Source organism: Myotis myotis, unplaced genomic scaffold (genome assembly GCF_014108235.1).
Source record: "Myotis myotis isolate mMyoMyo1 unplaced genomic scaffold, mMyoMyo1.p scaffold_m19_p_42, whole genome shotgun sequence".
NCBI classification, from domain to species: Eukaryota; Metazoa; Chordata; class Mammalia; order Chiroptera; family Vespertilionidae; genus Myotis; species Myotis myotis.
Window position 1 is genome coordinate 1519682 of NW_023416349.1, and position 130793 is coordinate 1650474.

The window sequence follows — 130793 nt, forward strand, 5'->3', positions numbered from 1 at the left end:
TCCGGACTAGAACCTGACTCCAGCCTTCCCTTGGCTGCCCGAGCAAGTGCTTGTCTTCTCCAAGCCTCAGTTTACCCCCTGGGGATAAGCCGGGCAGATTCATTCAGTCCTAAGTAATCGGTGTTAGCTGAGCACCTACTATGGGCCGGCTCTGCATATATTTCGCGGCATGTATTCCCCTGACCGGAAGCCACCAGTATTTAGTGAGCACCTACTGTGGGCTGGATCTGTCCTTGGTGCTGGAGCCACAGAGGCCCTGGGGCCCTGCCTGCAGGGAGCTCACGGTCTGGCGGAGGAGGCAGACGCAGAGCCAGTCACCCTCCCGGAGAGTGATCCCCGAGGACTTCCTGGAGGCAGCCGCTTTTCAGCTGAAACCTGCAGGATAAACGCCGAGGGTTAGGGAAGAAGAAGGAGGAGCTGATGGAGACGCACCAACACGGCCACATCTCAGATACCTCAAGTGGAGCAGAAAAGGCTCCTTACACCCCCAGCTGGACGCCTGGATTACATGCTCAGCCTGATCGCTGGCGAGAGTGTGGGAAACGGCCCTAGCTGGTGTGGCTCAGTGGATAGAGCATCAGCCCGCGGACTGAAGGGTCCCGGGTTCGATTCCAACTGGGTTGTGGGCTTGATCCCCTGTAGGGGGTGTGCAGCAGGCAGCCAATTCTCATCATTGATCGTTTCTCACTCTCCCTCTCCCTTCCTCTCTGAAAGCAATTAGATATATAAATATGTGTGTGTGTGTATATGTGTGTGTGTGTATGTGTGTGTGTGTGTGTGTGTGTGTGTGTGTGTGTGTGTGTGTGTGTGAGAAACAGGACCTTTTCATACCCGGCTTGGGAGACTGTGATTTGGAACAGCCTTAACTAGGGAACGTATCCGTGGGATCATTGTACTCAGAAACTCAGAAACAAAAACCGCTCTCCACGCCAGCTTTTTTTAAAAAAATATATTTTATTGATTTTTTTACAGAGAGGAAGGAAGAGGGATAGAGAGTTAGAAACATCGATCAGTTGCCTCCTGCACACCCCCTCCTGGGGATGTGCCTGCAACCAAGGTACATGCCCTTGACCGGAATGGACCCGGGACCCTTCAGTCCGCAGGCTGACGCTCTATCCACTGAGCCAAACCAGTTATGGCTCCGCGCCAGCTTCTAATCCGTGCAGTTGTGTGCATCCCTGAAAAAGACCAGAAACAAGCTAGCCGCCCACACGTGGGGATTTGGGTAATCCATCATGATTGGTCCACCCGGTGGAATGCTATGCACCCATTAAGAAAGGATGAGGACGCCCTAGCCGGTTTGGCTCAGTGGATGGAGCGTCAGCCTGCGGACTGAAGGGTCCTGGGTTCGATTCCAGTCAAGGGCATGTACCTTGGTTGCGGGCACATCCCCAGTGGGGCGTGTGCAGGAGGCAGCTGATGGATGTTTCTCTCATTGATGTTTCTAACTCTCTATCCCTCTCCCTTCCTCTCTGTAAAAAATCAATAAAATATATTTAAAAAAGATGAAGACGCTTGCTGCGTAAAGTGAGGCTTGTGTGATCGTGTGAAGAGGGGAGGAGCAGGAGGGCCCCCCACAGCTGTTCTTTCCGCGCTGATCGCTGATCGCTGATCTCGGGGCTGTGTCTGGAGGACCCGGAGGAGGAGAGAGGGAACTAGCAACACTGTCTGACTCCCAGGACCGGAGCTCCCCGCGCTCCACCCTTCTGTACTGTCCGAGCTTGAAATGGTGTGGAATGGGTTCCTCTCCAAGTCAAGGGGAAGGCCGTGGAGGGTGATGGGAATAAGAGGAGAGTGGGGACCGCTGCGTGTGCCTCACCCATGCAAGCCCCCTTGTTCCCCTGGCCTTAGCAAGTGGGTAGCGCGACTCTCGCAGCTCAGAGAGCGGGAATGTGAGGGGAAGCGGGGTGATACAGGTTTCCCAGCCAGCCAGCCAGCCAGCCTCAGTAAATCTTTGCCTTTCCCAGGGACTGGAGAAAGGGTAGGGGCCAGGCACTGTGCCGGGCCAGCACAGCGAAGGGTTTGGTGGGCCTGAGGGGCGGCGGCGAAGGATGTAGAAAAGACAGACAGAGAGAATAAGCTGGGTCTAGTGGATCTCCTGTGCCTGGCTGAGGCCACAGAGAGGGACCCAGGCGGCAAGCTGAGCCTTTATTTTATAGCCAGAGGTAAACAAGGTGGTGGTCACCATAGTTACAGTGTTCTTGTGAGTTTCACTTGTTTTGGCAGCACTTGCTGCACCTCCCCCAGCCCATTAGCTACCCAGATAGGATCTAGGGAGCCTTATAGGGCCAAGCGTAATTATGCTAAGAGGCCTGTGCCCTCTAAGCTGGGACTTGATTGTGGCTTTGCCAACAGGTCAGTCCGATGCTTAACCCTATAGCCACTCCCTACATGGCACAGTTGGTTTGGCATCCTCTTGTGCACCGGAAGGTGGCTGGTTCGATACCAGGTCAGGGCACGTGTCCGGGTTGGGGGCTGGATCCCCAGTAGGGGGCGTGCAGGAGGCAGCCAATCGATGTTTTGCTCTCACATCAATGTTTCTTTTTTTAAAATATATTTTATTGCCCTAGTCCGTTTGGCTCAGTGGATAGAGCGTTGGCCTGCAGACTCAAGGGTCCCAGGTTCGATTCCGGTCAAGGGCATGTACCTTGGTTGCGGGCACATCCCCAGTGGGGAGTGTGCAGGAGGCAGCTGATGGATGTTTCTCTCTCATCCATGTTTCTAACTCTCTATCCCTCCCCCTTCCTCTCTGTAAAAAAATCAATAAAATATTTTGATATTTTAAATATTTTTTAAAAATATATTTTATTGATTTTTTACAGACAGGAAGGGGGAGGGATAGAGAGTTAGAAACATGGATGAGAGAGAAACATCCATGAGCTGCCACCTGCACACCCACTACGGAGGATGTGCCCGCAACCCAGGCACATGCCCTTGACCGGAATCAAACCTGGGGGCCTTCAGTCTGCAGGCTGGGGCTCTATCCACTGAGCCAAACCGGTTAGGGCTCAATGTTTCTTTTTTAAAAAATCAATTAAAAATATTTTTTAAAGGGGGTGTAGGGGCTAGGACAGTGATGGTGAACCTTTTGAGCTCGGCGTGTCAGCATTTTGAAAAACCCTAACTTAACTCTGGTGCTGTGTCACATATAGAAATTTTTTGATATTTGCAACCACAGTAAAACAAAGACTTGTATTTAAGATAGTTATTTTATATATTTAAATGCCATTGAACAAAGAAAAATCAACCAAAAAAAATGAGTTCGCGTGTCACCTCTGACACGCGTGTCATAGGTTCGCCATCACTGGGCTAGGAGCATATTTAAAAGCACTTGCTCAATAACACTATTTTAAAATTTTATATTTCCATTGATTTCAGAGAGGAAGGGAGAGAGAGAGGAGAGAGAGAGGCAAGGGAAGTTCGCCAAGGGGGAGGCGATGGGGAAAAGTATGGGCTTGCTTCCTAGAGAGAGCCTCGCTGGGTCCTGGTCTTGAGGGTGTTTTTCGGGAGGATCCCAGGGGAAGCCTCATCAGCTCCCAGCTGTGTCCTATCAGGGTCGGGTCTCTATTGATTAGGCACCAGGGCTGCGGGTCATTAGTCAAGGCAGCTGGTCCTGAGGCAGCCATGGCGTCGCTGGCTGGGTTGTGCTGTTTCTCTGGGCCCGGAGCTGAAACACAACGGAGGCCTTGTCGTATTGGATGCAGGTCAGAACGTCATGTTGCCTGGCTGTCCTGGCGCAGTGGTTGAGCTTCGACCTGTGAACCGGGAGGTCACGGTTTGATTCCGGGTCAAGGGCAAGTGCCCGGGTTGCGGGCTCGATCCCCCAGTGTGGGGCGTGTAGGAGGCAGCCGATCCATGATTCTTTCTCATCTTTGATGTTTCTATCTCTCTCTCCCTTCCTCTCTGAAATCAATAAAAATATATTAAAATATATTTTTATTGATTTCAGAGAGGAAGGAAGAGGGAGGGATAGAAACATCAATGATGAGAATCATGGATCGGCTGCCTCCTGCATGCCCCCCACTGGGGATCAAGCCCAAAACCTGGGCATGTGCCCCTGACCAGAATTGAACCTGGGACCCTTCAGTCCGCAGGCAGACGCTCTGTCCACCAAGCCAAACCGGCCAGGGCTAAAATATATATGTTTAAAAATGTTTGAAAGAAAGAACCTCATTGTTCTGGGGGCTGAATGCTTAAGGACTTTCAGTCTCCAGCCTCCCTCATTCATTCCCCATCTAAGGGGATCAAACCTATATAACTAGCAATATGCCCTAGGAGGGAAGGTCAGGGCAGGGTTTGAACTACATGGCCAGCGATATGCTGGGGCAGGGGAGGGGGTAGGGAGGTCACACTTGGGGCAAGGTTCTTGTTTTGCCCGTTGCTAGGTACCCAGGGCTTCCCGCCTTGGTGACCTTCAGTGCCTGGCCTATGGTCCTTGCTCTGCTCATGTCTGTCCAACTGCCTCCCACAGACCCACTATCTAGTTGCAAAATTCATCACCCCATGAGCAGTCACTCCCCATCTCCTCCCCCTCCCAGCCCCTGGGATCCAGTAACCAGCCACTGTCTCCGTGGGCTTGCCCACGGCGGGCATTTCACACCAGTGGGGGTGAACATACGGGGTCCTTTACGGCCAGCCTTTCACGTGGCACCACGTTGTCAAGATCCATCCACGTTGTCCCTCCACGCTGCGGCCTGTGTTAATAACTCCTCCCTCTTTTTTTGGCTGAAAACTATTCCAATACCATTCCATTCGGGCATGCTGCATGCTGTGTGTTCATTGGTTGGTGGACATGGGGGTGTTTCTACCTTTTGGCCATTGTGAATAGCGCTGTTGTGGTTTCCGTCCTTACATTTTTGTTTGAAGGGCAGTTTTATTTAAAAATATATGTATATTTTATTGATTTTTTTATAGAGAGGAAGGGAGAGGGATAGAGAGTTAGAAACATCAATGAGAGAGAAACATCAATCAGCTGCTTCCTGCACACTCGCTACTGGGGATGTGCCCGCAGCTAAGGTACTTGCCCTTGACCGGAATCAAACCTGGGACCTTTCAGTCTGCAGGCGGACGCTCTATCCACTGAGCCAAACCGGTCAGGGCAGGGACAGTTTTATATACCGAGGGTGCATGCTTGTTATTTTGTCATCCAATTTATTTTATTTTATTTTTTGTTCATCCTCACCTGAGGATATTTTTCCATTGATTTTTTTTTTTTTTTTTTTTTTTTTTTTTTTTTTTGGGAGAGAAGAATAGAGGGGAAAGACAGAGAGAAACACATCGATTAGTTGCCTCCTGCATGAGCTCTGATCAGGGCTGGAGCTGGGGAGGAGCCTGCAACCAAGATAAGTGCCCTTGACCGGAATCGAACCCGGTACCCTTTGGTCTGCAGACCCAGGCTCTATCCAGTGAGCAAACCGGCTAGGTCTGTTATCCAATTTTTAAAGGCTTATGTTGGGAAACGAATTCAGGACTGGAGGTGGCGGGGAAAGGAAATTTGAGGCAGAGAGAACAGCGTGGTGTGTGTGTGCTGGGGGGACCCGGGGGCCTTGGGTTGGGGCGGCACAGAGGCCAGAGCTGCGACTGTGCCCGGCCTCCTGGTCCAGGTCGAACGCTGGACGCATTCCTGGGGCACTGAGAAGCCATTGAAAAGGTTTCAAGCCGGAGAGTCACATGATCCGGCGAATGCTCTAGAGAAATTCCTGTGGGACCCACGAGGAGGCCCGGCCGGATGCCGGGGAGACCGAGGAGGGAGCAGGGAGGGGGCGGGGCGCGAGTCCAGGTGAGCCAGGGGCCTGGGCGGGGCTGGCCTGGCCTGGGAACCAGGCTCCCGGGCAGGGGGCGGGGTCTGGCGCTGATTGGCTCAGACGGATGCCAGTCCCACTGAAACTGCCTCCTCATTGGCTCTTTTGTTTCCCGTGCCTTCAGAGGCGCCCTTGGGTCACACCTTGTCACTCTTGCGTGGACACCCTCCGGGGAAGACGGGGGTGGGGGTGGGGGGCGCCCACTCGTCCTCCTCTCCTGTCCCCCGGCCTAAAAGGCTCTGCACCCCTGGCTCCTGGGGCCTCCCTCGCGGCTGCCTCTCTCCCTCTGCTTCATTCTGCTCCAGCCACACCGCCGTCTTTGTTCTTTCTGGACTCAGGGCCTTCGCAGGGGCCATTCCATCTGCCTGGAGTGCCCTTCCCTATTTTCCCCTTACTCCCTTGCCCGGCTGGTGTGGCTCAGTGGCTGAGCCTCGACCTATGAACCAGGAGGTCACGGTTCGATTCCTGGTCCGGCACATGCTTGTGTTGCAGCCTTGACCCCCAGTGTGGGGCGAGTGGGAGGCAGCGGATCAGTGATTCTCTCTCATCATTGATGTCTCTGTCTCTTTTCTTTCCTCTTTGAAATCAATCAACATATATTTTTTTAAAACTTTAAAAATAAATAAATAAAATAGCCTCTCTGTCACGTCACCCTCTCGTCCATACTCTGCCTTTATTTTCAATCTTGTATGTAGGGCCAACCCACTCATTGAGGACCTGGCCTCCCATTGGACTACAAACTCCTGGGGGCGGGGCTTGCTGTGCCGGCTGCCGAAGTGCCCCGCCCTCCGAGAAAGGAATCAGGTGGAGGTGTGGTGGGTGGCGGCCTCCGCCTCCTGAGGTCCCTGTTCTTGACTCCACATAGCCCGAGGCCGTCTCCATGACAACCCTGGCTCTTTTCCAGGCGCTCACTCTCCTGGCTGAGGGAGCCAGCCTCGAGTGGGCGGGTCATGTCCTTGGTGCCAACCCTGTATCTAAGGGGGCTGGTCTTTTCTCCATGGCAGGTGGGTGGTTTGTGGGTTTTTTTTGGTCTTTGTATTTTTAAAAATATATTGTTATTTATTCCAGAGAGGGAGAGGGAAAGAGAGACAGAAACATCAACGATGAGAGAAAAATCATTGCCCGGCTGCTGGCTGCCTCCTGCATGCCCCACACTGGGGATCCAGCCCGCAATCTGGGCATGTGCCCTGAGCGGGAATGGAACTGTGACCTCCTGGTTCATAGGTCAACCCTCAACCACTGAGCCAAGTCAGCCGGGCTATCCACAGTGTTGTTGATGGATGTCTGAGTCTGTGTGGGCAGCTGTAACAAAATACTACTGACCAGGTGGCTCGTAAACAACAGACATGTATGGCTCCCAGTTCTCCAGGCTGGAAGTCCAGGGCCAAGACTCCACCATGGGCCTGGCCAGTGTACTTCATTTGGTTGAGCACTGTCCCATACACTGCCAGGTCACTGGTTCGACTCCAGGTCAGGGCACATGCCCGGGTTGTGAGCTCAATCCCCAGTAGGGGGCGTGCAGGAGGCAGCCGATCCATGAATCTCTCATCATTGACTTTCCTCTCTCTCTCTCCCTTCCTCTGAAATAAATTATATATATATATATATATATTTTTTTTTTTTTTTAAGTGCAAGAGTGGTCACCTCCCTTCACACTTAGCCTCTTGCTCACCATTGTCCAGGAAGAACAATCATATGCCCACTAGCTTCTGAGTGACCGGACCCTGGCTGACCTCCTCACCTTGTCTCACCCTCCGTCCTCTGGACTCAGGCCCCTCCTGGTGGCTCCCTCCTCACCATGCGGCCTCAGCTCAAATGCCGCCTCTGCAGGAAGCCCGCCCAGGCCACTTACCGCATTTCCTTCAGAGCGCTCGCAGCCCTCTGGGCTTGCCTCCCTCATTACTTCTTTCCTACACCCCGCCTCGCACTACTAGACCGTCAACCCCACGGGTTGTTTAGTTCACTGTTGGGTCCCCAGAGGGGTTACAGTGCCTGGCACGCAATGGGCGCCCGAGACAGGAACGTACCACCCTCGCACCCAGGAGGCAGTCTGAAGGGCCGCCCGTCCTGAGTGGTGGATCCTAACCTGAGGTCTAGGTAGCCTCTAAGATGCTAATGGGGTGGCCCATAAGCAGAGGCTAAGGGGTGAGGGCCTCTCCCTCCTGGAAGGAATTTGTCCCTAAGATGAGTTTGGCTTTTAGAGTGTCAGCCTGAAGACTGAAAGGTCTCGGGTTCGATTCCGGTCAAGGGCACATGCCCGGGTTGCAGGCGTGACCCCTGATCGTGTGGGAGGTGGCCAATCAATGATTCTCTCTCATCATTGATGTTTCTGTCTCTCTCTCCCTCTCCCTTCCTCTCTGAAATCAATAAAAATATATTTAAAAAGTGGGGGGGGCTGTCTGGTTCTAGGGGGATGTCCATCTGTGGAGGCACAGCTTGTGTCTAAGGGGCAGGGTGCCATGTAGTTGATAGGGTCAAGCGCCATCTCAAGGACTCCAAATTCTTTCCTTCTGCAAGAGGCCTGGTCTATGTCAGGAGGGAGGAACCTCCATGCCCTGGGGCCAAGGTTCAGACAATGAGACGGCACTGACCGACAGGATGAGGTTTATTGGGGTCTTGGGAGACACGGGGGACTGGGATGAGGGGGTGAGGTCCAGGCTCATGGGGAGAACCCCCTAGCCAGCCCCCCCTTTCCCTTGGGGTTGGGAGGAACACAGAGACAGACAAACCGACAGAGAGGGGAAGACCAACAGGTGCTAGGACAGAGTGGGAGGAGACCCAGTGTCCGCCAGCTCCCGCTCAGGTGAGCTCGCAGGTCGGAATGACGCAGAAGAGGAGGGGCGTGTCTGCCGTGTCCGCTGTGAAGAGGGTGTGGTGCAGGCCACAGCAGGGCCAGCCCATTCCAGTGGACAGGAGGCTGCGCATCTGGACCAGTCCATCCTACTGGGCGGGGGGATGCCCAACCAGCCTAGTCTAGTGTTTGGGGGTGGGGAGATCACTAGGGTTGGCCCATTCCGCAGTAGGGGGGGGCGGCCTGACTGGGGAGTGGGCTGAGGGCAGGGGGATCTACCCTGGTCCTCCTTCCGCACAGGGAATGCAACGGGGGAAGGCAGATTCTGGCTCTATCCATCACCTAGGGGCACCAGTGATTGTGGGGGTGCATTTGGAGGGATCCAGGGAGATTCGGGGGCATGGTCCCCCTACACTCTCCAGACCAAGGTCGCTGGGAATGATGGCTCTCAGGGAGGGGGCAGGCTTCCCTTGGGGAGGGGTGCCCGTCTTTTATTAGGGCCCTCGAGTGACTAGACTTGTAGAGGCCCATTTCTTGGTCTCCCCAGCGTAGGGGCCCATTGATTTGGGGGTGCCCAGCTCAGGGCCTATATGGGTTTCTGGTGGCTCCATCTCTCCAGCCAGGGCCCCCTCATCTCAGGGCCCCTGTCTGGGTTTGGGCGGCCCCCTGTCTGGGTTTGGGCGGCCCCCTGGGGCCCCGAGTCCAGCCGCAGGCGGCGGGGCGTGGTCAGTCCATGCCGCGGTGCAGCTTCAGGTGCCGGGAGAGGTTGCTGAGCGTGATGAAGCCCTTGCCGCAGATGTGGCAGGGGAAGGGCCGCTCGGTGCCGTGCAGCAGCCGGTGGCGCTTGAGGTAGCACTCGTGGCGGAAGAACTTGCCGCACTCGAGGCACGGGAACGGCTTCTCGCCCGTGTGCACCAGCACGTGCCGCTCCAGGTCCCGCGGGGAGCGGAAGAGCTTCTCGCACTCGGAGCAGCCGAAGATCTTCTTGCTGCGGCCCGAGCTGGCCGCGGGCTCCCCGGCCGCGGGCTCCCCCTCGGAGGCCGCCGCGGCCGCCTCCGCCCCGCCGCCCTCGCCGTGGCTGACCCGTCGGTGCTCTTCCAGGGCCGCCAGGGCCGCGTACAGCGCCCCGCAGTGGCCGCAGCCGTAGGTGGCCGGCCCCGAGTGCGCCTCCAGGTGGCTGGCCAGCGCCGCGGCCGAGGCGAAGAAGGTCCCGCAGTCGCACTGGTACAGGGTGTCCTCCGAGGGCTCCGCCGCGGCCGCCGGTGGGGGCGCCTCCCCGCCGCCCCCGGGGAGCAGCCCCCCCAGCTCGGGCACACCGCCCCCCACGCGGCCCAGGAGCAGCCCGCCGTCCCAGGCCGGCCCGGCGTCCCCCGCCTCCTCGGCGCCGCCCTCGCCGGGGGTCTCGGGCCCCGAACCTGCCCCCGCGGCCCAGGCCTGCGCGGGGGGCGCGCCCGGGCCCTGCAGGTCGTGCGTCAGCTTGTGCCGCTCCAGCAGCGCCGGGGCGTTGAAGTCGCGCTCGCAGCGCGGGCACTTGAAGGGCTTCACGTCGGTGTGCGCGGCCCAATGGGCCGCCAGCTCCCGGCCGTGGTCGAAGCGCCTGGCGCAGGCGCCGCACGCGAACGGGGGCAGCGAGGCCGCCGCGGCCGCCGCCGCCTCCGCCAACCCCCAGCTGCCCGGGCCCACCCCCTCCGGGGCCTCGCCCCCGCCAGCCCCCGCACCTCCGCACACGGAGCAGGGCCCCACGTTGCAGCACACGGAGCAGGACGGGCTCAGGGCGGGCAGGCCCGGGCCGGGCTGCAGGGGCGACGGGAGCACCCCGCGGTGCTGGCGCTTGAGGTGGCGGCCCAGGCTGGAGCGCGAGGAGAAGCGCAGCTCGCAGACCAGGCAGCAGTAGGGCTTCTCTCCGGTGTGGACGACCTGCAGGGCGGAGGGAGGACAGCTCAGGGCTGAGGGTGCAGCCGGCAGGGCAGAGCCCGGACACGGAGGGAGGTGGCCCGTGCCTCCCACCAGTCCACAAGGCCGTGATCCGGCTTCCCTCGCCTGTGGGCCGCACTCCATGGCTTTAGGCCCTCCAGCCTGCGGGTGAAAAGGGGCCACATACTAAACCCCACAAGCCCAGGAAAGGCCTGCGCGGTGGCCTTACACACTCAGACCCTAAAGCAACCACAAAGGGCGGTCTGGGATGGAAAGCTCTTAATGAAAAGCCCTTTCCGGTGGGTAGTCATGCCCGAGGCTAGCCTTTTCCCTGACAAAAGCCAATCTTTACCCTAACTAAGCCTGTCTATGGTCCTTGGCATCTAGGATAACCCCACCTCTGGAATGTCAGGGTAACTCCCCCTTTTCCCGGACCCCTCAGGGTACAACCGTGAAGTATCCTGTACCCACCTATGTAAAAGAACCATATGTCTACCATTTAATTTTTAGCCAATCTCAGAGGTCCGCCCCCCCCCCCCCCCTTACCTATCACCAATGGATTTCAGGAAACCCACTACTGCCTTTTCTTTGATTGTAACAAATAAAACAAGATTTGAAACTGCCGCTCTCTGGAACATTTTCTCAACCTGTTGAGATTTTGCTTCCCGGTAATTGTGGACAGTTGGCTTACGCCAGTGGCCGGCAAACTGCGGCTCTCGAGCCACACGCGGCTCTTTGGCCCCTTGAGTGTGGCTCTTCCACAAAATACGGACTTCTGCGCATGGACCACCAAGTTTCAATCGCACTGTACATGCGCGCCCGCACGTGGTATTTTGTGGAAGAGCCGCATTCAAGGGGCCAAAGAGCCGCATGTGGCTCGCCAGCCGCAGTTTGCCAACCACTGCTCTAGGACAGGCATGTCAAACTCGCGGTCTTGTGGGCAGCCAAAAGCAATATTTTTGCGGCCCAGCCAATATAACGGCATGTAAGAAACATTTTAATAAAAATTTTGTAACTTAATTTTTACAATATCCTGTTATTAATAACGAACTACAATGTTCGCTAATGACGATGACTATCATCGCGTTGCATTCATTTCCCTTACGTGTCTTACACGCAGGCGCACCATGTCTCTCCACTAATACTAGCAGCGAAGATTCTAGCAGCCGATGGGCACGTCGTTAGACTTGGACTGACTTGTTTGGTGTGCGCAATGGGAAATATTTTGCTTTTGGAGAACAAGAAAAATAGATTTGTGTGATGCTTATGAAGTTGTGCGGTTATTCAGTGTCTGGTAAGTTCATGTTCAAGGAAAAATATTAATTTTTATTAAAATGTTCTATTATTTTGTTAACGATGACTCATTTATTTCAGCCCTTTGTATTCAGCATGTCTCTATTGACATAAACCTACGTTTCTATAAAAGTGGAAGCTTTTGTGTTTTTTGCAGCCACATCCACTTAAACCTTGTTTATTCAGCCTGTGTGAGCCTGTGAGTTTGACATGCTTGCTCTAGGGCTTTTTAGAGCAGAACCGTCCAGTAGGACTGGCTGCAGTGATGGAAATGCTCTAGATCTGTCCTGTCCAATGCGGTGGCCACTAGCCACGTGTGGCTGCTGAGCCCTGGGGATGTGGCTGGGCGGCCTTACACATGTCTCTGCTGATATGGCCCTTGAGGTTCTGTTGTTAATCCTCACCCGAGGATATTTTTCCATTGCTTTTTAGGGAGCATGGAAGAGAGAGGGAAAGACAGAGAGAAATATGGATGTGAGAGAAACACATCGATTGGTTGCCTCCTGCACAAGTTCCAACCAGGGCCCGGGCCTGGGAGAAGCCTGCAACCGAGGTACATGCCCTTGACCGGAATCGAACCCGGGATCCTTTGGTCTGCCGGCCGACGCTCTATCCACTGAGCCACACCGGCCAGGGCCCTTGTGGTTTATTTAAGAGTCCTGGAATAACAGACACAGGTTTCTAGTCTAGAGCCCTATTGATTGGTAGGGTCTGCCTGGAGGAGAGTTGTGGGGAGGACTCCAGTCTGGATAAGAGAGTACGGTGCTGGATTAATCATGTCTGCCAGGAGCATGGGGCCTAAAGAAGTGGGAGTGCTACCCCAGAAAAACCACCCCAGGCCCCATCCCTGACCCGGCCGGACCACTTCAGAGCCCCTGTATTAGCCTCAGAACACGGGAACCCTCTGTGCTCCTGTCTCGGCTGCGAGCTGACATTTATCAACCTGGTTGGTTAATGACTAGATTTTTGACTTGGGAGGCCACGAAAGGAGTGGGAAACGGGCTGTTTCTGTCCTGTCTCTCTCATTTCCCCCAAGGAGCCTGCATACCGTGGGTGCTCATTAAATGCTCAGTTGGATGATAACCTACTAGTGGGCAGGGGTGAGACCTCAGTCGCCTGTGAATGTCACATCGAGTTAAGGATCAGGGATTTTAATGGCGGAAGGATGTGGGGGTGGGGTGGGAGGAAGGTTCCAGGTCACAGGGGCTGGGCACAATGGGGAGAGACAGGAGGTAGTAAGGCCACTTAGAAAGTTGGGATCACAGCCAGAATGAAGTGTGAAACCAAGGCAGACAGCACGGGACAGAGGAGGGGACCAGTGACATGTCTGGTTTTACTTAACCTTGCAGTGTGAGTGTCTGGCCCATAGACTAAAACCCCGCTCCTCACAGCGGCCGAGGTGTACACGACTGCCTGCCCTCCCCCGCACCACCTTCTGCTCTGACCCCGGCTCGCTCTGCCCCAACCACAGGTCTCCCATCCCTTTCTTGCCCACACCAAGCTGTCCCCACCTGGACTTTCGCACTGGCTGTTCCCTCTGCCTGGAGTGCTGTTCCCTGCTCACACTTCAGGTCTCAGCTCAGATACCACCGTGCCCTGCCCGTCCCCACCTGGCCTGGCGGCCCACCGCTCTCCCCTCTTTACTCCTGCACATCAGCTTCCTGTTGTTTAATCTCCTTCCCCACTTCTCCCCTTTCAGGACATGCTTACCTGTGCATTTGCTTTCTTGTTGATCATCTACCTCCAGTGGGATATAAGTTCTCCAAACGCCCCGATTTTATTGATTTCCCTTTGGTGACCCCAGTGTTGAGAGCAGGGAGAGCTCTCAATAGATAATTGCCGAATGAAAGAGTTAAGTGCATACGTGGTAAATCTGTTTTTTTTAAAAACGGCAAGGGAGCCCCAGCTGGTGTGGCTCAGTGGATAGAGCGTCAGCCTGCGGACTGAAGGGTCCCGGGTTTGATTCCAGTCAAGGGCACATGCCCAGGTTGCAGGCTCCATCCCCAGGGGGGGCATGCAGGCGGCAGCCAATTGATGATTCTCTCTCATCATCAATGTTTCTATCTCTCTCTCCCTCTCCCTTCCTCTTTGAAATCAACAAAAACATATTTAAAAAACAATGGCGGACTTCAGTGCCGTCTTTCTGTCCACCCAGAAGCCCAGGCTCCTGTTGTTGCCCTTGGCCCTGATCTCTATCGGGATAATAGGTTTTTGTCTCCATTCTGTCTCCATTCTATTTGCACGCCGCCAGTAGCTGCCCTTCCCCCCCAGGGGGCTGATGGCAGAGCAGGAAGCATGCCAGCAGCCCGCAGTGCAGACCCCGGGGAGCCTGGCTGGCCCTGCGGGAGCGGGTGAGCCAAGCGGGGCTCTGAGGGCCCTTCCCCTTCCCCACAGGACCCCCTCCACACACAGTAAGGGAATCACCCCAACGCTGTGACCAGATCCTCAAAGCCTGAGGTGAGAGCCCCGTGGGGAACGCTGCACCCTACCCCCCAGCTCCCGGCTTCTCTGGCCTCAGGCCTCTGCCCATCCTGTGCCCAGGTCCCCAAGGTCATCCCAGCCCAAGCAGAGCCTTGAGGGCAGAGCCATGAATTGGAGCTGGGCACTCCCGCCTCCCAGCCTCCCAGCCTCCCAGCCTCCCAGCCTCCCAGTCTCCCAGCCTCCCAGCCTCCCAGCCTGCCAGCCTCCCAGTCTCCTAGCCTCTCAGCCTCTCAGCCTCCCAGCCTCCCAGCCTCCCAGCCTGCCAGCCTCCCAGTCTCCCAGCCTCCCAGCCTGCCAGCCTGCCAGTCTCCCAGCCTCCCAGCCTGCCAGCCTCCCAGTCTCCTAGCCTCTCAGCCTCCCAGCCTCCCAGCCTCTCAGCCTCCCAGCCTCCCAGCCTCTCAGCCTCCCAGCCTCCCAGCCTCCCAGCCTCCCAGCCTCTCAGCCTCCCAGCCTCCCAGCAGGGAAGGCAGCTGCTCAGGCCCCATGTAGCAGAGCAGCCTCAACTCCTGGCCCCCAGCCGCTCCTCCCACTCCCTAACCCTGCCCCCCCCCCCCCAAACAATGGCAAGGTAACCATAAAGACAAAACTGTAGAAGCTGGTGTGCCGGAGGGGGCCGGGGTGGGGGTGGGCAGTGTGGCCAGGGGGATGGATGAGAGGAGGAACCTATAGGTGGGGCAAATGTCGATGAATGTTTGCCTCCAATCCTTAAGTAGGTGGGGACTGACAGAGAAACCCCTAGAGATCTGGCTGGCCAGGGCGCTTTGACCAGGAGGGAGGGAGGAAGAGGAAAGTTTTCTCTGGTGCCCAGAGTGGGGCTGGGGCTCCAAGGCCATGTCCAGCCCCAGGAGGGAGGCGGCCTGGCCAGCCTGCAGGACTCACCTGGTGGTGCAACAGGCCGGTGGAGTCTCGGAAGCCCTTGGGGCAAGCGGAGCAGCGGTAGGGCCGCTCGCCCGTGTGCGAGCGCAGGTGATTGGCCAGGTTGAAGCTGTGCTTGAAGCCTTTGCCACAGCGCGGACACGCGTGGGGCTTGAGAGCAGTGTGACGCGCGAAGTGGCGCCGCAGGTCCGAGCGGTAGCGGAAGCTCTTGCCACACTCACTGCAGTGAAACGGCACGCGTGGGGCGGCGGCAGCCGTCGGTGCTGGGGCCGGGGCCGGCGCGGGGACAGGGGGCGCTGGCAGCGGGGCGTCATCCATGGTGGTGAGGCGTGAGGTCAGTGGCGGGCGGGGGCTCTCTGGAGCAGGGTAGACAAGGAGCGAAGGTGAGGGCGGCACCTCCCCATTAGTCCTCCCCCATTGGCTCTTGAGAATCACAGGCCAGTCACTATCCCCTGGAAGCCACGCCCACCTAGGCCACGCCCACTCTCTTTAAGCCCCACCCAGTTACCTACAAACCCTTCTCCCACTCATCTGCCAATCTTTCTAATCATTCCAAGTAGCCTCTATCCCACTGAGTGTTTTGAAGTCTCACCCCCTCTTTGCAGACTCCCATTCCTCTCTAAGCCCCGCCCACTCTTGCACAGGCACCGCCCACTCCTTCATAGTCCCTCCCACTGTTCCAGGATCCCCCTTCTATTCTTGGACAAGCCCCTCCCACTCCCTTGTGAGCTCCTCCCACTCTCCTTTGAAGAATAAAGTCCTGGAACCTTGGATAAAACCAACTGAAACTCTTTTCGCTTGCTATTTCCACTAAGGCTCCCCAGATTACACTCCTAAACCCCACTTCCTCTAAGAAACACCCCGGGGCACACTCCACGCCTTTTACCCTAAGCTCCTCCCACCTCCCCATGGAGCCTCATTTCCCACTCAGTCCCATGAGGACCCTCCAACCAGCCCCGCTAAACCACGCCCCTTTATTGAGCCCACCCATTTACCGGAGCCCCTCCCACCAACCACCCAGCTCCCTCTACCAAGCCCCGCCCAGTCGCGTTACAAGCTCCGCCCACCGGACATCTCCCTGTAGTGGCCCCGCCCCCGCCGCCATTAAGTCCCGCCCCTCCCCACCCAATCGCCTGCGGGGTCGGCCCCCCTCCCCAGTCCCCTCCAAGACCCGGGCCCAAAGAACTGGTCTTTGTGCCCCTCCCCCCGCCCCTAAAAGGTGTGGGCCCGGGGCACCCGGGGCGGGGGCCAGTCCGGCGGGACCCGCGGCCGGGTGAGTGCACCTCGGAGGTAGGGCGCGGGGGTTCGGGGGCGCTGGGGGGGCCCCGGGAGGCCAGGAAAGTCAGTCGGCTTTCCTCTTTAATTACTTACACCTCCCTCTGGGCGCCGACATTTTGGGCAGCGGGGGCAGCGTCACTTCCACCCGGGGGGCCCCTCGACTTCCGCCTCGGTTCCCTTCTCCCCCGCGCTCCCCCTCCCTCCCGCCTTCCTGGCCGCCCCCTCCCAGCCGCCCGCCCCTCTCCCTCGTTCCCATCCCTTTGCCGGCGCCAGCAGTTCGCGAAGCCAGGCAGGCGCCATCTTGGATGAGGGCAAGCGGAGGGGCGAGGTTCGGGGTGACCCAGCGCCATGCCGACTAAGGGCAGCGCGCCGGGTAACATCTTAGAGGTGCATCGGGAGGCACGAGACCTCCAAGGCCGCCGGCCGCGGTAGAGTTAGAGGAGGCCAGAGCGGGTTCCATCTTGCCCTCAGCCCTCCCGGAGGCTTTGAAGCTGGTCGGGCGCCATGTTAACTACGGGAAGGAGCAGCCATTTTCCCGCTCCTCATCCTCTCGGTACCTGGGTTTCACTGGGCCCCCGACTGGGCGCCGTGTGGGAGGGAAGCATTTCTACCTGGTTGTCATGTGTTGGCGGGTTACTTCCCGCTCGGGGCCAGCGAGGGCGCGGGGAGGGCGGGCGCGGGCGTGAGCGGCCCTGAGGCCCCAGCGCGACCCTTTGTTCCCCGCGGGCGCGGGTCCGACCGGGAGGGGGAGTGGGCGGGGCCTCCGGGACCGCTCCGTGGGGCGGGGCCGTCGCGCGCGTGCGCGCAGTCAGGGGACGGGCCCCCTCGCCCCCGCCCCTTCCCACGCGTCGGCCCGGTCGCCCCCCGCACGCGCACACTCGCGAGCCCCCGGCGGCATGCAAATGAGGTACCCGAGAGGAGGGGTCCGGGCGGGGGGCGGGAGCGGAGGGAGGGGAGGAGGGGGCCGCGCGCGCCGGGAGCGCGCCCCCCGCACCTGCTCCTGCTCCCGCGCCCGCGCTCTGGGCGCCGTGCGCTCGCCGACCTCGCGCGCCCGGTGGAGCCAGCCGGGCGCGCGCGCAGACCCCCTTTCCTGGCGGCCTCGCCGGCTGCGGCCCGGCGCTGCTCGTCGGACGCCCCTGAAAGGCTCGCCCGTCCCCCCCGCCCCCCGCACCCGTCCCCCTCACACTCCGGGCTGGCGGTGGGCGAGGGTGGGGACACCACCCCACCCCAAAGGCAGTGGTTGTCCTCCAGTCCAGTCCCCCTCCCCGGATCGCACCATGTGATTCTGGAGAAGCGGTTGCCCCGCCATCTGTGCGCCTGTTCCAAGGGCTCGCAGTGACATCTGCAGCCCCTGCTCCTAACTGCACCTGTGCTCCCCCTCCCTCCACTTGGGACACCCCAGCTCTGATGATGATGCTGGTGGTGGCGGTGGTTTATTGTGTCCTTACTATGTGTCAAAGGACAGCCCTGGTATATCCATTTCCCGGGACCAGCGGGACCCCAGGATGTCCCCTTGGCCCCTGAGTCCCTTTCTTCTCACTCCCTGCCTGGCCATTGTGTCCGAATCTTGGCCCGGCACTTCCTAGAGGAGGGAGCTTGGGCAGCTGGCACGGCTCCCCTGTGCCTGGGTTTCTCCATTTGCCAAGTGAGGGTGGTTGTGACCTTCTCAGAGGGCTGATGTCTCCTGATGCTCTGTGTCCTGAGCGGTTTGTGTGAATCATCCTCATGGCATGTCCCCGGGAGGCAGTGGAACTCCGTCCTATTGTGCAGAAGGCTTAACTGAGGCTCAGAAAAGTGTGCACCTGGCCCAGAGCCACACACAGAGCGACAGACTCAGGAATGAAACCCAGAACATCTGCCTCCGGAGACTAGACTCCAGTGTATTTCCTCACCAGCCGCTGGGGGTCAGACACCACCTGGGAGCACGGCCTTTCTTCCGGTCCTGCCCTGGCCCTCCCACTTCTGCGATCAAGAGCGCGGACAGAATCATTTCCAGGCCTCTGTAGCCCTGGAGTTTGCTGGGCGCTCTGCCTTGAGGATCACAGCACTGGCCTGTAGCCTCAGTTGGACTCTCTCCTCCCTTGAAGATTTTTCTTTATTTTGGCTCAAATTGACCTTGAACTTCATGATCCGTGGCAGGGGTGAGGGAAGCCTGGGGCACGTGTCTGGGGCTCAGGGCAGTGCCTGTTTACCAGCTGGCACAGAATTATCCTGTCCTTTTACTCCCCAGCATGGCTACCATTGTGCGTCCAGGTGAATGTCAGCCAAACCCAGGTTGCGAGACCCAGACAGAGGGATGGGCGAGGTCTCAGGGAACCAGGGCGCTCCAGACCTACCCTGCACTGACGGCTGCCCCCTTTCTCCTCGTAGCCCGGCTCCAGTACCCAGACCCAAGTCCTCCACTGCTCAATGGACACCCCCAGCCCAGACCCGTTGCCTTCGCCTTTGCCCGGGGAGGAAGAGAAACCTCTGGCCTTATCTTCTGCTGTCCCCCGGGGCCGCCCGGGTGAGCGTCCGGGAGGGGCCTCCTCCTCCAATCAGACGCTCAAGGCCTGCCCCCCTCGCAAACGAGGCCGCCCCCCCAAGTCAGGGCAGGAGCCCCCGCTGGCACAGGGGGTGACCGCCCCGGTGGGCAGCGGCCGGGATGGCAACGACCTCCTGCTGATCGATGATCAGGGTGTGCCCTATACCGTCTCAGAAGGGGCCTTGGCGGACGGGCCTGAGGGCTCGGGCCCCAAGAAGACCCCGCACTTCTGCCCAGTGTGCCTGCGGGCCTTCCCCTACCTCTCGGACCTGGAGCGCCATAGCATCTCGCACTCCGAGCTGAAACCACACGAGTGCAAGGATTGCGGCAAGACCTTCAAGCGGTCCAGCCACCTGCGGCGGCACTGCAACATCCACACTGGCCTGCGGCCCTTCCGCTGCCAGCTCTGCCCCCGCCGCTTCCGCGAGGCTGGGGAGCTGGCGCACCACCACCGTGTCCACTCCGGGGAGCGTCCCTACCAGTGCCCCATCTGCCGGATGCGCTTCACAGAGGCCAACTCGCTCAGGCGCCATGCCAAACGCAAGCACCCCGAGACGATGGGAGCCCCTGTGTGTCCCCCAGAACCAGGGCCTGAGCTACCGTGGGACCACGAGGGCATCCTGGCCACAGAGGGGGCCGAGGAAGAGGAGGAGGAGCCGGAGGGAAAAGAGCTGGCCTGACCCACACCCCCGGCCAGGTTTAGGGCTGGGGCTTCAGCTGGTGCTGCGCCTGGGTTGTGTAGCCCAGACACCCTCCTGTCTGGTGGGATTCTTGTGGGAGGGGATTCCAGGTGAGGACCGCAACTTCTGGTGGGCCCTGCTGCCTTCTGCCACCTTCTCCCGGACTTACAGGCCCTTGGACGCAGGGGCCACAGAAATAAATCCCTGCCGCCTGGCTCCCCCGTGTGTTCAGTGCTGGTGGGAGGCCTGGCCTTCCTCTGCTTCTCTTTTTCTTGTTAGAAGAGGAAGGGAGAGGGAGAGAAAAGGGATCGGCTGCCTCCTTCACGCCCCTACTGGGATCAAGCCCCAAACCCAGGCATGTGACCTGACCAGAAAGTGAACCAGCCACCTCCAGGTGCATGGAGCGACTCTCAGCCAACTGAGCCACACTGGCCAGGGCTACTCCTCCTTTTCAATTGCCCTCTGCCCCTACACCGCCCATGGGAGTGCTTGGGATTTGGGAGTCTCCATGTCACGTGCCTTTAACTTGGTGATAAAGAAGTGGCTTGGTGGCAGCCTCTGTCCCCTCTCCCAGCTCTAGCAGACCCGGAAGCACTCCCCTAAATATCCACTCTAAGGAAAACATTGCGCCTTCTGTACAGATGACACTCCAGGCCCACCCTCCCCCAGTCCAGCCAGATTCATGGAGAGTCTGCAGCCACCACTTTGCCCCATCTCCTTTTCCTGACCGCGTTTGGAAGAAAAACTGAGTTGATAGTAGTGGTTAGAACTGACAACTTTGCTGGGCTTAGGTAGGTAAAGGGTGTGGCCTGGAGGGGTGTGGACTGAGCAAGGAGGCTTACTGGGCAGGTAGGTGAGAACTGTGGGCGGGGCTTAGGAGAAGGCCTCTGTGAGCTGGAGTGGTGCTTACAGTGGCTCCGGGGCTGTGGGCAGTGAGTGATGGATCTAGGTATGGAGAGGGTTTAGCTGAGAGGAGGGGCTTCAAGGGGAAACTAGGAGAGCAAGGTGTCAGGAGGGGTGGGCATGGCTGCTGTTCAGGCCAAGGGAAGAGGGGGAACCTCAGAGGAGTAACTGAGGGAATCCCAGAGAGGGGGAGCTTAGCAGGATGGGCCCGATAGAACTGGGCGGAGCTGCGGGGGCAGAGCTGAGCCAGGGGCGAGGTTTGCAGGAATATATAAGGGGCAATGCAGGTGTGGATAAGCTGTGGTTCTGACTTCACCCTGCACCACAATTACCTGGAGGGTGTTTCATTTTAATTTTTAATAGAATTATAGCTGACATATACTCATTAGTGTCAGGTCTCTAGCAGTGGTGTGGTATTTCTGTACCTTATGAAATGATCACAATAAGTAGTTACCATCTGTCGCCATACAAAGCTATCACGGTATTACTGACTGTGTCCCCTATTCTGTACCTGACATCCTGTGACTTGCGTATCTATAACTGGAAGTTCCTACGCCCAGGGTTTCTGGTTCAGAATTTCTGTAGCGGGGCCCTGAGCATTCCCCTTTCTAACCCTTTCCCGGTGATGCCGCTGTTCGGTCGGAGGGAAGTCCAGGAGCCGGTGCATGCCATCGCAAGGCAGATGGTGATGCAGACACTGGTTCCTTCCTGGAACCCGTAACAGACCTGCCCGGGTGTTATGGGGTAACCTGTGAGAGACCGCCAGAGCCAAAGGGTAAAGTTTAGGAGCCTTTATTCAGCTGGCCAGCGCCTGCAGTGCCGGTAACCGAAGCCAGGATGGAAACTGCAGCCCCGACCAGACGTAGAAGTGAGCTTTTATTCACAAAAACCACAAAACGGCTGGCCAAACACACCAAGTTCGCTGCTCCATTTCTTATACCTTTGAAAGGTTAGGTTCCTGGAACGCGTCACCCCTGGCTAAACCGTGACCTGCTCTTTTTGGCTGCAAAAAATGTGAAAAGGAAGCTGCAGTCTTTGCAGCCGAGCCAGGGACGGCGGTGACCTAAGTTAACTGTGAGCTACGATTGTTCCTCCGCCCTGGGGCGTTCATTACCCTGGGACCGTGACAGACCTGCCCGCGGGGGAAACCCCACAGCTCCCGCTCCCGCCCCCATGAGCAGGTGCATAAAGAAGTGCCTCCACTCCTCTGTGGCGGGACTTCCCTGGCCCCGCGCAAATTAAAGCTCCTCTTTCTGACTGGCCTGGCTCTGACCTTGTCTCCTGTGCCGCGAACCTCACAGCAGGTAGGGCGCGGGGGCTCGGGGCCCCTGGGGCGGCCCCGGGAGGCCGGAAAGCCATCGGCTATCCCCTTTAATTACTTACACCTCCCTCTGGGCGCCGACATTTTGGGCAGCGGGGGCAGCGTCACTTCCACCCGGGGGGCCCCTCGACTTCCGCTTCGGCTCCCTTCTCCCCCGCGCGCCCCCTCCCAGCCGCCCGCCCCTCTCCCTCCTTCCCATCCCTTTCCCGGCGCCAGCAGTTCGCGAAGCCAGGCGGGCGCCATCTTGGATGAGGGCAAGCGGAGGGGCGGGGTTCGGGGTGACCCGGCGCCATGCCGACTAAGGGCAGCGCGCCGGGCGTGCGGCTCCTCGGCGCGGGGTCGCGCAGATGAGGGCAGCTCTGAGCCACGTCTGCCGTCTCAGGCCCCCCCACCTCCGGTGCATCGGGAGGTACGAGACCTCCAAGGCCGCCGGCCGCGGTAGAGTTAGAGGAGGCCAGAGCGGGTTCCATCTTGCCCTCAGCCCTCCCGGAGGCTTTGAAGCTGGTCGGGCGCCATGTTAACTACGGGAAGGAGCAGCCATTTTCCCGCTCCTCATCCTCTCGGTACCTGGGTTTCACTGGGCCCCCGACTGGGCGCCGTGTGGGAGGGAAGCATTTCTACCTGGTTGTCATGTGTTGGCGGGTTACTTCCCGCTCGGGGCCAGCGAGGGCGCGGGGAGGGCGGGCGCGGGCGTGAGCGGCCCTGAGGCCCCAGCGCGACCCTTTGTTCCCCGCGGGCGCGGGTCCGACCGGGAGGGGGAGTGGGCGGGGCCTCCGGGACCGCTCCGTGGGGCGGGGCCGTCGCGCGCGTGCGCGCAGTCAGGGGACGGGCCCCCTCGCCCCCGCCCCTTCCCACGCGTCGGCCCGGTCGCCCCCCGCACGCGCACACTCGCGAGCCCCCGGCGGCATGCAAATGAGGTACCCGAGAGGAGGGGTCCGGGCGGAGGGAGGGGAGGAGGGGGCCGCGCGCGCCGGGAGCGCGCCCCCCGCACCTGCTCCTGCTCCCGCGCCCGCGCTCTGGGCGCCGTGCGCTCGCCGACCTCGCGCGCCCGGTGGAGCCAGCCGGGCGCGCGCGCGGACCCCCTTTCCTGGCGGCCTCTCGGGCTTTGACCCGATGCTGCTCCATGAGCCTCCCCCGCAAGGCCCGCAGCACCGTCACCCCCCGCCCCCCCAACTCCCTTCCTTGGCGCGCTACGGGCTGGCGGTGGGCGAGGGTCGGGACACCACCCCATCCCAAGGCAGTGGTTGTCCCCCAGTCCAGTCCCCCTCCCGGAGCGCACCGTGTGATTCTGGAGAAGCAGGTGCCCCGCCATCTGTGCGCCTGTTCCATGGGGTCACAGTGACATCTGCAGCCCCTGCTCCTAACTGCACCTGTGCTCCCCCTCCCTCCACTTGGGACACCCCAGCACTGATGATGATGATGATGATGATCCTGATAATGATGATGATGATGATGATGATTATTGCTGTGGTTTATTGTGTCCTTACTGTGTCAACGGACAGCCCTGGTATATCCATTTCCCAGGACCAGCGGGACCCCATGATGTCCCCTTGGCACCTGAATCCCTTTCTTCTCATTCCCTGCCTGGCCATTGTGTCCGAATCTTGGCCCGGCCACTTCCTAGAGGTGGGAGCTTGGACAGCTGGCATGGCTCCCCTGCGCCTGGGTTTCTCCATTTGCCAAGTGAGGGTGGTTGTGACCTTCTCAGAGGGCTGATGTCTCCGGATGCTCTGTGTCCTGAGCGGTTTGTGTGAATCATTCTCATGGCATGTCCCCGGGAGGCGGTGGAACTCCGTCCTGTTGTGCAGAAGGCTTAACTGAGGCTGGGAAAAGTGTGCACCTGGCCCAGAGCCACACACAGAGCGACAGACTCGGGAATCTGTTAGGTCGGAGGGAAGTCCAGGCGCGGATACATGCAATCGCAAGGCAGATGGTGACTCAGATACTGGTTCCTTCCTGGAACCTGTAACAGACCTGCCCGAGGCGAAAACTCCCACAGCCCCGCACTTGGACCCGTCAACCTCGCCCGGGAGTGCAGATTAAAGTTACTCTTTTTAACTTGCCTGGCTGTCTGAACTTGTCTCCTCTGCCGCGAACCTTACATTTGGCGCCAAAACCCGGGAAGTGCAAGCACCCCATCCGACCATCCCCCTACGGTCTGGGTGCCCTCCTCTCCCTTCTCATGGCTCAGGATCCCCCGGCTTCTCCCGGTCAGCAGTAAGTCCCGCCCTGCCGATCCCTGGCGGTCAGCCGCCGGCATCTCTGTCCATAAAGGGCAGCTGTGTCAGAGATTGCCCCCTGTTCTCTGACCCTGGGAGGTAGTGGAGACATCCCTGCAGTCCCTCGGTCCCTCTGTCCGTATCTCGGCTAAACAATTGGGACGCTGGTCCTTTAGCCCCGGCTACTGACCTCAGGAATCGAGCATGGGTAATCAAAATTCTAAACCTGATCCGAGCTCACCTCTAGGGTGCCTGCTGGCCAACCTGGCTAAACTGGGCCTGTCCCAGGATCTGCATCCTAAACGCCTCATTCACTTCTGTAAGATGGCATGGCTCAGTACGAATTGGACAACGGGTCAAAATGGCCCGAAAACAGGACCTTTGATTTTAACATCCTTACTGACCTCAGTAATTTCTGCCGGCGAACCGGGAAGAGGCCCAGGTCCCCTATGTCCAGGCCTTTTTCTATCTGCACTCCTGCCCCTCCCTCTGTTCCTCCTGTTCCACGGCCCAGGTTCTCCTGGTTCGTGAGAAACCTACTCCGCCTACTGATACCGCTCCACTTTCTGCCTTATCTGAACCCCCGGAAAATCTTTCCTGCCCTCCAACTCCTCGGCCTCCCTACCCAGACCCTTTCCCCAAAGCTCCTTCGGCCTCATCGTCCTCACCCTCTCCTCCTCCCTCCCTACCGGACCTCCCTCCGCTACTCCTCCTGTAATGCCTCTCCCCTACCTGCTGACCAGGCCCCTCCTCCGCCCCACTCCTGGGACACTGCTGCGGTTGCGGCAGGAGCCGGAAGCTCAAGCTGCCTGGTGACTCCCCCTCCCCCACCCCCGCCTGCTTCCCCAGTCAACAAACACACATGTTCGCAGGCCCCTCCTCTCCTCTGTCCCCTCCGGGAGGTTGCAGCATCTGTGGGAGTTGTCCGGGTCCATGTTCCCTTCTCTCTGTCGTATCTCTCCCAGATTGAGAAGTGGCTGGGGTCCTCTTCTGCCAACCCCACTGCGTTCATCAAGGAATTCCGATTCCTCTCTCAGGCCTATGACCTCACCTGGCATGACATCCATGTCATTCTTTCTTCCACCCTAACATCAGATGAAAGGGAAAAAGGCTTGGGGGCAGAATGGACCACGCAGATCAGGTCCACCTTACAGATGTCAATATGCCGGTAGGGGCCCAGGCTGTCCCTTGCCAAGAGCCGGGATGGGAGTACCAACTAGATACCCCCGAGGCCAAAACGGGCGCCAACACCGAGACCAGATGCTCCAATGCCTGATGGCCGGTCTACAGGCCGTCTCCCACAACTAGTTAATTTTGACAAACTAAGAGAAATTACTCAGGGACCAGATGAGAACCCCGCGGTCTTCCTTAACAGGCTGACTGAGGCTCTGACCTTGTATGCTCGTCTGGACCCTGGGTCCCCAGCTGGAGCAACAGTTTTAGCCACCCACTTCATCTCGCAGTCAGCCCCAGATATTTGGAAAAAGTTAAAAAAGGCTGAGGATGACCCTCAGACCCAGTCCGAGATCTAGTGAACATGGCCTTTAAGGTTTTTAATGCCCGTGAGGAGCAGGCAGAGTCAGATCGGGAGGCCTGCCTTCGACAGAAGGTAGACCTGCAATCCCAAGCCCTGGTTGTGGCCCTGCAGCCAATGGCAGCTGCGCATGGTCCCAAGGGGGCCGTGTGCGGTGGGGGTGCAACGAGAGGATGAACACCGCCTGGAGAATGCTTCAAATGCAGAAATGAAGGCCACTGGGAAAAGCAGTGCCCTTGGCCCCGGGCTCCAACCAAGCCCTGCCCGGCGTGTGGTCATTGCGGTCACTGGAAAAGCGACTGCCCCTGGAAAAGTGACGGGCCCTCTGCGTCTCAGCGTGGAGGGCCACCCTTCCAGGTCATGACCCACTGCTGGCCATGCTGGGACTGGTCGAAGACTGAAAGGGCCCAGACTTGATGACCCCCATCACCCTCGCCGAGCCCAGAGTAACGCTCAAGGTAGCGGGTAAGCCAGTCTCCTTCCTGGTCGATACAGGGGCTACCTTCTCTGTCCTGCCCTCATTTTAGGGCCTCTTTTTCTTTCCACGATCTCAGTCATGGGTATTGACAGCAAATCCACCTGCCCACTGGCCACCAGACCCCTTCCCTATTTCCTCGATGATAGCCCTGTAACTCACTCATTCTTAGTCATGCCTTCGTGCCCCATGCCCCATTTAGGACGGGATATCCTCACCAAACTAGGGGCCACTCTGCAGCTCACTTGGAGCCCTTCAGCCTCCCTGCTTCTTCTGCTCCTTGCCCCCTCCCTTCACAGGGACGCCGGTCCCCCACTGTCTACAACCCTTGTTCACCCAAAAGTGTGGGATACCTCTACCCCGGTGGTTACTAGATACCATGTCCTGGTCAAGATTAGACTTAAGGACCCCACCTCATTTCTCTCCCATCCCCAGTTTTTTATCTCCCTCACTCATTGCTGAGGGCTCAAACCACTCATTACTCAGCTTCTGGGGCAGGATCTCCTCATACCTATCGACTCTCCCTGCAACACCCCCATCCTCCCAGTTAGGAAGGCAGATGGGACCTACCAGCTGGTTCAGGACCTCCGGCTGATCAGTGGATCGGTGGTCCTCATCCACCCGGTGGTCCCTAATCCTTACACTCTCCTTTCATGCATCCCATCCTGTACCACCCACTTTTCCATCCTTGACCTCAAGGATGCCTTCTTTACTATCCCTCTGGACCCAGACTCTTTTCATCTGTTTGCATTTACTTGGGAGGACCCAGACGAGCAGGTATCCCGCCACCTCATCTGGACAGTCCTGCCCCAGGGGTTCAGAGACAGTCCTCATCTGTTTGGCCAGGCCCTAGCCAGAGACCTCCAACAATGCTTGTTGGAACCCAGCACTCTTCTCCAGTATGTAGATGATCTCCTTCTCTGCAGCCTCTCCCTGGACATATCCCAGAGGCATACAGCTGGTCTCCTCAACTTTCTAGGGGACAAAGGATACCGTGTGTCCCCTGCCAAGGTGCAACTGTCAGCCCCCACCGTCACTTACTTGGCGATCTGTCTGACACCCAATTCCCGAGGACTGACAGTTGACCAAGCACAGGCAATGCGAGACCTACAGCCCCCAACTTCTGCAGACCAGATCTTGTCCTTTTGGGGACTGGTAGGATTCTTCCGCCATTGGTTCCCAAACTTTGCCCTCCTAGATAAGCCCCTATACCAGGCTGCTAAAGAAACACCAGCAGGCCCCCTCTCCTCACCCTCTCTCTTTGGCCAGGCTTTCTCTAAGCTCCAAGATACCCTCTGGCATCGCCCCCCCCCCCCCCCCGGACATCTCTAAGCCTTTCCAACTATTTACTGATGAAAGACAAGGAATGGCTATTGGGGTCCTCATCCAGCTCCTAGGGCCAGCCTTCACCCCCATAGACTACCTGTCTAGACAGCATGACCCCACAGTCTGGGGATGGCAGCCCTGCCTCCAGACTCTGGCTGCAGCTGCCGCTCTCACCAAGTAGGCCCAAAAGATCTGCCTCCAACAACCCCTACAGGTCTTCTACACCCATAGACTACAGGACCTCCTGTCCCACCGATCCTTATTTCTCCTTGCCCCCTCTCGCATGCAGGAACTCCATCTCCTGTTCCTCGAGAATCCTGACATCTCCCTGACCCACTCCCCAGCCCTGAACCGGGCCACTCTCCTTCCCGCTGCCTCCACCCTACCTGCGGCAACGCACTCCTGTCCCGAGGTCATCGAGGCCCTCACTCAGCCTCGGGTAGGACTCTCAGATTCTCTTCTCTCCAATCCTGACTTAACTCTGTTTGTGGATGGAAGCTCATGCCTAGACCCCCAGGGACGTTGGAAAGCCTCCTATGTGGTAGTAACACCCAAGCGGACCCTCAAGGTGGCCCGACTCCCTGTGGGTAGAAGTCCTATCTTCTTGGCTCCAACTTATTCAACACACTCAACCATTCCTCAACGAGACCCGCACCCTGCCCAATGTCTCGCACCGCTTTCTATGCGCCTCTCTCCAAAGACCTTTGCTGGCTGCCATCCCACTCATAACCCCTCCAGGAACCCAGGAGCAAGATGAATGTCAGCGTCCCTTGGCCGGCATTCCTTTTTGGGAATCTGAAACTCCAAAGCCACCCTGCCCCCATGGATATGCTACCAGACCAGTAATCCGGTAACTGGGGACAAGTCACTTGGAACTTTACCCAAAACCATACCGCAGCCAGTCCCACCGAGGCCAGCCTGGGTACCTTCTTTTGATGCAATGGCACCTCAAGCAACTGCATAAACTCCTCTGACCCAGGGCCTTGCTTTGTGGTCACAGTAGTTCCCCAACTAACCTTGTATGGAGAGTCAGAGCTCACCTGCCTGCTCCCTTCATCCCTCCCCCAGGTCCGCCGGGCTGCCTTCCTCCCTGTCATGTTAGGGGTGAGCGTCGCTGCCTCGGTAGGCCTTGCCAGTGGAAGGGGGGGCTCGGGAACAGCCTAGTCTCTGCTCAGGATTTCAATGACAAGCTTCAAATAGCCCTGGAGTCTATTGCTGCCTCCTTAGCCTCCCTACAGTGGCAAGTAACATCGGTAGCCCAAGTAACTCTGCAGAACCAATGGGCCCCAGACCTTCTTACTGCAGAAAAAGAAGAAACCTGCATATTCCTTCAGGAATAATGCTGCTACTACATCAATGAGTCCGGAGTAGTGGAGCAAAACGTGCAGACCCTGACTAAGCTGAGTGAAGAACTAAGTGCAAAACACTCCCGGGACAACTCTCTTTTCGGCTGGTTCAAAGCCCCTTAGCTACTTGGATCCTATCTATAATAGGGCCCCTAATTCTCATCTGTGTTTTTGTTTTTCCTAGCCCCCTGCCTCCTCAAGTTCATCTGCTCCTGGATCGCGGAGATGTCACGGGTGACTGTAAGTCAGCTCCTGCTCCACCCCTGCACTTGGCTGCCCTCAGACTTGCCTCTGCCTGACCCTGGCCTTAAAAACCCCCCTCCCTCTTCTCCCCTGGTCAGCAGGAAGTAGCTAAGACGATTTCGGCGCCCCCTATCACCAAAAGGCAGGGATGTTAGGTCGGAGGGAAGTCCAAGAGCCGATGCATGCAATCTCAAGGCAAATGGAGATACAGATACTGGTTCCTTCCTGGAACCTGTACCAGACCAGTGCACCAGGCAGATGGTGACGCAGATACTGGAACTTTCCCGAAAGCCGTAACAGACCTGCCCGAGGCGGAAACTCCCACAGATCATGCTTCCCTGCCCTCACTGAACAGCTGTATAAAAAAAGTGCCTCCACTCCCTTTTGGCGCTACTTCACTGGCCCTGCACTTGGACCCATGAACTTCGCCTGGGAGTGCAGATTAAAGTTCCTCTTTTTGACTTGCCTGGCTCTCTGACCTTGTCTCCTGCGCCGCGAACCTTACAGAATGAAACCCAGAATATCTGCCTCCAGAGACTAGACTCCAGTGTATTTCCTCACCAGCCGCTGGGGGTCAGACACCACCTGGGAGCACGGCCTTTCTTCCGGTCCTGCCCTGGCCCTCCCACTTCTGCGATCAAGAGCGCGGACAGAATCATTTCCCAGGCCTCTGTAGCCCTGGAGCTTGCTGGGCGCTCTGCCTTGAGGATCACAGCACTGGCCTGTACCTTCAGTTGGACTCTCTCCTCCCTTGAAGATTTTTCTTTATTTTGGCTCAAATTGACCTTGAACTTCGTGATCCATGGCAGGGGTGACGGAGGCCTGGGGCATGTGTCTGGGGCTCAGGGCAGTGCCTGTTTACCAGCTGGCACAGAATTATGCTGTCCTTTTACTCCCCAGCGTGGCTACCATTGTGCGTCCAGGTGAATGTCAGCCATGCCCAGGTCGAGAGACCCAGACAGAGGGATGGGCGAGGTCTCAGGGAACCAGGGGCACTCCAGACCTACCCTGCACTGACGGCTGCCCCCTTTCTCCTCGTAGCCCGGCTCCAGTACCCAGACCCAAGTCCTCCATTGCTCAATGGACACCCCCAGCCCAGACCCGTTGCCTTCGCCTTTGCCCGGGGAGGAAGAGAAACCTCTGGCCTTACTTTCTTCTATCACCCGGGACCGCCTGAGTGAGTGTCCCAGAGAGGCCTGCTCCTCCAATCAGACGCTCAAGGCCTGTCCCCCTCACAAGCGGGTACGCCCCCCCAAGTCAGGGCAGGAGCCCCCGCTGGCAAAGGTGGTAACAGCCTCGGTGGGCGGTGGCCGTGATCTCAGCGACCTCCTGCTGATCCTGATCAGGGTGTGACCTATACTGTCTCAGAAGGGGCCTTGGCCGACGGGCCTGAGGGCTCAGGCCCCAAGAAGACCCCGCACTTCTGCCCAGTGTGCCTGCGGGCCTTCCCCTACCTCTCGGACCTGGAGCGCCATAGCATCTCGCACTCCGAGCTGAAGCCACACGAGTGCAAGGATTGCGGCAACCTTCAAGCGGTCCAGCCACCTGCGGCGGCACTGCAACATCCACACTGGCCTGCGGCCCTTCCGCTGCCAGCTCTGCCCCCGCCGCTTCCGCGAGGCTGGGGAGCTGGCGCACCACCACCGTGTCCACTCCGGGGAGCGTCCCTACCAGTGCTTCATCTGCCGGATGCACTTCACAGAGGTCAGGTCGCTCAAGCACCATGCCAAGTGCAAGCACCCCGAGACCATGGGAGCCCCCGTATGTCCCCCAGAACCAGGGCCTTGAGCTACCGTGGGACCACGAGGGCATCCTGGCCACAGAGGGGGCCGAGGAAGAGGAGGAGGAGCCGGAGGGAAAAGAGCTGGCCTGACCCACACCCCCGGCCAGGTTTAGGGCTGGGGGTTCAGCTGGTGCTGCGCCTGGGTCTTGTAGCCCAGACACCCTCCTGTCTGGTGGGATTCTTGTGGGAGGGGATTTCAGGTGAGGACCGCAACTTCTGGTGGGCCCTGCTGCCTTCTGCCACCTTCTCCCGGACTTACAGGCCCTTGGACGCAGGGGCCACAGAAATAAATCACTGCCGCCTGGCTCCCCCTGTGTGTTCAGTGCTGGTGGGAGGCCTGGCCTTCCTCTGCTTCTCTTTTTCTTGTTAGAAGAGGAAGGGAGAGGGAGAGAAAAGGGATCGGCTGCCTCCTTCACGCCCCCTACTGGGATCAAGCCCCAAACCCAGGCATGTGACCTGACCAGAAAGTGAACCAGTGACCTCCGGTTGCATGGAGCGACTCTCAGCCACACTGGCCAGGGCTACTCCTCCTTTTCAATTGCCCTCTGCTCCTACACCACCCATGGGAGTGCTTGGGATTTGGGAGTCTCCATGTCACGTGCCTTTAACTTGGTGATAAAGAAGTGGCTTGGTGGCAGCCTCTGTCCCCTCTCCCAGCTCTAGCAGACCTGGAAGCACTCCCCTAAATATCCACTCTAAGGAAAACATTGCGCCTTCTGTACAGATGACACTCCAGGCCCACCCTCCCCCAGTCCAGCCAGATTCATGGAGAGTCTGCAGCCACCACTTTGCCCCATCTCCTTTTCCTGACCGCGTTTGGAAGAAAAACTGAGTTGATAGTAGTGGTTAGAACTGACAACTTTGCTGGGCTTAGGTAGGTAAAGGGTGTGGCCTGGAGGGGTGTGGACTGAGCAAGGAGGCTTACTGGGCAGGTAGGTGAGAACTGTGGGCGGGGCTTAGGAGAAGGCCTCTGTGAGCTGGAGTGGTGCTTACAGTGGCTCCGGGGCTGTGGGCAGTGAGTGATGGATCTAGGTATGGAGAGGGTTTAGCTGAGAGGAGGGGCTTCAAGGGGAAACTAGGAGAGCAAGGTGTCAGGAGGGGTGGGCATGGCTGCTGTTCAGGCCAAGGGAAGAGGGGGAACCTCAGAGGAGTAACTGAGGGAATCCCAGAGAGGGGGAGCTTAGCAGGATGGGCCCAATAGAACTGGGCGGAGCTGCGGGGGCAGAGCTGAGCCAGGGGCGAGGTTTGCAGGAATATATAAGGGGCAATGCAGGTGTGGATACGCTGTGGTTCTGACTTCAGCCTGCACCACAATTACCTGGAGGGTGTTTCATTGTAATTTTTAATAGAATTATAGCTGACATATACTCATTAGTGTCAGGTCTCTAGCAGTGGTGCGGTATTTCTGTACCTTATGAAATGATCACGATAAGTAGTTACCACCTGTCACCATACAAAGGTATTACAGTATTATTGACTGTATCCCCTATTCTGTACCTGACATGGCTGTGACTTGCGTATCTATAACTGGAAGTTCCTACGCCCGTGGTTTCTGGTTCAGAACTTCTGGAGCGGGGACCTGAGCATTTCCCTTTCTAACCCTTTCCCAGTGATGTCGCTGCTGCTCGTCTTTGGACCACAGCTTGAGAAGCACTGATTTAAGGGAATGCTTTAGGAAAGGCTGGAAGCACAGAGATCACATTGAAATTGTGAGAGAGGGAGTTTATATGCTAGTGGGTGGAGGGCGGGGCTTAAGTAAGGGCGTGATTTGGCCTAAGAAGCCGTGAGGGCGGAGCTTAAGAGGAAGAGGTGGACTTCTAGAGGGTCGGGTCTTGGAGGTGGGGATGAACTGGGGAAAATTAGCGAGACCAAGGCAAGGAGGACGCATTTGGCGACGTTGGGGGTTTATTATAATTAAGCTCTGAAAAAGTGCTTCAGATCAGGGGCGGGGCTTAAGCGTGAGATTTGCGCGGTGGGCGTGGTTTAACCCAATGACCGGAGATGTGGGCGGTGCCCTAAGTAGCGGGCCCTCACAGCGCAGACGCACTGGCTCAGGCCGCTCGCCGGAAGTGGGCTAGGCTTTCCCGGCCAGCGCGCCCCCCAGGCCAACGCGCAAGCGCACTTCCCTCTCCCTGCCGCCACCGCCGCCGCCGCCTCTTTTAGCTCCTCCGAGACGAACGCGACTTCCGTTTCCGGGCGGACGGGCAGGCGGGCGGCGCGGGGCTGCCGGGGAGGGGGAGGAGGCGGCACTTCCGGTCAGGCCCTCGGGTCTCCCCAGAGCAGCGGCGCCTCCTCCGCCTCCTCGGCCTCCTCCCGGCGGAGACCCCCGGCGCCGGTGAGTGACGGGGCGCGTGGCCTGGAGGCCCGGGGACCGCGGGGGCGGGGGGTCCCGCCCAGGCCCGTTCTGGTCCTCAGAACGTCCCCATCAGTGCTGCTCGCGCGGGGCCCTCGCCGGGGTCCCCCATGAGAGCACCCAGATATCTGCCTCATTGACGCTCCTACGTAGGACGGCGGCCAAAGCGCCCTCTTTCGTGTCGCTGCCCCGAGCTGCTTTCTCATAGGCTTCCTTCTGCGTAGCCCCCCGGCATTGCCTGCTCGAGGACAGCCCCCCAGATGCCACCAGTGCTGCCTTCCCCACGCAGACCAGCCGCCCCTGCACCCTCCGTTAGTAGACCCTATAGGTTGCCACCGAAGAGTGTTGCATTTGCGCTACATAACGGAATGTCCCCCTTTATCTCTGTCCCCACACACAGCTCCCAGAACTCCCAACCACCCCCTCAACGCCCCCTTCGCTGGGGTAAAAATACTTATTCTTCTGGTCAGTAGCCAAGAATGTTTTTTTTATCTTTTGCACCGCCCTCCTCCCAGTCATTTCCCGGGAAAATACCCCTTTCAACACCCCCAGACCCTCCCGGCATTGAGCAGCTCCCTCTAGAGGTGTGTGCTCACACCCACATCCTCTCCCCCTTCAGGTAGGAACAGCCCGGGCTCGCACCCCATCCTCCAGGTCAGGTCTTCCCACGGGGCAGCGCCCCACCGAGAGCCTCTGTCCCCTCTCAGCCAGCTCTTGCTCCGTCCTCCTGGTCCCCCTGGAGCAGGCCCCCCATTCTCCTTCTCCCCAGGCATCCATTCACTCCCTCCTCCTTGAGGGATGTGCTCCGTTCTGGGTCCCATGCAGCTGCGAAGGAGGGGGAGGCACGGTCTTCCTTTCTGTCGGTTTTACAGTCCAGTTGAGACAGATCAGAAACAAGTAGAGGGTCATGATCAGTGGTGCTTTCTGAGAGCCTGGTAGCTACTTCCGAGCTGCAACCTGACTGAGCAGAGCTCTCTTTGCCGCGCAGATTTGGGGGGTTGTTGCAGGGAGAGGGAAGAGCAGCGCAAAGGTCCTGAGCTGGGCGTGATGGTGGTGATGGGGGAGTGGCCCGAGGGGCCCCTGAGGTGGGAGCCAGGGGAGAGGACGTGTGATCTTAGAGGGCCATGGCGGTGAGGGCATTGCGATCCGTTACTTGGCCTTTGTCCGCGCTACCAAGCCCAGAATGCATTTCACTTGTCTGTTCAGCAGCTGTTTAATGAGCACCTACTGCACACTGGGTATGCGACAGAGAGCAAACTCCACAGGACCCCTTGTCCCCATGGGGTGCATGTGCTGGTTCATGGGGTAGACAGGTATAAAACACGTCTGTCTGTGGGAAGGAAATACAGCCGGATGAGGGCACAGTGTTACAGGGACTGTGGGCTTAGAGGATGGTAAGAAGGCCTCTTTCAAAAATTTCCCAGCCTCATCTTGTCCTTCACCAAAAAGGTACCCCTCCTCCAGGACCACTGTGGCCCACCCTGGGCATTGCTCTGAGCTCCTCCCCCCAAGAATGAGATGGTTAACAGGCTGAGCTCTGGGTGCCACTGGTGTTCCTGTGGCTGAGCAAACCGCTCCCTCTTCTTCCAGCCTCGTTCTCACTTAACAAGTATTTTTGGAGATAGGCACTGTGCTGGGTCCTGGGGGGTAGAGCAGTGATCAAAACACAGTAGAAATCCTGTGTGCACGGAGCCCCCCTTCTGGAGGGGAGGCCACCCCAAGACAGACCAGCAGAGTGCACGGTGATTAGTGTGTGGCGGGGAGAGAGGGGCAGCGGGAGAGCAGGGCTGCTGGCCGGGTGACAGGTTACAGGGGTCATGGAGAGCCTCACTGAGAAGGTGACATTTGAGCGAAGACATGCAGGTGGTCAGGGGGTGAGTCAGAGCATTCCGGGCAGGCGCCGCAGCCAGTGCAAAGGCCCGGCCGGGGATGCCGCTGGCGCACTGTGGGCAGCCGGAGGCTGCGGGCTGTGCAGGTCATCACAGGGCCCTTGCGTGACGGGGTCACTGCAGGGGTTCAGCAGAGGAGGGACGCGGTGTGGCCTTGGTCCTCCTGCCTACAAATGACCTTGTGAGTCTGTCATGAAGTTCAGTTGAGACAAGCCACACAAGACTCCCCCAGCGCTTGTTGGCCTTCGGTAACTGCCGGGGGCTGGTCTGGGACAGTGTCAGGGCGGTGGATGAGACTCAGTGTATTTGCAGTGTAAGGTGGAGTGGGACCTCATCTGGGAGGAATATTGAAAGGCAGCATGTCGTGGGTAAGAGCCCGCACTGGAGCCCCGCTGCCTACCTGTGACCCCTGGCCCTGCGACCTGTGAGTGGTGTGACTTCAGGAGATCCGCTGACCGCTCTAGCCCTCCGCCCCTCCCTCTGGGAAGAGTTCCTAGTTGTAACCATTGCTAGGATTACCAGGAAGACTCTCTGAGTGGATGCTCTAAAGGACTCAGGCGTGTACTTGGTGCGTAGAGAACACTCATTCAGTATAACATGCTACTCAGTGATGGCGAACCTATGACACGCGTGTCAGAGGTGACACGCGAACTCATTTTTTTGGTTGATTTTTCTTTGTTCAGTGGCATTTAAATATATAAAATAAATATCAAAAATATAAGTCTTTGTTTTGCTATGGTTGCGAATATCAAAAAATTTCTATAGGTGACACGGCACCAGAGTTAAGTTAGGGTTTTTCCAAATGCTGACTCGCCGAGCTCAGAAGGTTCGCCGTCCCTGTACTAGATGCTACCATTTCCATTACTGTATGAAACTAGTACGGTAGCATGAGGCAGCTTGTTGCAGGGGAGTGGCCCACACGTCTTGGCATCAAAGAGACTGGGAATCCCAACCTGCTTTCCCCTAGACTGGCTGTCCGACCATGGGAACCACTCCCCGTTCCTCAGTTTCCCCACTTATGAAGTGGGACCAGTAACGGCATGGGACTATTGTGATATATCCAGGTGATGGTTCCTATCAATCCGGTCAAACAATAAACATGAGCTGTGTGACTGACTGGTTGCCATGGAACTACTGCCTCTTGAGACCCTTCCCTCATCATCCCTCTGCAGGAAACCCTCCCCGGATACATCTCCCCTTAGAAAGTCACCAACGTGCCCGGGCTGGGTTGGCTCAGTGGATAGAGTGTCAGCCCGCAGACCCAAGGGTCCCGGTTCAGTTCTGGACAAGGGCATATACTTCAGTTGTAGGCTCGATTCTGGGCGCTGGTCGGGAGAGTGCAGGAGGCAGCCAATTGATGTGTCTCTCTCACATCGATGTTTCTCTCTGTGTGTCTCTCCCCCTGCCTTCCACTCTCTCTAAAAATTGATGGAAAAATATCCTTGGGTGAGGATTAACAAAATAAATAAGTCTCCATGGAAAAGAAGGAAGGAAGGAAGGAAACTCTTGGGTGCCCTGGAAGTGGAAATGTCTCTTATTTCCCAGTGGAATAATCATGAGCCTCATCAGTTCTGTCCCCCCAGGAACACCCCCTGCTCCTCTTTGACCTGAAGCCCTTCAACATCTGCCCACTTGCCCTCAGAACATCACCATCCCTTGATTCCTTCTCCTGGGGACCCACCTCAATGTCAGCTCAGATGCTGCTAAATGTTCCCCTCCCTTTATGAGGGAATTCTGGTCACCTTAGTCTCACCCTTTCACTCATTCAACAAATATTTATCAATAGAGGCATTTACAGCTATAAATTTACCTCTGAGCACTGCTTTAGCTGCATCCCCTAAGTATGTTGTGTTTCCATGCACCTAACTTCCTAGTGATTTCTTCATGGATCCACTGGTGACTTAGGAGGGTGCTGTTTCATTCCCACAAATCAGCAGATATTTATGGAGCACCCACACTGCCAGGCACTGTGCCAGGTGCCAGGGCACAGTGGCGAACAAGGCAGGCCAGTCCTTGCTGTTATGTGTGAAGGCCAGACAGGAAACACACGGCAAATGAAATAGACACAGTAAATCAGTGGCAATGACCATGATGATAAAATGCAGCGGGACAAGGGGCTAGAAAGCAAGTGCTGAGGTGGAGGTGACATCCGAGCAGAGACCTGACAGAGGCAGGAGAGAGCCCTGAGACATGGGGCAGAGGGCACAGGCTCACCACATCACTGTTCTGTCTGCTCAGGATGGCGACCACCTCCCTCTCCCAGGTAATCCAGAGAACACCCCCAAATAAGAGGGCCTCTACCCCCTCTCCCCTGTTCCACCCCTAACTTCCTCCACCTCAGGAACCAATCCTACTGGAGGAGGGAGTGGGTCGAGTCACAGACTCACTCTGTGACTTGGACAAGGCATTTGACCTCTCTCTGCCTTGTCTTCTCATTTGTCCGGTGGGGACAACGTGGTCCCCGTGCCATAGTCCTGCAGAGTGTGGGGGTTCAGTGAGTTCCCCTGCACCCTTGCTCAGTAGGGCGGGGCCTGCAGGAAGTGCCAGTCAGCGTAGCTGTTAGTAAGGCACTCCGATGGAGGTGAGCCCGGCAGGGCTTCTTCCCCAAGACCCCTCCCCTCCCCTTCTCTCTGCACCCCTCCACCCCCTGCTTCCTCTGCGCCCACCTGCCACTCCAGCCCTGTCTCCCCACTGAGGTTCCACCCCAGGCTGCTGCTTCCACACCAGCCACGCCTTTGCTCCTTCCGGAGATGAGGCGAACCAGAGGGTGTGAAGGACATGGGATGTTGGGTCTCCTCCAAGGACACCCAGAGCTGGTGGCTAAAAATACCACCTGGGGGGGGGGGGAGGTACTCACCTTTCACCTGAGGGGGGAGAGCCAGCGGATGGATGGTCAGGCCCTGCCCTTGGTGGGACCACTGACTCCTACCCCGGGCTAAGGCTCAGAGCCAGGCCCCAGCGCAGGTCGGTGGCCGAGAAGCTGGCCAGAGCCTGGGAGCTTTGTCCTGCTGGCTCGCCCTGACTTGGTGGAGGTGGGGTGGAGGCTCAGTGATCAATTGTAGGAGCTGAGTGGGGGGGAGGGGGGAAGGCAGACATGGACGGCCGCAGTCTGGCATGAAGTCATGTAAAGGAGGTGCCCAGAGAATGGCCTCCACCTGGAGGGGGCAGGAAGGGGCTCTCTGAGCCACTGCCGCAGGCTCTGCCCCAGTCAGTGACGTCACTGAAGGTACAAACAGCTCTGGGGAGCCAGTGCGCCCTGCCAGGCAGTGCTGTGTCAGCCCCCTAGTGCCCCCGCACTCTAGGGCCACCGTCCCTTCAGAAGTGGGGAGCATGTGGGGAGGAGATGGGACCCGAACCCCTCTTCTGCTGTGTTTCCCGCGGTGCCAGGCTGCCCTCCCTCTCTGCCAGCCCCCTGCTGTCTCCTGCTTGCCTGGCACTGTCTTCAACCCGGTTCTCTGGGTTTGTGCTGACTCTGTCCCACCAGTAGTGACAGCGATGACACTGTACTGCCTCCCAGTTGCCGGGACCAGCGCTGAGGGCTGTGGCTATGTTAGTTCTTGGGTCCTCCCAGCAGCCCCGGGAAGTGGGGCTGCGCTTTGTCACCTTCACCTGCGGATGAGGAAATCCAGGCACAGAGAGGTTCGGGAATTGCCCTGGTCACACAGCTTAGGTTCAAGTCTGGCTCCGGAGGCCACCCCTCAACCACTCTGATAGTAAGGATGGTTATGATTGGACAGAACCAGAGGGGACTGAGGACAGGGGACTGAGGACGGAGGACTGGCCAGGGGGGCGGGGCGGGCTGGGACAGAGCAGAGGCCTGAGTGTTTGCAAAGCGGATTGAGACCAGAGGTGCTGGGAGAATGCGGGTCTGGGCAGTACTGGGGATCAGGGTGAGGGGGGCAGAGGGAGGTGTGTGAGGCCGCGGAGAAGACGGGGTGGGTGTGAGCCTCAGGGTGGAGATGGCGCCCCTGCCTGCTTGCTCAGCTGCACCCTTTTCTCCGAAAGGTCTCGCATCCCCGACCCGGCTGAGATGGAGGCCAACGCGGCCGGCAGCGGCGCGGGGGGCGGAGGCATCGGGGGCGAGGACGGGGTGCACTTCCAGAGCTACCCCTTTGACTTCCTGGAGTTCCTCAACCACCAGCGCTTCGAGCCCATGGAGCTGTACGGGGAGCACGCCAAGGCGGTGGCCGCCCTGCCCTGCACCCCGGGGCCCCCGCCGCAGCCCCCGCCACAGCCCCCGCCGCCCCAGTACGACTACCCGCCCCAGGCTGCCTTCAAGCCCAAGGCCGAGACGCCTTCCTCCTCCTCCTCCTCGTCCTCCTCCTCCTCTTCCTCCTCCTCGACCTCCTCCCAAGCCAAGAAGCCTGACCCGCCCCTGCCGCCCGCCTTCGGGGCGCCCCCGCCCCCCCTCTTTGACGCTGCCTTCCCCGCCCCGCAGTGGGGCATCGTGGACCTCTCGGGACACCAGCACCTGTTTGGGAACCTGAAACGGGGAGGACCCGCCTCGGGGCCAGGGGTGACGCCTGGGCTGGCCACGGCCACCGGGACCCCCGGCCCGCTCCCCGCCCCGGCACAGACCCCGCCGGGACCCGTCGCGGGGGCGCCCTGCGACCCCACCAAGGACGACAAGGGCTACTTCCGGAGGCTGAAGTACCTGATGGAGCGGCGCTTCCCGTGCGGCGTGTGCCAGAAGTCCTTCAAGCAGTCCTCGCACCTGGTGCAGCACATGCTGGTCCACTCGGGCGAGCGGCCCTACGAGTGCGGCGTCTGCGGCCGCACCTACAACCACGTCTCCAGCCTCATCCGCCACCGCCGCTGCCACAAGGACGCCCCGCCCGCCACCGGGGTCCCACCGCAGCCAGGGGTGGCCCTTCCGCCCTTGGGTCTGCCGGCTCCCCCCGCCGCCGGCGTCCCCCCCTCGATCCCTGCTGGCCCTCCGCCTGCACCCGCCGCCCCCGCCGCCGCCGCCGCTGCCGCCGCCGCCTCCGTGGACGGAAACGCAGTCCCCGGCGCCCCGGCGAGCGTGGGGGCGCCCCCTCCCCCGCCGGCTGCGGGTGGCGGCGAGGGCCCCTTCGCCTGCCCGCTCTGCTGGAAAGTGTTCAAGAAGCCCAGCCACCTGCACCAGCACCAGATCATCCACACCGGGGAGAAGCCCTTCTCGTGCACCGTGTGCAACAAGAGCTTCAACCGCCGGGAGAGCCTCAAGCGCCACGTGAAGACGCACTCGGCCGACCTGCTGCGCCTGCCCTGCGGGGTGTGCGGCAAGGCCTTCCGCGACGCCGCCTACCTGCTCAAGCACCAGGCGGCGCACGCGGGCGCGGCGGGGCCCCGGCCCGTGTACCCCTGCGACCTGTGCGGCAAGTCCTACTCGGCGCCGCAGAGCCTGCTCCGCCACAAGGCCGCGCACGCGCCGCCCGTCGCCCCCGGCGGGGTGGCGGATGCGCCCAAGGACGCGGCGGCCGCCGTCTCGCAGCCCGCGCCCGCCTTCCCCCCGGGCCCCTACCTGCTGCCCCCCGACGCCCCCGCCACCGACACCGAGAAGGCGGCGGCGGCCGCGGCGGCCGTGGTGTACGGGGCCGTGCCCGTGCCGCTCCTGGGCGCGCACCCCCTGCTGCTGGGCGCGGGGACCAGTGGGGCGGGTGGCGCGGCCGCCGGCGGCCCCGGAAAGACCTTCTGCTGCGGCATCTGCGGGCGCGGCTTCGGGCGCCGCGAGACCCTGAAGCGCCACGAGCGCATCCACACGGGCGAGAAGCCGCACCAGTGCCCCGTGTGCGGGAAGCGCTTCCGCGAGTCCTTCCACCTGAGCAAGCACCACGTGGTGCACACCCGCGAGCGCCCCTACAAGTGCGAGCTCTGCGGCAAGGTGTTCGGCTACCCGCAGAGCCTGACGCGCCACCGCCAGGTGCACCGGCTGCAGCTGCCCTGCGCCCTGGCCGGGGCCGCCGGCCTCCCCACCACCCAGGGCGCGCCGGGGGCCTGCGGCCCGGGCTCTGGGGCCGCGGCCGCGGGGGCCGCCGAGGGCCTGAGCTACGCCTGCTCGGACTGCGGCGAGCACTTCCCCGATCTCTTCCACGTCATGAGCCACAAAGAAGCCCACATGACGGAGAAGCCCTACGGCTGCGACGCCTGCGGCAAGACCTTCGGCTTCATCGAGAACCTCATGTGGCACAAGCTGGTCCACCAGGCCGCCCCCGAGCGCCTGCTCCCGCCGGCGGCCAGCGGCCAGCAGCCCGCGGACGGCCCTGGCGGCGCCGTCGAGGCAGCCAGCATGCTGGACAACGGGCTGGCCGGGGAGGTGGGGGCGGCCGTGGCGGCGCTGGCAGGGGTGTCCGGGGGCGATGACGCTGGCAGCACGGCGGGGGCCGGGGGCGCGGGGGGCGCCAGCTCCGGCCCCGAGCGCTTCAGCTGTGCCACTTGCGGCCAGAGCTTCAAGCACTTCCTGGGGCTAGTCACTCACAAGTACGTGCACCTGGTGCGGCGGACCCTGGGCTGCGGGCTCTGCGGCCAGAGCTTCGCTGGCGCCTACGACCTGCTCCTGCACCGGCGCAGCCACCGGCAGAAGCGCGGCTTCCGCTGCCCGGTGTGCGGCAAGCGCTTCTGGGAGGCGGCCCTGCTGATGCGCCACCAGCGCTGCCACACGGAGCAGCGGCCCTACCGGTGTGGCGTGTGCGGCCGAGGCTTCCTGCGCTCCTGGTACCTGCGGCAGCACCGCGTGGTGCACACGGGCGAGCGGGCCTTCAAGTGCGGCGTGTGCGCCAAGCGCTTCGCGCAGTCGTCCAGCCTGGCGGAGCACCGGCGGCTGCACGCCGTGGCGCGCCCGCAGCGCTGCGGGGCCTGCGGCAAGACCTTCCGCTACCGCTCCAACCTGCTGGAGCACCAGCGGCTGCACCTGGGCGAGCGCGCCTACCGCTGCGAGCACTGCGGCAAGGGCTTCTTCTACCTGAGCTCGGTGCTGCGCCACCAGCGGGCGCACGAGCCCCCGCGGCCGGAGCTGCGCTGCCCCGCCTGCCTCAAGGCCTTCAAGGATCCCGGCTACTTCCGCAAGCACCTGGCGGCCCACCAGGGCGGCAGGCCCTTCCGCTGCTCCTCCTGCGGCGAGGGCTTCTCCAACACCTACGGCCTCAAAAAACACCGCCTGGCGCACAAGGCCGAGGGTCTGGCGGGGCCTGGAGCAGGGGCCGGCACCTTGGCGGGGAAGGAGGCCTGACCTGGGTGGCTTCCCAGGTGCCACTGCACTCAGATGTCCCCTTCCAGGCGCGCTCCTCCCCGGCCGCCGGTCAGACTGCCCCCTCCGCGCTGTTTCTCCCTCCATCCTTCAGAACTTAAGGCAGCCTGGCCTCCTTCCAGGCCGTGCTGTACAAACCCCAGGCTGAGTCACTCCCACCCTGGACCCCTCTGGCCCTCCTCCCATCCCATCTGACACTGAACTTGATCCTCTGTCTGACCCGTTTTGTAACCCCCATCAGCCCGCCCAGCAGCGCTCTGTCCCCCACACGCTCGGGGGGAGACGGGCAGGAGCTGCCCTTCCCCTTCCCTTGGTTTCCGGCTGGACAGTGGGATTTGAGCGGAGTGGGGAGGGCGCAGGGGGCCTGGGGGCCCTTTCGGATTGTGGGGTGGGGGGCGGGGTGGCAGACGCGGCTTGTACAGAGCAGAGATAATAAACGTATCACCAGGGCGGCGGTGGAGTCCTTCCTTGCCTCAGGGGCTGGGGCAAGTGCTGGCAAAGGGAAGGGTGAGGACACTCGCTTCCCCGGGATTTTGATTCTCCCACATCCTTCACCCCGCCCTGTGCCCTCTGCCTTTCCTCACCCCTTGGTATGGCTGAGTGATCACCACGTCCAGGACAGGTAAGTCTGCTGTCGGGAATGCCAGCGTGCCCAGACTCCTTCCCCTTCAAGGGGCCATCGCATCTGTTCACAGCCAGCAGTGCCCGAAGCCCCGCCCGCCGCGCTTCGCTGGGCACCGGGAAACACGCCCCTGGTCGGGGAGAGAGACGGAAGGAAAGTCCTGGCCGGCCAGTGTGTGTTCTGGCCTCATGTGGAGTCACAGGTTGCTCAGAGCGCCTGCCTCCGGGATAATTTGGGGGCGTTCCTAAAGCCCTTCAAGCCCTCCTGTGGGTTCTCAGAAGAGTGAGAGATGTGCAACGTTTGACCCTATTTGTCAGAAGAGGAGGCTGAGGTCCTGGAGAAGGAAGGCTCCAAGGGCACCTGGCGGGGTCGGGCCAGAGCCGGCCCTGCAGTCCCACATGCCTCGGTGTGGGACGAAGACACAGTCTAGCTTGTCACCGCCCCCCCGCCCCAACACACACACACCCCGGAAGGCGGCCACCCAGTGTGGCCACCACGCTGTAATGCTGAAGACCCAGTGTCCCAGGCTCAGAAGTCCCCGGATGTGGAGCAGCACCCTGAAACAGACACGGGCTGAGGGAGCACGGAGGAGTCACCTTACAGACTCAAGGGCCAAACCAGCTTCCCAGAGGAGAAAGTGACTCCTGAGCCATGACATAAAGCCAGGTCACGCGGGCCAAGGGTGCCTGGGGGAGGGCTTAGTGTGTCTGGCCAAACCTAGCTATTCTGGAGCGTTTCAAACAGATTAGAACAGATGGGAGGGTTGGGGTGCGGGAAGGTGATCCTGAAGGAGCTCGGGTGACCCCAGACTCTGGAAGCTGGCGGCTGCCAGGCTGATCCCAGCCCCTGACACAGTCCGATTAGCCTGTGCATACAAACAAGAAACGGCCCTACAGCGTGGCTCAGTGGCTGTGAATCAGGAGGTCATGGTTCGATTCCTGGTCAGGCACATGGGTTGTGGGCTCGGTCCAGGAGGCAGCCGATCAATGATTCTCATCATTGATGTTTCTATCTCTCCCTCTCCCTTCCTCTCTGAAATCAATAACAATAGATTGAAAACAAAGAAAAACACCCAAAATTGTGGACTTGGTTACCAACATTTGAAAATCAAAACATTTTACATAACATGAACTGCTGGAAAATGTAGACGCTTTTGGCCCAGCCAGCCTCCTTCAGCGCAGTAGCCATGCAGATGGGGCACCCATTCTCCAATCTGTCACCAGGCCCCACTCCCCCAACCCCAACTCTGAGCCCCAGTGCCAGTCTCCATATTTCCCCTGGAACCCGCCACCTTCATTTCCCTCGGCCCCAGCAGGCACCTAGGTTTACGACCCCTTCTCAAAGCCGCGAGGGTCTGTGGGCTGGAGACCAGGTGGGATCTGTGGTTCTGCAGGAGGCACGTGGCTGTGGGATGGAGAATGGAGGCGGGGCCCAGAGGCTGGGCAGCTGCACCATTATCCCTAGGTGAGGCCTCATTGGCTTGGTCTACGAGTAGTGATGGTGCAAAGGAGCATTCAGGTCCCAAAGAAATTTCACTGGCTCGGGAGCAGGACATTGAAAAGGGATTAGATAAGCGGGTGAGGGGCGAAGGCTCAAGCAACAGGCCCAGGTTTCTACCCTGGCGTCGGGAGATAGGAAATGCAGGCATTTCTTTGGGGGAAACAGAAAGTTGTGTTCACGTTATGACGGGGCACCTCCTCTCTCCTGGGGAGTGCTGGGGGAGCAGGAGTGTGAGCAAACCCGGGCTCTCCTTCCTTAATACTGATCAGAGGGGTCCCTTCATCTGCCAACCACCCCTGGCCCCGCTCCCATAGCTACACCACACACTGCCTCTACATAGCCAGACACTGTCCACCCCGTGCTAAGGTTTGGAGAAGGGTGTGCTGCAGTCCCCTGTTGGTGGCAATACCATAGTGTGGCCCCTTGACCCCCAGCCCCCCGCGCAGACAACCCAAACACAAGACTGACCTAGAGCAGTCCTTCCGAAAGCCCTTTAATAGGATTGGACTGGAGGCCACCCACCTCCAGCTCCCAAGTCCTTCCCTTGCCCCATTTCATTGCACAGCTGCCACGCACTGGCCATCCACTGACCTTGGGGTAGCTGGGCAGGCAGTAAGCTGTTTGCTTCAGATCGGGAGTGGAGATTAGGGAACCCTGAGGCTTTCCGTAGAGCTGGGTGGGGGTGGGCTGAGACTAACGCTCTGGGAGCTGGGGCGAGGTGTCGTTTGCTGCCTGGATTTCAGTTGCCTCAGAAGAGGAGTCTGGTGGGTTAAGGGGGGACCATGGGGACAGGGACAGCAGCTCTTGGAGTCGAGATCCTCACGGTCGGTCAGGCTGAATTCTGGAGGTTCAAGTGCTCTAGTCAATGACTTGGGGGCCCCTGGCTTGAGGTGATGGGATTCCAGTCTCAATGGAGAACCCGACAGGCATCTCCCATGTTCAGTGCAACCAGTGAGGTAGGCAAAGGATTCCATCCTGGTCCCCCCTCGGCCCCAAGACAGTTGAGGGTTCAGCGATGAAGGGCTGGCCAGGGACACTTGGATAGACCCCGGACCTGCCCATCCCCTCAGCCCTGGCTCCGCCTGCGTAGGATGCAGACTCTGTCTTGCACAACAAGCAGGCAGAAGGGACAGACGTTCAGCCCGTGTTCCTTGCATTTAGCTGGACAACCAATGGGCTGCGTTGGTGCCTTTCTCTGACTCTGAGCTGCCCCGTGGGCTTGTGGGAGCCCGGAACGTGGCTGTCCCTCTGCTCTGCCCCAACCTCCCCTCTTCTGTCAGCTGCCTCCTTGTCCCGCCCGACCCCTCCCCTGCAACCTGCCCCCTACCGCCCATGGTGACCAGCCTACTGGTCGACCTTCACCTTCATGGTCGCTGTCTCCCCACGCCCCTCTTCCCGAGCGTTTCCTGCCCCACACCCACTCCCCGGCCCCTCGGCCCCCGCCGCCAGCCGGCTCCCGGCGTCTCTGGGCCCGGGCCCCGGGCCGTGGAAGTGCGTGCGCTGGTGCTTGCGGAAGTTGGACGAGTTGTTGAAAGTGCGGGCGCAGAGCGCGCAGCGGAAGGGGCGCTCGCCCGTGTGGATGCGGGCGTGGCCGCTCAGCACCGAGGACTGCGTGAAGCCCTTGCCACAGACGCCGCAGTGGTAGGGCCGCTCGCCCGTGTGCACCCGCTCGTGGTCGCGCATGTCCGAGGAGCGGCGGAAGGGCTTGGCGCAGAACCTGCAGGCGAACGGCTTCCCCACGGCCGCGCCCGCCGCCGCCGCCGCCATCACCACCTCGGACCGCTCCGGGGGCACCCCGGGCCCCTGTCCCCGAGCCGCTGCCGCCTCGGTGGGCCTCTCAGAGGTCCCGGGCTCCGCCCCGTGCCGGTGCTGGTGCCGCAACAGGGCCGCCAGAGCCCTGAAGGCGCGGGGACAGAGCGGGCAGCGGTAAGGGCGCTCTCCCGTGTGCAGGCTGTAGTGGGCGCGGAGGCTGGCGGGGCCCGGGCAGCTGTGGCCACACACGTGACACCGGCTGGGGTCCGCACCCTGCCCGCCGGCCTCGGCCCCGGCCAGGTGGCCGTGTTCGTGGAACAGCAGCTCGGAGACCAGACGGAAGGCAGCCGGGCACAAGGCACAGTGAAGAGAGCCTGGCTCCGGGGGCTCGGGCACCAGGGTGGTGTCCGTCACCTTCACCACCTGGATCTCAATGAGGTCAGGCGGGGGCGTGGCGGGGCTGCTGTCATCGGGCACCAGGACCTGGGGTGGGGGTGGGGGGAGAAGAGAGGAGCCTGTGGACCCTGCCCCAAGGCCTCCCCAACACGCCCCGCTTATGTAAAACCTCATCTCCTTTGTACCCCCTGCATTCTAGGTCCTGCTCTAGCCCCATCAAGACTTCCCCTCCCGGCCAGACCATGAGCCGGCCATGTGTCTCCGCCCCTCCAGTTAAACGCAGCCATGTCCGGCCGTGACTGAGAAAGGCTCCTGAAAGGGCCTCAGTGCTGGGCCCGCTCCTGGTAGCCCATCTCGCCAGCAGCCCGAGTGACCTTTAGAAAATGGAAATCAGATCAAGTCATTTTCCCACTCAAAACGCTCCGTGGCTCCAGCTGCCCTGAAAAATCCCAGACCGCCGAGGAATATCGGCTGCCACCTGCCCCTGCTTATCTCGCGGGCCGGGTGTAAATATCAGCCGGCACACAGCTGACTGCTCTCGTCTAAATTTAGCTCTCCCACCCCCCACTCCGTCTTTATTTCCTTTCTGGAACTCTACACAATCCACCTCCTCAATGCCTCTCTCCCCTACCAGACTGCAAGCTGCAGGCGAGCAGCGTCCTCACCCGCCTCCTCATCCACCCATCCACTGAGCCCCCAGGTAAACAGTTCAGCCAATGTTTGTTGAATGAATGAATGAGTGTCCTCGCTCTCCAGCCCCGAGTGGGGGAACTTGAGAGTGGCCTCAAAGCCACCTGGAGCGGGGATTTCTCCCTCAAAAACCCTCCCTTGGGAATGCGAGACGCATCACCCAGGCCCTTACAGAGCATCACACCCCCACGCCAACGTGGGTGCCCCAAGATCACCTTCCCAGCCTGCCACCCCAGCCCGCTAGCTCCACAGTCTCGTGGAGGCCCCGCCCCTCTGAAGGCTCCGCCCCCTAACTTGACAAGTTCAATACCTGGACCCATCCACCGCCCAGAGGCTCCCCAGGCCCCGCCCCAGTAAACCCCGCCCCAACGCCACCATAGGCTCCGCCACAGGCCACGCCCCCATCACAACCCGAGAAACCCCGCCCCCAGGCCACGGCTCTAAGTACCTCCCCCGCCCAGCCTCAGAGGCCCCGCCCCGGCCCCGCCCCCTGCCCTGCGGCCTCCTCCCGCCCGGAGCCCTCGCCCCGGTCCCCTTCTCGTTCGCACCAGGTCTGGCAGCTCCGGGGAGCGCGGCTCCCGGGCCGCTGAGCTCGGACTCGGGGGCTCCGGGCGCTCCGCGGCCATCTTGTGCCCAGGCCCCGCCCCCCTGGCCTTCAGTCGCCCTGGAAGGGGGTGTGGCTCGCGCCGGCGTCATAGCCACCGCGCAGGCGCCCTGGGGTGGGCGGGGCTTTCAGGTAGCCTGAGTAGCCCTACCTGTCACCTCACCCCCATCCCCCGCCCCCCACCACACACACGGAGACTGCCCGCGTGGGACGCTGGGGGACTGCGAATTTCTCTTTAGAAAATATTTTTATTGATTTCAGAGAGGAAGGGAGAGGGAGGGGGATAGAAACATCAATAATGAGAGAGAATCACTGATCGGCAGCCTCCCGGGCGCACCACACTGGGGATGGAGCCTGCAACCCTGGCGTGTGCCCTTGACCTGGAATCCAACCGTGACCTCCTGGTTCATAGGTCCACGCTCAACCACTGAGCCACACAGGCCGGCGTAGGGTTTCCCCTTTTAACCAGCTTAATAAGATCTGGCTGTCAACTGGCCCTCGCCAGAATTTAGTAACCTTTGCTGGTGTTTCCATGGCAGGCTTTTGTCATCGCCTGCTCTGCGTGGCTCGGGATCGCGCAGTGAAGCCCAGTGTACGAACGGAAGGATATTTAGATCCGTTTACAGAAAGGGATTCCGCAAACAGCAGCGCTGGTGGGCGGGGCTGCAGCTCAGAGCCGCAGGCTGGTGTGACGCCTGGGAAAAGACAGGCGTTTCGGCAGCACCTGGGACAGGGCTGGCCTCTCTGTCACCCATGTACTCCTTCGTGGCCTGGCTGTGACCTCGGAGCAGTTGCCACACTTCTCTGGGCCACGTGCACATCTGCTCGCGTGTGAAACTGTCGGGTGCTGTGAGAACCCAGTGGGAAAGGAGACGGGAAAGACCTTGGGGGCACCCCTACACGGTTTTTGTGGAAGGAAAGTATAGGACAGCCATTCCCAAATTCCCTGTTTCTCCTCCTTCTGGGAACATGATAAGATTGCACTCTCCTTTGCAGATAGGCGTGGTCGTGTGTGTGTGTGTGTGTGTGTGTGTGTGTGTGTGTGTTTGCCAATGAGCAGTTAGTGAAAGTTCAAAGTGAGAGCCAGCCGGCAGTCACCAGGTCCGGTTCCTGGGTTCCTGCCCTTCTTTGCTTGGGGATCGGCTGGCTGAAGTTAATACATTGCAGACAGACAACGAGAATTCTCGCTTCATATTACACAATGTTTTACAAAGTATCATACTTTAAAAAGATAGTTTGTAAGAACATGTAATAAATAACTTCAAAATGCAATGGGTATTTAATTTTAAAGGGTGCCTTTAACATTTATATAAAACGTTTTTTGTACTCGTTCAAATAGAAACTTATCTGGCCACTGGGCAAAGTTAGCAATAAAACTACTGGTCCACAATGTGTTTAAGTTTCCGGTCAGCCGAGTCCTGGAGGATCTGCAGTGAACAACCCGGGCTTCCTTGGAGATGTAGCATTAACACACATGTTGTTGTGTCAAGCCACCGAGTTTTGGGGCTGTTTGCAGCATAACCTATTCTATCTTGACTAGCGCACAAAGGGAGTCTTTTATTTATATTTATCTTATTACTAGAGGTCCAGTGCACGGGTAGGGTCCCTAGGCCTGGCCTGCGATCAGGGCAGATCAGGTTCCTCACCTCTTCCTTCCCTCACTCCTTCAACTCTGCCTTCACTGGTAGCCCCCCATGTTCCGCACTGCCCCCTGGTGGTCAGCACCCATCATAGCAACCCATCAAACACCAGAGGGGACAATTTGCATATTAGCCTTTTATTATATAGGATGAACTACTCCTGTATACAAAAGTATTCAGAATAAACAACTCCCTCTCCTCACTAATAACCTTAAAATATACAGCATTACAGATGCAATCTAAGCCCACCGTGTACCCCACCCATTCTCCTCCCTCCGTCACCTGAGGTTATCAGAGTTTGCATGTTCTGTCTCTCTTTCCCACGCGTGACTTTCTTACTTCGCTACATTTATCAAGCGATATGGCATTGGTCACTATCTCCAGTGCTTTCACGGGCCCTGGCAGTTCTGCCCTCATAGGCTGGGCCCTTTGTTTCCAAGAGATATATTTAAAAGCTTAGTTTATGGCTGTGTTGGTATAAAGATGAACCTAAGCTAGGCTGGATTACATTATTTTCTGATTTCAACATTGGTTTTTTTTCAAGGGCCCTTAGCAGTGCCATTAGCCCTGTATGTATCTGGTGTGGGCATTGTAAACTTTTTTTTTTTTTTTTTTTTTAGCAGTTGATAATTGTTTTTTTCTAGGTTAGATGTGACAAGTTTTTTATTATTGACAGTATTACCGATGTCCCCCATTGCCTCCCTTTTGCCCCCTCCACTCAGGTCCTGTCCTACCTGAGACCTTCATCACACTATTGTCTGTGTCCATGTGTTATGCATATATGCATATATGTTCTTTGGTTAATCTTTTCCCTTCCCGCCCCCCATCCCTTCCCCTCTGAGATCTGTCAGTCTGTTCTATGCATCCAGGCCTCTGGACCAGTTTTGTTCTTTAGTTTATTTTGTTCGTTAGATTCCACATATAAGTGAGAGCATATGGTATTTGTCTTTCTCTGACGAGCTTATTTCACTTAGCTTAATCATCTCCATGCCTGGCCGGCGTGGCTCTGTGACCCATTGACCAGAAGGTCACAGTTTGATTCCAGGTCAGGGCACATGTCTGGGTTGTGGGCTCCATCCCCAGTGGGGGGCATGCAGGAGGCAGCCGATCGATGATTCTATCTCATCATTGATGTTTCTATCACTCTTTCCCTCTCCGTTTCTCTCTCTGAAATCAATAAAAAATATTAAAAAAAAATCTCCAGGTCCATCCATGCTATTGCAAAGAGTAAGAGATTCTCCTTCTTCTTCTTCTTTCTTCTTCTTCTTCTTCTTCTTCTTCTCTTCTTCTTCTCCTTCTCCTTCTCCTTCTCCTTCTTCTTCTTCTCTTCTCTCTTCTTCTCTTCTTCTCCTTCTCCTTCTCCTTCTCCTTCTCCTTCTCCTTCTCCTTCTCCTTCTCCTTCTCCTTCTTCTTCTTCTTCTTCTTCTTCTTCTTCTTCTTCTTCTTCTTCTTATCTGCCACATAGAATCCCATTGTGTAATAATGGGATATTTTTATCCACTTGTCTACTGATGGGCGCTTGGGCTGTTTCCAGATGTTAGCTATTGTAAATGCCGCTGCTATGAACATAGGGTGCAGATATTCTTCCTGATTGGTGCTGAGCAGTTGCTAATCTTAGCTGCTCTGAATTGTCCACGCTCCTTTCCCAGGCAAAGACTTGTGCAAATGAGGGGCCTCCGAAGCGTAAGCTTCATTCGCTTCATGGGCCTCCGTTGAGTTTGAGACACCAAAGGACCTTCTCCTTTGGAACCGACCTGTACAACATTCTTTCGTGATGCGGGACATATCCATGCGTTTCCGAATGTCAGTGTTCTAGTTGTGTTTTCCCCACCTGTTTCTCCCAGGTGACATTTCCATACATATGTTGGTCTTTGTCGCCCCCAGGAGGCCTAGGCGAGTTCCTAGTTGCAGCACGTACCCGATAAAAACACGACCTGTCGCTTCTAAGGGGAAGGAAGGCAGGGGCGATTTGGGTCTGGGTCGCTTCCCCTCTTAGCCCCAGAAGCTGGCATATAGGAGACACTGAACGAGGATCTGTTGCACAGAACGACTGAGATTCAGGTCTGCGGAACTAGAAGCTCTCGGAACTGTTCCTTCAAGAGTGTGTTTCTGGCCGAATGGCTTTCGCGTGAACACCTTCCGTCTTTTTTTGCGGGTCGCAGCCTGAGGGCCCAGAAGGTTGGGTCCTACCGCTTCCTGTGTCCCTGGGAACACAGGGAAGGAAAGGCTCATGCCCCGATCAGGGGTCGCGAAGCATGAGGTGGAAGGTCCCTCGGAGAGCTTGGAGCGATGCTCTCGTCGGCATCCAAGAGCAGAGCCGACGGGGGGGGTGGGGGTGGGGGTTACCATGGGGAGGACAGAAGAGGAGGAGCCCTCGGGAACATAGAAGGGCCTAAACCAGGGAGTCCTTGGTGGGTCTTGGAGAGAGAGGGTGGGTGGCGATGGACTTGGAGGGGTGAGAGGTCATGGGGAGGCGATGGACTTGGAGAGGGACGATGGGAGGAGATGGGGGAGGCGATGGACTTGGAGGGGGATGGTAGGAGGAGATGGGGGAGGCGATGGACTAGGAGGGGGATGGTAGGAGGAGATGGGGGAGGCGATGGACTTGGAGGGGGACGGTGGGAGGAGATGGGGGAGGCGATGGACTCGGAGGGGGATGGTAGGAGGAGATGGGGGAGGCGATGGACTCGGAGGGGGATGGTGGGAGGAGATGGGGGAGGCGATGGACTTGGAGGGGGACGGTGGGAGGAGATGGGGGAGGCGATGGACTTGGAGGGGGATGGTAGGAGGAGATGGGGGAGGCGATGGACTTGGAGGGGGATGGTAGGAGGAGATGGGGGAGGCGATGGACTTGGAGGGGGACGGTGGGAGGAGATGGGGGAGGCGATGGACTTGGAGGGGGATGGTGGGAGGAGATGGAGGGGGCTGAATACAGGCTCTGAGGTGACAGGCTGCCTTCAAAGGGGATGAGACATTTAGTGTCAGAGGACTAGCCTGAAAGGAAGAGATCTTGGCGTTGGGGAGAGAGACACTCAGAACTCTGGGGGGATGGGGGGAGTTTGGAAGGGAGGAGGGTTACCCTGATGGGGTGGAATGGAGATGCAGGAAAGAGAAAACCTGCTAGTGGTTGGAAGAGGAGGTGGAGGACAATACAGTAAAGCAGTGGTTCTCAACCTCGGCTGCACATTAGAATCACCTGGGCATCTTTTTAAAATCCTGATTTCCGGGCCTCATCCTCCGGAAATTCTGTTTCTTTGTTACTCATGTTGTGGCCCCACCCCATAACAAAGAAACAGAATTTCCGGAGGATGGGGCCCAGAAATCAGGATTTTAAAAAGATGCCCAGGTGATCCTAATGTGCAGCCAAGGTTGAGAACCACTGCAGTAAAGGAATATATGAGCCACACGGGTGCGAGGGGTGTGAGCAGGCCCTCAGCATACCTCGTAGGAACCAGTTGATGGATGAAGATACCGGTGCCCGTCCTGGGAGCACGGGGAAGCAGTGATGTAGAGTCTAGAGTCTGGGCACAGACAAGGCCACGGGAAACACCCAGCTTCCCGGAGAGTTGAGGAGCTGAAGGAGTAGGGGAAGGAGGATGACGTAGGTAAACAAAGACCGGGGGGTGCAGGCAGGTCCTGTGGACACCTCAGCCCTTGGCCAACCGCTCCCCACCTTCCTTCAGCTGCTCCTCTGGTTTAAGGGAGACTGTGATTGCATCCTGGAGAACCAGGGTTTTCCTACCCCAAGAAACTACCCGCCCCCTCCCCCCAGTTAGCCCCTCCCTCCCTCTTGGCCTGCCGGCTCATCTCCTTCAGGCCCCGAGTCAAGGCCAACTCCTGCTTGTTGACCTCAAGAGCATATGGCACACGTACACATTCCCGTGGGCGTGAGAGGACAGCCAGGAAGTCAGTGGCGCCTTCCCCTTGGGTTCATGGCTGCCCTGGGTGCCTGCAGGCCTCCCAGAATGCTTCCTGTCTCAAGGCCCAGGGCCTCGATCACAAAAACACCTCGCTCCAACGGGAGGTTTGCGAGGAGGCCTTCCGGCAGCCCAGCTGTGTTCGCCGGCACCTGCTCACCCACCAGGCGTCCTGTCCCTGCTCCTCTGTCCTGGTGGCTCAGGATCACGGGGGACCTGGCTCAGCACGTGCTGGTGCTCAGGGAAGACAGTCCATTACAGATGGGGCACAGAACGGACGTCTTTAGCAAGCGATCCGGCAATCCCCCCGGGTCTCCAGTTCCCAGCCGGGGGGTTGTCAGTTAAAGAACTAGGCTGCTCCAATGCACAAGGCTGCACTCCTTTCTGGGCCATTCTACCCAAGACTGCGCGATCTCCAGCTGCAGAATGTGCTGGAAGTCCTTGGGCGGAAGCAGGAGACACTTCCCAGGGCGATATCCTGTCTCTGAGTCCCTTTTAGTCTCAAGGGCCCAGGGTTTTTGTTTGATTGTTTGGTTAAGCCTCACCTGAGGATATGTTTCCATTGGTTTTTAGAGGGAGCAGAAGGGAGAGGGAGAGGCAGAGAGAAACATCGATGTGAGAGAGATACATCTATTGGTTGCCTCCTGCATGCACCCGGACCAGGGCCAGGGCACCTGCAACCGACATACGTGCCCTTGACCGGAATTGAACCCAGGACCCTTCAGTCCACAGGTCGACGCTCTATCCCCTGAGCCAAACTGGCTGAGGGTCCCGGGTTTTAACTCTGCACTGGGTGGACTTTGAGAAGGGGCGTTCACTCTCTGGCCCCAATATCCGCCTATAAAGCAGGAGTGAATGAGCCCCTCCTGTCAGCAGCCACATGGGAGTGATATGCCGAAGTCCGTGTTCCTGCCTGTTCTTTGTTCCTCCCGGGTCACCCATGTCGTCCTCACGGTGCCCCCAGGCTCAAGCGGTCACTCATGCTGACCGCCGTGGGTTGCCCTACACGTCCCGTGGCTGGAGCAGCTCAGGATAATGCCAGGCAGGTGGGCCAGGGCCCGCCAGGCCTTCTGTCCCGCGCACTCGCACGCCTGTGGATGGTGCGGCCTCATGATCTTGTCCCAGGAAAGAAGGGGGCGGGGGGGAGGAGGGAGGGAATGCTTCACTGTTGGAGGTGATTGCACTCATTCATTCATTCGTTCATTCATCATGTAACCAATATTGAGCCAAGCCCCTACCCTCTGAGACGTTGCCAGGTCCTGAGGATGGAAGGTTGGCCGGGACAGAGCTGGGCCGGGCCTTGGTGGAGAGCGGGAAGGGGGGAGTAAAGCGGGAAACTAGTAAACAAGCCAGGCCAGCGCAGCGGTGACAGGAAGCGGAGGAAATACACGGGGGGGGGGGGGGGGGGGGGGGCAGGGCAGGCGTCCCCGACCTGACCTCTGACACAGAGCGGAAAGGACCCGGCCCTGTGAGGGGAACAGCAAACACGGCGTCTCTGGGGACAGGAGAGGTTTGGGGGGCAGCCAGGTAGTGATGGGGACCAGTTCACACGGGGCCTGAGGGCTCTGGGTTTTATTCTAAATGCAGGGAGGAGGGTTTTAAAGCGGGAATGACCATTTCTGTGTGTGTGTGTGTGTGTGTGTGTGTGTGTGTTACTTTTTATTTATTTTTTATTGATATCAGAGAGGAAGAGAGAGAGAGAGAAAAACATCAATGAAGAGAGAGAATCACTGATCGGCTGCCTCCTGCACACTCCCCACTGGGGACTGAGCCCGCAATCCAGGCATGTGCCCTTGGCCGGAATTGAACCTGGGACCATTCAGTACGCAGGCCGACGCTCTATCTACTGAGCAACACTGGCCAGGGCTGTGTGTGTGTTCTGATGCTGCCATATTGCCATAGGGAGAGGGACGGGAGGAGGCAGAGGTGCTGGGAGCTGTCACCGTAAACCGTGGCTTGCAGTGGGCGGTGGCAGCCGTGGGCTGGAAGTGAGGCGCTTGCAGACAGTGGTCACCAGCCCCGACTCAGGGGTCAGGCCGGAGCAGGTGCCCTCCCGGCTCCCCGACATGTGGCTTGGACCACAGAGCAATCACATGATCTCGCCAAGCTTTGTCTGGCCCCTCGGCCCCCCCCCCCCCCATCTATACAACAGGCAACCTTGCGGCCCCTACCTGGTGGGTCTGCTCTGAGGCTGTGGTGCAGTTAGCAAGGGCTGGCACCATGGTAAGGGCTCAGGAAGGTGCCCATTGTTATTATTCCTGGGGGTGGGGGGGGTATGTGGGTCTGAAAGTCAAGAAAGGGATCTAGGGGGGAGAGTCCCATTGGGGGTGTCTGGGTCGTCCAGGAGCAAAGCTAACCCCTGGGGGGGGGCATATGGCACATGTGTTGTCAGGAGGGAAGGGGAGTTGGGAGGGAGCTACTCACATCTGGCGGGTAGATGCCAGGGAAGCTGCTCAACACCCTGCAGGCACAGGGCAGCCGCACAGCAAAGGCCGTCATGGTGCCCAAGCCCAGCAGCCCTGGTGTGGACAGAAGGTGTCGCTGCCCCTTTAAACCATGCGTACCCCTGCGTCTCCGCTGTCCCCACCTCCAGGAAAGCGCTGTCCAGTAGAAATTGAAGGCGAGCCACCCCAAACCAGTGGAAAGGCCCAGGGAAAATGGACATTAATAACATTCCTCACTGAGCCCAACAGGTCCAAAGTCCTATTGTTTCAAAATATAATCAGTATAAAAGTCATTCATGAGATGGGGTATACTTTTACTAGAAGTCTAGGAATCTGTGGGTGCCGTTTGGCCTGCAGCAGCCCCCTAAGGCAGGCAGGCAGGCAGGCAGGCAGGCAGGCAGGAGCCACCTGCAGCTTTTTATTTATTTTTATAAAATATGCACAAAATTCGTGCAAGGGGTTCGGCCCTTGCAGCTGTGGCTTCATCCAGAAGGATGTCTGGAAGGTCGTTCAGCTGTCCGGTCTAATTAGCATATTATGTTTTTATTATTATAGATTTTTATTTCAGAGAGGAAGGGAGAGAGATAGAAACATCAATGGTGAGAGAGAACCATTGATTGGCTGCCTCCTGCACGGCCCACATTGGGGATGGAGCCCCCATCCCCGGCAGGTGCCCTTGGCTGGAATCGAACCCGCTACTCTTCAGTCTGCAGGCCTTACCCCCTGAGCAAGCGGGCCACGGCGGCCACGTGCGCTTTTTAGATTTAAACGAAGATAAATCAAATTCCAGGTCCCCCGTGCGCAATAGCGCCACGTGGCGATTGGCTGTCCCATTGGACCGCGCGGACCTGACAGGTTCCAGCCTCGCGGGAAGCTCTCCAGGGCTGGTCCCGACAATAAGCCTCTTCTCTCCCTCTGCACCCCCCGCCCCACTTCCCGGGTGTCACGCGGCGCCGCCCCGAAACCGCGGACCCCGCCGCCTGCAGGGGACCCCGCGGCGTGCGCGTCACCTCCCGGCGCAGCTGGAGGTCTAACTGCGGGCGCCCCGGGTCTCCAAAAGCTCCCGCACCCGGCGCGACCTCCGCACGCCCGCCCACGCCGCCTCCCTGCCTCGGTTTCCCCGACCTCTGCACTCTGTGCCCGGTGCCATCAAGACGGGGCAGCTGCTATCCCTTGGGCCTCGAGCTTCCCTGCCCACTGGGAAGTGCCCCCGGCGCCCTGATCGGCTATGTCTGACCGTCTCTGGGCCTCAGTTTCCCCACACGCTGGTGGGAAAATAACGGCTCTGTCACCTGAGAACCGGGGGCGGCTTCTGGACCTCAGCCTCGCCGTTGGCCCAGACACGTCCGTCCCGCCCTGGGCTCGTTTGGGCGGGGGGCGCAGGGGGACCGCCCGGTGGAAAGGGAACAACTTGGGCGCGCACGCCCATTCCTAGTGGAACTTCGGGCGGACTCACCGCGCCCGACCCTCGTTTATCAACCGATCACCGTCACAGCGACCGGACGGTTCCTGTCGGGACTGTCGGGGAGCGGGGGGGCGGGCTTCCGTGCTTCCCGCGCCCTCCGCTCTCCCCTCCCCGCGGCCAGGCGCTGGGTGAAGGCGGGCAGTAGGCGGCGGAACCTTTGTGGCGGAGCGCGCGTTCCCAGCCGGCGCCCTTTCCCAGGGACGCCGCCGCTCCCCGCGCCCCCACGCCCGCGCCCCCTGCGCTCGCGTCGCCGGCGCCGCCGGCGCGGAACTCCCGGAAGTCTTGGTCCCGTCCCCGCCGGCGCTCGCGAGGGGGAACCCGGGCCTCCCGGGACCTCGGCCTGCACCTCCGGACCCGAGAGGCCGCCGCACCGGGTACGGGGGCCGGGACGGAGGAGGAGCCTGGCCCGGCCCGGGGACCGCGCAAAGCCGGGCGGGGCGGGGAAGGGGGCTGGCGCTCCCGGGTGGGGGTGGGGCGGGGCGTCGGTCGGAACCGGGGGATGGGGGTGGGGGGACGGAGGCGCAGCCGGCGGGAGGGGGCGAGGGGACCCCGGAATGCACCGTGGAAGGGGTGGAGGCCCCTGCTGGGCATAGCGGGGCTGGGGGCAGAGACATGGAGACGCCCGCTTCTCACAGGAGGGGGCGCGCAGGGGGCTGAGCGGAGTAGTTCCGGAAAGGGACTCCCGAGGCCGGGGGTGCTGACCGGGACGGGGAGGGGAAAGTGTGCGGGACCCTCGGTGGGGTCGGCGGATGCGGCACCCGCTGGTCCTGGAAGCGCAGAGGCGAAGAGCCGCCGATGGGTAGGGAGTGGGGCGAGGGGTGGAGGCCGTGAGGTGCTAAGAGAGGAGCCGCAGGGGAAAGTGGGGAACTAGGTTAGTGGGGCTCGGGGGGTGCAGCTGGAGAGGAAGGTGAGAGACGGGTTTACAGCGCACCTGGCGGGATGGAGAGCCAGGGGGGGCCTGGGGGCCCGAGAGGCGCTGCTGCAGGGTCCCGGGGGGTCTTGGGGGCTGGGAGGAAGAGGGAGCGAGCACCCTGTACCCCAGTCCCGAAGGCCCGGGGCCTGAGCTGAAAGGAGCCCAGAAGCAAAGAGGGGAGTAGACGGGGCCGGAGACGGGCTGTCGTGAGTAGGGAAATGGCAGGACGGTGCCCTGTGGGGTCGGGGCTGAGCGGAGGGCCCGCAGGAACAGGTGGGGGCCTGGGCGTGCCTTCAGCTGGCGGCGTCCCCAAGCGGCGTGGCACCGAGCGAGCCGGCTGCAGGCGGCGTCTTTGTTGCACGGAGGTGGGGCAGGGGTGCAGCACGAGAGGGGCACGCGTCCGCCGGGAGGCTAACTTCTCCCCCTTCCGTCGCCCCCAGTTGTCGCTCCAGATGCTGCTGCTGCCCCCGCGGCCGCCCCACCCTCGTTCCTCCTCGCCGGAGGCCATGGACCCGCCGTCCCCCAAGGCAGAAAGCCCTTCTTCCACGCCCTCCTCGGTGGCGGCGCCCCTACCCCCGACGCCGGCCCACCTGCTCATCGACGCCAACGGGGTCCCCTACACGTACACGGCGCCGCCGGAAGAGCCGCCCCCGAGCCCGCCCCCCCGCGAGCCGTCGCCCGTGGAGCCCCCGCCTCGCAAGGGCTACAACTGCCCGGAGTGCGGCCGCGTCTTTGCCAGCCCCCTGCGGCTGCAGAGCCACCGCGTGTCGCACTCGGACCTCAAGCCCTTCACGTGCGGCGCCTGCGGCAAGGCCTTCAAGCGCTCCAGCCACCTGTCCCGGCACCGCGCCACGCACCGCGCCCGCGCCGGCCCGCCGCACACCTGCCCGCTCTGCCCGCGCCGCTTCCAGGACGCCGCGGAGCTGGCGCAGCACATGAGCCTCCACTAAGTCCAGACCCGGCGCCGGGCCCCGGCGCCCGACCCGCACGCAGCGGCACAACCACACACTCCCCGGCGCTGCTGAGGCTACTGCCTTACCCCGGGCCTCAGTTTCCCTGTCTGTCCCGAGGGAGAACCGTCATTCCTGTCTCCGTCCCCCCCTTCCTCCCTGACTGTGTGATGTGAGCCCAGGCGCTGCCCACTCCCCCTCCTGGGCCGGTGCCCGCCCCGCGGTGCGCGGGAGCCTTTGCCAGTGACTTTCTCTGAGCCCTGGTGTCCTGCTCCAGTGGCGAGTGGTGGCCCGCGTGGCAGACTCGACAAGAGCACACGCACGGCTCCTCTGTATCCCCCTCCCACCCCGCCCGCACCCTGTTCTCAATAAACATTCCGCACTTCCCGGTGGAGTCCTCCTTTGCGTCTGGGGCGCGGGGCCGCCGCGTTGCGCTGCAGGCCGGGCCGGAGGCGCCTGGGAACCTTCCTGTCGGCGTGTGTTTCTGGCCGGAGCAGTTTCCCGAGGCCCAAGCGCCCCGCTCCCCTCCGTCCCCTGGACGCTCTTCTCTGTCCCCCGGCCCGCAGTCCCCTTACCGGCTCCGCCAGCCCCTGGGGGACCCGCGGAGGCCCCCGTCCCGCCGCCGCCGCCGCCTGCCACCGCGGGGGTAGCCCGGGCCGATTCCGGAGTCGCCCGGACTCGAGAGGCTGCTGCACCGGGTACGGGGGCCGGGAGGCGGCGGCGGGCGGAGGGGCGGGGCCGGGCGAGCGGGGCGGGGCGGGGCGGCTGCTCCGCGGGCTCTGCCCACAACTGGCGAAGAGGCCGGCGCCGGGCGCGGGTGGCCCCGGGGCTAGGAGGACCGGGGTGGACGGGCGCGCACGGGCGAGCCCGGCGGGAGCGGCCAGAGGGGTGCAGGGAGGTGGCCACGCGGTGGACGGCCCCGAGGTGGCCCCTCTGAGAAGGGTGGTGTGTGCAGAGGGGCAGACGGGCTGCTGGGTGGCGTGTGCGGGATCGGGAGCGGCAGAGAAGGGACCAAGGGGCCGGGAGGTCTGATGGGTGGGGCGGCGGAGTAGAGGGGCACCCAGTGGCCTGGGGAGCGCACAGAGGGGGAGGCAGCCGGGTCCCGGGTGGTGGGCCGGCCATAGCAGGGGCTTCCCAAGGAGGGGGCCCTAGGAGCCTTAACAGCCCGCAGAGTCCAGGGCGCACGGACTGGAGGAGCTGGAGGATGCAGGAGTCTGGGCAGGGACCAGAGGGGAGACGATGGAGCCCGGGGTCCAGCTTCCCTCCTCCGTGTAACCTGCCCCTCTCTCCACCCGCCAGGCCTCAGCCACCTCCGGATGCTGGTGCTGCCGCCCCCCTGCCCTCAGCCCCGGGCGCTGGCCAAGGCGGAGGCCATGGAGGACCCGCGCCCTGGGACAGGCCGGTCCCCAGAACCCGGACCTTCCTCCTCCGCAGGATGCCCCCCGCCCTCCTCCGCTCCGAGGCCCAACCACTACCTGCTCATTGACACGCAGGGCGTCCCGTACACCGTGCTGGTGGAGGAGGAGGCTCCGAGGCAGCCGGGGCCAGCGGGGACCTCAGCCCAGAAGAAGTGCTACAGCTGCCCCGTGTGCTCCCGCGCCTTCGAGTACATGTCCTACCTGCAGCGCCACAGCATCACCCACTCGGAGGTGAAGCCCTTCGCGTGCGACACCTGCGGGAAGGCCTTCAAGCGGGCCAGCCACCTGGCGCGGCACCACTCCATCCATCGGGCCGGCGGGGGGCGGCCCCACGGCTGCCCGCTCTGCCCGCGCCGGTTCCGGGAGGCGGGCGAGCTGGCCCAGCACAGCCGGGTTCACTCTGGGGAGCGCCCGTTCCAGTGCCCGCGCTGCCCGCGCCGGTTTATGGAGCAGAACACGCTGCAGAAGCACATCCGGTGGAAGCACCCGTGAGCCGGGCCGCAGGGCACCCCTGGTACCGTGGGATCTGGGGGAGCCCGGACTCCTGCGGTTCTCAGACACCCGGAGGGCACCCGAGGCTGGGCTGTGGGGCCCTGGACACAGACACGGACCCACCTGCTGCGGAGGCCAAGCCCCGCGGAGGGAGGAGCTCCGGAGTCACCGCGGGTCCCCGCGTTTTGGAGACAAGACGGGAACAAGACCTCAGTTCTCAGAGTGGAGGCCTCCAGCCTCAGCGACACCGGCTGCTCCAGGCTGGGCCCTGACAGGGGCCGTGGGGGAGGCCGCTGGGCGTGGACATTCTCTGGCCTGAAGTGTGGTTGGGGGCCATCGGGAACCCACTCCATCTCGCTGAGGCCTCCATGCGGATGTTGGGGGCGGGGCTCCAGACCTGGCCGCCCCCCCCCTTCGCCCCCTCCCCCCCACTCCAGCCAGGGACTGAGAGTAGTCACCCAATAAACCCGTTTTCTACTTTGAGCACTAGAAGCTTCTTTTTGGACCGAGGCTTGGTCAACCCGCTGCCCGGCAGGGAGACTCAGCCAGTGCCTGGTCCAGTGGGCCTCAGCTTGCCTGACGGGGAAGGGGCCAGTCTGTGCTTGGCTGCTCAGGACCTGTGTCATAGGCAGTGGTTTTTTAAAAAATAATGTAATTTTTTTTACTGATTCCAGAGAGGAAGGGAGATAAAAACATCAATGATGAGAATCATGGATTGGCTGCCTCCTGCACGCCCCCCACTGGGGATCGAGCCCAGAAGCCAGGCATGCGGCCCTGACCAGAATCGAACCCGGACCTCTGGCTCCTAGGTTGACGCTCAACCACTGAGCCACACCAGCCGGGCCTATGACTTCTTTTAAAAGACTTTTGATTGATTTTGAGAGAGAGAGAGAGAGGAAGGGAGAGGGAGAGGGAAAGAGCGAACCATCAATGTGAGAGCAAGCATCAGTGGGCTGCCTCCTGCACGCCCCCTATCGGTGGCCAAGCCTGAAACGCCAGCCCATGCGCCCTGACTGGAAATGAAGAGGCACCTCTCCACGCTCGGGAGGATGCCCAACCAACCCTCCCGCCAGCCAGGGTTCATTTGTGACTTCTTCTTTTTGTTTTTAATATATATATTTTATTGATTTTTTATAGAGAGGAAGGGAAAGGGATAGTTAGAAACATCGATGAGAGAGGAACATCGACCAGCTGCCTCCTGCACACCTCCTACTGGGGGTGTACCCGCAGCCAAGGTACATGCCCTTGACCGGAATCGAACCCGGGACCCTTCAGTCCGCAGGCCGACACTCTATCCACTGAGCCACACCGGTCAGGGCCATGTGTGACTTCTTAATGGCCGATTCCATCCTACTATCTTGAATTCTCCGCCCATGAACCTGTAGTGTGAAAAACACCCATCTAGGGCAGATGCCTCCCTTGGACTTAAAAAAAAAAAAAAAAAAGTCCTGCCCTAGCTGGTTTAGCTCAGTGGGTAGAGCGTTGGCCTGCACACCGAAGGGTCCTCGGTTGGATTCTGGTCAAGGGCACCTACTTCAGTTGCAGGCTCCTTCCCAGTTGGGCCCTGGTCGGGCTCGTGCAGGAGGCAACCCATCCATGTGTTCTATCACATATTTCTCTCTCTCTCTCTTCCACTCTTTCTAAAAACCAATGGAAAAATATCCTCGAGTGAGGATTTAAAAAGTAAATAAAAAATCCTCACTCGAAGATATGTTTTTCATTGATCCTAGAGAGCATCTGTTACCTCCTGTGTACGCCCCGACCAGGGATCAAAACCTGGGCATGTGCCCGGAGAGGGAACGGAAGCCCAGACCCTTCCACGCAGGGGAGGGCGCGCTAACCAGCGGGCCACACGGCCAGGGCGCTCCCAGGTTTTGGCGAGGCTGCCACTTATTAGTACTGGGGAGCGGGTAGGAGCGGGCACAGCCCTCTGTGTCGCATTCATCCAGCCTCCCCCCCCCCCCCGAACCCCTGCAGGGTTCACGCTGTGCTCCCGGGAGGGCTGGCAACGCTCCCAGGGCTTGGCGGCTCCGGGCGAACGGGAGGAGGAGAGGCGGGCGGAGCTGCCGCGGGCGCGGGATGAGCCCCCGCTTCTCCAGGAACCTTTCTGGGCCGCTGCGCGGTGCCGGGCGCAGTGCGGGGCCGCGTCGCTTCCCCCGACCCGGTTTTGAGCGGAAGAACGAACAAGCCAGCCGCGCCCGCTCCGCAGCGGGCAGAGAGCCTCCCGGGGCCTGACCTCCGGTGGCGCTAACGGCTAACGGAGCCGACCTGCATCTCGAGCCCCGACGGTGGCTGCGCGCGGGGCGGGGCGTTTGCGCGTGACGTCACTGCATCCTGCCCACTTTACAGGTGAGTAAACTGAGCCGGGAGCGGCGGCGGCCGGGGGTCCCAGGTCTGCACGTGCCGGAGCCAGTCCTTACCCGCGGGGGCTGGGGGTTCCAGGCCCCTATTTGCAGGGGGGGGGGGCAACTCCCTCTCCAGGGTCCCGGGGGCCGTGGGTCTCCGGGGATCGTTTGGGGACCCTCCCCGGCCTTTAACTTTCCTGGCTGTGCCCCACTCTCCCCCGCCCGCCTTGGTGCGCGGCCAGCACCCGGGGGACCCCCGCAGCCAGCGGCTCTCCAGGAATCGGGAATTTCACGACGTTCCCTGCCCGGGCCTCGCGGAGGGCGGGGGCGGGGGCTGCAAGGGGCCATCGCGCAAGTGCGGCCCCGGTCTCCGCCGCATCCCGCGGTCCTCACCTGGGGCCGGGGCTACCGGGGGGAGGCGCGCCGAGCGGCGGATCCGGGCTGCGTCCCTGCCCGCCTCGCCGCCCCCGCCGGTGGGTGGGCGCTTCCCTCCGCTCCCCGCGGCGCGGTGCAGACGCTCCCCGCCGCCGGGCATGGGCGCCGCCGCCGCGGTCGGTTCCCGGGCCGGATTCCGCGCGCGGGTGGGTGAGCGCGGGGCCCGGGCAGCTGCGGGTGGCGGGCGGGCGGGGGCCTCGTCTATACCCGCGGGCCGGCGCACCCCATGTGGGGACCTCTGGCCACCTTCGCCCTCCTCCCACCCGCGGGACAAAGGGCGGGGGGAGCATCCCCACGCGTGACCTTCCCCCGCACTGCGCACGCGCCCAGCCTCCCACCGCGGGAAGGGGCATGCTTGCTCCCGCGAGTGCGGGGGAGGCACCCCCACCCCGTGCCTGGAAGTTGGGGTCGTCTCCCCACGCGCCTCTCGGCCCCGGGGTGACCCCTTCTGGCCAGGATGTCCCCTCCACGGCCCCAGCCGGCCCCGCGCCCCTGCCCCAGCGCCCGTGGAGCGGTCCCGGAGTTTGGGCTCCCGGAATCCTCCCTCACCAGCCCCGAGGGCTCTGGGTTCCCCCCTCCATCAGACCCAGGAGCCCCTCCCCCCAGTCCCGGGAGCCCATCTGTGGCCGCTCTTTCTGTCCAGTGTCTCTGAGGTGCTCGGCGGCCCGGGTCCGCGGGAGGCCGCGCCATGAGCGACCGCAGCAGCCGGAGGAGGACGCGTGAGGAAGCGGGACCCTGCCCCACCCCCGCCCTCTCCTCCCCAGGGTGGGGCCTGGTTCCGGGGGGCGGCACTTCCCTGGGCCGACCCCCCTCTCTTCTCCCCAGTGAAGAAGGACGATGAGGCCTTCGAGATCTCCATCCCCTTGGAGGGGACGCCCCACCTGGACCCGCAGCTCTTCTACAGCCTGAGCCCCTCCCGGGGGAGCTTCGAGGGTGAGCTGGGGGGCGGGGACAGGGAGGCACTGCAATCAGGGGGGGTGCAGGGCCCTGGAGGCCGGGGTGTGACCAGGGCCCCCGCTGCCCTAGAGCCTCCAGAGGCGGCGTCCCCCACCGCGGCCCTGATGAGCGGCGTCAGGGCCCAGCTGCACATGGCCCTGGAGAGGAACTCCTGGCTGCAGAAGCGCATCGAGGACCTGGAGGAGGAGAGGGACTTCCTGCGCTGCCAGCTGGACAAGTTCATCTCCTCTGCGCGCATGGACGCAGGTGAGGCGCCGGGAGCAGCGCCCTCCTGGACCCACTGCTGGGCCCAGGCCCCCCGCCCGACACTCTGGCCCACACGCCTGCTCTGGGGGCCAGTGGGGACCGGCCTCTACCTTCTGCTTAGGCCGTGGTGTCTCCCGGACCCCAGCTTCCTTCCTGCTTCTGCGGATCAGCAGGACCCTGGGCCCCATCCCTTCCCCCAGGTTCAGGGCTTTCTTTTGCCAAATCTTTTCATTTTTTAAAATGTTTTTATTGATTTCAGAGAGAGGGAGAGAGAGAGAAACATTAACGATGAGAGAGAATCACTGATCGGCTGCCTCCTGCACACCCCACTGGGGATCGAGCCTGCAACCCAGGTATGGGCCCTGACTGGGATCAAACCGTGACCTCCTGGTTCCTAGGTCTGCGCTCAGCTATTGTTAGCAGCGATTTGGAGAACCCCTCCTGTATGCCCCCCCTTCTGGGTACTCAGCCCCCAGCTGGCTCCTGTTCAGGCTCCCACTTCCCTCTCTGTGATTCCACCACAGCCTGGGCAAGGGCCCACTTTTTCCCACGATGGGTGTTATTGGGGACCCCTGTGCTCCGGAACCACCTTGAGCCTGGGGTGCTGAGACTACTGCTCTCCCCACAACATGGGAGCCTCCCAGGATGGCGCCAACACGGGACCTCCCCCAGCTGACCTCCTGGGGGCCGGCGGAGAGCCTCAGCACTCCCTCCCGCAGGGGGAGGCAGGCGCCTGCCATGCCAGCCCACCTGACCCAGAGCCGGAGATTTTGCTCAAGGCCTTAACCCCCCACCCCGACAAGGCCTTGCCTGCCTCCAGGGTGCCCGGACTGCACTCTTCGGGAGGTCCCATTAGGACTCCAGAAAGACCCTCGTCCTAAACCCCACATGGTCTCAGACTTCCCCGAGGCCCCCAGCCCAGCGCTGGCTGCCCCCCAGGCCCCTTGCCACGAAGTGTAGGAGTCAGCCGAGCATCCTCACCCAAGCGCCACCCACTTCTGTCCCCAAAGCCCAGCTGACCGTCCTGTATCCAGCCGTCCAGGTAGGGACCTCAGCATCTGGGGACCCGTGTGATGTGACAGCTGCCCCCCCACCCCCCCCAGACAGGCGGGCCTCTTGCCGCCGCCCCCCTCCTGGTCCTGAAGGTCACCTGCGTCCCTTTCTCCCCACCTCTCCCCAGAGGACCACTGCCGGGTGAAGCCGGGGCCCAGGCGGGCTGAGGGCGAGGCCTCGGACCCGGAGTCGGCCGCCTCCTCGCTCAGCGGAGTGTCCGAGGAAGGCAGCAACCCCGAGAGGCGGCGGCAGAAGCAGAAGGGAGGTGCCGGCCGCAGGCGCTTCGGGAAGCCCAAGGCCCGGGAGAGGCAGCGGGGTGAGGCGGGCGCGGGGGCGAAGTGGGGGGGCCGGGGTGGGGCTTGCTGTGTCTTCAACAGACCTGGCCTCCGCCTGTGGTCCCGGCTGCTCGTTACCTTCGGGTCCAGCTTCCCCAGGCCTCCGGCCAGCTCTAGAGCTCCTCCTCCTCCTCCTCCTCCTCCCCCCCGGGGCCTCCCTCCCAATCCTGCCTCTATTTCTCCCACCTGCTCTAATTCCTGTCGCCTCTGCCGTGTTGTCCTGGCCGTTCCTGCATGAGGCTCCTCACCCGTGTCTTCCCGTCTCCCTCCGCTCCTTCGCTCTGTCTGAGCCCCGGACCCCGTCTGTCTCTTGTCCCCACCGGCCCCCCAATGCCAGCCTCTCAGCGCCTCCCCCCCCCTTGGCCCCGCAGTGAAGGACGCGGACGGCGTCCTCTGCCGCTACAAGAAGATCCTGGGCACCTTCCAGAAGCTCAAGAGCATGTCGCGGGCCTTCGAGCACCACCGCGTGGACCGCAACACCGTGGCGCTGACCACGCCCATCGCCGAGCTGCTCATCGTGGCGCCCGAGAAGCTGGCCGAGGTGGGCGAGTTCGACCCGTCCAAGGAGCGGCTGCTCGAGTACTCGCGCCGCTGCTTCCTGGCCCTGGACGACGAGACGCTCAAGAAGGTGCAGGCCCTCAAGAAGAGCAAGCTGCTGCTGCCCATCACCTACCGCTTCAAGCGGTGATCGGCCCCGGGCCCCCCGACACCCCGCCCCGCCCGTGCATGGGCGGGGCACCCCTCGCCGGGCCTGGGGTGGGCAGCGTGCTTCTGCGTGTGCCTCCCCCGCCCCCCCTCGCAGACCCCCACTCGCACCCCAGGCCCCTGGTACCGAGCCCTGCCCTCCTTGCTTTCACCATGCCCAGCATCCTTCCCCTTCCCAGGCCTGGGGTGTCTCCTCCCTCAGCCGGGCTCACGGGGGCGATCCTGCTCGTTCCTCCCGCCCTCACCGGGCCCTCCCTCCGGGAAAAGGGCGCGGACACTGTACAGAACTCGGTCTCCGCCCCAGCCCCGACCGAGGACCCGCATTCCGGGCCACCCCCTAGTCCACACGAGACAGAGAATTAATTATTCAGAGAATTTAAATTAAAGAGACGATAAAATTTGGAATAAACTAGGCCCCGGCCTCTTCCTGGGCGGGGGTGGCCGTTGCCACGGAGACGGTGACAGCGCCTTGGGGGATTCCAGGAGGCGGGGCGTCAGACGGGAGACCGGGAGGTCGGGGAGACAGGGTGTCATTAGCCCCTGAGGCAGCGGTGGGAGGGGAAAAGGCGCAAACCAGCGGTGCTCAACCTGTGGGTCGCGACCCCTTTGGCAGTCGAAGGACCCTTTCACAGGGGTTGCCTAAGACCATCCTGCGTATCAGATATTCACATGACGATTCATAGCAGTAGCAGCATTACAGTTATGAAGTAGCAACAAAAATAATTCTATGGTTGGGTCACAACATGAGGAACTGTATTTAAAGGGCCAGAAGGCTGAGAACCACTGGGCCGTAAACACTACCCGCTGGGGTGCCCGGCCCGGAGGCGCGGCGGCAAGAGGCGCGACTCAATGACCTCCAGCGGAGGCGGCCACCGGGGAGACGGGGAACCTCCAAGAGGCTTTCGTCGGGAGGCGGTGATGCAAGCCCGTCTCCTGGAGTGTCCCCTACGCAGCCGGCTGCGCCTGCGCGGCGGGGACAGCGCGGCGCGGAAACGGTTGCTACGGCAACCAGCAGAGGGCGGCCTCGCTTAACTGTCAGGAATTCGGAACTTTGGCTGGGGGAAGGGAAAGTCTCGCGCATGCGCACTGAGGATTCTGGGGGGGGGGCGTCTCCCTCCTGGAGCCCGGATAAGCCTCGCCTAAGACCGACTTCTACGCAGGCGCACGAGCCGTCTCGCGCCCCAACGCGTCCACTCTGCGCAGACGCACGAAGCCGCGCTGCCAACCTCCGCAGCAGCCGCGCGCACCCGTCACCTCGCCGGCTGCTTTTGTCTCGCGCCACCTTCTTAAGCCTTCCACGAGCTCGGTCTTTCTTTTCCTCCACTCGCCCACCTGGAGCGCCAGGTGGGGATCCGGGACGCCGCCCGGTCCCCGGATCCCTTCCCTTGACCCACCTCGTCTCGTCCTCCCTCCCTTTTCGGTTCCCGACGACGGAAGGAGCCGAAGCACCGACGGAAAAAGCCGAAGCAGTCCTTTTCCCGAAGTGGTGGCGGAAAGAGCCGAAGTTCTGCGAGAGGGGAGGAGTGAGGTAGTGGAATCTCCGGAAAGAGCCGAAGCTTGGAATCGAGCTTAATCCCTTGCGCGGCCCGAGGGCGAACACCAGAAACCTTCGGGGAGTGCTGAGTCCCAGGACGGTTAAGCCTGTCGGAATTAGCGGACTGTTCGGACCGGACCGGCGGAGTAGAGCTGGGAGCCCCTGCGGAAGCGGCCGAAGACGGACGGTTTGAATTGTCGAAAGAATCCGAACCCTTGGCAGGGGTGGGGGGGCACTGGGCGCAGACGAAGGCGAGGACCCACGGAAGCACCCGAACGTGGAAGAGCTAATTTCCGAAAAGTTACGACAACCTGAGAACCCGGCAAAGCCCTCGCTTCGGGCGTTTTCGGAATAAGCCGAAGCCGCTGCGGCCGATTCCTTCCTCTACTGCTCGGAAATAGCTGACGCTCTTTGGGACCAGGATCTGGGGAAGGGGCACCTCGCGGGCGGGCGGGAGGGCGGGAGGGGCGAGGGGCGGAGCCGGGGCGGGGCCGGGCAGGCGGGGCTCGATTAGGCAGGAGGCGGCGGCGCGCCGGAGGCGGCCGGAAGTAGCCGAAGCGAGCGGCGGAAGTAGCCGAAGCGGCTAGAGCGGGCGGGCGGCAAGGCGAGGTGAGCGCTGCACCGGGCCCTACGCGGCCGCCTCAGCATGTCGGACTTCGACGAGTTCGAGCGGCAGCTCAACGAGAATAAGCAAGGTGAGGGCGCCGGGGACGCAGGGCGGCGGGCGGGGCGGCCCCTGGCTTCCCTCTGTGTCCCCCGCCATTTTCCCCCTAGCTTCCCCTCCTCTCACGGCCGCGCGGCCACCCCCACCCCCACCCCCACCCCCCCGCGGCGCGCGCCTCGCTCACGTGACCGCCCGGCGTGCCTCGGCGCGCGGCCGGGGAGGGGGCGGCGGGCTCGGGGCAGCACGCATGCGCGCCGCGCGTGGCTCTGCGCTCCGCTCCGTCCCGGGCGGAGGCGGCGCGGCGCGGCGCAGCGCAGGCCCGCCGCGTGTCCCCCCCGGATCTATTTTTTACTAATCCCGGGAGGGGAGTGCGTGCGTACACATGGATGTACATCGGGCCCCGCGATCCATCTTTTCCTCGGCCGAGGCACTTCCGCTTCCGGCCGGGTCCGCGGCTCGGGTCTCTCCACGCCCCCTTTGTTCCAAAATGGCGGTTGTGAGGCCCCCCTTCACCCCCGCCGCCGCCACTTCACGTGGGCGCGGGCACGGCCGCGGCGGGGACCGGCTCTCCCTCCTCCCCCGCGGCCGCCACGTGTGCTGAGGCCTGCGGACTAGGCCGCGCGGGTTCCACGCTGTTGTTGGGGGACCTCGGGTCACGGCGTGTGACGTGGGTTGCCTCGTGAAACGGGCGCCCTGTGCTTTTTTTTTTGTTTGTTTAAACGTGGTGTGCCCCACGCGTCTTGCTTACACGCGGGCGGCGGCGGTGGCCGCAATGTGGCGTGTTAGCCCCTCATCTTCCCCGCTAGACACAAACTCCATGGCTTGTCGGGTCCCGGATGGGGGTCCCTAACTGTAAACATGTCCCCGTAGAGGCGGGGAAACGGAGGCTCTGGAAAGGGGGGCCCGGCCCAGCTGGGTGCCGTGCGGGGCCGACAGGTGGAGGCGCCCGGGATTCTGGAGTCGGGAGGCCCGTCGGGCGTTTAAAAGCCCCTCGGGCCTCAGTACTTCCGTTGGGGAGCGAGGACCCCGAGGGAGGCTCATGCCCGGGCGTGAAGGGCTGGAAGGGGGGCCGGTGCCCCTTTGGGCCCAGCCCGAGTCGGGGGTGAGGGCCTGGGCGAGCGGACCGCGCCGGGGGTGGGGGGCCCGGGGCCGAGCGCCGGGCTGGTTCCGTGCGGGACCCGCTGACCCTCGGGCGGAGCGGGCTCTGGGCTCACGGCTGCGCGTCTCCTGCCCGCGGGTGCCCTGCTCCCCTGGGCGCGGGCTGCGGGGTGGGGAGGGAGGCGGCGAAGGCGCCGGGGACGCGTGCCCGCCGTGCCAGGCCCTCTGGGCTCCGCACGGTCGTTGTAGGCGGGCCTGGCGCAGCCTGCGGGCCGGGACGCAGGAAGGTTAGGGCCTCCGGGCCCGCGGGGCTGGGTGAGCGGTGACGTGGGCGCAGGTGCGGCCTGTGTGGCGGACATGGGTGCCCAGGAGTGGGCTTCACACTGCAATCAGCTCGCGCAGGGGGCGCACCGCCGGGGAGGGCGCTCTCAGACCCCTGCCCGCCCTCCGCGCCTCCAGAAGGGGACCCGCGTGTCGGGGGGTCGGTGCTGAGCGGGGAGCTGACCGCCCGGCTCGGCTGGGGGGCCGCGCGCTCCCCGTGTGCTGGCGCCTGGTACCCGAGGCCCTCGCCCTGGGCTGGGGCGCTGTCCCCACCGGTGGCCACAGCGATTCGCACACCCGAGCTCCCGGTGCCCAGGGTCGGTGTGTCGAGGGGGACGCGCTGCCCACGTGCTGCCCGTCTGTGGGTCTTTGTCTCTGAGCCAAGCCCCTCCCGAATTCACCCGACCCGGTGCACCTGGGTCTGCGGGCATCGGCGTCCTGCTCCGCCTCCAGGGCGGCAGGTGGCCCTGCTTCCCGGGGGGTCTGAGCCGGGGGCGGGAAGACCCCTGGGTGGAAGCCGGCCGGGCTCAGCCACGCTCTCAGGCACAGAGTCAGAGTCCCGGGTGCCGACGGCCTCGGCCTGACCCTCCCCTCCTGCTTCTGCTTTTTGATTCATTTCTGATTTTTTGCCGTCGAGGAGGTAATCGCGTTGTTAGTGGCCCATCCAGGCCCCGGCTCTGCCGCCCCGAGCTCCCTGACGGGGCAAGGCTCATGTTCGGCCCCTCCGCTTCCCTGCTTTCCGGCCTTCCGGCCAGTCATGGGGCGCTCTGCCTCAGTTTCCCTGTGACAGGAGCCCCCAGCAGGGTTTCCCCAAAGGAGCAGTGAGGCTTGAGTGTGAGTGAGATGCTAGCCCAGGTCCCGGGTTCGGGGAGCGCCCTGTGCCGGCTGCTGTCTCCCCTTTCGTGGTGCGTATTTCCCCGGTGTCGGTGACTGGAGTTGCGGTGCAGGCACCGAAGGCCCATAATTAATCCCGCCAGAAAGTGCCGACAGCAGTGGTTGCCCCCTGCCCTGTCCCGAGCGCGTGAGCCTCAGGAGCACGCTGACGGCTGACGGGGTGGAGGACCAGCGTCTCAATCCAGGCTCGGGGTTCAGCCTGCACCCCTGGGAGGCCGAGGGGTCTGTAGGGAGCAGAGGGCTCTGTGGCCTTGCTGGGAGGGCGTGCTCTCCTCCCGGGCGAGGGGGTGCTCAGCGGAAGCGGCCCCCCTCCAGGGCTGTGCCCCCCGAGGGCTGTGCGCTGGGCTCTGAGGCAGGGGGTGGTTGGGGTTCAGGTCTGCGGGGGCAGAAAGAGGGGCCTCGGGAGGGCGCCTGGTGCCGGAGGACGTCTCCTGAGGGGCCGCGGTCCGGTCCCTCGGGAAAACATCATTGGGTCTCTTGGTTCCCCAGCCTCTAGCCCTGCCCCCCTCAGGGACGGCCCTGGGGTCAGGCCCTCAGCCTGGAGGGGACCAGGAGCCAGCCTCCTCTGTCTTCTCTGGCTCCCCAGCTCCTCCTGAGCAGCCTCAGGTACCTTGCACCCTGGGGGCACCTCCAGGCCCTGTCCCCGCAGGTAACCGCTCCCGCCCCAGGTCCCCAGGGCCCCTGGACTGGCTGTGGACCCAGGCCGCCTGCCGCTGCCCCGCGGTCGCATCCTGGCCCCGTGGGGGTGGCCTCCCTGGGGCTGGGGCCTGGCCCCCGTGTGTGGGCGGGCAGGGCCGCGTCCTCCCTCAGCTCATCCTCCCCCCCCTTGCCCAGAGCGAGACAAGGAGAACCGGCACCGCAAGCGCAGCCACAGCCGCTCTCGCAGCCGGGACCGCAAGCGCCGCAGCCGGAGCCGCGACCGGCGCAACCGGGACCAGCGGAGCGCCTCCCGGGACCGGCGGCGACGAAGGTACCAGAGTGGGGCGCCCTGGCCTCTGGCTCCTCTCCCATCTGGGGTGGGATCTGTCTTCCTTGTGAGGGGCTGCCCCACCCGTCCCCGCCTCTAGGCCACCCCTTCTTCACCCTCTCCGAGCTCCTGTGGGACTGCCCGAGGCTCTGCTCCCCCCCGAAGGGGACACCTCAGAGGGCCAGCACCCCCCTGCCCCCCCACCTTCTGGCGTGGGCCGTGGTGTCTAACGCCTCTACCCTCTCCAGGTGCCCCTCGCTCTCCTGCCCCTTAGTGAGGGGGGCGGGTGGGGAAGTCGGGGAAGTCCCGCCCCTCTGCTCAGTCCTCCAGCCAGAAAGTGGTCTGCTGGCCTTCCTCCCTCCTGTCTTCCTCTCTCCTGGTGAGGGGTTTGGGGGGAGGGCAGGGTCGAGGGGACCTGCCCTGCCTGGGGCTTTGTGCCCCGGGGTGGGGGTGTTTGGGGAAGACAAGGTCCCCAGTCACCCCTCCCCATGCCTTTCCCTCCTGCCCCCAGCAAACCTTTGACCAGAGGCGCTAAGGAGGAGCACGGTGGATTGATGTGAGCTGCTCTTCCCGCCCCTTCTGCCCGCCACCACCCCTTCCCCGCCCGCCCTCAGCACCCACCTCGAAACCAGCCCCTCCCCGGGCCTGGGCCTGACCCGACCCGGACCCAGACCCTCTCCCTCTGGAGAGAGCAAGCTACTGGTGGGAGCCAGGGGAGCCCGGGGGCCGCAGCCCGCCGCGGCCGTACTGAGGGGGCCTGCCCGCTCTCCCCTCCGCCCTCCCCAGTCGCTCCCCCCGCCATGAGAAGAAGAAGAAGGTCCGCAAGTACTGGGACGTGCCACCGCCCGGCTTTGAGCACATCACCCCCATGCAGTACAAGGCCATGCAAGGTGGGCGCGGGCACGGGCCGGGTGCTGGAGGCACCCCACTCGGGGCGGGAGTGAGGTCTGCACCCGGGCTGTTGGCCTCTGCCCTTCGAAGCCCCCACACTGAACGGGCACCTCCCGGGGGCCTATCAGGGAGCCCCCCTGAGGCCGGGGGCTGTGGGGTGCAATGGAGCAGCCGGGTGCAGGCTGGTCCTGGCGCCCGCTGATCCTTTCTGTCCCCCTGAAGCTGCGGGTCAGATTCCAGCCACCGCCCTCCTCCCCACCATGACCCCTGACGGTCTGGCCGTGACCCCGACGCCGGTGCCTGTTGTGGGGAGCCAGATGACCAGGCAGGCCCGGCGCCTCTACGTGGGCAACATCCCCTTCGGCATCACTGAGGTACTGCCTCCCCCCTTGCCGTGCCCCTCCCTTCCCCCTACCCCCGTTCCTCCCCTTCCCTTCGATCCCTCCCCTACCTGCACGGGTGGACTCTGCTCCTGCAAGACCCCCCGGCCCCCTCCCAGACGGACGATGGAGTTGAGCCAGCCAGGGGCCGGGCTGGGGGTGGCCCTCCCTCCCTCCTCTATCCTCACCCGTCTCCCCTCCCCACCCTCCTCCAAACCCATGGATCGAGCACACACATAACTTACCTACGAACCACGAATCCACGCGTCCGAGTCCGTGGAGAGAGACAGAGAGGGAGACTCGACACACACACAGACGCACGCCCTCAGTTTCCCTCAGTTTCCGACACGCCTCTGCTCTCTGCCGCCTGTCCCGTCCTCTCCCTCCCTCCCGTGGTCGCTGCTCTTTTATTTTTGATGGCCCTGACCTCCCCGCCTTCCCCACGCGCCTCTCCCCCTCTCCCCACCCCTTCCCGTGGCACCCCTGAGAACCCCGAGATCAAAGAGTTGTTTCCATTTCTCTTTAAAGTGAAATATTGTGGGGCTGAGATCCCTCGTAGCAACAAAAAGTTTGCTACCGTCGGCGAAGGCAAGTAAGGTCCATTCTGACTTTCTCAACCTGCACTTTGCTACATTTGATGAACCAGCCCCCGACTCCAGGGCCAGATCCCTCCACATCACTCTTCTCTCCTCCCTCCCCCCCTCCCGCGCTCCCCTCCCCTCCCCTCCCCTCTGTCCCTCTGCTCCTCCCTTCCACTCTCTCCCACTCGGGTCCCAATCGGGTCCCTCTCCTGCCGGCTGCTGCTTTCCCACTTTCCTGTCACTTTCTTCTCTCTCGCCACCGGCTGTTTCTTCCTCTGGCGTCTCCTGTCTCCTGTTTCCTCTGTTCTGTTTCCCCTCTTCTCCCTGTGGTCATCGTTCTCTGCATCTGACCCTGAACCCTAATTCTCCTCCCCCTTTTGGGCCCCTGGGGCTCGCCCCACACCTGGCCCGGCCCTCGGCGTCTCTGCTGCCCCCTCCCCCTTCTCTCACCCCCCTCCTGCCTTTCCTACTATTGACCTCTGTCCCCACCCTATTCCACTATCCCCCCTCCCTGTCCTCTCCCCTTCCCCCCAAACCCTCTGTGTCTCCCTCTCTCACCCTCCCCCTCCTCTCTCCACCCCCTTCCCCGCCCCTCCCTGTCTCCTCTTCCCTCTGCAGGAGGCCATGATGGACTTCTTCAACGCCCAGATGCGCCTGGGTGGGCTGACGCAGGCCCCGGGCAACCCCGTCCTGGCTGTGCAGATCAACCAGGACAAGAACTTTGCCTTCTTGGAGGTGAGCGGGGAGGGGCGGGTCGCCCGTTTGCGCGGGGCTCTCCTGCCGCTGTTCCCTGACTGCTCACGCCCCCCCTCCACCCGGTCTGTTTCCTTCAGTTCCGCTCAGTGGACGAGACCACCCAGGCCATGGCCTTCGACGGCATCATCTTCCAGGGCCAGTCGCTGAAGATCCGCAGGCCTCACGACTACCAGCCCCTGCCCGGCATGTCGGAGAACCCCTCTGTCTACGTGCCTGGTGAGTGGGGGCCCGGCCCGCCTGTCCCAGCCCGGCTGGCTGCTTGGGAAGCAGAGTGAGTGCTCTGGGCGCCTCTCCTCCGTCCCCCAGACCTTTGAGCTGGGGGCCTCCCCTCTTGGCAGAGGTGGCACGGGGCCAGCGGGTGAGCTGTCCGCTTGGGGACGCGCAGCACAGCCTGTCAGTGGCAGGGCCAGGACCCAGCCAGTGTGGGAGCTGAGGCCCCGGCTCGGGGCCCGGGGGCAGTGCGAGTGTGTGCACGTGCGTGTGTTACTGCGCAGGGGCTCATGCCCACACCCACAGAAGACAGTTCAGAACATCGTGGGTTTTGTGCTTTTTTTTAAACGTAAAGCAAAGTGGGGTTTGTTGAAGGTACCGCTCGAGGAGTGGGCCATGGGAGACTCGGGGCCCTGAACTCCGGCTGATGTGGTTTAAACCACAAAGGTCTACTGGGCAGACAGGAGCCTCGGTTCTTGTCCCCTTGAGGGACGGTTTCCATCGAGACCAAGTGCAGGAGAGCAAGCAGGACGTTACTGACCGCAGCAGGCACAGACTTAGGAGCCTGCAGCAAGGAAGGGCGTGGAGGAAGCAGCAGGAGAGCCGGGGCTGGGCGGCCTCCGAGAAAAGAGGGGGTTCAGGGGTCAGCCCGGGAGGCGCTGCCACTGCCCGTGGCTCCCCCGGTGAAGTCTCATGGGGTCCCCTGGAGGTCAGGGCTATGGCGGGAGGGGCGAGCGGGGAAGGAGTGGCCCGTTGGGCTCCTGGAGGGAGAGTGCACGGCCGTCACTTTCAGGGGCTTTTAGACCTGCTGAGGGGCGGTCTTCCGGGCGGATGGATAGGATATTCACCAGGTTCCTGCTGATGGACCAAAACGAGCTCATTCTCTTCATGGCCCTTCACTGGACTTCCGGTCTCTGCCTCCCTGAGAGCGGGGGCTTCGGCCACTGACCCTCTGGTTGGGGAGACGTGCAAACCATTTCCTCTCCAGTGGCCTTGGTTTAGGGAAGATTGGATTTGCTAGGTGGACACAAACTGCTTTTTAACACCTGCCTCAGTTCCCCTATTCTGCCGGTTCTGGTATTTTCTCGGCTTTTACTATTCCGTCACAGTTCCCCTCAGAGCCTTCCACCCCTCAGATCCACGAGGCCAGCTTTTGGGAGGAAAGGTTTTGTTGTGAGGCCAGCAGGCAGGAGGACAGGAGGGAGGCTCAAATGGCCTCCCTGGGAGGGCGCAGTGGGCTGAAGGGCGAGGAAGGGCGGGCGGCGGGCTCCCCGCAGCAGCCCCTTCCGTGGGGAAGGTCCAGGGGATGGAGTCCGTCAGCCCGCTCTGGCTCTGGGTGTCCCTGAGGTCAGTTCTGTGTGCATGCTGGGCCGTGTGACATGTATGACTTACAAGGACATCGCGGTATCTTGGAAACAGGATTCGGCCAGTTTGAGCTGGTTCCTTGGTTACAGGGGAAGCTAGTGTGGGTCCTGGGGCCCACCACCAGGTGCTCCCCCAGTTTTGTCTGTTCCATGGGCTCTGGTGCGGGAACCCCATGTCCCACCCCGTCCCACCCCGAGTGCGTCCCTCAGCGGGGAGGTGGCAGCAGGCCTGGGCCGGACCCTGTGGGCAGGGCCAGAGGAGATGTTTAGGTTGCGCAGGCTGGCCGCTCTCTGGAAGGTTCTACTCTGCGCTGTGGTTAGAAAGCAGCAGCGACCACACCTTCTGAGCGGCCGTGCCACCCGCCCTGACCTTCCCAGGCCTGGACAGTGAGGTTTCGTGCCGTATTTATACCATCAAGTGAGCTCGTAGGCTGTCGGGCAGGACTTGCCGCAGGGCAGGCTGTCGAAATGGAATCGGCCAGGACTTGCTGAGGCCCGGGGCCTGGGGTGGGCGGGGCCTTGCCGCTGCGCGGGGCGGGGCCTCAGGCCGCCAGAGCCGTTGCCACGAGGTGGGCTGACAGGTGCTCTGCGTGCGGGTCAGCCCGGCCCTGGGGGTTGGGGCGGGGCTGCCCGCTGGGGCGTGGCCCCGGAGGACGCCTTTTAGGAACTGGGCAGCCCTTCACCTGGCAGAGTGGTGGCGACGTGGGTTCCAGAGGCAGCACCTGGGGCTCCCCCACAGCCGTTTGGGTAGATTGGTTGCATCTCTGACTTTTGGAAACTGAGGTGTAACGCACACTGACCTCTAAGTGTCAGTGTCTCGGAGCCGCCCCCAGGTAGGCTCTTCCCCGGAAACCCATGTGTCCTGCTCAGTTCTCAGTTATCATTGGGGAGCCCCCCCCCCCCCAAGCTCCTGTGCTAGGCACTGCTCGGTGTGGTGTTTGGGCCGCCTGGTGGCCTTTGTGACAGCCCCGTAGTGGGGTCGGCCAGTGACACCCGGGGCCAGTGTGGGCCCCGCCTGCCTCCTAGATGTTTATTGGCACTTGCCCGGCCGGTGGGCTCAGTGGTTGAGCGGCAACCTATGAACCAGGAGGTCATGGTCCGATTCCCGGTCGGCATATCGGGTTGCAGGCTCCATCTCCAGTGTGGGGCGTGCGGAGGGCAGCCAGTCAGTGATTCTCATCATTGACGTTTCGCTCTCTCTTTCCCCCTCTCTAAAAATACGTATACTTTAAAACAATAAATATTCACTGGCACCCAGCTGTGCCCACGCGTTGCCCATGGTTTAGGCTGCTCTTACCCTGCAGTGGCCAGCCTGGGTGATAACAGACCCCGGCCCACAAGCTGGAAATACTCACCAGCCGGCCCTCGGGCAGTGGGCGCGGGGCTCGGGCGCTGCCGGCTGGCTCCAGGGCCAGGCTGGGCGTCTGCTCGCGGTGCCCTGTGCGGATGGAGACGCCAGACACGGGACTGCGTCCCAGGTCCTTGCCTGGAGGTGGCCGCACGGCGCCTGAGCAGCACACAGGCAGCCACCGGGCTGCTCTTCCGGCGGTTTGGGCCCAGGCCCCGCCCCGCCCACCGGGGGCCGCCTGCAGCCGGATTCTGCTTGCGCTGCGCTTCCTCGGGTCCTGCTCTTTCTGTAATAAGCTGGTGATTGGGTTTTCTGTTCTCCAGTTTAAAAAGTCAGTTTCATGACTGAAGGGAAAAGCATTCCTAAAACTCGGCAGGCGTTCTTTTTTTAAAGTATATCTTTATTGATTTCAGAGAGGGGGAGAGAGATGAGAGAGAATCACTGAGCAGCTGCCCCCCACACGCCCCCTGGGGATCAAGCCTGCAAACCTGGCGCGTGCCCTTGCCAGGAATTGAACCCGGGACCCTTCAGTCCGCAGGCCGACGCTCTGTCCCACCCAGCTAGGCCCCGTCGTTCCTGACGGGGAGATCAGGGCCCTGGGAGGCGGCTTCCTCACCTCTGCAGAAGGGCACGGACCTGCAGCTAGACGCGCGTCATGGGGGCGGCGACCCTTAAACGCGTTCCCGCCGACGCCGGCCTGCCCGGTGCTGGTGTCCTGTGCTGAGCCGGTTAGATAAGACCTGACGGGCAGGGAGAGCCCGAGTGTGTGCGGGCCGGAAGGCATGTGACCCTTGGTGGGTGAATTCACTTGGCTGTGAACTCCCGCCCACTGCCAGGCTCACCCTGCCGGTCAGGGCCGAGTCCCACTCTGCCTCAGGGGGCGCCTGCCTGTGGGCTCCGCCCACGCCCTTCCTGGGCAAGGTTTTCTGTGCCAGACCCAGCGGTCACCAGGCAGCCGTGGTCCGGCCGAGGCGGAGGACACTGGCACGGACAAGACTGCTTGGTTGTCGGTCCGTGCGGCCTTTGGGGCGGCGGCAGGGGGCAGGTGCAGGGGGCGGCCGCAGGCGTGCTTGGAGGCCGTGTCTTACGTCAGAGGTTGTGGCAGACGTCGGGGGCTTGGTTTTGGCGCTGAGACCAGCCCAGGTTCCCAGTCGGCAGTGCCCTTTCCTGGCCATGGGACCGTAAGAGGTCACTCTCCCTGCGTCAGAGCCCAGTGGCCACGAAGGGCCTCCGGGGCTGGCCCCTCAGGCCCTGTGTGAAGGACACAGTTTGTGCGGACCGTCCCCTCCGTGCTAGGTGCCACCTTCTCCCTCTGAGGCTCGGAGCCTCGCTCAGCGCTGCAGTCCCCATCTGAACCCAGGGGCCTGTCTGGGGTGCCTGCAGCGCCCTCACTTCCCTGAGGTGCGTGGCACTGCAGGTACCGGCCTGGGCCCGACGGCTGGGGTTCACCCGGCTCGCCCTCACCGGCCGGTGATGTAACCTGTCCACCTCCTCTGCTGTTGGGAAAGCCCTTAGTTCGCTGTGGAGTTGGGTGAGTGGCTCCTGGAGGCCCCTTCCTGCCTGTGTGAACTCAGGCCAGCACTCTCTCTGGTGCCTCAGTTTACCCCTGTCGCACTGGGTAGGCTGTGGCGAGCATTGAGGTGTAGACTGAATGGGACCCAGGTGCCCGCCCTGTGGGCACTGTCCCGTCCTAGGCCCCAGCTCCCAGGGTGCTCTGCTCCTCCCCTTGGACAGGCGGGTCTGTGGCGCTGGGAGTGGCTGGGTTGGTGCCAGCACTTCGGCAGGAGGCTGGGCAGGTGGTGGGAGGAGCGCAGCCTCCCAGGGGTGCGGTGGCTCGGTCTGGGTGTGTGCCCCAGCCCAGCTCACCTGCCCAGGGTCAGGAGGGGTGGGGCGGCTGCTCGGTGAGGGGCTGCAGGGGGAGGCAGGGGCAGGAGCACATCCGGCTGGGAGGCCAGTGGGTCTGTCCAGGCCGTGCGGGGGCTGCCGGCACGTGTTGCTGAGCCCAGAGCTCAGGGCACAGTCGTCACTAAACCCGCTCAGCCAACGTGGTCCTGCTGTGTCAGCCCCCACTGGGCGCCCGGGGCTCGGTGCTGAGTGAGCCGGGCACCTCGGGGACACAGCAGATCCCTCCAGTGTCACACTTGCCCGGGGCCAGAGAGCGTCTGGGGCTGGGTGGCTGCGTGGAGGGCAGCAGCGCTGGGGGCGGGCCGAGAGCCTGTCTGTCTCCGGGAGGCGGCGGTAAGGTTGGAGGGTGGAGAAGGGCTTGTGGGTCTTGGAGGCCCCCGTCAGTAGGGTGAGGGTCCATAGCTGCGGGCAGCAGGTGGGGTGTGAGCTCAGGTCTTCATGGCCCCGGGCGGGACTGGTGCTCTGATCATGCTGGTGGCTGTCACCCCGGTACCTGGGAGGCTGGGCAGGCTTGGGGGACAAGGCGTTTTCTATTGTCAGCTGTCACCGGGCCGGGAGGAAGGCGGGCCTCTCCCTGCACACTCCCCCAGGGTTCGGTGGCAACCTCTTGGTGGGCATCCAAGTCTGTCCCTTCCTTCTCCCCCCAGGAGTGGTGTCCACCGTGGTCCCGGACTCTGCCCACAAGCTCTTCATCGGGGGCTTACCCAACTACCTGAACGATGACCAGGTAGGCCTCTCGCCACCTCCCTCCCCCCACCTTCACCCGAACAAACCTGACGGCGGCCGCCCCACAGGTGAAAGAGCTGCTCACATCGTTCGGGCCTCTCAAGGCCTTCAACCTGGTCAAGGACAGCGCCACCGGGCTCTCCAAGGGCTACGCCTTCTGTGAGTACGTGGACATCAACGTTACGGACCAGGTGAGCCCGGGCCCGCCCTGCTGTGTTATCGCTGAGGTCTCCCCTCGGGATGGGCGGGAGGAGGCCGGCAGCCTCGGGGCCCTGCCGGGGCTTTCCAAGCTCCCAGCCCTTTGCCTTCCCCTCTTCCCCCACCAATGCCCGGATCTGTGGTATTGGGGGCACCGTGGGCTCCTGGGCCCTGACCCGTACCTCTTCCCTGCGCCCCCACCCGTCGTCCTCCAAACATAGGCCATTGCGGGGCTGAACGGGATGCAGCTGGGGGACAAGAAACTGCTGGTCCAGAGGGCGAGTGTGGGAGCCAAGAATGCCACGCTGGTGAGCCTCCCGGCACGTCATCTTCCATTGGCTTGGGGGCCGGGGGGCGGGAAGGGGCGGGGCTCGGTGTGCCGGGATGGTTGGCATCTGGGGGGGCGGCCGTGACACCCCTGCCTGCTTGCCCCACAGAGCACCATCAACCAGACCCCCGTGACCCTGCAAGTGCCGGGCCTGATGAGCTCCCAGGTGCAGATGGGCGGCCACCCCACGGAGGTCCTGTGCCTCATGAACATGGTGCTGCCCGAGGAGCTGCTGGACGATGAGGAGTATGAGGAGATCGTGGAGGACGTGCGGGACGAGTGTAGCAAGTACGGGCTGGTCAAGTCCATCGAGATCCCTCGGCCCGTGGACGGCGTCGAGGTGCCCGGCTGCGGGAAGGTGTGTGCGTCTGCCCTCTGCCCCGCCGCTCTCCGGCGTCTCCTACACACTCTCCTCGCCCTCGGGCACCCAGGGCCCGTGCAGGCAGCAGAACTGCTGTGGCCAGAACTTGGTGCAGAGCTTGGCTGCTGTGTGACCTTGTGTGCAGGTGGTTTGGCCTTGTCCTCGGAGTGGGGGAAAAGTGCTAAAAATAGTCACCACGCCTGCACACTCGCCTCCCGGGTGCCGGGTGCCCTTCTGAGCGACCCCGCTAAACTCACCTGGTTACCCCAGAGCCTCCCAGCAGCTTCTGGGGCCTCTTCCTGGGAAGACACAAGCCACATGGTCAGGTGTCAGGTTCTCACAGCCTGATTGCCGAGCCCCTAGGTCCTGTCGCCTCCAGCCCTGTGCCCTGGAGCAGGCTGTGCACCTCACCCAGGGAACCGAGTGCCTCCCGCTGAAGCCGGCCAGGCCGGTCACTGCGGGGAAGGGTGCAGGCCCTGGCACTGCTCTCAGATAGGAACGTCAGGGTGCAGAGGTGGCCGTAAGCACCTGAGAGGACCCCGCTCTTGGCAGCAGGCAGGTGGGGTGCGGGGCCTGGGGCAGGAGTGTGCTTGGTGCTGTCAGCAGCACGAGGACGGGGCCTGGAGCCTGGCCCAGGAGGGGACTGAGTATCAGAGGAACCAGTGATCCTGCCTCGTCTCTGGGATCAGCCTGTTTTGTTTTTAAACTTTATTCTTTTCAAACATGTAAAAGTAGAGAGAGACTGTCAGAGTGACAGTGATGTAGTATATTTGGGTTGTGTGTGGCATGTATATAGCAGTTTTAGAGTGTAGCTTCCAGTTACCAACAACTTGTCCTTCATAAAGTCTATAGTTGGCTTCCCGTCCACCCCCTCTTTCTGCTGAAATAACTTAAGGCAGGTGGCGTGTTTCACCCGAGACACGGAGGCAGCTAGTTTTGGGGTCTGTGCTGTGCGTTGTTAGATGTTGAGCTCTGTCCCGGGCCTCCACCTACCAGGTCCTGGGAGCACTACACACCCCAGTGACAACCAAAACACACCTCCAGACACTCACGTAGCCTGGGGACACATTCGCCCTGGCTGGGAACTGCCTGACATAACTTCTTAAACCTTTTAACGACACCGCAGTACCATTATTAACAAAACCACCCTCAGTCCCTACCCGGTCTGTGCTCAGGCTTTCCTTAGGGTCTCAAACATGTCTCCTCCAGTTGGTTCCTTTCAGGGTGCAAACCAGGAGTCATGCAGCTTGGTTTTAAACTTGCTTACAGTTGATGAGTTCTGCATCCCCCTGCCGCCCTTGCAAGCCGTTTTCATTGCTGAGGCAGTCGGGGCATTCCAGAACCCACGTAGCCCCCCTCGGCTCCTGTAAACAAGTAGGCACCCGAATAGATCAAAGTTCAACTTTTCCTTCTGTGTCAACCCAGGTTTGAAGCCTAGTTTCTGAGCTTCCCTTACTTCATCCATTGTCTGGGGAGAGCATGGCCCTTGGGTGACTGGGGTCCACCTGGTACAGAGATCACACACGTGACCTCTCCCCCTGGAGCCTGCCCCGCCTCTGCACACCTCTGCTCCCTGCTCTCCTGCTCTTTGACCCCGGGTTCTGGAGGGCATGTGGGTAATGCCCCCCCACCTGCAGTGAGCCCCGGGTTTGGGTGGTGCTGGCTGATGGCTGAGTAGCCAGCTAGCGCCTACAGGGACCCGGCCTCTCCCCTGCCTCTCTCCTGCAGATCTTCGTGGAGTTCACCTCTGTGTTTGACTGCCAGAAAGCCATGCAGGGCCTGACAGGTCGCAAGTTCGCCAACAGAGTGGTTGTCACAAAATACTGTGACCCCGACTCTTACCACCGCCGGGACTTCTGGTAGAGGCGGCGGGGGTGGGTGGGGCCGGGCTGGCTGGGGGCTGCTCCCCCCGCCCCCTCCCTCTTTCCCCCTCCGAAGACGATGGGCAGAGGAGTGACAGCCGAATGACAGCCGGCAGCAACTGGAATGGCAGCAATTAAGGGTGGGGGGCGGGGGCGGGGATGGGGAAGTGTGCACACGGCCCACACACACGCACCCACAGACACAGAGGGAAGGGGTCTGGATCGGGGGTGCACGGCAGGGTGGGGTGGGACCCCACAGCCCCTCCCCAGGACAGCCTCTCCTCCCTCACACCCCACCCCTCCTCCCCTTTTCCACTGTAGGAACAGCGTGTTTATATTTTATGGCCAAACTATTTTGAATTTTGTTGTCCGGCCCTTTGCCCTCCCTCTCCCTCCCCAGCTCCGCAGCTCCAGCCCTTTGGCCTCTAGTCCTCCCCTTGGTTTCTTAACGTAGTTGGTTCTCTCCTCTAGCCCCGCGGCCCTGCCCCCTCTGTGGCGGTTTCATATTTGCTAAGACGAATTTGCTCATTAAACATTTTGTTGTATTTTACTTGACGGGCTGCGCTGTCTGCTGTGTGTAACCCGGGTGTTCCCCTGGCCCAGGTGCCCTCGGCTCTGGCGGGCGCACCGCCTTCTCGGCCGGACGGGGTGTGCCCGGAGGCGGGGGCAACGGGCGGCCCGACGTGGGCTCCGTGCCCGGCTGGGCGGAGGGGGAGGGAGGGGAGCGGGCCGCCAGGGCCCGGGCCGGGGCTGGGGCGGGGTGGGAGCGGCGCGGCCTCCCCGGCCCTGGCGGCGGCGGGCGGAAGTGAGGCTGGCGAAGCCCGTCCACCGGCCTCGCGCGCCGGAAGTGACGTTAGCCGGTGGGTCGGGCTGAGGAAGCCGGTGCGGCGCAGACTCGGTGGTCGGCGCCGGGCGGGGCACGCGGCCACTTCCGCTTCCGGTCCGTCGCCTCTTTCGGTTGCTTCCCGTCCGCTTGGAGGCTCCCCTTCCCCGCCCGGCTCTCCGCGTCCCTCCCGGGCGCCGGGCGGCGGGGCCGTCGTCGTGCGGTCCTCCGTGCGTCCGCGCGTCCGCCCGAGCGCGTTCCCGCCTCCGCTGCCCGCGGCTCGGCGCGCGCCCCGCGACACCGAGGCCGAGCGGGGGCAGGGGGCTGCCCGCCATGACCCCCCGGAGTCCGGCGTGAGGGGGCCGAGGTGAGCGCGGGCCGGGGACGGGCCGGGGCGCGGGCGTCTGCCGGTCCCCGGTCGCCTCCGCGGCCGTGGTGTCTCGGCGCCGGGTGGGCCTGCACCGCCCGCGTCTCCGCCTCCGGCGTCGGTCTCTGTCACCGCCGCGGCCTTGCCGGGCCGTGTCCATCTCGCCGTCTGACCAAGCACGGTCCCCGCGGCGGGGCGCGCCTGGTGGGCCCGGCTCCTGCTCGCGTCTCGCGCGGGCGGCCGGTCCGCGGTCAGCAGGCGTGTCTCTGCGCTGTCCGCTGCCCTCGCGCCGCGGGCCCCTCTCTTGGGCCGGCGCCTGGGGTTCGGGGGCTCGGGCCGCCCCTCCCCCAGGCCCCGGGTCTGGTGCTGGCGACTCGGGCTCCGGAGCCGGGCCCGCTGCCCGCTCGCCTGGATGTCCGGTGCCTCCTGGCCCCACCTCGCCGCGCCCGAGCCTCCAGCCTTGGGGTGTTCGCAGTCGCTGCGCCTCGGGCCGCTGCGCGCTTGGTGAGGGGCCCCCGGTGACGTGCCCGCCACTGTCCGGCAGGTCGAAAGCGTGTCATTGGCCGCGGGGTCTCTGTCCTGCCCGGTACGATGTCGGTCGTTTTGAGGGGCCGGCCCCCCCTGGAGAATTTTGTCCTGCCCCCCCTTCTTGAATGGGACGGTTCCCCCACTTTTTGTGGAGCTTAGTCTGGTGCTAAGCAGCGTGGTGGCGGGGGGACCTGAGTGAGCTGGTCGTGTGTTTCCAGATGCGCTTCGCTGTGAGCGCGCGGGGCCGGGGGTCTTCCGATGCCCGATGCCCCCTCGTGGACGGGCTTGGGTTTCCTCTGAGAACAGCCACCGGCCGGCCCTGGATGGGCCTGTCTCAGCCACCAGCGGGCCTGCCGGGCAGGGGTGTCTCCTGCGATTCCCAGCGGAGGTTGCTGGGAGCAGGTGGCCAGGATCGGACCCCGATTCCCCCCTCTCTCTGTTACGTGCCGTCTTCCTTGTCTCGGGTTTGCCGGTCCCAGGTCACTGCTGCCCTGTGTGGTTTTGCTTTTCTCTCCCTGCCTCGCTGCCTCGCCGGGGCTCTGTACCCGCGTCCCGTTGGGCCCCTGCCCGTGTCACCGCGCCTGGGTACCCGGTCGCTCCCCTGTCCCTCTCCCTGTCTCGCTCATTCCCTTTCCTCTCGGTCTCCCCACTCCATCGCTTGTCCTGGTGTGTCTGGCTGTGGGCCGCGGCCATCTCTCTCCAACTCTTCACATCTCTCCCCAGTGCCCGGGCCTCAGGTCGTGGGCGGGCTCGGCGGGTGTCAGTCATGGGTTGCGGAAGCGATGGGTGGTGGTGGTCAGAGCCAGGCTGCTCCCAGCTAGGCCTGCGTCCTGGGGCGAGGGACTCGGCCGCCCTGGGCCTCGGTTTCCCCCCATGAGGTGCCCGTGAGTCACGGGCTCGCGAGGATTCATTGACTTGCTGTGTGTCCCGCACTTAGAGGAGCGCCGGGCGCGGGGTCAGGGCCAGGGCCGGGGGCTGCTGGGTTGTCCCGGTTGCCGATTCTCGCCCTTCCCATTCTTTCCCGGCAGCCTGGTCTCCACTGGAAGGTATGACTTCTGGGGCCCGGGCGGCCCAGCCGGCAGCCTTGGCTGAAACCCTTAACCTCCACTGGCCTGAGGCAGGCGCCTGTGAGAACACAGCTGCCCTGAGGTGTTAAGTGAGATAATGGACTCTGGCTCCCAGTGAGGCCGCAGCCCAGGGCTGAGCTCGGCCTTATCTCTCCTCCCTGCCTCCAGCCTCGCCTCCTCCACTCCTCCGCCTCCTCCGTGCCTGTCCTTGCGTCTGCCTCCCTTGGATTCTGCCCCTCCGCCCTGCTCCAGGGGTGTTTCCTGCCCTCCCCCTGCCCTTCCTTCCAGTTTATTGAAAGGCTCTTCCGGGCCAGCCCCTCTGATGGGAAAAGCAGTGTCCAGACAGAGAGGCCTCTGCCCCCGGGGCTGGTGGGGGCGCCTCGGCCCCAGAGACATGAGTACAGAGTCACCAGGCGAAGGTGCCCCCACGAGGCCTTCCCAGCGGAGGCCTTGGCGTTTGCTGTTTAAGGTCTGGGACGTGGCGCCCTGGGGGAGAGTGGGAGTGACCGGTGACTAGGGAGAGGGAGGGCAGGTGACCAGCTCCGGACACTGCCCGCACGGGCAGCCTGCCTCCCGCGCCCTGGTCCGCACAGCTCCCTGGGTTACCAGTGGGGCCCCATTTTATAGAGAAGAAAACTGAGGTGCAGGAGTCCTCAGCCCACCCAGGTGGCGGGCCAGGAAGTGCTGGCTGGGTGTGTCCCTGGGCCGTGGTCTGTCACTGCTCGCTCTGCCTCGGTGAGCAGGGGCCCCGAGCCGGAAGGAGCTGGGCACATTTGAGGAACCGAAATGGACGGGGTGACTGAAATGGAGGGGGGCAAGGGCCACAGCCTCCGCGGTCACTGAGGACCCCGTCCTTCCCGCGGCTCGCATGGGGCCCACGAGGGTTCGGGCTGGGCGCCCCGGTCTCGCGTGTGTTTCTAAGGCGCCTCCTCTCCTCAGATGCGGTGACCTGCCAGCCCTGCGGCGGCCTCTCTCCTGCAGTTGCCCCCTCTGCCCACGCCCCGGGGGGCCCGCCCCTGGCGCCACCACCGGCCACCATGTCGACCTCGTCGCTGCGGCGCCAGATGAAAAACATCGTCCACAACTACTCGGAGGCCGAGATCAAGGTCCGCGAGGCCACAAGCAACGACCCCTGGGGCCCGTCCAGCTCGCTCATGTCTGAGATCGCCGACCTCACCTACAACGTCGTCGCCTTCTCGGAGATCATGAGCATGATCTGGAAGCGGCTCAACGACCACGGCAAGAACTGGCGGCACGTCTACAAGGTCAGTGTTCTCGGCGGGCGGGGGGCTCGGCTGGGACGCGAGGGCGGGAGCTCCGGACAGGCTGCGGCCGACCCTGTTTCCGGAGGAGCCGGAGTCTCCCTCTTCCTGTAAGATCGCTCTCGTTTCGTGGCCACGAACATGACGTCTCAGGAATTTGATTTTAACGTATTTCTGAGGACATGGCCACTCCTTCCGGGAGTCACACACCTGGGAGGCCTGAGCAGGTGCATAATGTCCGTCCCTCTGCACCAGTCCAGTGCCCTCCCAGAGCCGAGTCCGCAGCCTCTGTCTTCCTGCGGTGCCCTGTCTGTGTCCGAGCACCGGGCAGCACGGGAGGGGGTGGGGGGCGGCCACGGACGGATCTCAGCGCTTACATAGCGTATGCCCTTGTGGGAAATGGAGCCGTACATTAGCGTGGTTTTACCGTGTGCCGTTTACACCCACTTTTCATAGGGAAACGAGGCTGAGTCCCAGAGATGAGACCCTGTGGGGACAGAAAGGATCTGTCACTGTTTTTAACGAGCGTGCAGCAGTCTGTGTGTGGGCTGGCCTGCTCGGCGGGACCAGCTGCACAAACACGGCTGCCTTCGGCGTTCTTGCGTTGCCATGTTGTGAGGCTGGGATTTCTGGGTGGAAGGACGCGTGGATGTGCCACTTGGATCAATGTGGCTGCAGTGCCGTCCACGCGAGCGGCCTGTTGACTCGCCCAGTGGTGCAGGCAGGCACCCTCCCCAGGGACCGGCCAGACCGACCGCCGGCAGTGCTCGAGCTAGGCTCCCGTGTGCTGCTCTGGGTAAAAAAGCGGCCGGGGGGGTGGGGGCTTGGGTTGGCGGCCAGGCCCCACTGCTGGCCGTGCGGCCTCGGGCCAGTCCCTGGACCTCCGCGTGTGAGGGTCCAGCCCAGGAGTGTGGAGGGGCCCCCTGTTGTCGTTTCCTCAGGAACCGTGGGTGCGGGCCTGGGGCCTGCGCGGGCCGGGCTGTCCGCTGGAGGCAGGGCCGGTTCCCCGTTGAGACGGACTGAGGCCTGGGGGCCAGCGTCACAGAGCAGGGAGGTCGGTGGGCATGGCAGCCGCATGGCCACGTGGCGTTTACCTGTGAGCATCTCACCTGCTTCCCGACAGACCAAGACTGGGTGAGCGGTTCGCTCGACTCACCGTTGAGTCAGTTTTTGATCATTTCCGGGCGAGCCTTTGCATGCAGGTGACAGAGGGCCAGGGCCGGGAGGGCCGAATCCAGGAGCGCAGCTGGGGACGGGCTGTGCCTGGAGGGATGCCGTGTGCGAGGCCCTGAGTCCCGAGGCAGGGAACCGTGGAGGCACTTTCCCGTCTCCATGTTCCAGGGGAGGAGACCGAGGCACAGAGAGGCTGGGCCCCGGTGTGCTGACACTCCGGGCGGGAGCCCCCGAGCCCCCTCTTGACTCGGCTGTGCCAGCTGCCTGGTCCCAGGAATGCGCATCCGGGCAGCCAGCGACGGCCCAGGGCCAATCCGGCCCTGCCTGTTTGTGGATAAAGCTTTGTTGGCTGAGGCCGGCCTGTGGGTGTGCAGTGTGTCTGTTCTGTGGGGCCCAGCGGTGTGGTGGGGACAGGACCGCACGTGCTGGACAGAAAGCTGGCGTGTTTCCCCTCTGGCCCTCACTCAGCGCTCCTGGAGCCCCGGGCGGCCGGCCTGGCTGCTTCCAGAGGGAACAGACTGTTGGACCAGCTAGTTGCCCGCTTCTAAGGCACGTCCCCACTTCCCATTGAGGCCCAGGGCGGGAGTGTGCAACCTGGCTCGCTCCTGCAGGTGTGCGCACCTGCGCGGCCACCGCCCCGGGCACAGGCCCTGCCCTGTCTGCTGAGAAGGTTGTCCTGGAACGTCTCTCAGCGGTTCTGGTGTCAGCCCCCACACTCCCCGCCGGGCGGGAGGTTGACGAGTGTGGTGGCCATTCCTACAACCACATGGCGGGTACCCGGCAGCCTGTCGCCCCCGCGGGTGGGGTGGGTGTGGGGGTGGGTGGGTGTTAGGGTTATTTCCGGGTTCACTGTCTTTTCACCACAATTCCCAAGTCCCCGAGCTCTGGAAATGAGCCCTTTCAGGGTTCGTTCGCACAGGGTGCGCCCAGGACTGAGGCGAGGCTGTTTGCCTGGCATTTCTCGGTCCCGTGACGCGTGAGCGGGGTGCCCCTGCCAGGGGGGCTGTGTCGCGTGTGGGGAGCAGGGCCGGCAGGGTTGGGAGCCCGCCTCCCGCAGGGGTGACTTGTCCTTTCCTTTCTCCTCCAATGCGCAAACGCCTGGAGGGCCAGTTAAAGACTAATCTCCGCTTGCAGAGGTAAATACTGCGACACACCTTCGGGAAGCCTGCCAGGCCCAGTCTGGCTCCCGTGTCAGTGGCCCGGCCGTGCTCCCGGCGGAGGTCACAGGTTCAGTGCCCGGCCCTCCCGCAGCTCCTCCCTGGGCGGGTTTGGGGGCTCTGGGCAGCGCGTTCTAAGATGTGCCCTTCTCTGAGGGAGGCCGCCACGGGGGTGTCTGGCTCCCCAGGCCACAGGCTCCAGGACTACAAAGGCCTGCCCGTTCCCTCCCCCCTTTTAATTTAACTTGAAAAGACAATTTGTTGTCACATCATAAAGTGCAGAGGCACCAAAGGCTGTTCCTCCCCCTGCCAGCCTGTTGGTGTGAAGTTTCACACTTGCAGTTGTGGCTGCTCTACACCAGCCACCTATAGAGACCGAGGCCTGGAGACTAGAGACCACAGTCTGCAGCGGAAGGCAGTGTGTCGGGCTGGGGGAGGGGGACACTGGGGGCGCAGTGTGGCTGGGGCGGTAGAGAAAGCAGTGTGGCTGGGGCGGGGGCGGGGGCACGCAGTGTGGCTGGGGCGGTAGAGAAAGCAGTGTGACAGGGCCGGGGCGGGGGGGGGCACGCAGTGTGGCTGGGGCGGTAGAGAAAGCAGTGTGACAGGGCCGGGGGGTGGGGGGTGGGGGGTGGACATGCAGTGTGGCTGGGGCGGTAGAGAAAGCAGTGTGACAGGGCCGGGGCGGGGGGGCACGCAGTGTGGCTGGGGCGGTAGAGAAAGCAGTGTGACAGGGCCGGGGGGTGGGGGGTGGGGGGTGGACATGCAGTGTGGCTGGGGCGGTAGAGAAAGCAGTGTGACAGGGCCGGGGGGGGGGGTGGACACGCAGTGTGGCTGGGGCGGTAGAGAAAGCAGTGTGACAGGGCCGGGGGGGGGGGTGGACACGCAGTGTGGCTGGGGCGGTAGAGAAAGCAGTGTGACAGGGCCGGGGGCGGGGGCGGGGGCACGCAGTGTGGCTGGGGCGGTAGAGAAAGCAGTGTGACAGGGCCGGGGGGGGGGGGGGGGGCACGCAGTGTGGCTGGGGCGGTAGAGAAAGCAGTGTGACAGGGCCGGGGGGGGGGGGGTGGACACGCAGTGTGGCTGGGGCGGTAGAGAAAGCAGTGTGACAGGGCCGGGGGGGGTGGGGGGTGGACATGCAGTGTGGCTGGGGCGGTAGAGAAAGCAGTGTGACAGGGCCGGGGGGGGGGGTGGACACGCAGTGTGGCTGGGGCGGTAGAGAAAGCAGTGTGACAGGGCCGGGGGGGGGCGGGGGGTGGACACGCAGTGTGGCTGGGGCGGTAGAGAAAGCAGTGTGACAGGGCCGGGCCGGGGGGGGGGGGGGGTGGACATGCAGTGTGGCTGGGGCGGGTCTGTGGGAATGGGCTCTGGTGGTGGGGAACGAGGCCTGGCACGGACGGGCAGTCATCTGCCTCTGTACCCTTTAGATTTGCGTTTCACAGAAGCGGCTGGGTCCGTGCCTCCGGAGGCCCGGGGGCTGGGTGACGGCGGCTGCGGCCCTTACGGACGTGCACGGAGCTCCTAGGGCACGCCACCAACCCCTTTGAAGTCTGGAATTGGGGGCATTAAGCGCCTTCCCAGTGCTGTCAGCGTCGTCACCCCAGGCAGACACCCTGCCCATGGCGTCAGCCCGGCCCCGGTGCTGGCCACCCTGCTCTGTGAGCTGCGTCCGCGCCCTGCGTGCGGGGTCAGCTGGGCTCCTGGTGCCGCTGTCACTCCGGCACCTGTGTGGTCAGGCTCAGCGGGGGCGGCACGGTCAGCCCGCCTTCCCCTCAGGCTGTGGTCCGGCATCCTGTGGACAGGCCGGGGGCTGGTGCTGGGACCTGAGTGACCGCCGTGTCCCCCCGCCCCGCCCCCCGCAGGCCATGACGCTGATGGAGTACCTCATCAAGACGGGCTCGGAGCGCGTGTCGCAGCAGTGCAAGGAGAACATGTACGCCGTGCAGACGCTCAAGGACTTCCAGTACGTGGACCGCGACGGCAAGGACCAGGGCGTCAACGTGCGAGAGAAGGCCAAGCAGCTGGTGGCCCTACTGCGCGACGAGGACCGGCTGCGGGAGGAGCGAGCCCATGCGCTCAAGACCAAGGAGAAGCTGGCGCAGACCGCCACGGGTGAGCCGTGTCCCGTGGCCCAGGAGCTGGTCTCCTCCTGCCCCTGCCGGGCCCCTCCCGCTGCTCCTTGCCCTCCTCGCCTTCGCTCACCCCCAGATGCCGGCTGAGTGGTGCCCTGTGCGCAGCCTGGGCCCTGGAGAGGGCTGGGTGCCCGCAGTCCTGTCCGTGTCCGTGCCCAGGAGGAGATAATGCCGCCGCTGCCGGAGGGGAGAGGGCTCCCCAAGCCCTGTGGTCAGGGACAGCCCTGGGGGGAGGGCACGCCCTCTGTGCAGCCTGGCCTGGGAGGAGCAGGCATCGCTGAGGCCCCAGAGGCCGTGTGAGGCACAGGCCAGCGGTGGCTGGGGAGCAGCTGGAGGCAGAACCTGCTGTGGAACTCTAGGAAGGGGGTGGGGTGAGCGAGCTCCGTTTGGGGTGGTGACCTGCATTGGGAAAGAGGCGCTGGGGCGTCTGCGTGTGGCCCCCAGCGTAGGGCACCTCTCGGGGAGCTTTCCGTTTGACCTGGCGGGGGCGGGAGGCGTTGTGTCCTGGGCAGGCGGTTGTCACCGCTGCAACCACTGCAGAAACGGCGGCGCCAGCACGGTGGGCCACACGGCACAGACAGTTCGTGTCGCTGGGACGTTGACCTGGTGGGGCCGGGGCCCGGGGACCCAAGGGGCCAGGCAGTTCCAGGCGATGGGGAGGCGGTGCCTACGGACAACGGGGTGCAGAGTTCTCTGTGAGCAGTGGCAGGAGGAGGCGCCTGGGCCTGCGGGAAGGACCAGATACCGGGGAGCCATGACCGCCGCCTGCCCGCGGGAGCCTGGCGTGTTGGAGGGCTGGGCGTTCTGCTCGGACCTGCCACCTTACCCTCCGTCCAGCACCCACTCGGAGGTCAGGGCCACGCCCAGGCCACGGGGGGGGCGGGGTGCGCTCCGGGCAGGGGAGGCGGGCTCTCAGCGTCCGCTTGGCCTCAGGGCTGCCTCCTCCTGCCACGCGCAGGCGTCAGTCTTAGACCTTGAGGTTTCGGTTGTGTGTGCTTTTCTCAGCAACTTGAGATATTATTCATCTTTGGATTTTTTTCCTCCCAACCCCTTAAAACAATGAAACCCTTTCTTGGCTGACGGGCTGGCGAAGGCTGGGCCAGCGTGGCCACTGCCCGGTTTGCTGACCCGAGTGCTGGTCACCGTGAGGGCTGGGCCAGGAGCGGGTCCCGCAGGGCTGACGGCCCGGAGCTGAGGGGCGTTGCTGCCCTGGTGCCTCTACTTCTCCACAGGCAGGGGCTCGGCCTCGGGCTGGGGCCGGGGGGCCAGGAGGAGCAGGCGGGGCCTGGTCAGCTCAGCTCGTGGCCGCCTGCCCCAGCCCCTCCCGTCTCTCCATCCTTCCTTCGTCCGTGACTCGGGCAGGTGTTGTGCCTCCCTGATGCCCGGTCCTTAGCTGTCAGCCAGCCCTGGACAGCGAGGCCTGGCCCCCCCTGGGGCGAGCTCAGGTTCCCCAGGTCCCCCCTCACCTGCAGGGCTGTGCTTCCCTGACCTGTCCTCCCGGGGCTGCCGGGCCTGCGGGAGCTCAGCTCAGGCCCCTCCCCCACTCCTGGGCCCCAGATGGGTTCAGGGCGGCTGGGCTGGAAGAGGAGGTGGGGGTTCCCCTGTCTTCTCTGTCTCACTGCCCCCCGCTCCCCCCAGCCTCCTCTGCAGCAGTGGGCGCGGGGGCCCCGCCCGAGGCCGAGCAGGCCTGGCCGCAGAGCAGCGGGGAGGAGGAGCTGCAGCTGCAGCTGGCCTTGGCCATGAGCAAGGAGGAGGCAGACCAGGTACCCAGCGGCGGGCGCGGGGCGGGCACGGCGCGGCAGGGTTTGACTTTTGTTCTGCCATCCCATCTCCATGCCTCCCCTCGCCCGCCTGCCCGCCCTCTCTCCGAGGCCTGCTGTCTCTCCCTGTCTCTGCTCACTGTGGACCCTGTGCTCTGCCTCCGTCCCTCCTCACTCCGTCCGGGCTCCCCTCCCGGCTCCCTTCCCCTCTCTTTCCCTCCCTTCCCCTCTCCTTCCCTCCCTTCCCCTCTCCTTCCTTCCCTCCCTCCTCGCTCTGGAGGCTTGTCCTCCTCTGGCTCTGCCTGCCTCTCCCCAGTTTGGAGACTATTTCTCCGTGTCTTTGGCTCTGTCTGACCCGGCTCTTTGTCTCCGTCTGTCTGTCTGTTTCTCTATCTGTATCTTAGTCTCTCTTGCTGTGTCTCTGTCTGCCTCCTCTCTCTCCCCCTCTCTCTCCCCCTCTCTCTCTCTCTCTCTCTATCTCGGCCGCCTCCCCCGCCGCCCCTCACACTGTCTCTCCCCCAGCCCCCGTCCTGCGGCCCCGAGGATGACGTCCAGCTCCAGCTGGCCCTTAGTTTGAGCCGAGAGGAGCACGATAAGGTCAGAGAGCCTCCCCGCCCGCAGGCCCTGGGACCCGCCCCGGTCCCGCCGCCTCGATCTTCCCCGCCCTCGCTAGCCGGCACGCTGGCGCCGCAGCATCTGTAGCCGTGGACCTGGTGTGGGACGGAGCCCCGTGACCCCGCTCAGGTGTCAGACAGACAGACAGCGAGGGCCTCTCCCTCCGGCATCCGGGCCTGTCACCTCCTCCCCGCAGACCTGTGCTTCCCGCCCTCCGGCAGTGTCCTCCCCCGCCTGCCCGCCCGCGACCTGTCCACCCATCCCACACGTCCGCATCCCATTTTAGTTTCCGTCACCTTGTCCGGGGGGAGAGGGTGCGGGTTCGGGCCACTCAGACTGACCTTCCCCTGCCGCCTGCCTTCGTGGCCCAAACAGGAGGAGCGGATCCGCCGTGGGGATGACCTGAGGCTGCAGATGGCCATAGAGGAGAGCAAGCGGGAGACCGGGGGCCAGGAGGAGGTGAGTGTGGGGAGGAGGTGAGTGTGGGGAGGAGGTGAGTGTGGGGAGGAGGTGAGTGTGGGGAGGAGGTGAGTGTGGCGAGGTGTGTGGGGAGGAGGTGAGTGTGGGGAGGTGAGTGGGGAGGAGGTGAGGGTGGGGAGGAGGTGTGTGGGGCCAGGAGGAGGTGAGTGTGGGGAGGTGAGTGGGGAGGAGGTGAGTGTGGGGAGGTGAGTGGGGAAGAGGTGAGTGTGGGGAGGTGAGTGGGGAGGAGGTGAGTGTGGGGAGGAGGTGAGTGTGGGGAGGTGAGTGGGGAGGAGGTGAGTGGGGTCAGGAGGAGGTGAGTGTGGCGAGGTGTGTGGGGAGGAGGTGAGTGTGGGGAGGTGAGTGGGGAGGAGGTGAGTGTGGGGAGGTGAGTGGGGAGGAGGTGAGTGTGGGGAGGAGGTGAGTGTGGGGAGGAGGTGAGTGTGGGGAGGTGAGTGTGGAGGAGGTGAGTGTGGGGAGGTGAGTGGGGAGGAGGTGAGTGTGGGGAGGAGGTGAGTGGGGAGGAGGTGAGTGTGGGGAGGTGAGTGGGGAGGAGGTGAGTGTGGGGAGGAGGTGTGTGGGGCCAGGAGGAGGTGAGTGTGGGGAGGTGAGTGGGGAGGAGGTGTGGGCCCTGCCCTGGGTGCACGGCGCATGTGTCCCAGCTGCCTGTCCTGTGGCCTCGCACTGTGTGCGTCCCCGGTGTCTTCACAGCAAGGCCAGCCTTCCAGGCCGTGGCTTTGGGTCACGTGGCTGGTCCTGGCTCCCAGGGTGGGGACAGACCCCGGCCAGTGAGGGGCGGATAGCTCCTGGCTGGGTGGCCAACACTCTTGCCAGTGCTCCCGCTCAGCTCAGCGTCCCCGGGACTTGGACCGACTACGCACAGCCCCGGCCATGGGCCTCCGTGCTGCCTTCTCCGTGCTGCTTGCAGCCTGGGGGGTGGTCACTTCCACATCCCAGGACAGGGCTCTTGTCGCCCGAGTCCAGCCAGGACGTGGGACCTGTGGGGGAGGGAGTGCAGTGCGGGGAAGCCTGGAGCGGGCAGTGACGTGGAGGCGCTGGCCCAGGTCCGGTGCACTTGGGGTGCACCGGTCAGCGGGCGTGGTCCAGGGGCAGGGGGGATGCGGGGTGGGAAAGGTGTAGGGAGGGCCGGGTGCTGGGCTCAGGTACCAGGATCGGGGGTGCTGGCCTCGTCCTGTCTGGGTGCTGTCTCCCCCTCAGTCCTCTGTCCTGCTCACCCCTCCCCCCTTTCTCTGCAGTCGTCCCTCATGGATCTCGCTGATGTCTTTACGGCCCCGGCTCCTCCGACGGCCTCGGACCCCTGGGGGGGCCCAGCACCCATGGCCACTGCCATCCCCACAGCCACCCCTGCCTCGGACCCTTGGGGGGGACCTCCTGTTCCTCCAGCTGCTGATCCCTGGGGTGGCCCGGCCCCTACCCCGGCCTCCGGGGACCCCTGGAGGCCTGCTGCCCCTGCGGGGCCCCCGGCTGACCCTTGGGGTGGGACCCAGGCCCCTGCAGCTGGAGAGGGGCCCACCCCTGACCCGTGGGGGAGCTCAGACGGTGAGTGCCAGCCCCGGCCCCGGGCGCAGTCCTGGGCATGAGGTAGCTCCAAGGAGACAGCCTAGTGGGGGGTTGGGGGGGCGGAGGCGGCCGGAAGGTCACGGGGAGGCTGGTGGACAAGGGGAGGTCTTCCTGGCTGGACGCTGAGCCTGATGGGGGGAGGGGCTGGGCCTGGCACAGAGGGGTGAGGGCAGGGGGCCTGGAGCCACGGATTCGAGGGGACAACCCCCATCTGCCACAGGTGGGCCCAGCCCCTCACGCGCCTCCTTCTCACCAGGTGGGGCCCTGGTCGGTGGGCCCCCAGCTGCTGATCCCTGGGCCCCAGCCCCGGCCTTCTCGGACCCCTGGGGGGGGTCACCTGCCAAGCCCAGCACCAACGGCACTGCAGGTACTGGGCGGGCGCAGAGTTGCGAGTGAAGAGTCGCCTAATCCCTGCTCAGGGAGGGGAGGGCGGGCGGCCCCGGCAGCTGAGTGTCCCTCCCGACCCCCATGGCCCTGTGACCCCCACAGTGGTCGGGGGCTTCGACGCAGAGCCTGACGAGTTCTCTGACTTTGACCGACTACGCACAGCCCTGCCGACCTCAGGGAGCAGCACAGGTGAGCTCCCGCCGTGCCCGCCCCCCGTGGCCCCTACCCCGTGCCTGCTCCCCGAGGCCCGCCCAGGTAGGGTCAGAGTTGGCGGGTGTGCAGCCTGGCCAGGCCCAGGGCCCATCTTGTATAAAAACAGCTTTATTTATTGAATCTAACTGACCGTCCCCGTCCCCATCTTCAACAACAAACGTTAGCTGTGTCGTGAGATGATTTCAGGCTTAGAGGAAAGTGGGACAACAGCATAAAGAGGATCCTTCCTTGGGCTCAGCCCGGCCTCTGGCCTCCCTGCCCCGGGAGCTTCTCCCAGGTGCCTCCCTGTGTGCCCTGCGCAGCCCTCCCTCACCTGCCCTGCCCCCTGCCCCCTGCCCCTACCCCTACCCCCTGCCCGGGGGCAGGTAGCACCGTGTTCCCGCAGTCTCTGGGGAACACCTCTGGTTTGGGTCTCTCTGTGGCCCCTGTGGTCCCTCTTGCAGTGAAGCGGGGCCCCTGGGGCTCCCGGGTGCCTGTCTCAGCACTAGATGGGGTTCCTGAGTCAGCTTTTACACCAGACGGCCAAGGACGCGGCCCCCAGCCCGCCTGCCTGCCCGCCCGCCTGCCACCGCGTGTGGGCCCAGCAGGCTCTGCTCTGGAGGTCGCCACGTGGTCCCCTGCCCTGGGCCTGGGGCCTGGCTCTGCCGCTCCACCCTGTGCCCTCTGCCCTCCCAGGGGAGCTGCAGCTGCTGGCCGGGGAGGTGCCCGCCCGCAGCCCCGGGGCCTTCGACTTGAGCGGGGTCGAGGGCTCTCTGGCCGAGGCTGTGGGGAGCCCCCCGCCCAAGGCTGCCCCGACCCCCACGCCGCCCACACGGAAGACGCCGGAGTCATTCCTGGGGCCCAACGCAGCCCTCGTGGACCTGGACTCCCTGGTGACTCGGCCAGGCCCCACGCTGCCGGGAGCCAAGGCCTCCAACCCCTTCCTGCCCAGCGGTGAGTGGCCTCGGAGCCGGGGTGCTGGGGGCCCCTCCCTTGGGCAGGAACAGGGGTGCTGGGCCCCCCGTGGGCAGGGGGGTGTGGGGGGCCCCTCCCGCAGGCAGGCCCTGACTGCGCTGTGCGCATCTCTTCTCCTGCAGGAGCCCCGGCCACCGGCCCCTCCGTCACCAACCCCTTCCAGCCCGCGCCCCCTGCGACGCTCACTCTGAACCAGCTCCGGCTCAGCCCCGGGCCCCCGGTCCCGGGGGCACCACCGACATACATCTCTCCCCTGGGCGGGGGCCCAGGCCTGCCCCCCATCCTGCCCCCGGGTCCCCCGGCCCCCAACACTAACCCCTTCCTCCTATAAGCTGGGCTGGGGCTTGGCCTGGCCAGCCCCGCCGCTGCCTGGGACACCAGTGTTGTGAGTGCATGTGAAGCGGGCCCCAGCGCCCTCCCTCCTGGGGCCATTCACACTACACCTCTTCTCACCCACCGCCGCCCCAGAAACGACCTGGGGGATGGGGAGGTGCCGGCCAGAGGAGAACCCCGCCCGTGGCATTAGAAGGAGGGACAGCAGGCCCCGTCCCCCTCCTCCCGCTCCTGACTGGCCCCTTGATCAGTGTTGAGCCTCCTCCCCGCACACCCTCGGTGAATCCTTGGTGATGATTTTGGCAACTTCGGGAATAAATGGCAATTCTCATGGGCGTGGCTCCCACAGTTCCCATCCGTCCTTCACGTGGCCCTTCACCTGGAGGCCCAGGGTGTGGGGGCAGCACCCCTGGTTTCTGACCTTCTGGACCTGGGGGCGGGGTGTGGGGTGCAGGGCCAGGTGTCCCGCCTCCACAGCCTTTGTTCTTGCCCGGGAGACAACTTGGCACAGGTGAGGGGACGGGTGCAGAGCACAGTCACGGGCCGAGGGAGCGGAGGGAGCGGCTGAGCTGGCCGGGGTGGCCTGTGCCCCCAGAGCAGCCGGCGTGGCCTGTGCCCCCAGAGCAGCCGGGGTGGCCTGTGCCCCCAGAGGGGGGTAGCGGGAGTGGCGTGGGTGAAGGCCCTGTGGCTCACTAGTTGACGGGATGGGCTGGCAGGGCCATCGGGACAGGCCTGGGCTGTGGAGCCCTCGGCTGCTTCAGGGCCTGGTGCTGGGAGTGTCTCCTGGGCCTGGGGAGGCGGGGCCCAGTGAGGGGGTGGGGGGAGGCCTCCAGGCCACTGCTTGCCTGGAGCTGCCTTCCAGTCTTTAAAGAAGTCGGCCTCTACTCCAAGGTTGCAGGTTCGATCCCGGGCCAGGGCGCATAATGTGTTAACAAGTAGGACAGCAGCCCTGGCCAGTTGGCTCAGTGGATAGAGCGTCGGCCTGTGCACTGAAGGGTCCCGGGTTCGATTCCCAGTCAGGGGCACGTGCCTGGGTTGCAGGCTTGATCCCCTGTGGGGGATGTGCAGGAGGCATCCGATCCATGGTTCTCTCCCTCTCTGAAATCAATAAAAATATATTTAAAAAGTAAGTAGGACAATAAATCAACCTCTCCCTTCCCCTCTCTAAAACCAATAAAAGTTTAAATAGGGAAGGCAGTGAAATAAAGCGAACTGTGGTCTCTCTGCGTGCTTGTCTCGGGGGAGGGGGGCAGGACCCTGCGCGGGGCAGGCTCTGGCCCAGGCAGGTCTGCAAAGCCGCCGCCTCCCGGAGCCTGCGCAGGAGATTCCAGAACATTCCGGCCTCCGCTTCCCACTGGAGCTGCCACGGGGTCCCGACCCACCCCTGCCCCGAGGCCTGGGCACCGGGCTGGCAGGGGCCGGTCCCTCCTGGGTGTTGGAGGGTCATTCTTGCCTCGCTGGTTCACTTCCGCTTCGCGTGCCTCCCTTTTCCTTCCATTTCGTCTCCAGGGCCCGCGCGGGTCAGATGTCGGGCTTGGGGTCAGGCCACCCGGCCTTTACGGGCTGTGAAGGGTCGCGGGGGTGCGGTTCTGCCCAGGGCGGCCCCTGTCCAGACGGCGGGAGTGGACGGGCGCCCGCCGAGAGGCGGGGCTGCGGGGCCACCGGGGTTCAGGCCCGGGGCGGGCGCTGTGCGGTCTGCGGCCGGCAGGGGGCGCCCGAGACCAGCCCAGTCTCCGGCCGGCGCCTGGGAGCTCGGCCTCCAGGCGGCCGGGCGGTCCCGGGGCGCGGCCCACGCACCGGCCACCGCGCCTGCCTCCCACGCCTGCTCCAGAGCCTCGGCCGCAGCCTTCCCGCGTGCGTGGGCTCTCCTGCGGGGACTCCCGAGCGCCCAGAGCCCAGGCTCCGAGCGCAGCCCCGCTCAGCCTGCCCCGGCAGGTCCCACCGCGGCTGGTGCCCAGCGCCCTTCCCGCCCGGGCGGAGGCCTTTCATGTGTTCAGTCCTCAAACCCCGGCCCCCTCGGTGCCGGGCAGCGACTCCCCACTCGGGCTGCTTGTCAGTAAAGCCAATGGACACGCAGCCACACCTGTGGGTTCCGAGCGGCCACCTGCCCGCCCGATTGTGCCTCCGGCCCGGGACAACCACACTCCCCATGTGCTGACATGCTTTCCCCCCGAATTTTTTAAAAAGATATATTTTATTGATTTTTTACAGAGAGGAAGGGAGAGGGATGTAGAGTTAGAAACATCCATGAGAGAGAAACATCGACCAGCTGCCTCTTGCACGCCCCCAACTGGGGATGTGCCCGCAACCAAGGTACATGCCCTTGATCAGACTCGAACCTGGGACCCTTGAGTCTGCAGGCCGATGCTCTATCCACTGAGCCAAACCGGTCAGGGCAGGGTCGTGTGTGTTTTAATCCACAGCCCATGATTTGCATTATTTATTTATCCTTTCATAGAGAGGGCAAGAAACATCAGGTGGCCTTCCTGATGGGCCCCCACTAGGGATCGAACAGGGGGCGCGGGGGTACAAGAGGGCACGCAACCACCTGGGTAACTGGAGGGGCCCCACCCCTGTGTTGTACCTGTTCACAGGGGGCTGGTTCCTACGTTAGAGAGAAAACCCATGAGCCCGTTGGGCCACATCCAGCGTTTTATTTCGTCTCTAACCTCCTCTCCACACCAACTTCAAAGAAAAAAGCGAAGCGTTTGGCCCTGGATCTGCAAGTTCAGAACACGTTTATTAGCTAATCAGATAGCAGTCCCAAACGGCACCACCGAAACGGCACCGCACCGGGAGACTCATTTCCGCTCGGCCTTCAGGGACTCGGCGCGCAGGTAGCCCGTGTCCGTGTCCCCGAGTTCACCCCCCACCCCCGCCCGGCGGGGACTCAGGGACAGAGGGCCAGCCAGCTCTCATCATGCCCTGTGCAATCCGCAGGCCCGAAAAAGGGGCGCAGGGGCTCCTCAGCCGAAATGGCGGGGAACGTGAACACGTGGGACCCATCGGCCATGTGGTAGAAGGAGAAGGTCCCCATCTCCACGTCCAGGAAGAGGCCCAGGCGGCGCAGGCGGGGCTGGACCATGAGCCCCAAGGCGGGCTCGGTGCCGGCGATGAACTGGTTCCCGTCCTTGCAGCTCACGGTCCAGAAGCCGAGCTCCGCGGACAGAACCACCTCGCCCTGCCGGGGAGCCGACTCCCGGCAGAGGCCCAGGTTCCACTGCCGGCTGCGCCCCACGTCCACCTCCCAGTAGTGGCGACCAGAGGTGAAGCGGGGAGAGCCCAGGACACAGGGGGAGTCGTTGAATCTCCCAGGGTGGGCTCGGCGCCCCTGTGGGAGATCCCCGATGCGGACCCGCTGCAGGTCCTCGGAGATGGTGAGGTAGTTGTGGGCGGTGTCCACGTCCAAGGTCATGTCCACTGTGGAGAGAGAAAGGCTGGACTCAGCAGGTGAATGCCCTGCTCCTCCCCCTCCTTCCTGGCCACTGCCAAGGCCCCCCACACCTTCCTGTCTGCAGTGGGCATTTTCCTGGGGAGACTTCCCTGGCCCCGGATTCAATAGAATTTTATCTGCAGGAGGAATGATTATAATTGAGGAGCTAGTCTTTGTCCATCGTAGTTATTCTCTTGACAAGTGATTCAATTGAATAAGGACTTTTCTTCTCTCTCTCTTCTTTAATATATATATTGCTTTCAGGAAGGGAGAGGGAGAGAGAGAGAAACATCAATGATGAGAGAGAATCATGGATGGGTAACTTCCTGCATGCCCCCTACAGGGGATGGAGCCTGCAACCCAGGAATTGAACTGTGACCTCCTGATTCATAAGTTAATGCTCAACCACTGAGCAACACGGGCTGGGCTAAAATTTTTTTTTTTTATTATTGATTTCAGAGAGGAAGGGAGAGGGAGAGAGAGAAAGAAACATCATTGAGAGGGAATCACTGCCTCCTGCACGCCCCCTACTGGGGACCAAGCCAGCAACCTGAGAATCTGCCTGGACTGGCAATCAAACCATGACCTCCATTCATAGGTCGATGCCCAACCACTGAGCCACCCGGGCTGGGTGGGACTTCTTTTCTCTTTAGTACGGAATACACACGAAAAATAGACCACGAGTGCCATTTGTTCTCAAAATTATCATACAGCCCGGCAAGGGGCCCTGATCAATGATTCTCCCTCATCATGGATGTTTCTCTCTCCCTCTCCTTTCCTCTCGGAAATCAATAAAAAAAAAATTATCATGCAGATTATCACAAATTTCAAGGGATGGAAAATATTTTACTTCTTGCAGAATGATTTTGACGTTAAACATTAAAGCTTTCTCTGATCTCTTCTTTTAAAAAATGTTTTTTTACTGACTTCAGAAAGGAAAGGGAGCCGAACCGGTTTGGCTCAGTGGATAGAGCGTCGGCCTGCGGAATGAAGGGTCCCAGATTCGATCCCGGTCAAGGGCATGTACCTTGGTTTCGGGCACATCCCCAGTGGGGGGCGTGCAGGAGGCAGCTGATCGATGTTTCTCTCTCATCGATGTTTCTAACTCTCTATCCCTTTCCCTTCTTTGTAAAAAATCAATAAAATATATTTTTTTTAAAAAAAAGGGAAGGGAGAAAGAGAGAGAAACATCAATGATGAGAGACAATCAGCCAATCATTGATTGGCTGCCTTCAATCCCCAACGCCCCACACATGTGCCCTGACCGGGAATCAAACCTGGGACCCTTCAGTCTGCAGGCCGAGGCTCTATCCACTGAGGAACACCGGCGAGGGCTTACCCTGTCTTGATAAACACAGTTACCGTCCTCACTTGCTGGTGGTGACTAGGCCATGGCGCTTTACTGCAGTTACAATGAACAGGGAACAGGAGATGCTCGGAGTCCTGACATGAGGATGTGACAGAACCTCAGCAGCAACCTGGACCCAGACCCGATGGGGGCGGAAGGAGACTGAGTCTGCGCGGCCGGGCCTCCTGCTCTGACCCTCTCCCTGGGCAGGGAGAGAGGGCGTCCTCACAGGACCCGCACAGGGAGCCCACGCAGCCTCAGACATGAACCCTGCCCCCCACAGACCAATGGCGTTTGTTGTTTGCTTTCTTTCCTTTTAAACGAAAAAACAAATGTTTTTATTGGATTTTAGAGAGAGAAAAGGAGAGGGAGAGGTAGAGAATTAGCCATGAGAGAAACATGCATTGGCTGCCTCCTGCACGCCCCCTACTGGGGATTGATACCCCACACCCCTGTCTGTTTTAATTTGGTGGATGGTGTTAATCCTCACCCCAGGATCTTTTTTCCATTGCTTTTTAGAGTGCAAGCGAGGGAGGGAGTGGGGAGAGAGAGAGAGAGAGAGAGAGAGAGAGAGAGAGAGAGAGAGAGAGAGAGAGAGAGAAGCATTGATGTAGGTCGACTGGCTGCCTTCAGAGGGGCCGGGACAGTGTGGGCGGAGGGAGCCCCCAGCCCAGGTGGGTGCCCCTGAAGGGAATCTGAATCCCCGCCCCTTGGGCTGGTGCTCCTCTCAGTGAGCCCTACCGGCTGGGGCTCTTTTTAAATGTTTGAATTATTTTATTTTTCATCGTAATCGAACTTGGGGACTGAAGGGTCTCCAGGCCGACGGTCTTTCCACTGAGCCAAGCTGGCTATTACATGTCCACTGTAACTTAAAAGTAAATAGAAAAGATACTTAAAAAAAAATTTCCTTGCCCTGGCTGGTGTTTCTCAGTGGGTAGACCGTCGGCCTGCGGACTGAAGGGTCCCGGGTTAGATTCTGGACAAGGACACCTGCCCAGGTTGCAGGCTCGATCCTCAGTGGGGGGCGTGTAGGAGGCAGCCGATTCATGATTCTCATCATTGATGCTTCTCTCTCTCTCCCCCTCTCCCTTCCTCTCTGAAATCAATAAAAAAAATTTTTAAAAATTTTCTTAAAAACACATGAACAATAACAAGACTCGGGTAGTCCGTTGTCTGTAACATCCAGTCCACGCAAAATCAGGTTTCTGCCTGTGCCCGTCTCCAGTGGGACGACTGGGACTATTGGGGAGCCAGGTCTAGGGCGACACGGCGTTATATTTCCCTAAAAACCTACAGCCGGTTATCATGTAGACTCTTGTAGGCAAGAATGAACATTCCAGGTGCGGCCGCCAGGGGAGGCCCGCCTGTCACGGGGCCTCTGAGAAACTGCCTTCCCTCAGGGCCGGGGTAGGGCGCCCAGAGGTCTCACCATGGAACTTGCGAATCTTGGGGTCCATCTGCAAGACGGATGTCAGCTGGGGCTCCATCGCCTTGGCCTTGGCCGCCAGACTGCCCAGCACTCTGTTGGGCTTGATGTCGGCCGTCTGAGAAACTTTGGAGCAGTTGAAGCACCGCACCCCCTGGCCGCCCGGCTCCTTGGGCAGGGCGCGCAGGCACCGGCGGCAGCAGATGTAGCCGCACTTGAGGTTCACGGGGTCCTCAAAGTACGTGAGGCAGACGGGGCAGCGGGCGGCTTCCTTAAAGTGCTGGGCCATGGCCGCCGCCTGGGGGGGTAAGAGAGGGGGGAGCGGGCGCGGTGAGCCTCTCTTGAGGGAGAGGGACTCATGGATCCCGGGACGCCTCCTCTTTCTAGGATAGACATTTGCAACCAGGACCCCTGGGTGAGGAGGATGCAATCGAAGGGCCAATAGAAATGGCTCCAAGCCCTGAACTTCTGAGGTGCAACACGCTGGTTGGGGTGGGGCTTAGCCACAGTGAAATGCGTGCAGCCTAAGATTTTGAAGACCAGAAGGAAAGGTGCGCTCTCTTCTGCACAGCCCACCCCCCCCCCCCCCCAACTGATTCCCTGTTGGAAGGATCTACACCTGCCTGTCAGGAGAAAATTAGCGTTTAATTTTTCTTTAGGCTTCCACGCTTCCCCATGTGTTGGGAATCAAACCCGAGTCCCTTGGGAGGGAGGGCAGCTGCTCTAACCACTAAGCAAACCCAGCCGGACCTGGGTCGCTTTCCTTAGTCTTTGCTTATGGGGCTACTAGAACATGAGTTTACAACGACACTTCGGGGTCCCCTGATAGATCCAGTGGGAAGTGCTGGCTGAGACCTGAAACCCTCCGCGTCTTCCCGCTGCCCCCGCCCCACCCTGGATGGGGTGGAAACCCACCGCAGAACCCGAGAGGCGGAGGAAGTCCGTGGGGGACACGCCACGCACCGCCTCAGAGTCCGCCAAGCTCAGACCTGATGATCAAATTCTTACTCCCACCTGGTCCTGAATCGCAGAGTCCTGCCTGCCGCTCCCATCAGAGGCCCCTGCCCCTCGGTGTCCACGCCATGCCTGGCCTTGAGTTGGCCCCAGACAGCACCTGCTGAATCGATAGGTCCCTCCATTCCCAAGACCTTCTGCAGACACTTGAAAGTGAAAACGAAATCCCCTCAGATTGACTCACCTCTCAGACGCTAAGTCCTCTTCTGGCCTCTGGCTACTTCACTTGAAGGCTCAGCTGTGGAGTGAGGTCGACCAGCAAGCCAGCCGGTTTTATTGGGCAAGTAGCTCCTCCCACCTCACTCACTTCCTGTCCGTTACATCTAATTCCGTCAGATGTTGATGAAAATAATGGGATTTTCTCAGGTCAGAGAGATTACCAGGGACAAAGGAAGTGATTGTATACAGAAGTTATTTTTAAACTAACATGAACAAAATATTGCCGTGTATTCATTCTACATTAGATCTTAAATATTATGTCTGTCAATCCATTAGATTTAGGATTGAAATGAAAGACGGTCCTCATTATTAATCCTTCTAAAATGGCCTGGCTGGTTTGGCTCAGTGGATAGAGTGTCAGCCTGCAGACTGAAGAGTCCAGGGTTCGATTCCGGTCAAGGGCACATGTGGGGGGTTCCGGCTCCATCCCCAGTAGGGGGCGTGCAGGAGGCTGCCGATCCATGATTCTCTCTCATCATTGATGTTTCTAGCTCCCTCTCCCTCTCCCTTCCTCTCTGAAATCAATAAAAATATAAAAAATAAAATAAAAAGAATGAGATTAGGTTTTTTTTTTGTTTGTGTGTGTTTTAGTTTTTTGTTTTTTGTTTGTTTTTGTGGCTAGTTTTAAATGGCTTTAATTAAAAAAATTGTATTTATTGTTGAGATATTACAAATGTCCCCTTTTGTTCTCCCACTGACTCCTTCAAGCCCTCCCCTGCCCCCTGAGGCCCTCACCACCCCATTCTCTGTGTCCATGGGTTACGCATACAAGTTCTTTGGTTAATCTCTTCCTACCCACCCACTCATGAAAAATGAGCCCTGCCCTAACTGGTTTGGCTCAGTGGATAGAGCCTCGGCCTGCAGACTGAAGGGTCCCAGGTTCGGTTCCGGTCAAGGGCATGTACCTTGGTTTCGGGCACATCCCCAGTGGGGGGTGTGCAGGAGGCAGCTGGTTGATGTTTCTCTCTCATGGATGTTTCTAACTCTCTATCCCTCTCCCTTCCTCTCTGTAAAAAATCAATGGAGAAAATATCCTCCAGTGAGGATCAGCAACAACAAACTAAATGTTAATATTCTCAGTGTTTACATGTGAAAGCTCTTGAGCATCTGAAACTGAAGAAAAGCTTGAATTGCTTTTCCTCTGATACAAGGTCCTCTCTTGGGAAATAAAAATATTCTCTTTCAATAGTAAAATCTAATCCTTTTGAATGTTGGTGACTCATTTGCCTAAAAAACATTTGGAATCAGCTCTGGTGGGCTCAGTTCCTCGGAGTATTGTCTCATACATCAAAGGCTGCAGATTCGATTCCAAGTCAGGGCACATACCTAGGTTTGGGGTTCAATCCCCAGTTGGGGCACATACGGGGGCAACTGACCGATGTTTCTCTCTTTAAAAATCAATAAAAACATATCCTTGGGTGAGGATTAAAAAACTTCAAAAAAAAATCATTGACATATCCGCCCCTCCCAAATGATTTTTAGAGAGAGTGGAAGGGAGGGAAGAAGGAAGAATTGAGAGAGAGAGAGAGAGAGAGAGAGAGAGAGAGAGAGAGAGAGATGATTGGTAGTGCCTCTGTTGCCTTTGGGGTGCAAGATTGAACCTGCAACCCAGATATGTGCCCTTGGTTGGGAATTGAACTTGAGACCCATTGGTGCTCGGACCAATGCCCTAACCACTGAATTACACTGGCCATGGCTCATTGGTTGATTGTTGACCTATGAACTAGGAGGTCACCATTTGATTCCTGGTCAGGCACCTGCCTGGGTTGTGGGTTTGATTTCCAGTGTGGGTGTACAGGAGGCAGCCAATCCATGATTCTCTCTCATCATTGATGTTTCTATCTCTCTCTCCCTTCCTCTCTGAAATCAATAAAAATATATTGGAAAAAAAGAATTAACCAATGAAAGCATAAATAAGTAGAACAACAAATCAATGTTTCTCTCTCAATCAATCAATAAAAAAAATCTTGGTAAGAGTATCGATCTCATGTTCAGTGTTCCTACCTCAATTACCAAAAAAAAAAAAAAAAAAAAAAAAAAAAAAAAGATTCACAAATTCTAGCTTCTGCCCTTCCCATCCAGAGCTTGTTATCCAAGAATAGTCTTTGAATAGTCATGAGTAGTCAGTCATTGACATCCTCCTTATGCACGAAGGCTGCGTTCTAGGTGCTGCTATGAGATGTACAAGATAACTTCTCGGCCTGACCTGCGTGGCTCAGTGGTTGATCATGACCTATGAACCAGGAGGTCACAGTTCAATTCTCAGTCAGGGCACATGCCCGGGTTGTGGGCTCAATCCCCAGTGTGGGGTTTGCAGCAGGCAGACGATCAATGATTCTCTCTCATCATTGATGTTTCTTTCTCTCCCTCTCCTTTCCTTTCCTCTCTAAAATATATATATATATATATATATATGTTTTTTTCTGTTGGGAAGCATAGAGTATGGGGAAAGCAGACCCTCATGTTATGAGCAGAGTGGCCCGTCACTGGCGGTACGAGAAGACTGCTGAAGCGCAGAGCTTACTGATGTCAGAGAGCGAAAGTCTATTGGCAGTGCCTGGGGATATGCCGGGAGAAGATCCTTACCACCTGAAACAAGCTGCAACAGTTTCACATCACCCACCGAGCCTCATCAACCAAGAGTCACGCTGGCCAATGGGAGGGGAGAGATTCCACAGCCAATCAAAGGGCAGGCACGGCCTTATAGTCTTGGTGCCCACAGATGCTCTCTGATGGGGACCAGCCTGGAGGACCAGCGGTCGGATTGGGTGAGGATGCCTTCTTTCGAGCCTTCCTTTCTTCTCTCTCTCTCTCTCTCTCTCTCTTTCTCTCCCTCCCTCCCTCCCTCCCTCCCTCCCTCCCTCCCTCCCTCTCTCTCCCCTCTTCTCAGCACTTCCTGCAGGTCTAGAGTGCATAAAGAACGAGGTAGCGGGCACCCAAAAGAACCAAGTCCTGCCCCTTCGTTGTGGGAAGGATGCTCTAAGGGGAAACGCGTTTACATTCAAGCAGAGATGGTGCACCAGCACTTCTCTTGAAACCTCTGTGTTTCCAATGCTGAACTGGGTGAGAGAACAGGACCGAGGCTTCCTAGTTTTTTCAAAGGGAATCGGAGCCCTGGCCGGGTAGCTCAGATGCTAAGAGCGACCTCCCCATACGCCAAGGTTGCAAGTTTGATTCCCCGGCACATACAAGAGTCAACCAATGAATGTATAAATAAGTGGAGAGCAACAAATCTCCCCCCCCCTCTCTCTCTGTCTCTCTCTCTCTCTCTCTCTCTCTCTCTCTCTCTCTCTCTCTCTCTGTCTCTCTCTCTCTCTCAAATCAATAAATTAAAAAAATAAATACAATGAAACAAAATTGAATCAGAGACAGAGTTGGAAGACCTTGGGTAGTGGAACTAAGGAGACATGATGAAGATCCCCAAAGCCAAAGTCTTGGCTGGTCTCTCGGTTCTGATTGTGGGATTCACGGAACCTGGGGAGACAATGAAAACCAGGTCCGGGCGATTACGGAGGGAGGGGCGGGCGGGCAAACGGGAGGTTTGAGTGTGAGACTTGCTGTCTTGGTCATTGAGATGGATGATTGGCTTCCAGCTCCTAATCTTTCACCATCGGAAGTTCCAGTGGGACCGAATTTTACCCCAAATCACATGTAAATGGTAATGTGGCTGCTGCCGGTCGGGCGTGGCTGCAGAAGTGGAAGGAGAGGGGGTGGGTCAGGTGCTGTGAGTTGTGGAGACCGAGGCAGGTTGTGCCCAGACGGTGCGCTGTGCCCAGATGGTGCGTGAGTGGTTAGGGTGTTTCCAGGGGGTTGCCCACCTCTGGACCCTGCAGTGTGCGGGACGGGTGTTAACCTGCTGCATCCGAAAGGGCTTCAGGGGACACGCGCATTGTGTTCAGGAGATTTCAGCTAGAAAAGCAAGGAGAGAGGAATGTTTAGAGAAAAGCCTTATGACACAAGCTTTTTAAATTGTGGTAAAATACCCATAAAACAAAGTTTCCTATTTTAACCGTTAAAATGTATTTATTTATTTATGCGCGCGAGAGAAGCACTGATTTGTTGTTCCACTCGTCCATGCATTCGTTGGTTGCTTCTCGTATGTCTGGAGATCGAGCCCACAACCCGGCACGTGCCCTTGACCGGAATCGAACCTGGGACCCTTCAGTCCGCAGGCTGATGCTCTATCCACTGAGCAACACCGGCCAGGGCCCTCCTCACTCTTTATTTCCATCTCCTAGAGCAGTGACGGCGAACCTTTTGAGCTTGGCGTGTCAGCATTTTGAAAAACCCTAACTTAACTCTGGTGCCGTGTCACATATAGAAATTTTTTGATATTTGCAACCATAGCAAAACAAAGATTTCTATTTTTGATATTTATTTTATATATTTAAATGCCATTTAACAAAGAAAAATCAACCAAAAAAATGAGTTCGCGTGTCACCTCTGACACGCGTGTCATAGGTTCGTCATCACTGTCCTAGAGTGAGGTCACCTTGACTTTCATGTCAACTCCTTTGTTCTCCATCATTGCCATTGGCTTAGACCAGTGATGGCGAACCTATGACACATGTGTCAGAGGTAACACGCAAATTCATTTCTTTGGTTGATTTTTTTTTGTTAAATGGCATTTAAATATATAAAATAAATATAAAAAATATAAGTCTTTATTTTACTATGGTTGCAAATATCAAAAAGTTTCTATATGTGACACGGCACCAGAGTTAAGTTATGGTTTTTCAAACTGCTGATATGCCAAGCTCAAAAGGTTCGCCGTCACTGGCTTAGATTGTACTAAGTGTGGTGGCATGGTGCAGCAACGACACTCTCAGGGTGCTGGTGGGAATGTCAGTCATGACATTCACGAGGGGAAATGGTCATGAACTTGCTTCATACAGGTTACAACCTATAGTTATTAACCCAGAAAAATGTCTGCTTATATGCGCAGGGCACAGGTGAGAGCTTGCTCACAGAAGCGTCATTCACGTTACAAAAAAAGTCTAGAAAACCTCTCCTAGTCCTGGCCGGTGTGGCCTCATGTCAGAACGTCCGCCTGCCCACTGAAGGGTCGTGGTTTTGATTCCAAGTCAAGGGCAGGTACTTGGGTTGCAGGTTTGAGCCCTTGCCCCGATTGGGGCACATGTGGGAGGCAACCAATCAATGTGTCTCTCTCATGTTGGTGTTTTTTTTTCTCTCTCTCTCTCTCTCTCCCCCCTCTCCTTTCCACTCTCTCTAAAAGATCAATGGGGCCAAAACCGGTTTGGCTCAGTGGATAGAGCATTGGCCTGCAGACTGAAAGGTCCCAGGTTCGATTCCGGTCAAGGGCATGTACCTGGGTTGCGGGCATATCCCCAGTGGAAGATGTGCAGGAGGCAGCTGATCGATGTTTCTCTCTCATCGATGTTTCTAACTCTCTCTCCCTTCCTCTCTGTAAAAAATCAATAAAATATATTAAAAAAAAAGATCAATAGGAAAAATGTCCTCAGGTGAGGATTAACAAAAACCAACCAACCAAACAAAAAAGCCATCTACCAGTCAACTGTAGCATTAAGAAACTGGAATAGTGTCCTAGCCGGTTTGGCTCAGTGGATAGAGCGTCGGCCTTAGGACTAAAAGGTCTGGGCTCGATTCCGGTCAAGGGCATGTACCTCAGTTGCTGGCTCAATTCTGGCCCTGGATGGGGCACACGTGGGAGGCAACCAATTGATGTATCTCTCTCACATTGATGTTTCTCTCTCTGTCTCTCCCCCTCCCTTCCACTCCCTCTAAAAATCAATGGAAAAATATCCTCGGGTGAGGATTAACAAAACAAACAAACAAAAAAGAGATTGGAATAGTAGCAGTGGACTACTATCCAGCAATGCAACGGGCCACATGCAGCCACATGGACGAGTCTTAGAAAAAGAGTGCCAACCGCCCTAACCAGTTTGGCTCAGTGGATAGAGCCTCGGCCTGCGGACTCAAGGGTCCCAGGTTCTATTCCGGTCAAGGGCATATACCTTAGTTTTGGGCACATCCCCAGTAGGGGGCGTGCAAGAGGCAGATGTTTGATTGATGTTTCTCTCTCATCGATGTTTCTAACTCTATCCCTCTCCCCTCCTCTCTGTAAAAAAATCAATAAAATATTTTTTAAAAAAAGAGTGCCAACCGAAGCAGGCCATTTGCTAAAATGAACCCTCCAACATCAAGCTGTATCGCTCAGAATGCGCATCTAAGCTGAACAATTATATATGTCTTTCTCATTTTATTTTTTAAAACAAAAATGTACTATTAAAAAAAACTTTACCTGATTCTTATTACCTTTCTAATGTGTTCGTAAGAATTTTTTTGTTAAAATATTCTTTTTAAAATGCACGTTTCCATTACAGTTGACATTTAATATTGTGTTAGCTTCGTGCATACAGCACAGAGGGTAGACAGTTACATCCCTTACAAGTGCTCGCCTGGTAAGTCTGGTACCCATGTGGCACCACCGGTGTCACGCCAGTGTGATGGGCTGTGATCCCCATGCTGTGCTTCACATCCCGCCACTGCTTTGTAAGCATCAACTTGTATTTCTTAGTCCTTCCTCCTTTCACCCGTTCTCTAACCCTCCTCCCCTTGGGCAGTCACCAGTCTGCCCTCTGTGTCTATAAGTCTGTTTTGTTGGTTCATATATTTTGATTTTTAGATTCCACATGTAAGTGAGACCATGAGGTATTTGTCTTTCTCCATCTGACTTCTTTCACTTAGCACAATAACACCTTCCAGGCCCATCCATGTAAGATGCCATTAATTTTATGGCTAAGTCATATTCCTTGTATGTATGCACCACGTTTTCTTTTTTATTTTAAATTTATTAATCCTCACCTGAGGATATTTTTTCATGGGTTTTCAGAGAGAGTGGAAGGGAGGGGAAGAGACAGAGAGAGAAACATTGATGTGAGAGACACGTCATTGGTTGCCCCCGACCAGGGCCAGGGCTGAGCTTATGATCGAGCATGTGCCCTTGACTGGAATCAAACCTGGAACCCTTCAGTCCGTAGGTGGACACTCTATCCACTGAGCTAAACCAACCAGGGCTACATCACTTCTTTTTTCCCCCAAATATATTTTTATTGATTTCAGAGAGGAAGGGAGAGGGAGAGAGAGAGAAACATCAACGATGAGAGAGAGTTATTGATCGCTGGCTCCTGCACATCCCACACTGGGTATCGAGTCTGCAACCTGGGCCTGTGCCCTGACCGAGAATCAAACTGTGAGCTCCTGGTTCATAGGTTGACACTCAACAACTGAGCCATGTCACTGGGCTGCACCACATCTTTATCCCATCGTCTATCAGTGGGCTCTTGGGTTGGTTCCATATCTTGGCTATCTATATATATAAAAGCCTAAGTGACCCTTAAGATCAGTAGACTGAACGACCGGTTGACCAGTTGCTATGACGCACACTGACCACCAGGGGGCAGATGTTCACAGGAGCTTCCCCCTGGTGGTTAGTATGCTCTCACAGCCAACCTCCCATGCTTCCTGCCCCTGGACTGGGCGGCCGAGGGACCCCACCCGTGCATGAATTCACGCACCGGGCCTCTACTGTAAATAATAGACTGAAGCTACTTTTGACGGCTGAGATTTAACTCTCTAATCTCCTCATTCTTCCCCAGGAATCACCGATTTCTTGTTTTTGAAGATTTCCACCTCCCCTCCCGCCTCCCTGGAGGAGTCTGAGCTCACAGTCCTGGGACACCATGGCCGAATCTTTTTTTTCTGACATTTGCTTGCTGTCGTACCTAAAGGAGCTGAGGAAGAATGAGTTCTGGAAATTTAAGGAGCTCCTCAAGCAAGAACCCAAACAATCTGACCTCAGGCCGATCCCGTGGCCAGAGCTGAAGAGGGCTTCCAAAGATGATCTGGCCAAGTTGCTATGCAGGCACTACCCAGGCAAACAGGCCTGGGAAGTCGCCCTGAGGCTGTTTCCTCAGGCCAATCGGAGAGACCTCTGGGCCAAAGCCAAGGATGAGATCAGAAGTAAGTGTGGCCCTAGCCAGTTTGGCTCAGTGGATAGAGCGTCAGCCTGCGGACTAAAGGGTCCCTGGTTCGATTCTGGTCAAGGGCACATACCTGGGTTGCAGGCTTGATCCCCAATAGGGGATTGTGTAGGAGGCAGCCAATCAATGATTCTCTCTCATCATTGATGTTTCTCTGTCTCTCTCCCTCTCCCTTCCTCTCTGAAATAAAAATAAATAAATAAAAAGAAGTAAGTGTGCGATGCAGGGGTGGGACCCGGGGAGGGGGTGTATTGGCAACAACAAAGGTGGGTCTGTGGCAGCTTGCATTAACAAAGGTGATAACGTCCTCGAATAATGGTCACCCCTCCTTCCATTGAGAATGTGATGGGTTAAGGGGAGACTTGGCGGTGGTAGAAAAATGACAAGGCATCTCCACTCATACGCGGGCCAGTGATGGCTGGCCGGTGGCTAGTGCCTGAGACAGACTGTTTCTCAGTGGTGTTCCCATTTTTCAGTTCCAATTCGAGTCTATGCTGTCCCAAGAGATGGCCTTGGACTTAGAGTCTGTGAGGTGGAATTCCATATGACAGTTGTCCATCCTTTGACCGGACCTGCACAAGGAGCCAGGTGGAATCCAATAGGAAGAAATAGTTGCAGAGAGCTTACGATCCCGGTATATAGGAAGCACTTTTGTTTTTTTAAATCCTTGCCAGAGGATATGTTTAATGAATTTTTTAGAGAGAGGAAGGGAGAGAGAGAGAAACATCAATATGAGAGAGAAACACTTATTGACTGCCTCCTGCATGACCCTACTGAGCCACACTGGCAGGCTTACAATTGTAATTGTTTTTTTAAAAATTAAATTTATTAGAGAGCAGAGTGGCGCAGCGGAAGCGTGCTGGGCCCATAAAAATTAAATTTATTGGGGTGGTATTGGTTAATAACATTATGTAAGTTTCAGGTGTATAATTCTATAATACAACATCTGTATATTGGGTTGTATGTTCATTTCCCAACTTTAAAATCTTTTAAAATATATTTTTTATTGATTTCAGAGAGGGAGAGGGAGAGGGAAAAGGAGAGAGAGGTAGAAATGTCAATGATGAGAGAGAATCATTGATCGGCTGCCTCCTGCATGTCCCCTACTGGGGATCGAGCCCGAAACCTGGGTATATGCCCTGACTGGGAATCCAACTGTGACCTCTTGGTTCATAGGTCAGTGCTCAACCACTGAGCCACATGGCTGGACTATTTGCCCCCTTTTACCCTCTTCATCCTTACCCCACTCTCTTTCCCCTCCGGAAACCACCACACTGTTGTCTGTGTCTGTGAGTTTGTTTGTTGCTTTCTGTTTTATGCTCCACATGTGAGTGAAACCATAGGGTTCTTGTCCTTTTCTGTCTGAATTATTTCATTTAGCTTACTACTCTCAAGATCCACCCGTATTGTTGCAAATGGCAATATCTCACTTTTAAAAAATTCCTGAAAATGTAGCATTAGAACTTTCATTACAATTATCTTTGGGATCACAACTTAATATTTTACCTTTGTTAATGTGCAATTGTATATGGGTTATATTTGTTTCGGGTGTGCAATATAGTGATTTTACATTTTTATACCTATAATATGATCACCCAACTAATTCTAGTAACTATCTGTCACTGGGTAAACTTATCACATATTATTGACTATATTCCCCTCCCCCTTTGCACCCATCCACCCTTCCCCCCTCCTTTCTGGTAACGATTCCTTTGGTCTCTGTTTCTATGAATCTGTTCTCAGTTCCTTTGTGTGTTTGTTTTGTATACGACCCAGCAATTCCACTTTTGGGTGTCTATCCAAAGGAAACAAAACCACTAATTTGAAAAGATGTATGTCACCCCTATGTCCATTGCACCATTATGAACAATAGCCAAGCTATAGAAGCAACCCAAGTGCCCACAGATAGACAAATGCATACAGATGTGGTGCATATATACAATGGAATATTACTTGGCCATAAAAATAAAATCTCGCCATTTACGACAATATGGATGGATCTAGAAGGTATTATACTTAGTGAAATAGGTCAGACAAAGAAAACACATACCATATGGTTTCACTTATATTTTGTCATTTTTCATGGCTGTGTAGTATTCCCTGTATACTCGTCCCATGCCTTTTTTATTCCATCATTCCTTGTCTTAGCTGTTGTGAATGAGTGCATTTTAAAAAAATGTAAATTCTCGATTGTTGAAAGTATTACACATGTCTCCTTTTCCCTTTATTGACCTCTCCCCAGCCACCCCCACTGCCCAGCACATGCCCTCACCCCCCTACTGTCTGTGTACATGGGTTATGCTTATATGCATGCATACAAGTCCTTTGGTTGATCTCCCCCCCCCCCCACTGCCTTCCCTCTGAAGTTTGAAGGTCTGTTCAAAGCTTCTCTGTCCCTGGATTTATTTTAGTTCATCAGTTTATGTTGTTCATTATATTCCACAAATGAGTGAGATCATGTGATATTTATCTTTCTCTGACTGGTTTATTTCACTTAGTACAATGCTCTCCAGGTCCATCCGTGCTGTTGCAAATGGTAGGAGTTCCTTTCTTTTTATTGCAGCGTAGTATTCCATTGTGTAGATGTACCACAGTGTTCTAATCCATTCCTCTGCTGACAGGCATTTAGGCTGTTTCCAAATCTTAGCTATGGTGAATTGTGCTGCTATGAATGTAGGGGTGCATATGTCCTTTCTGATGGGTGTTTCTGGTTTCTTTGGATACATTCCTAGAAGTGGGATCACTGGGGTGAATGGGAGTTCCAGTTTTTAAATTGCCTTGTATTCTGTCCTCCTGAACTCAGATAAGATCAACCCGTATAAAAGCAACATGAGGAAAAAGTTCTCTGACATATGGCAGAAGGAGACGTGCCTGGCGGTGCCGGAGAGCTTCCACGCGGCGTCCACCAAGACTGAATACGAGAGGCTGAGCCAGGCGTTTGCGGCCGACAAGGCGGGCGAGCACTCGGTCACGGTGGCCCTGGTTGGCGCGGAGGGGACCGGGAAGACCACGCTGCTGAGGAAGGTGATGCTGCAATGGGCCGAGGGCAACCTCTGGAAGGGCCGCTTCATCTTTGTCTTCTTCCTCAACTGCTGCGAGATAAACAACATCATCGATAAGACCAGCCTGGTGGAGTTCCTCTCCAAGGACTGGCCCGAGTCTTCCGAGCCCATCCACGACGTCTTCTACCAGCCTGAGAAGATCCTGTTCGTCATAGACGGCTTGGAGGACCTGAAAGGCGACGTGGGCCTGGACGGCGACCTGTGCAGCGACTGGGAGCAGCCGCGGCCGGCCCACGTGGTCCTGCGTAGCCTGCTGCAGAGGGCGCTGCTGCCCGAGGCCTCCCTGCTGGTCTCCCTGAGCGGGGAGTGGCTCAGGAAGTTCTACCACCTGCTGCGCCACCCGGTGTACGTCTACCTCCGCGGGTTCTCGGGCCACCTCAAGTGGCTCTATTTCTCCCGGTTCTTCCAGGACACGGACCAGGCCGCCCAGGCCTTCAGTGTGGTGAGAGGCCACGAGCCACTGTTCATCATGTGCCGGTACCCCCTGGTGTGCTGGCTGGTGTGCGAGTGTCTGGAAAAGCAGCTGCAGAGATGCCAGCCCCTGCGGGTGAACTCCCAAACCATCACGTGCATCTACTCCTCCTTCCTCACCAGCGTGTTCCAGCCAGAGCGCACGGGCTGGGCGCCGGGCCACTGCCACAGCCGCCTCAAGTGTCTGTGCGCCTTGGCGGCCGAGGGCACGTGGGCCGGCCGGTTCACCTTCCAGCCCTCGGACCTGGAGGAGAACAGCATGTCGGAGGCCGACGCCCTGGCCTGCGTGAGAATGCGGCTCCTGCGCCAGAACGGGAACCGCTGGGTCTTCCCGCACCAGTATGTGCAGGAGTTGTGCACCGCCCTGTGGTACCTGCTCAGGCTCCCCGGGGAGCCGCAGCACCCCCGCATCGGCAGCGCCACGCAGCTGGTCACGGCCGTCATGACCGAGGCCCCCTTCTACCTGAAGCACACGGTGCTCTTTCTGTTCGGGTTCGCCACGGAGCGGGTGGCCGGCCTGCTGGAGGCGGCCTGGGGCTTCAGGCTGGACTCGGGCCTGCGGGAGGAGATCACACAGTGCCTGCGGGGCCTGAGCCAGCAGGTGGCCCGCGGCGAGCTGCAGATCAACTTCCAGAACCTGTTCAGCTGCGTGTTCGAGACGCAGGACCCCGGCTTCGCCACGCAGCTGATGAGCATGTTCCCGGACATCGACGTGTACATCAGTAAGCCCGACGACCTGATGACCTATGCCTGCTGCCTCCAGCACGCCCTGAACCTGCAGACTCTCCACCTGAGCTTAGAGAACGTGTTCGCGGAAGACTGCAGAGGCCTGTTAGAGTGAGTCCAGCGGCACACGCCCGCCCCACCCCACCCTGCCCGCCCCCACGACATCTGTGGCTCGCTTGCTGGGTATTTTATGGGTCCTTATACTTTTGCCCTTAAAAACAAACAACACACATGATTTTATTTTATTTTTTTACTAGAGGTCCAGTGCAAGAAATTCATAAGGGTAGGGTCCCTAGGCCTGGCGGTGGGGCCTTCCTTCATTCTGGGCCGTCCCCTGGTGGCCAGTGCATGTTATAGCAAGTGGTCAGTTCCCTGTCTAACTCCCAGAGGGAACAATTTGCATACTAGCCTTTTATTATTATTTTTATTTTATCTTTTTAAATTCTCACCCGAGGACATTTTCCCATTAATTTTAGAGAGAGAGTGAAAGAGAGAGGGAAAGACTGAGAGAACTCACATTGATTGGTTGCCTCCTGGACTCGCCCTGACGGGGTGTGTGTGTGTATGGGTGCGCAGGGCGCGCAGGGGAGAGAGGGAGGAGCCTGAGACGGAGGTACCTGCCCTTGACCAGAATGGAACTCCAGGCTGACGCTTTCCCACTGAGCCACACAGGCTGGGGCAAAACGTGGCTTTTTAAAATCAAATTTGCTAGCTGTGACCAGGAGCGGTGACTTCTGAAGGTTTTCCATCTGTAGAGATATGGATAAATGTGTTTTTAAAATTCTTATTTATTTACTGATTTTAGAGAGAGGAAGGGGGAGGGAGGGAGAGAGACACATAGATTTGTTGTTCTACTGATTCATGCATTCATTGGTTGATTCTGTACCTGCCCTGACCAACGATCGAACCCACAACCTTGATGCGTGGGGACGACACTCTAACCAACTGAGCTCCCTGGCCAGGGCCTCTCTGCTGGTTATTAACGTTGTGGCCTGTCAGCAGGTATAGGCCACCAGCTCACACCTCAGCTCTTAAATGCATCCCACCTTTCACATTCGTTTTAATTTTTAAAATTTTAATGGAGGTAAATGGACATGCACTGTTACCTTCGTTTCGGTGGCACAACATCATGATTCAGTATTTATATGTTGTGAAATGACCGCAAGTCTAGTGAACACCTGTCACCATACATAGCTACTGCAGCATTTTCTTGGTCTTGGGACAATGACATGTAAAATCTACTGTCTTATAACTGCAAACACACACTACATTATTATTAACTGCAGTCATGCTGCAATTACATCCCCAGGACTTACTTATTGTATACCTGTACGGTCATGTTTTTTTTAAAAAAATATATATTTTTATTGATTTCAGAGAGGAAGGGAGAGGGAGAGAGAGAGATAGAAACATCAATGATGAGAGAGAATCATGGATCAGCTGTCTCCTGCATGCCTCCTACTAGGGATCAAGCCCACAACCCGGGCATGTGCCCTTGACTGGAATAAAACCCAGGATCCTTCAGTCTGCAAGCCAATGCTCTATCCACTGAGCAAAACCAGCTATGGCTTTATTTTTGTTGTTGTTGTTGTTTTGTTTTGTTTGTTTTTTAATCCTCACCTGAGGATACGTTCATTGACCTCAGAGAGAGGAAGGGAGATACAGACGGGGAGAAACATCGATATGAGAGAAACATTAATTGATTGCCTCCCATACACTGGCCAGATGTGGAGAAAAGGAAATACTCTTTTCCAGTTCGTGTTTTCATTTTCATTGGCTAAATACTCATATCTGGCCAGTGATCAAACCTGAAACCTGGGTATGCGCCCTAATGGGGAATTGAACCCACAACCTCTTGGTGTATGGGATGATGCTCCAACCAACGGAGCCACCCAGCCAGGGCTGCACGATCATGTTTTTGGATGTGATTCCCCGTTCACTGATGGATCACCCAGCACCAACCTTTGCTCATAAAAATCAAGTATTATCCCTTCAAAGACGAGGAAATGGAGGCAGAATAAGACTGAGTCATTTGCACAGGTCACATAACTCACAAGTGGCTCCAACGGGATTTGATCCCATTGCTGTGGGCCCAGGGTCTGCTCTCTCTGAGCCACGTTGACTCAGTTTACCTGGCTGCACCTCTCTGCATTCAGGCCTGGGTGCCCGTCAGCTTGGAGGGGCTTTGGGAACGGTGTCCTGCCTATTCTGAGACCGTCCCGAGTTGAATGTCACCATGGGTGTGGCACAGTGTCTGTCTTCCCACAGCAACGACCAGAAACTCTCCTGCTGGCGGGCCCTGTGCTGCGCGTTCACCAACAGTAGGGACTTCCAGATGCTGGATTTGGACGGCTGTGTTTTCAACGAGGCCTCCCAGGCGATCCTCTGGAAGGCGCTGGCTCAGCCCACTTGCAAACTTCAAAAGTTGGTGTAAGTGGGGTGTCACCCTGTGTTTTTTTTTTTCATAGTAGACATCTATTCTCTCCCTTCTGGCTTTTGAAAAAGTAAGTATGGTTAGTGTGAAATCTTATCTATATATATAAAAGCCTAAGCGACCATTACCACTGGTTGACCGCTCGCTATGAGGTGCACTGACCACCAGGGGGCAGCTCCTGCGTTGAGCATCTGTCCCCCAGTGGTCAGTGTGTGTCATAGCAACCAGTCATTCCCAGTAGTTCTGCAGTTAGGGTCAATTTGCATATTACCCTTTTATTATATAGGATGCTGCAATGAACACAGTGGTGCATATATCTTTTCCAGTTCATGTTTTCATTTTCTTTGATAAATACTCAGTAGTAGGATCGCTGGGTCATATGGGAGTCCTCTTTTTAATTTTTTGAGGAAACTCCACACTGTTTTCCACAGTGGCTGCACCAGTGATGGCGAACCTTTTGAGCTCGTTGTGTCAGCATTTTGAAAAACCCTAACTTAACTCTGGTGCCGTGTCACATAGAGAAATGTTTTGATATTTGCAACCATAGTAAAACAAAGACTTGTATTTTTGATATTTATTTTATATATTTAAATACCATTTAACAAAGAAAAATCAACCAAAAAAATGAGTTCTCGTGTCATAGGTTCGCCATCACTGGGCTGCACCAGCCTGCATTCCCACCAGCAGTGCATGAGGATTCCTTTTTCCCACATCCTTGCCAGCACGTGCTTGCGGATTTACTGGTGGTAGCCATTCTGGCAGGTGTGAGGTGAGACCTCATTGTAGTTTTAATTTGTATCTCTCTGATAATTAGTGATGTCCGGTATCTTTTCATATGTCTGTTGGCCATCTGGATGTCCTCTTTGGAGAAATGTCTTTTCAGCCTTCTGTCTATTTTTTGGTCAGGTTGTTTATTTATTTTTGTTAACACGTTGTATGAGTTCTTTATATATGTTGGATATTAACCTTTTCTCAAATATATCATTTATGAATGTGATCTCCCACTGAGTAGACCGTCTTTCTGTTTTCTTGCCGGTTTCCTTTGCTGTAGAGCAGCTTTTTAGTTTGATAAACCAATGTGTCCAAAGACAGCTCAGAGAGCATCACTTGATAGGAAAGTCTGAGCAAGAAACAAACTTTTGGCAAACAGGGAGACCGCCAAACGGAGCGTGGCCCTGGCTGGCGGCTCAGTTGGGTGGAGCGTCATCCCGTAAACCAAAAGGTTTTGGCTTCAGTTCCCAGTCAGGGCACATACACAGGTTTTAGGTTCAATCCCTAGTAGGATACATATGTGGGTTTTGGGTTCGATTCCCAATCAGGGCACATACCTAGGTTGCAGGTTCAATCCCCAGGCACATATGCAGGTTTTGAATTCAATCTCTGCTCAGGGCACATACGTAGGTTTCGGGTTCAATCCCAAGTCAGGGCACATACACATAGGTGGGTTGTGAATTCAATCCCTGGTCAGGGTTTGGGGTTCAGTTCCCAGTCAGGACACATACCCCAAGCCGTGGAGCCCCGGTGCCTGTCCTCTGCCTGAAGACCCCAGGGAAAGAATTTGCAGGTGGGAGTAACCAGGATTCTTCGAGCAGCGTGGTAGGCCTAGGGGGCGGGCAGGAAGAGCTGGGAGGAGGTACATGCTTGGTGCTTGGATTCACCCCCTGGTCCCCCATCTCGTCCTTGGCAGGTACAACTTTGCTTCCAACGTGGGAGAGAGCGCAGACTTCTTTAAGGCCCTCGTTCACAACCCCCACCTGACCTACCTGAACCTGCACGGCACCAACCTGTCCTCCGAGGAGGTCACGCAGCTGAGCGAGGCGCTGAGGCACCCCATGTGCAGCATCCAACAGCTGATGTGAGTCTCCGCAGCGGCTGTGGGGAGCGACGTGTTTTTGACGCTCAGAATCTTTGACTTTCCTCACTGCCTCTCAGTACCTGCCCGCGGGCGAGGGCCAGGAGATGGTTTTCTAACCGCATTAGGGCTCAGACGGGGTTTTTCTCAACCTCAGAGCTACTGACAAATCATCAGCTCATCAGATCGAGCGCCAGGTAATCCACTGTTGTGGAGGGGGGCGCTATTGAGTGGCTCCCTGGCCTCCACCCACTCATGGCAGCAGCATCTTCCCCCAGGCCCACAACCCCACACACAGGTCTCCTGACGCGGGGAAACATCTGCTATGTCAACAGTCATTGTGAGAACCACACACTCCGACTTTTTCCTAATGTCAGTGAAAGGCAACCACAGGCTAATAAGGAGAGCCTGGTTGGTGTGGCTCAGTGGATAGAGTGTCGGCCTGAGGACTGAGAGGTCCCAGGTTCGATTCCCATCAAGGGCACATGCCTGGGTTTTGGGCTTGATTCCCAGTAGGGGGTGTGCAGGAGGCAGCCAGTCAATGCTTCTCTCTCATCACTGATGCTTCTCTCTGCCTCTCCCTCTCCCTTCCTCTCTGAAATCAATACAAATATTTTTAAAATATATTTTATTGATTTTTTACAGAGAGGAAGGGAGAGGGACAGAGAGCTAGAAACATCGATGAGAGAAGCATCGATCAGCTGCCTACTGCACACCCCACACTGGGGATGTGCCCACAACCAAGGCACATGCCCTTGACTGGAATCGAACCCGGGACCCTTCAGTCCGCAGGCCGACGCTCTATCCAGTGAGCCAAACCGGCCAGGGCAATACAAATATTTTTTTTAAAAGGTTAGTAAGGAGAATGATGGAGTCACATTTTCTGTTAGGAAGTCTGAAATGTGGCCATTGGGTTGGCAGGTGCAAGAATAGAAGCTGGGTGTGGCCCATGCCCGATTAAAAAACATTTTCTTTTGCCCTGGCTGGTGTGGTTCGGTAGTTGGACACCCTCAGTGCACCTGGAGGTTGCCAGTCGATTCTGGTCAAGGCACACGCTTGATGCTTCTTTCTCACGTCGGTGTTTCCCTCCCTCCTCTCTCTCTCAAATCTATTGAGAAATCTTTAAAAATATATATATTTTTAATTGTTTTGTTGCTTAAAGTATTACAAAGAGTATTACATATGTCTCCTTTTTTTCCCACCCTTAACAATCCCCTGGCCTCCCCTACCCCCCAGTGTCTTATGTCCATTGGTTATGCTTATATGCATGCATACAAGTCCTTTGGTTGATCTCTTACCCGCCGCCCCGCCCCCCCGCCCCTCAACCCTCCCTGGCCTTCCCGCTGTAGTTTGACAGTCTGTTCGAGGCTGCTTTGCCTCTGTATCTATTTTTGTTCATTAATTTATAATGGTCTGTATTATCTATAAATGAGTGAGATCATGTGGTATTTTTCCTTCATTGACTGGCTTATTGCACTTAGCATAATGCTCTCCAGTTCCATCCATGCTGTTGCAAATGGTAAGAATATATTTTAAAAAATATATTTTTTAAAATTACACTTGACATACAATAACATATTACTTTCAGGTGTACAGGCTAGCGATTAGACATTTAGATAGTTTACGAAGGGATCCCCCAGTAAGTCTAGTCCCCACCTGGCACCATACACAGTTATTACAATATTATTTTTTATATATTTTTTATATTTTTATTGATTTCAGAGAGGAAGGGAGAGGGAGAGAGAGAGAGGGAGAGACATCAATAATGAGAGAGAATCATTGGTTGGCTGCCTCCTGCACATCCCCTGCTGGGGATCGAGCCCACAATCCCGGGCATGTGCCCTTGACAGGAATTGAACCTGGGGCCCTTCACTCCACAGGTTGATGCTCTATCCACTGAGCCAAACTGACTAGGGCAATTACTACAATATTATTGACTATAATCCCTGTCCTGTACTTTACATCCTGGTGGTTTTTATACCTGGTAATTTGAACTTCTTAATCCCTTCACCTTTTCCACCCTGCCCCCCAAGACCCCTCCCCTCTGGTGACCCTCAGTCTGTTCTTCTAATTATATATATATATATATATATATATATATATATATATATATATACATATATATATATATAATTATTATTGATTTCAGGAAGGAAAAGAGAGGGAGAGAGAGAGAAACATCAATGATGGGAGAGAATAATTGGCTGCCTCCTGCACGCCCCCCACTGGGGAGAGAACCCACAACTCAGGCATGTGCCCTTGACCCTAATAGGGCCGGGAACCTTCAGTCCCAGGGCGGCGCTGTATTCACTGGGCCACACCAGCCAGGGCCCTGTGGCTGGCACTTTGTATTTGTACTTCTTGACCCCTCCACCTTTCCCACCCGCTCCCAAGACCCTCCCCTTTGGCGACCCTGGTCTGTTCTGTTTGTCTCTTTGCCAATGAGCCCTGCGCCGCCTTGCTCACCGCCCTGCAACCCGTGCCCCCTCCCCGCTCGGCAGGCTGGGCAAGTGCGACATCACCGACGAGGCCTGCGAAGACATCGCGCTGCTCCTGGTCAGCAGCCGGAAGCTGAAGCTGGTGTCGCTGATGGAGAACCCGGTGATGGACAGCGGCGCCCTGCTGCTCAGCGAGGCGCTGAAGCACCCGGACTGCGCGCTGGAGTCGCTGCTGTAAGTGTGTCCCGGCGGCGGCTTCACGGACCCCTGAGCCCTCAGGGCAAGCCAAGCTGCCCTGGCCGGTGTGGCCCAGAGGATAGAGCCTCGGCCTGACGACTCAAGGGTCCTGGGTCCCATTCACCTCAAGGGCACATGCCCAGGTTGCGGGCTGGATTCCCGTGTGGGACGTGCAGGAGGCAGCTGATCAGTGATTCTCTCATCATTGATGTTTCTCTCTCTCTCTCTCTCTCCCTCTCTCTTCCTCTCTGAAATCAATACAAATATATTTTTAGAAAGAAAAGAAAAAAGGGACCCTTCCCCTCCAGCGTCCGACACCTCGCGCGGCTCTCCCAACCCCACGTTGCTCTCTTCCCTCCCCCTGGGAAGGGGTGTCGGGGAGGGGCGGGGGCAAGGCTGTGGCAGCAATGGGGTGGGGGGAGGGAGGTTCCAGCGGGTCCCGTAGGCCCACAGGGCCGGACACCGGGGGCCTGCGACAGCGGGTACTCTGTACACGAGCCGGCTGAGGCAGGCGTCTCCCTTGCACCCGGGGTGGTGTGGAGAAGGGGTTGCACCTCCACTCACCTCCAGGCGTGCCAGAACCGCACCCCCTTCTCCCCCATCGGCTGCACTGGGCCGGTGCCTAGCAGCCCACTTAGAACTGGTGACTGTTGAATTAAAACAAAGCATCGCGAAGGCCCAGCGGGTGCTGACACGATGTGGTTTCTGCCCAGGGCTCTGAATGTGAAGTGAAGACATTCAATGAAGCGCGGGTAAAGGCGGGAGTAGCTAGGACTCTTAAGGTAGCCAAACGCCTGGTCATCTAATGAGTGACGCGCATGAATGGATGAACGAGATTCCCACTGTCCCTACCTCCTATCCAGCCAAACCACAGCCAAGGGAACGAGCTTGGCGGAATCAGCGGGGAAAGAAGACCCGGTTGAGCTTGATTCTCGTCTGGCAGGTGAAGAGACAGGAGAGGTGTAGAATAAGTGGGAGGCCTGGCACCCCTCCATCTCTGCGAGGGGGTGGAGTCAGCCAGTGAAATACCACCACTGGGGGGACAGTGCCAGGTGGGGAGTGTGACTGGGCGGTACACCTGTCACACAGGAACGCAGGTGTCCGAAGGCGAGCTCAGGACAGAAACCTCCCGCAGAGCAGAAGGGCAAAAGCTCAGTTGATCTTGATTTTCAGTACGAATACGGACCGTGAAAGCGGGGCCTCACGATCCTTCTAACCTTCTGGGTTTTAAGCAGGGGGTGTCAGAAAAGTGACCACAGGAATAGCTGGCTTGTGGCGGCCAAGCGTTCCTAGCGAGGTCGCTTTTTGATCATTCACTGTGGGCTCTTCCCATCAGTCCCATCATTCCCATCATTGTGAAGCAGAATTCCTCACGCATGGGATTGCTCACCCACTAAGAGGGAACATGAGATGGGTTAGATTCAACCTCCTGAGGATGTGTTGTTGCCATGGTAATCCTGCTCAGTACGAGAGGAACCGCAGGTTCAATTGGTGGATGTGCTTGGCTGAGGAGCCCATGGGGCGAAGCTACCATCTGTGGGATTATGACTGAAGCTTCTAAATCAGAATCCCGCCCAGACAGAACCATAAGGCTGCACCTTGGGCCTCGGTTGCCCTCAGATAGCCGGTCCCTGCCGCCGGGCTATCTCCTCCCCTCTGCGCATCTGGTAGGTCCAGTGCGGAGAGCCCTTGGTCCTGGGAAATGGGGTGTGGCTGGAAAGGGGTCCGCCCCCTCCGTTCTTCACGCAATGCACGTTTGTGGGGAGCCTGGTGCTAAACCATTGCAATTGACCTGCTTCTGGGTGGGGGTTTCCTAAGTAGCAGAGCAGCTCCCTCGCTGTGATCTATTGAAAGTCAGCCCTCCACACCAGGGTTTGTCTCGCTTCTGGCCTCTTTCCTTGGGGAGGGGGAGGGAAGTGGGGAGGGGACGGTCGCCCGCCCCCTATGGTGGGGGCACGCAGCAGCCTAGGGAAGGAAGGGGGACACCGCACCCCTGGAGCCCATGGTGGCATTAGCGACCCTTCCTTCCTTCCTTTTGTGCCCCATCATGGCGACCAGTCGCCTCCTTTCCGGAACCCCACCGCAGGGCCTTTTGGCCCCGGGCTGGGACTAGGAAGTGGGGGTGGCGGTGGACTCGGCCCCTGACCGAGGGGGGCTGAGGGCCGGCTCCTCCCCATTTTTTCCTCCCCCTCTGAGGAGCGTGGTCGACCAGCCCCCCAAAACCGCTGGCGCAGGGTGGCTGCAGGGACAGAATGTTGCCTGGTGGCTCCGGGTCGACCAGATGGCCCGGCCCAGACAGTCTCTGGCGGCAGCAGCAGCAGGGACCACAAGAGGCGGGGTTGACCAGATGGCCCGGCCCAGTATCTGGTGGTGGTGGCAGGGACCACAAGAGATGGGGTCGACCAGATGGCCCGGCCCAGACAGTCTCTGGCGGCTTTGGCGGCGGCAGCAGCAGGGACCACAAGAGATGGGGTCGACCAGATGGCCCGGCTTTGGCGGCGGCTTTGGCGGCGGCGGCGGCAGCAGCAGCAGGGACCACAAGAGACGGGATCGACCAGATGGCCCGGCTTTGGCGGCGGCGGCTTTGGCGGCAGCTTTGGCGGCGGCGGGGCGGCAGCAGGGACCACAAGAGTCGGGTCGACCAGATGGCCCGGCCCAGACAGTCTCTGGCGGTGGCGGTAGGGACCGCAAGAGACGGGGTAGATCAGATGGCTCCGCCCAGACTTAGTCTCTGGCGGAGGTGGGGGTTGGGAGGCGGCGGTTGGGACCACAAGAGACGGGGTCGACCAGATGGCTCGGCCCAGACTTTGTCTCTGGCGGTGGGCCAGAGTGATTGGGTTGACCAGTTGTCTGTGGAGATGAGAGCTGAGAGACTGGAGACAAGGGGCTGGCGATTGAACTGGGGGATGCAGGGGGGGTGGAGGGGGGAAGGGGGAGTGATCAGGGGGCGGGTCCAGGGCCGGGGGCGGGGCTGGGTCCAGGGGCGGGGCTGGGGCCTGAAGACCAAATAAAAGTTGACAGAATATTAAAAAAAAAAAAAGGGTTCAGCTCTGGCAGGTGTTGCTCAACTGCTGGAGTCTCTGCCTGTGCACCGAAGGGTCACAGGTTCGATTCCTGGTCCAGGGCACATACCTGGATTGCAGGTTTGATCCCCCACCCAGGTCAGGGTGGGTGTGGCACATGCAGGAGGCAACCAGTGGATGTGTCTCTCTCATATCCGTGTTTCTCTCTCTGTCTTTCTCTCTCTCTGTGTCCCTCCCATTCTCTAAAAATTATTGGCAAAAATATTCTTGGGTGAGGATTAACAAAAGGAAAAAAAGAAAGGGAAAGTAAAAGGGATTCAGCTCCGGCCAGTGTGGCTCCATTGAGCGCCCTGACCTGCTTACCGAGAGGTGGCGTGTTAGAGTCCAGGTCAGGGCTCCATCCCCAGTAGGGGGCACGCAGGAGGCAGCCCATTGATGTCTATCATCGGTGTTTCTCTCTCCCCCTCCCTTCCTCTCTCTCTTAAAAAAATAAATAAAAACGTATTTAAAAAAAATAAAACAAAAAGGTGTTTTTTGGATTCCTTTCAGGTGCAGGGCTTTGCAAGTCCCGTGTTGTGAAATTCCCGCTGCTCATGTATCAGGGGACCGCTCCCTCTGCTGGGCCTCGGCGGGGAGGGCAGCAGAGTGCAGACTTGGTTTGCCTGTGGGGCCACAGGAAACTTGGTGTTAAATCAGAAAAACGCGGTGCCGCCTGAAGTGGGGGCTGGTGCAGGGGCAGTCACGTCTATGGGAGCAGAGGGGCCTCCAGAAGCAGGCCTTCTATTTGCCTTGGCTTGTGGCTCCATTGGTTGGTTTGTCCCAAAAGGTTGCAGGTTTGATTCCGGTCAGGGCACGTACCCAGGCTGTATTTCCATCCTCACTCATTCATTGCACATACTGGAAGCAACCGATGGGTGTTTCTCTTTCACATGGATGCCTCTCTCTTTCTCTCTCCTCCTCCCCCACCCCCAAATCAATAAACATATCCTCAGGTGAGGGTAAAAAATGCACCCAACTTTTATTTGTGTGTGTGTGCACACATTTAGGTGTGCAGGTGTGTACAGACATATGCGTTGTGCACACATACAGTGGCATTTAAAATAGAGGAGGACTGGAATACTGTTACTGATATGACTTATTTATTAATTTTATTGACTGATAATTACAGAGTAGAAGAGAGGTGAGAGAGAGAGAGAGAGAAACATTAATGTAAAAGAGATACATCGATAAGTTGCCTCCCGTCAAGGGCCGGGGATCAAGCCTGCAACCGAAGTACGTGCCCTTGACCAGAATTGAACCCAGGACCCTTTAGTCCACAGGTTGATGCTCTATTCACTGAGCCAAACTGGCCAGGGATGAGATGATTTTTTAGACTGAAAGAAATTTAACAGTAAAATAAATTCCAGGGCCCTAGCTGGTGTGGCTCGGTGGATAGAGTGTTGGCCTGCAGACTAAAGGGTCCCAGGTTCGACTCCGGTCAAGGGCACATGCTTGGGTTGTGGGCTCGACCCCCAGTGTGGGGCGTGCAGGAGGCAAACCATCAATGGTTCTCTCTCATCATTGATGTTTCTATCTCTCTCTTCCTCTCCCTTCCTTTCTGAAATCAATAAAAATATATTAAAAAAATAAATTCCAGGGATAATAAACATCAAAACCAAACTATTTAATTAATTTATTGATGAGAGAGAGAGAGAGAGAGAGAGAGAGAGAGAGAGAGAGGCATCTGTTTGTTGTCCCACTTGCTGATGCATTCACTGTTTGGTTGACTCTTATATGTGCCCTGACCAAGAATTGAACCTGCGACCTTTTGGTGTATGGGACAATGCTCCAACCAATGGAGCACACCAGCCAGGGCAACTGCTACACATTTTAATCCTCTTATGTTTACTCAGTTGAGCGCTGGGTACGAGGAATGGTAAAGATCTTGCATGTGCCTTCAGGAAACTGTTACCGCATGCAGCATAAGCAGGCTGACAGTGCGTGTGTGTGTGCGTGTCTTTCTGCAGACTGACATACTGCTGCCTCACCTCTGACGCCTGTGACTACATCGCCCAGGCCCTCGTGCGGAGCACCACTCTGTCCCTTCTTGATCTGGGGTCCAATTTCCTGGAAGACAGTGGAGTGAAGCTTCTCTGTGAAGCATTGGGGCAGCCAAGCTGCAACTTACAGCAGCTGTGGTAGGTCTGGCTACAATTGACTGAAATGTCAGGCGGTTTTTGATGCTGGAGTCCTGTCCTGCAAAGGACACAGGAAGGAGGGAAAGCGTGGGGTCTGCTGGGGAAAAAAACGAGGCTAAGTGTTGACCCTACTTGGTACTTCTAGGAATGCCAGTGGTGTGTTGATGCATGTGTGTCTTAATTAAAGGGCGCCTGGAATTTTGGGACATGCTCCTCTGTAGTTGGGTCTTGGGGCCCTCTGTGCCCTACACTCGTTGGGTGAACGTGTGAGGGCGCCGCCCCTCTCCCCATGAGGTTAAGTATATTGCCCACCAGAAAGAATTGAGGCACCGAGTGGGAATGATGCACATACAGAAACATTACCGATGATTTGCCCGTGACCAGCGCATGATTGATAACAGTAGGAGACACCTCATGGGAGCATTCATTCCTCCTGTGGGTAGATGAGGAACATGGTAACTGAAACACTCCATCAGCCCTGTTTCTATAGAAGTCGATTTTATGGAATTTCATATGCACACATAGGTGTGTGTACATACACACACATGTGAGTGTGACGCTGCAGGTAAGTGTATATTTGTG

At 59.7% G+C, this 130793-nt stretch overlaps 10 protein-coding genes, 1 long non-coding RNA gene and 1 pseudogene across 31 annotated transcripts in view; 8 read left to right on the plus strand and 4 right to left on the minus strand.

Moving 5' to 3' along the window:
* Positions 1-8388: 8388 nt before the first annotated feature.
* Positions 8389-16654, minus strand: FIZ1 (FLT3 interacting zinc finger 1). 2 transcript variants are annotated; one of them, XM_036306649.1, is made up of 3 exons: positions 16528-16654; positions 15160-15512; positions 8389-10509 (listed from the first exon to the last, which is right to left on the minus strand). In XM_036306649.1, exons 2-3 carry the CDS (start codon positions 15472-15474, stop codon positions 9319-9321), a joined length of 1506 nt encoding a protein of 501 aa, XP_036162542.1. In that variant the 5' UTR covers positions 15475-15512; positions 16528-16654; the 3' UTR covers positions 8389-9318. The 2 variants fall into 2 exon arrangements, with proteins under 2 accessions (XP_036162542.1, XP_036162543.1); XM_036306650.1 differs by lacking the exon at positions 16528-16654 and having other exon boundaries at positions 15160-16189.
* Positions 16296-29470, plus strand: LOC118655178 (zinc finger protein 524-like). Of its 6 annotated transcripts, none has more exons than XM_036306711.1 (3): positions 16296-16429; positions 18805-21845; positions 28947-29470. In XM_036306711.1, exon 2 carries the CDS (start codon positions 18844-18846, stop codon positions 19636-19638), a length of 795 nt encoding a protein of 264 aa, XP_036162604.1. In that variant the 5' UTR covers positions 16296-16429; positions 18805-18843; the 3' UTR covers positions 19639-21845; positions 28947-29470. The 6 variants fall into 6 exon arrangements, with proteins under 6 accessions (XP_036162604.1, XP_036162605.1, XP_036162606.1 ...); XM_036306712.1 differs by having other exon boundaries at positions 16312-16446; XM_036306713.1 differs by lacking the exon at positions 16296-16429 and adding an exon at positions 16675-16987.
* Positions 21318-22014, minus strand: LOC118655204. Its single transcript, XR_004967209.1, has 2 exons — positions 21925-22014; positions 21318-21544 (listed from the first exon to the last, which is right to left on the minus strand). It is a non-coding gene; the product is annotated as an uncharacterized LOC118655204 (long non-coding RNA).
* LOC118655170 lies at positions 22793-31094 on the plus strand (annotated as a pseudogene).
* A 1749-nt stretch (positions 31095-32843) lies between these two features.
* On the plus strand, positions 32844-42636 carry ZNF865 (zinc finger protein 865). Its single transcript, XM_036306623.1, has 2 exons — positions 32844-33123; positions 39036-42636. Exon 2 carries the CDS (start codon positions 39061-39063, stop codon positions 42235-42237), a length of 3177 nt encoding a protein of 1058 aa, XP_036162516.1. The 5' UTR covers positions 32844-33123; positions 39036-39060; the 3' UTR covers positions 42238-42636.
* Positions 42637-44767: 2131 nt separating this feature from the next.
* On the minus strand, positions 44768-47974 carry ZNF784 (zinc finger protein 784). The gene is made up of 2 exons (XM_036306688.1): positions 47764-47974; positions 44768-46612 (listed from the first exon to the last, which is right to left on the minus strand). Exons 1-2 carry the CDS (start codon positions 47839-47841, stop codon positions 45722-45724), a joined length of 969 nt encoding a protein of 322 aa, XP_036162581.1. The 5' UTR covers positions 47842-47974; the 3' UTR covers positions 44768-45721.
* Positions 47975-57468: 9494 nt separating this feature from the next.
* ZNF580 (zinc finger protein 580) lies at positions 57469-59534 on the plus strand. 3 transcript variants are annotated; one of them, XM_036306735.1, is made up of 2 exons: positions 57469-57659; positions 58639-59534. In XM_036306735.1, exon 2 carries the CDS (start codon positions 58651-58653, stop codon positions 59146-59148), a length of 498 nt encoding a protein of 165 aa, XP_036162628.1. In that variant the 5' UTR covers positions 57469-57659; positions 58639-58650; the 3' UTR covers positions 59149-59534. The 3 variants fall into 3 exon arrangements, with proteins under 3 accessions (XP_036162628.1, XP_036162627.1, XP_036162626.1); XM_036306734.1 differs by lacking the exon at positions 57469-57659 and adding an exon at positions 57836-58084; XM_036306733.1 differs by lacking the exon at positions 57469-57659 and adding an exon at positions 58139-58404.
* A 98-nt stretch (positions 59535-59632) lies between these two features.
* Positions 59633-61541, plus strand: ZNF581 (zinc finger protein 581). Of its 3 annotated transcripts, none has more exons than XM_036306729.1 (2): positions 59633-59846; positions 60448-61541. In XM_036306729.1, exon 2 carries the CDS (start codon positions 60465-60467, stop codon positions 61056-61058), a length of 594 nt encoding a protein of 197 aa, XP_036162622.1. In that variant the 5' UTR covers positions 59633-59846; positions 60448-60464; the 3' UTR covers positions 61059-61541. The 3 variants fall into 3 exon arrangements, with proteins under 3 accessions (XP_036162622.1, XP_036162621.1, XP_036162623.1); XM_036306728.1 differs by lacking the exon at positions 59633-59846 and adding an exon at positions 59946-60093; XM_036306730.1 differs by lacking the exon at positions 59633-59846 and adding an exon at positions 59946-60072.
* A 1553-nt stretch (positions 61542-63094) lies between these two features.
* On the plus strand, positions 63095-67543 carry CCDC106 (coiled-coil domain containing 106). 4 transcript variants are annotated; one of them, XM_036306699.1, is made up of 6 exons: positions 63095-63407; positions 64482-64557; positions 64664-64771; positions 64865-65041; positions 66222-66410; positions 66801-67543. In XM_036306699.1, the coding sequence occupies exons 2-6, from the start codon at positions 64527-64529 to the stop codon at positions 67115-67117; spliced, it is 822 nt and encodes a 273-aa protein (XP_036162592.1). In that variant the 5' UTR covers positions 63095-63407; positions 64482-64526; the 3' UTR covers positions 67118-67543. The 4 variants fall into 4 exon arrangements, with proteins under 4 accessions (XP_036162592.1, XP_036162593.1, XP_036162590.1 ...); XM_036306700.1 differs by lacking the exon at positions 63095-63407 and adding an exon at positions 63766-63876; XM_036306697.1 differs by lacking the exon at positions 63095-63407 and adding an exon at positions 63861-63984.
* A 1608-nt stretch (positions 67544-69151) lies between these two features.
* On the plus strand, positions 69152-98662 carry U2AF2 (U2 small nuclear RNA auxiliary factor 2). 8 transcript variants are annotated; one of them, XM_036306644.1, is made up of 12 exons: positions 69315-69363; positions 72480-72615; positions 73124-73168; positions 73399-73502; positions 73726-73877; positions 75083-75199; positions 75298-75436; positions 80671-80774; positions 80842-80964; positions 81193-81291; positions 81409-81657; positions 83389-84072. In XM_036306644.1, the coding sequence occupies exons 1-12, from the start codon at positions 69315-69317 to the stop codon at positions 83521-83523; spliced, it is 1452 nt and encodes a 483-aa protein (XP_036162537.1). In that variant the 3' UTR covers positions 83524-84072. The 8 variants fall into 8 exon arrangements, with proteins under 8 accessions (XP_036162533.1, XP_036162531.1, XP_036162534.1 ...); XM_036306645.1 differs by having other exon boundaries at positions 80695-80774; positions 83389-83523; XM_036306646.1 differs by having other exon boundaries at positions 80695-80774; positions 81193-81279; positions 83389-83523.
* Positions 98663-101217: 2555 nt separating this feature from the next.
* RFPL4A (ret finger protein like 4A) lies at positions 101218-104823 on the minus strand. Its single transcript, XM_036306553.1, has 2 exons — positions 104538-104823; positions 101218-101747 (listed from the first exon to the last, which is right to left on the minus strand). The coding sequence occupies exons 1-2, from the start codon at positions 104821-104823 to the stop codon at positions 101218-101220; spliced, it is 816 nt and encodes a 271-aa protein (XP_036162446.1).
* An 8594-nt stretch (positions 104824-113417) lies between these two features.
* Positions 113418-130793, plus strand: part of NLRP9 (NLR family pyrin domain containing 9) — a 24410-nt gene continuing 7034 nt past the window's right edge. Inside the window, exons 1-6 of the mRNA XM_036306554.1 lie at positions 113418-113771; positions 116595-118161; positions 120319-120480; positions 122172-122339; positions 124838-125008; positions 130041-130211. Of these exons, the coding sequence (XP_036162447.1) occupies positions 113492-113771; positions 116595-118161; positions 120319-120480; positions 122172-122339; positions 124838-125008; positions 130041-130211 (2519 nt within the window). The 5' untranslated portion in view covers positions 113418-113491. The remainder of the gene's footprint in view (positions 113772-116594; positions 118162-120318; positions 120481-122171; positions 122340-124837; positions 125009-130040; positions 130212-130793) is intronic.

What these genes read in the sequence shown, in the direction of transcription:
- ZNF581 (XM_036306729.1), top strand. Translation starts at nt 60,465, where the DNA reads ATGCTGGTGCTGCCGCCCCCCTGCCCTCAGCCCCGGGCGCTGGCCAAG.
- ZNF784 (XM_036306688.1), bottom strand. Translation starts at nt 47,841, where the DNA reads ATGGCCGCGGAGCGCCCGGAGCCCCCGAGTCCGAGCTCAGCGGCCCGG. An exon ending in CCCCGGAGCTGCCAGACCTG is followed by an intron (nt 46,613 to 47,763) that starts GTGCGAACGAGA and finishes CCCCCACCCCAG; the next exon opens with GTCCTGGTGCCCGATGACAG.
- CCDC106 (XM_036306699.1), top strand. Translation starts at nt 64,527, where the DNA reads ATGAGCGACCGCAGCAGCCGGAGGAGGACGC. An exon ending in CTCCCGGGGGAGCTTCGAGG is followed by an intron (nt 64,772 to 64,864) that starts GTGAGCTGGGGG and finishes CCGCTGCCCTAG; the next exon opens with AGCCTCCAGAGGCGGCGTCC. An exon ending in CTCTGCGCGCATGGACGCAG is followed by an intron (nt 65,042 to 66,221) that starts GTGAGGCGCCGG and finishes ACCTCTCCCCAG; the next exon opens with AGGACCACTGCCGGGTGAAG.
- ZNF865 (XM_036306623.1), top strand. Translation starts at nt 39,061, where the DNA reads ATGGAGGCCAACGCGGCCGGCAGCGGCGCGGGGGGCGGAGGCATCGGG.
- LOC118655178 (XM_036306711.1), top strand. Translation starts at nt 18,844, where the DNA reads ATGGACACCCCCAGCCCAGACCCGTTGCCTTCGCCTTTGCCCGGGGAG.
- RFPL4A (XM_036306553.1), bottom strand. Translation starts at nt 104,823, where the DNA reads ATGGCCCAGCACTTTAAGGAAGCCGCCCGCTGCCCCGTCTGCCTCACG. An exon ending in CAAGATTCGCAAGTTCCATG is followed by an intron (nt 101,748 to 104,537) that starts GTGAGACCTCTG and finishes CTCTCTCCACAG; the next exon opens with TGGACATGACCTTGGACGTG.
- ZNF580 (XM_036306735.1), top strand. Translation starts at nt 58,651, where the DNA reads ATGCTGCTGCTGCCCCCGCGGCCGCCCCACCCTCGTTCCTCCTCGCCG.
- FIZ1 (XM_036306649.1), bottom strand. Translation starts at nt 15,474, where the DNA reads ATGGATGACGCCCCGCTGCCAGCGCCCCCTGTCCCCGCGCCGGCCCCG. An exon ending in CCGGCCTGTTGCACCACCAG is followed by an intron (nt 10,510 to 15,159) that starts GTGAGTCCTGCA and finishes TCCGCCCTGCAG; the next exon opens with GTCGTCCACACCGGAGAGAA.
- U2AF2 (XM_036306638.1), top strand. Translation starts at nt 69,315, where the DNA reads ATGTCGGACTTCGACGAGTTCGAGCGGCAGCTCAACGAGAATAAGCAA. An exon ending in GCTCAACGAGAATAAGCAAG is followed by an intron (nt 69,364 to 87,246) that starts GTGAGGGCGCCG and finishes TCCTCTCCTCAG; the next exon opens with ATGCGGTGACCTGCCAGCCC. An exon ending in GACCTCAGGGAGCAGCACAG is followed by an intron (nt 97,017 to 97,715) that starts GTGAGCTCCCGC and finishes CTGCCCTCCCAG; the next exon opens with GGGAGCTGCAGCTGCTGGCC.